The 144,179-nt window shown below is 41.9% G+C and overlaps 2 protein-coding genes, 3 long non-coding RNA genes and 1 pseudogene across 5 annotated transcripts; 4 read left to right on the plus strand and 2 right to left on the minus strand.

Annotated features, from left to right (window-relative positions):
* Nucleotides 1-5,021: 5,021 nt before the first annotated feature.
* LOC140521915 (uncharacterized) lies at nucleotides 5,022-18,694 on the plus strand (annotated as a pseudogene).
* Nucleotides 18,695-27,047: 8,353 nt separating this feature from the next.
* Nucleotides 27,048-58,219, plus strand: LOC140521698 (uncharacterized). The gene is given in 6 exon segments (XM_072637002.1): nucleotides 27,048-32,268; nucleotides 33,255-33,343; nucleotides 45,428-45,554; nucleotides 46,871-46,966; nucleotides 48,746-50,663; nucleotides 50,665-58,219. Coding segments are annotated over 5 exon segments (2,211 nt in total). The 5' UTR covers nucleotides 27,048-32,268; nucleotides 33,255-33,310; the 3' UTR covers nucleotides 50,702-58,219.
* Nucleotides 58,220-59,790: 1,571 nt separating this feature from the next.
* On the plus strand, nucleotides 59,791-61,495 carry LOC140522142 (uncharacterized). Its single transcript, XR_011973227.1, has 3 exons — nucleotides 59,791-60,179; nucleotides 60,435-60,590; nucleotides 61,169-61,495. It is a non-coding gene; the product is annotated as an uncharacterized lncRNA (long non-coding RNA).
* Nucleotides 61,496-65,247: 3,752 nt separating this feature from the next.
* Nucleotides 65,248-101,519, plus strand: LOC140520138 (uncharacterized). The gene is given in 5 exon segments (XM_072633862.1): nucleotides 65,248-65,265; nucleotides 71,822-71,948; nucleotides 73,287-73,382; nucleotides 75,168-76,777; nucleotides 100,342-101,519. Coding segments are annotated over 5 exon segments (2,808 nt in total). The 3' UTR covers nucleotides 101,299-101,519.
* On the minus strand, nucleotides 79,518-93,785 carry LOC140522176 (uncharacterized). Its single transcript, XR_011973243.1, has 3 exons — nucleotides 92,528-93,785; nucleotides 91,768-91,902; nucleotides 79,518-86,499 (listed from the first exon to the last, which is right to left on the minus strand). It is a non-coding gene; the product is annotated as an uncharacterized lncRNA (long non-coding RNA).
* Nucleotides 101,520-110,918: 9,399 nt separating the features above from the next.
* Nucleotides 110,919-138,545, minus strand: LOC140522107 (uncharacterized). The gene is made up of 4 exons (XR_011973213.1): nucleotides 128,933-138,545; nucleotides 118,485-118,898; nucleotides 114,068-117,162; nucleotides 110,919-113,393 (listed from the first exon to the last, which is right to left on the minus strand). It is a non-coding gene; the product is annotated as an uncharacterized lncRNA (long non-coding RNA).
* Between the last annotated feature and the right edge of the window lie 5,634 nt (nucleotides 138,546-144,179).

Below are 144,179 nucleotides of genomic sequence, written 5' to 3' on the forward strand. Positions count from 1 at the left end.
ATTCAATATTTCATATAGTACATGAAGTCCTAAAAAGGGATTCAATTAATCTCAGAAACTCCAATGTTTCTCATGACTACCTTAAAATATGCCATGGCCCCTTTGGTGAATCCTGCTACTGGCTTCCTCACTTAACTGCATTCTCCCAATGTAGTGAGACATCTTTCCTGCTCACCTTTCAAGCTGTCCTAGCCTGGGAATCTGGTTCATTGCTCCAAAATTGGTTCTGAGCCATTATGGCAAGGTTGATTTCCAGGGAATTTGGAAGAAACTAGACAAGTGACTGTCTGTCCTTGCCATCTTGGCTCTAGAAGTCCTCATGCCCATATTGTCAGGAAATACTCCCTTGATAGCTCAAATTTTCTTGAAAAGATTTCTTGTCTTTCCCATTCAGTTGTTTTCTTCTATTTTTTTGCAAAACTCATTTAAGAAAACCTTATCTCTTCTTGCTATTCTCACAAACTATGAATTCATTTGGGGAAATCTCCCCTTTTTCCTTTCTTTCCTCAGCTATTTGTAAGGCCTCATCTAACAGCCATTTTGCTTTGTTGCTCTTTTTCTTTGGAATATATTTAGTTATTGCCTGCTGTACAACATTAAGAACTTCTGTCAGTGGTTCTTGTGGTGCCCTCTCTACCAGATCTAATCCCCTGAATCTGTGCATCACTTCTAACTCCCATCCACAAGCCATATCTTTTTGATCATATCTGTAAGGTCTGATGGTTTTCCCTGTTTTCTTCCATTTGAGTCTGAATTTTGCAGGAAGAATCTCAGAATCTGAGCCTCAGTCAGCTCCAGATCATGTTTGGATGATTGTATAGAATGTCCCCCCACCTCTGCCTTTTCCCTAGGAAAATGTTTTCCAGTTTTTTGGTTTCATAAAACTGAGCAACTTTGGCCTCTTCAGGATCAGTGCTTGGAAGGTAGAATTGTTACTTGTGTTCGCCCTTCGTTGCAAAGAAGAGCATGCCACCAGAGAAACAATGACATGACTTGCACTTGACTTTGTTTTGAGTGAGGGAGGACTGTGCAGGTCACCAGCCTCACTTCTCCTCCAGAGCCATCTGAATCCAGTGACTAGACATTCATCAGGATGACTGGAGATGACCCAGAATGAGGCAATTGGGGTTAAGTGACTTGCCCAAGGTCACACAGCTAGTCAATGCCAAGTGTCTGAGGTGAAATTTGAACTCAGGTCCTCCTGACTCCTGCACTGGTGCTCTATCCACTGCACCACCTAGCTGTCCAAATACATTTGGTACGGTGGTATTGAACGATTTTCCTTGGATTTGAACAGTACTTAAGTATATATTGGAAAAACCTTGCTGGAGATAAAACTTAGAGATGTAATTAACAAGATTAAGTTTCTTGCTTGCCCTCATTAGGTTTTCCACTATAATAGATTTCCTTAAACATCCAAAATTAGTTACTGTGAATAAATCCGTAAAAGTATGGCTTTTCCCTGTGAGATCCTTATGTTTCTCATTATTCTTCAATAATATTCCTTTGAATTTTTATACTGTAATTTCTTTAGCGGTTCCACAGTTGATGGGTACTCACTTTTTTCTTTGCTGGAACAAAGCATTCTTGTATCAATACTTTGATAAAGGACAACAGTCTGTCTGCACTGTTAAAGTCATAGATGGACAAAGTGATTTTCTGTCTAAGTTGATAGTATGGAAAATGTATTCGACTGAATTGATGTCATTTGACTGGCAACAAGTTCTAAGGTTTTCTCTTCAAAACAGGAAGATTTGTTTTATTTCTGTAATGTTGTTCTTGTTATTATGCTTTGAAGTTTTATTGGGATTTGTGGAAATTATTTGATAATAATTGTTAACTTTAAAAATCATACCTAGACGGGGATGCAATTATACTCTTAGGAAATCAACTTGTCTTTTGATCTGGATATGATGAACTGAACTGTTAGAGAATGATCACAATCTTGAAAAACTGCTAAGTATTCAATTGGATGTATGTAATTTAAAAATAAACATTATTTATAATATTTTAATATTATAAATTTGTATTTAAAATTATAAATATAATATAATATTTTAATATTATAAATATAATATTACAATATATAACAGCTTTTGGGAAAAGTAGAGAAGATATAGATTTTCCTTATCTGGGGAGTTCTTTGGAGACTGACCAAATGCTTTGGGTTACCAAATCTAAGCCCTGGGACAGAAGTTGCTTAAAGTAGCTGATGAGGTAGAAGCCCAAGCCAAGAACTTTATCCCTTGGATCGGAAGGGCTTTTGTCCCATTTGTCTGAATGGCCCCTCAGGTTGGAAATGTGGTGGAGCCGCCAGTACCCTGTCCTCCAGTCTTCTCAAGACTTGGAACAACAGGAAAGCCTGGGTGCTGGCAGTTCTCCCACTTTCTCCACATCTCTCAGCAAGCCCTGGGCAAAAACGAAGGCTGAAGGTAAGGTTACCCACCTTCACATGCCTAAGTTCTCTGCTGTAAGCAGTCACTCTGGCCCTAACCACCCCTTGACCCCTCTGGTCATAGGCATCGAAAGGGAAACTAGGGAATGTCTCCAGACATACCCCCTCCCCAGCCTATTGAGGATCTGTTGCTTAAACACTCCTTCTTATGCCCTCCTCTAGCCTTGGCCCCTTGCTGGAAAGGGATCTGATGGTGAAATTGGGGAGCCAGTTGTCTCTACTTAATCCTCCCATCTCCTTTTTTCCCTCTGTTCAGTAAATCTCCCCACGTTTGCTTGAGAGGGTAGGAGACAGTCGAGCCAATTGCTTGGGATCTGGGAATTCCAGGGTGAGCTACTTCTGCCACCTCACCTGTTGTTAGCCTCCCAGACCCTAAAGTGCTCCCCCATCTCAGCCAGTATCTGATTAAGCCTGAGGCCTGGGAAGAACTACAGCCTTTCATTGAAAAATTCCTTAAGTATAAAATCCTTGTCCCTTGTTCATCTCCATGCAACCCTGAAATCCTTCCAGGAACAAAGGTTCAAGATCTCAGGGCTATTAATGAAGCTGTTATTCCAATAGTCCTTATGAGAAGTAAGAAAGTTCTGTTGTCCACATTCCTACATCGGGGTTGTGACCTAGCATGGACAGGTTAGAGGTCAGGAACTAATAAGCAGGCCCAAGGAGCTGTGTGAGGAAGGGCCTATCAGAGAGGAGAACATGAAGTCACTTGGACAGGGGACAGTATCTCAGGAAATCCAAAGTTCACAATTCTACAAGGGTCCTGCCTCATGCTGACCTGGTTGTAGTTCTTCTGCTGGAAGCTACCCATTCTTTCATGGAAGGAACACAGGCCTTCCCTGCTCTGAACTCCATTTAAAATAAATTTTTCTTGATAACTTTTTTGCATGTCAAGTTCATCTCTAACAATCCCCAACACATACACTACACTAACTCAGATCCCTGGGGATTTCTGTGTACCTCTTCACATAGACTTCAGCCCTCCCTCCCTCAAAACAAAGTCAAGTGCAAGTCATGTCATCATTTCTCTGATGGCAAGGAAGGATGAAAACACACACACCGACTCACAATTTATTTTTACCTTTGAATGGACTCTTCCTGGGGAAACAAGTCCATTCCTGCTAACATGGACAGTCTGGCTCCAGGCTTTGGGAAGAGTTTTAAGGGACCTGAAAGCAGTAGATTGTAGCTTAATTCAGTATGTGCATGATATTCTTATTTGTAGCCCCATCCAGGAGTGTTCTTTGGCTGCTGCCACGGAAACCCTTAATTCCTTGGGCATTGAAGGCTATAGGGTCTCTTTGATAGTCCAGATAGCATGCCAGTCCTTAAAGTATCTGGGCCATGAACTCCTGCCCACCTCTCTCTCTTTAACCTCTGAGAGCAAAAGCACTAAGAAACAAGTTCCAGTGTTTTTAGGCATGGCTGGATTTTGTAGATTGGATTCTTAATTCTGGTTTTATTACTAAAACCCTTTATGACCCTACTCAGGGCAGTGACTCAGACCAGACTAAAGCTTTCATGACCTTGAAAACTAAACCTAATCTAGAAAAACTTTTCACTCTGTATGTTGATGGAAGGAGAGGACAGGCTTTGGGAGTCAACCCATTCCTTAGCACCTCACCCCAGGTCAGTTGATGTTTTTATTCAAATATGCTTACCTTGATCTATACGCCTGATGAGGTTCAGACTCTGGAAACCTCCCTGAACTCCCTTTGAATCACCCCACCTGGACTTTCATACTCAAATTTGCAGATAGCTTCCACTGGAATCTTGCCATGTAACCTGGCTTTTCATACTCAAATTTGTAGCCAGGACCTCCTGAATCTTTCATGTTCAAATCTGTTTCCCTAGGCCTAGCCTGGCCTGCCATTGTCTGTTACCACTGCATTGCCCCACCTACATTCCACCCAACCACATCACTAGTTTCCCCAATCTCCTCAAAACCCTCCCTAAACCCCTCCTCCCATCACCTGAGACTACCAGACCAGCTCAGCCCCCCACCCCCCAGCTCCCTCCTACACTCTTTTCTGTATTTAAGGTCCATCATGCCTCCATGTAGGCCCTCAGATTCAATCCAACTCAGACTCTGTGTAGTCAAGATTCTATCTGGTGGAATACAAGCATTACAAATGCTTAAGTTCCTTAAGAGTCAACCTAAGGTTGCGAATCTTTAATAAGCTTTGTTTTCTTTGGCTTTAAGAAGGCTTGTGTGGAATTCATTCGGCAGGACCAGACGTGTTGGTATTTCGGGGTCTCCAGCACCCGTCATCCTCATCACTAACACATGCCCTTAAAGGCCGAATTTTAAGTCTACTACACCTTAAGGGTGGATCTGCCCTTAAATAGTAAAACATCCCATTTATCCTGCTGGGATCTGATTTTAAAGGAGCCACAACCTCTATCCTCAAACTCAGCTTTGTTTGGCTGTAAATCCCCAGCTCGCCTGCAAATCTCCAGCTTGCCTCTGCCTTGCTCTCCCCCTCCCAACTCCTAAAGTCCTCAATCTTTTCTCCAATAAGAAATCAGATGTGAGTATGATTGAGGAGGAGGAGCTTTCAGAGAAGACCAGGCTGGGGGCGAGGGGGTGGCCCACGTGGAACAGGAGCTCTGGGGTGGAGGGTGGCAGCCTGGATGGAGTCTAGGGCATAAGAGGGGTCATCCCGGTGGCCAAGGCTGTCCAGGTGACAGAGGGCAGGGCTTGGGGAGGAGAGGGAGAAAGGGTCCTGGGTGTTATTGGAGGAAAGGGCCCTTCCTGGGGGCCTCAGAGGCTGGGAGGAGCCTTCCAGAGTGGGCGGGCTGAAAACTGGAACTTGTGCTGAAATTGTTCTGCCTTCTTCCCTGGAGCTGAGATCTTTCTGCCTTCTACCCTTGTACTGGAGCTCCCTCTGCCTTCTTTCCTCAGATGTGGGATCACTGTCTTCTCTTGGACCTGAGATCTCTGCCTTCTGGAGGCCATCTCTGGGTGCAGGTGCCAGGTAGGTCTGAGCCAGCCCCTCACAGACCTGCTGACTGTTCATCCCATTGGGTCTCATCCTCTCCCTCTGACCCTGTGGTGAGTCTAGCTTCAAATCCCCCTGGAGCAACCCTCCCTCCCCAACCTGGTTCCTGGACAAGCTTCCTCCTGCTAACTCTTTTCCAGACTCCCGATTGTTGAGGTCCAGGGTGGAGTGCTGTTGACAAGATCAGGAAAGACCTTTGGGAAACTGTTCTTTGAGACTGTACTCATTATCATCCGCAATGGCTCTCCATGCCCCCCAGATGTTGCTGTCTCCTTGAGACCTACGTGAGAATTACAGAAAATGAGGGATATGTAAAATAGATGTCCTCTAGGCCAACAGTCTTTAAAGACAATAAGACTGGCCAAATCACTGGGACAGGAGATGAGCAGAATGTCTCGTAGGCTTGCAGTTTCTGTCTATAAATACCTTGACCCTCAGATCAATAAACGGAATTGGTCTATCTTTTCCAGCCTCCCGTGGCTCTTTTCTTCAACCACATCACCGAGCCGTGTAGGGACGAGGGCCTTCCGCTACACCCGATCACTTCTCAAGAGTCTGGGGTTATACCTCCCCCAGATTTACGATGGAATTTTTGAATTTTAACAGAATTCAAACATTACCCTCAGGGACCCAGGAATCCGGTCTTGAATGAAACACAAGTGAAACTCCTGAGTGACCCTCGAATTGCCCGAGTGAAGGCCTGGATCTGCCTCCAAGGAACTGGGCCCCTCAGGCCTTTTTTTCCTTCAGAGACAAGATTTATTGTGTTGCCAATGGAGGAGGGTGAGATTTTTTGTTTTTTTCAATCTGCCCGTTTGGTTGGGTCAACATTGACTTTTATACAGAAAATGAAAGAATGGTGGGCATATTTGGGTGGAGTTTGAGGGGTGGGAGATTTCCTGTGGTAATCCTGAGGTAAAGGAGAAGGGGCCTGGGGTGATTCCAAGGTAACCCACTAAGAAGGGTTGGGTTTGGTGGGGGCCACAAATACAGGATAATTGAGAGGATCATTCCGTGTCTAGGTGAGGGTGGGGGAAAGGTCAGGACCTGGATTGCTCTCTTCTGCTCAGGTCCTTGACCCAGTCAGAGGGAGCTCTCTGATTCAGGAGCCACTGGGGCTCTGACTGCTCTTATCCCGTATGGTATCCCAAGCACCTACTGCCCCTTGTTATCTGAATGAGAATGGGGGAAAGGAAGGGAAAAGAATAGTAGTAGGAGATGGTGGGACCATCTTTGTCACATCTGACCCTATGTCTGGGATTCATTCTCTGTCCTGCGGGCAGGGCCCCACTCCCGGTAACTTTCTGTAGGCCAGGCTCCTGCCCCGGGATTCTTCTCTCTCCCCAGCTCAGTTTGCAGAAGACTAAAGCCTGACCCAGGCTGGGAGTGTGGAGCCAGAAGGAATGACCCTTGGAAGCTGCAGACCCCCAAGTCAGGTGAGTGCACTCTGTCTACAGACTTGACCCCCATAGACAGAATAAAGAGGCCATTTCCATAGACAGAGAGGATTATCTGTGAGGCTGGCAATCCCCTCCCTATGGACTGTTTCTTTACAAAAATAGGTAGGAAATTGAAAACAGCCCTAACAACACCATCCTGTTCTCTGTCCTTTGAATTAATCCATGGCATATTGACATTACAATCACTAATTACCCCTCATCTCCACTTGCTGCCCTCCTAAGACCTTTTCACTCATTCCTCTCTGTTCTGTTGCATCTTGTCTTTGCTCCTGTATCCATGCAGACACTTGACACTCACTAGCTGTGTGACCTTGGGCAACTCAGTTAACCCCAATTGCCTCATCCTGGGTCATCTTCCCTCATGCTCATGAATGTGTGGTCACTGGATTCAGATGACTCTGGAGGAGGTGAGACTGGTGACCTGGACAGCCCTCCCTCACTCAAAACACAGTCAAGTGCAAGTCTTGTCATCATTTCACTGATGTATGTGATTGTAAAAAATGAAAAGGATGACTTCAGAAATACCCAGAAAGACTTACTTGAACTGATGCGACATGAATTGAACACAACCAGGAGAATCTTGTATACAGTAGCAGCAATGTGGCTCAGTGAAGAACCGTGAGTGACTTAGCTCTTCTCAGCAATGCAGTGATCCAAGAAAATGCCCAAAGGACTAATGCTAAAGTCTACTATCTGTCTCCAGAGAAAGAACTGATGCTTTTCACCATACAGACTGGAGCATGCTGTTTTTCAACTCTTTTCTTACATTCTTTTTCTTTTTTTTTTCCAAGTCTTTTTGTGCAAAACTACTAATACAGAAATGTTTTCCATGATTGAATATGTACAACCTATATCTTATTGCTTATTATCTACATTACGGGGGAAGGAGTAGAGGGAAAGAAGGATAGAATTTGGAGCTCTAAAATTTTAAAAACAACAAATATTAAAAAGTAACATGTAGTAGAGGGAAATAATTTTTCAGAAAATGTAGAAAAAGAAAATTGAAGTTGTCCACCATTCAGCATGGCACCATCCACTGACAGCAGCAAATGGAGAAATTGTGAATCTTCTTTGAAACCCATTTGAATTCTCTTAAGGAGACTCTGAAGGTCATGTGGCAAAGTACTGAACACTGAGGTCCTTTCTCAGGTTAGATTGCCAATCATTCACATTCTGCAGCAGGGAGCACAACTCTGATGGACTGGCCATGTTTTTCAAATGCCAAAAGGATGTTTCTCTAAAAGACTATTTCATGGAGAACACATGCAAAGAAAGCACTCAGTGTGGTCAGAAGACATAGTAGAAGGCCATATTCCCAAGGTCTCTCTGAAGAATTTTGGAATCAGTGGTGAGACATGGGAGACAGTGGCAAAGGACCAGCCAGCATAACTTATGAACATCAAAGAACAAGCTGTGCTAGCAAAGCAGAATTGCAATATTTCAAAAGAATAGTGAGATGTGCAAATTGAGAGGCATCTCCACCCCAAATGTTCATGGACACTATTTGTTGCCACCCTGTGGTAGAGCCTTGTGGCCTCTATTAGTCTGATCATCCATGTCACACATTGGACTTCAACCCTTACATAGTGATGTCCTTTCAGTCTGCTTTGAACACAAAGAAAAACAAAAATGAACAACTCTAGCTAAATACTTTCATAAGGAAATATGTTATTGACAAATGAAAGCAATCATAAAGAAAAGGCATAAGATGTTTTGGCCATGACAGATTATACAAAGGGCAGCCCCAAGACACTGTAATAACAGATAATTCTCCTTCACTTGGCTGGAAAGTCTCATCTCCTTCAGTTCAGTCTAGATTGTAATTAGTCTATCTTATAAATCCTTTTCATCTTTTATCTAGATAACATTTTGTTTCAAGCTCTCAGGAAATTAACTAGATTTTTTCTTCCCTCTCTTTTCTATAGGAAACATTCTCTCCCTCACATCCCAGAATATGCTCTACTTGGCAGCTTCTCACAAACCTGACAGAATATTGTTGATAAAATATTATTTTTTATCAGTTCTGATAAGGAAGAAATTTCACTTTTCTCTCTCTTCCTTGGTTTTCCTATCTCACAGACAAAAGACACATTTGTCCCAGATTCCATAGTAACACATTCCTCCACTTTATTCCAATTGATCATTTCAAATATGTCTCTCAAGTTTTCACTGAGCTCTTAATGACTGGTTTTAAATGCTGATTCTCACTAAACTAGGATAAGACTTTTAAGTTAGTCCAATTTTTGTGCTTTAGTTTCCTCTTCTCACTTGACGAGGGTTAGACTGCCTGAATTCTGGAGGGTATCTCAGGTCTAAATCTTGAGACTCCTGATGGTTTAGGAGCTGGTGACATTCCAGGATGTGTCTGTGGACTTCACTGCTGAGGAATGGGACCTCTTAGACCATCCTCAGAAGCAGTTTTACAAGGCAGTCATGCTGGAGAATGCCCACAACCTGCTTTCCTTGGGTAAGGACATTTCCCCTGGCCACTCTTAGTCTGCTACCAAAGGAAATATCTTCATTTTTCAGTGTGCTGACATTGGAGCACTTATCTATTACTAGAAAGGGAAATGTGCTGGTCTCCATTGTCCAAGAGACAGGGTGTTTTTGCTGTCTGGTTTTCCTCTAGAAGGTCAGTACATTGTGTGAAGATAACACATATGTTCTGTTGTTGCTCCTGAAGCTGTCTCTTGGCAATTCTAGGTAGCTTGAGGTAGATCAGTGTGGAAGCATCTCAGATGTAGAACTAATCCTATGGATTATTTAGCCCAACCTCTCCCTGGATATTAATTTTGTCTGCCATTTATATGAAAAGTGCTCAGCCTGCTTCTCTTTGTAACCTCTTCCTCTTTGGGATGGGCCAAGTATTTAGGATATCCTTCTTTTTGAGAAGCATCAATTTGTAAGTCACAATTTCTAGTTGTGCCTAGTGTCTCACATTTGTCCTTAATCTTTCTTTAAATTGCCTCCACCATACAGCACAGGTGGTGGGAAAGGACAGAGGGCAATAAGCCTTTCTTTTCACTTGCTGTTCATCAGCTGTGGGGTTAAGTCTTTTCTTTACAATATTATGTTATTGGCTGATACTGTTATCCCTATCTGGCATTTGAGAAAACTGAAGCAAACAGAGGCTAAGTGACTTGTCCACACACATAGTTAGTAACTCTCTGAAGCTGGATTTAAACCCTGGCATTCCTCACTCTAGTCTCAGGCTTCTCTTCATTATACTACCAGTTGCCTCTAATTTCTAGATAATGGGAACTCTGCAGTGAGTCCATCTTCCTATCAAGAAGCTGCACTATGTTCAAATTTTCTGATTCCCAGTTGGCTCCATGATCTCCCCCATCTTTCCCCAAAGTTCTCAAAAATAAATGCTGCGGAAACTATGCTTAAGGACTTCTGGCCACCATTTTGTCATCCTTGATTGCATGCCCCTATCAATGGCAGGAATAAGAGACTGGCCAAGAGTTAGAATTTGACTAAGGTTCATCAATTTCCCCAAAAGGAGAATCTCACCAGAAGAGCACTGATTTGCTGAATGAACAGTAGCCAGGTTTTCATAGGTTTCATGGGGTGAGGAGTTGAGGAGGAGACAGAGCCAGAGCTGATCCATCAAGCTCTAATCTGCTGAAACTCAATGCTGATCTGGCACATCCTTTTTCGGTTCCTTGGATTACAACCATTAATGGAAGAATAAGCCAGATGTTTGTGAACATGAAGGAGTGAGTCTCTAAATGGAGTAGCTTTGTATGTACACTGTTTTCCCTAAAGAGAACTAAATTCTAAATATTTCTCCATGTTCCTTCCTTTTCACACATTATCAGGGCTTCCAATTCCCAGAGAATATTTGGTTTCTTATTTGGAGCAAAGGGAGGTGCCATTGATGTTGGAACAAGAAGGCCTGAGGAGCTGCTGTCCAGGTGAGTGAGGTAAAAGCAGGCACATGAGAGCTGTGTCTCTTGGTGTTGTAGCAAAGCAAGTGCTAGATTTGTGGGAAGGAACACCTGAATTGGGATTTCTTTTCAGAGACTTTTAGCATTGAGTCTGTGCACAAGTCACTGAACCCCACTGATTCTCAGTTTCCTCATCTGTAAAATTGGAAAGTTAGATACCATGCAACTAAGCTTTCTCCTACTGATAAATCTATAATCCAAAAAAAAAAAAAAAGCATTATTTAGAATTTGGGGGCATGGAACTTTCCTGAAAGTACAAAAGGGGGTTAGGCTTTTAAATATGGTCTCTATCTTAGGCATTTTTCTCATCAGTGAAGACTTAGAAAGTTTCTGCTATGTGCCATACCCTCTCTTAAGCAATATAAAGAGATACAAGGAAGATCCCTTGCTCTCCTAGTGTTCACAGACTGTGTGGGCACATGACATGCCAGCAATCATGTAGAAACCTGTTAATGGACAAGACAGATTGGATCTCATTGAGAGAGGGAAGGTGCTACAGTGAAGGAGGACTGGAAAGGCTTATTGTGGAAGGTGGGTTCTAGCTGGGGCTCCAGGGAAGCCAGGATGGTATTCCATGGCGGGAGAGGGCTTAGAAAGCCCAAACATTTGGAAGGCAGAGTGTCCTCTTCACAGAACAGAAGTGAGGCTCAAACCAGTGGATTATAGCATGTTTGGTGGGTATGTGAAGGGAAAGAATATTTACAGGAATAGCAGAGGGGTATGTAAAGGGAGAATAGGTGATTAATAGCCTTAGAACAGATTTTATATTTGATCATTTTCCTAGGGAGCCACAGGAGATTGTTGAGAATGTGGTGATATGGTCAGTCAAGAACTTTAGGAAGATGATCTTTGTAAGTGAATGGTGGAGTGTAGGGACAGTTGAAGCAGCTGGACCAAGTATAAGGTTCTTGGAATAACTCTGGTGTGTGGTGTTTGGAACCTGAATCAAGACAGTGGAAGGGTTGGGAGAGAAGGGTGTGTATGGGAGAGATGATATCTGGGTGGAATCACAGGACTTAGAAGAAGATTGAATATGGGGGACAGAAGTGTTTGTGAAAGTCACTGAGGAATGCATGACACCTCATTTATGAGCCTGCTCTAATGGGAGGATGTATTGGAGAGCATTAGGAAAGTAGGAGGATGGGAGGGCTGAAGGAAAGAGAATGACTTTTGTTTGGGGAACATTGAGATTAGTGTTGCTAAATCCCAGAGAGAGTGAGAGAGAAAAAGAAGGGTGATTGACTGTGAAAAGCTGTAGAGAAGGAAAGAAATATGAGGATGAAGAAATGACCTGTGAATTTAACAACTTGGAAGTTTTTGGTAATTTTGAAGAGAAGAATTTCAGGTGAACAATGAAACTGGGAGCTAGACTACAGCAAATTCCAGAGAAAGGAGATGGAGACACCAGTTGTACCTGGGCACCTCCTGCTATTTAGCCAAGAAGCGAAAGAAAGACATTGGAAAAATCTCTCTGGGATTGAATGGGTCAAGGGATCATGTTTTGAGCATTAGAGAGAAACGCTTTGTAGTAGTAGGGAAGGAGTCATTAGTGTGGGAGAGACTGGAAAGTAGTGACAGAAGGGAATGCTGGAGGGGGCAGTATACTGAGGAAGATAAAGTCCTGGAATCAGTTGGTTAAATGTGGAAAGGTGTTTTCTTTAGCTAGCAGATGGAACATCATTTCATCTGACTCATAGAAGATGAGGAGGATAAGATAGTTGTTGTTAACTATCCAATTTTTTCTTTTGTTTTTAAATGTTATTTATTTTTAGTGTTCTACAATCACTACCATAAAACTTAAGATTTTTTTTTCCTACCTACCCCACACCTTCCCACTCCCTCCCCAAGATGGCATACAATTCTATATAGAATCTACACATACGTTCCCATTAAATACATTTTCACTGTAGTCATGCTGTATAGAAAAACCAAAATGAATGGGAGAAAGCATATAACAAAACATAATACACGCAAAAAAATGATCTGCTACATTCTGCAGTTGAATTCCATAGTTCTTTCCCTGGATGTGGAGGATATTTTGCCTTAGGAGACCATTGGGAATGTTTTTTTTAAGTCCTTCATTGCTATGAAGTTTCAAGCCTACCAGAAAAAACTCTCACATACTCTAGTCGTTGCTGTGCACAAAGTTCTCCTGGTTCTGCTCTTTTCACTCAGCATCAGATCATATAAGTTTTTCGAGGCCTCTCTGAAATCTTCTTGTTCATCATTTCTTATAGCACAACAGTATTCCATTACATTCACATACCATAATTTATTCAGCCATTCCCCAATTGATGAGCATCCCCTTGATTTCCAGTTTTTGGCCACTACAAAGAGTGCTGCTGTAAGTAGTTTTGTACATGTGGGACCCTTTCCCATTTTTATGATCTCTTGGGGATATAGTCTTAGAAATGATATTGCTGGGTCAAAGGGTATGCACATTTTTGTAGCCCATTGGGAATAGTTCCAAACCACTCTCCAAAATGGTTGGAGGAGCTCACAGCTCCACCAACAATGCATTAGTGTTCCAGCTCTCCCACATCTATCATCTTCCTGTTTTGTCATGTTAGTCAGTCTGATAGGTGTGATGTGGTACCTCAGAGTTGTTTTCATTTGCATCTCTCTAATCAAAAGTGCTTTAGAGTATTTTTTCATATGATTATAGATATCTTTAATTTCTTCCTCTGAAAATTGCCTGTTCATATCCTTTGACTATTTATCAATTGGGGAATGACTTGTATTGTTGTACATTTGACTTAGTTCTCTATATATTCTAGAAATGAGGCCTTTATTCCTGAGATTAGATGTAAAAATTCTTTCCCAATATACTACATCCCTCTGAATTTTGGTTGCATTGGGTTTGGATGTGCATAAACTTTTCAGTTTAATGTAATCAAAAATATCCCTCTGGTACTTCATAATGCCTTCTATCTCTTCTTTAGTCAAAAATTCTTCCTTTCTCCATAAATCTCATAAATACACTATTCCTTGGCTCCTCCACTTTGTCCATAGTATCAATCTTTATACCTAGATCATGCACCCATTTGGACTTTATTCTTGTGGACACTGTCAGGTATTGGTCTATATGTAGTTTCCACCACACTGTTATCCAGTTTTCCCAGGAATTTTTGTCAGAGATTTAGTTCTTATCTGAGAAGTTGGGATACTTGGGCTTATCAAACAGCAGTTTGCTGTATTCATTGCCTACTGTGTCTTGAGTACCTAGCCTATTCCACTTGTGTACTCTTCTGTTTCTTAGCCAGTACTAAGTGGTTTTGATAATTGCTGCTTTATAATACAATTTGAGATCTGGTAGTGCTAGGCCACCTTTCCTAGCCCTACTTTTCATTAGTCCCTTTGATATTCTGGACCATAATCGAACAATATGTTGTTTACAAGAAACACATTTGAAATGGGGGGATACGTAGGGTGAAGGTAAAAGGTTGGAGCAGAATATATTTTGCTTCAGCTGATGCAGAAAAAGCAGGGGTAGCAATCCTAATCTCAGACAAAGCAAAAGCAGAAATAGATCTAATCAAAAGAGATAAGGAAATAAACTATATCCTGCTAAAATGCATTGTAGCAATATCATTACTAAACATTTATGCTTCAAGTGGTATAGCATCCAGATTCTTAGAGGAGAGGTTGGAGGAGGCAAAGGAAGAAACAGACAGCAAAACTATACTACTGGGGCACCTCAACCTCCCCCTCTCTGAACTGGATAAATCTAACCTCAAAATAAACAAAAAAGAGGTTAAGGAGGTAAATAAAACTCTGGATAATATAGATATGATAGATCTCTGGAGAAAATTGAATGGGAATAGAAAGGAATATACCTTTTTCTCGGTGGTACATGGCACATGTACAAAAATTGACCATATTCTAGAACATAAAAACATCACAATTCAGTGCAGAAAGGCAGAGATAGTTAATGCTTCCTTCTCAGATCATAATGCAATCAAAATTATATGTAATACAAAGCCAAGGAAAGATATACCAAAAATTAATTGGAAACTAAATTATCTAATCCTAAAGAAGGAGTGGGTTAAACAACAAATCATAGAAACAATCAACAACTTCATTCAAGAGAATGTCAATAATGAGATAACCAACCAAATCTTATGGGATACTGCAAAAGCAGCTCTTAGGGGAAACTTTATGTGTTTGAATGCCTACATGAATAAAATAGAGAAAGAGGAGATCTCAGCTACATGGTTTTCAATCCTTTCACTCATTTGTGAGTCATGATCCCATTTGGGGTTTTCTTGGAAAAGGTACTGGAGTTTTTTCCCATTTATTTTTCAGGCTCCTTTTACAGATGAGGAAATCAAGGCCAAGACCCCTAAGTGACTTGCCCAGGGTCCTAACTGTAGTAAGGGTCTGAAGCTAGACTTGACTTGAGTCTTCCTAACCAGTGCTCTCCTCAGTGCACCACCTAACTACCCCAAGGGAGTCAGGGAAATGTCAAAGGATACTCTTGCCCCAGTGAGGTCCACCCTGAAAATACATACCCTAAGCTTCTGGTGTACTCATGAAGCCTAGTTTTATGATTGTCTCTCTTTCATTCAGTAGCATTTAAGTACTAGCAAAGGCTGCTGCCTCACTTAGAATTAATTCAAAGATATGCTTTATCTAAATCAACTACCTGTGTCCCTTGTTTGATCTCTAAGACTCAGTCTTTGACCCCTTCTTGGAGAATTGTTGGGCAGATTCATTGAATTTGACAGCCACTCTCAGTCTGATGAAGTGAATAGTAGAAATTCCCAGGTGTTCCGTAGTATAAGATGCTTCAGGATCCTTAAAAGAAGTCTCTGCAATCTTTAGTATAGACCTGTTCTGGTCCCATGAGGGTTAGGACCAGATAAAGTTCACTCAGATAGGAGATAAGGTGCAAGAGAGTAACAGGGCTGAGGCCAGAACCTGCATTTGCCAAATAAGAAACAGAAGAGAATACAGGAATTGAGGTAGAATCTGGGCCCTGATGTCAGTCATGGACCAGTCAGTCAATAAATGTGGATTAAGCACCTCCAGTTTTCGAGGCACCTCACCACATTTTAGGAAGGGAAAAGGTGCAGTCCCTGCTGTCAAGAAGCTGCCAACTTGTCACAGAAACTTGAAAATGGTTGAGAAAAAGCAAGAGATGAGGGACCTTGGTCTTAGGTGATCCAGGGGAAGGAGAATTTTAGGAAGCAGGAGGATAATCTAGTCCAATGGAATACAATGGAATAAAGGGGAATTCAAGGAGTGAAATAATAGTTTAAGGAGAGAAGAATTAGGGAAAAAAGATTCAAATCAGGACAAGAAAAAATCCAGGTACACCTCAGAGATATTACAGAATCAGTTCCAAATCTGAGCAGCAAAGCAAATATTGCAATGAAGTAAGTCACCTGTACTTTTGTTTTTTCAGTACATATAAAAGTTATGTTTATTATATACTGTTGTCTATTACATGCATAATACTATTTTTGCTTTTTAAAAGTACATATTTTAAGTTGGAAATATTTTATTGGTAATAAAAACTAACTGTATCTGAGCCTTCAGTGGGTCCCAGACTTCTTTCTGGTGGTAGCTCTGATCCAGTGTTGCTGCCTATTGACTCATCAGCATTGTCATTGCTCAGTTGCCATGGCAGTTTCTAAAAATAAGGCAACAGAGGTTACCATATTGGTAGAGATTGACTCTTCTTTCCCCTTGAACTTAAAAACCCCACTGTAGACTTAAATTGGCCTAATTTCACTATTTTTGTGTCTCAGAGAATAGGAAGACCCAAAGGGAAGGGAGAAAAAAGTCGAGCATACTAAAAGATAACATTGTTTCTTAAAAAAAGGTAGAACAAAAGTATGTACCATGGAGAAGGCCCATCTAGTTCCGTGGGCAGAACATGCCCACTTGCAGGATTTTTCGTCTAGTCTCAGCTGCAGGGATAGTTTTCATTATCACTCAGCCATTCTGAGCTGATGGCCTGACTTTATGTTGTAGTAAGGATGTTGACTCTGCCATTTTCACAGGTATTTCTGAGGCTCCAATATGACTGTCTGCGAAGCTCTTTGCAAGTTAAGTTATCCTACAAATCTGAGTAATGGCATTTTCAAACAATTGTGTTTGTGTCTTTGAAGACTTTTATCTGTACCTTGGGACGTATCATGTAGATGAGTTTATTTTCCTGCAATGGAGGGAAAGGTTTATAATTATGTGTGTGTGTACATGTGTCTGTATATATGTTTTACTATTTGTTTTTGTTTTTTTTTTTTTGCAGAGGGAACGATTAGACCTAGAAGGGAAGAGACTACTGAAAAGCTAAGGATTTCTGTGAAGGAAGGACACCAAAAAAACCTCATGAGTGACAGTTCCTGTGCCTTCACTGGGAGAGAACTCTGTGCTATAAATGATGGAATCCACACAAGAGAGAAACCTCATGGTTGTCATCATTGTGGGTAAACCATGGGTCAACAGTCATCCCTGATTTACTTTCAAAAAAGTCATACTGGAGAGAAACCATATGAGTCTCATGAATGTGATGTACATTTTAGTGAACACTCATCCTTCCTTTTTCATCACAGTATTCACAGTGAGAGGAAACCTCAAATGTAATCAGTGTGGAAAGTCTTGGAGTTGCAGCTCTAGTCTTGCTGTACATCAGAGCATGGAGACTAGAGAGCAGCCTTATGAGTATGATAAACTTCTTGAGGCATTCCCACAGAGCTCTAATCTTTCTCAACATCAGATAATCCACAATGGTGAGAAACCTTATGAATGTAATCACTGTGGAAATGCATTCAGATTTAAACATGATCTCACTGTACATCAGAAAATCCATAAGGGGGAGAAACATTATGAATGTTCTCAATGTGGAAAGGCTTTCACATATAGCTCCATTCTTGCTGCACACCAGAGAATCCACACGGGAGAGAAACCTTATGAATGTAATCAGTGTGGAAAGGTTTTTAGACAAAACTCCCAAATTGCTGTACACCACAGAATCACACTGGAAGGTAACCTTATGAATGTAATCAATGTGGAAAGACTTTCAGACAGAGCTCAAATCTTGTGGCACACCAGAGAATCAACACTGGAGAGAAACCTTATGAATCAATCAACGTGGAAAGGCTTTCAGATGAAACTCTCATTTTGCTGTACACCAGAGAACCCACACTGGAGAGAAACCTTTCGAATGTAATGAATGTAGAAAGGTTTTGAGTTCTAGCTCTACTCTTGCTGTGCATCAGAGAATCCACAATGGAGAGCAACCTTATGAATTTAAGCAATGCAGAAAGGCTTTTAGAAAACTAAACTTTCAGACTAAACTCCCTACTTGCTGCATGTAGCAGACACACTAGAGAGATATCAAATGTGACAAAACTTTTTAGATACACTCTAACTTTACTATACAATGCTGATGAAAGCAAAGCTGAAGAGATGTAATTTCCGGGTAATCATTTAATTATGGCCAGTTAATAATTAATAAACAGTGGTCATTTAGCTATCTCTTACAAACCAGAGATGAATCATGGAGCCCTTTCAACACTTACATGCCTCAGATAAGTGGGAGTTTCCTACAGGCATAAATCAATTCTGATTAGTTAAAACTTAATGACAAAATAAGTATTATAATGAGATTTGGACTCATTCTAATGAGGGATTCGTTTGGGGGGGGCGGAGTGGCATGAACCTTGACTCTATTTTGGAGAAAGAGACTTATGTCTATCCAGATCGCCCTTACCTAGGGCAATCTGGACCAGATGGGTCCACTGCCCCTCAGACCTGTTTGAATAAAGCACAATGGGCCAGAATTCACCTAGAATAAAATCTGTTTAAATTTTGATCAGATCTAAATTTTCACAGTTGTGCAAGTCTTGCCTATGATTTCTTCTGATCATCAACCCTGCCCTTCAAAGATTGGTTGAATCACAGTGGCCAATCTCTGAATGAGGAAATGGGGAAAAACTTTAGTCCCAATTCATTAATTGTTTATTTATATGGGAGAAATATTCATCTCTCACATCAGAAAATCCATTCTAGAGGTCATATCTCATTAATGTAATCAGTATGAAAAGTGTTCAAGCTAACATTGTCCTTTATTTCTTATCAGAATTCACCTGAGATAGCAACCATATTCCCAAAATGAATGTACAAAGACATTCAGATGGACTATGGAGCATGTTAGACATCAGAAATTTCACATAACAGTCAAGTACAGTCTGGAGTCAGGAAAGGTCTGCAGCCAGAGATTATCTCTTCCTTCCTATCAAGGATTCCTAGTGGAGGGAAGACTTAGGAATGTGCTCAATGAGGACGTGCCCTTCCTTGGAAGAGGCAGGTCAGTGGACAGCACAATATTCACAGTAGAAGGAAGCCTTGTAAAAGCCACAGTTGTGGTAAGGTCATCACCTGAATGTCATAAATTTTTGTTTGTGTGCTGCAAATGTATGTTGAAGAAATCTTCCTAGAGATAAAACCGATGGATCTAATTAATGAGCTGTCCTCTCTCCCTGTAGCCCAGGCTTCATCAGACATCGTGTATTTCATATAGTGCATGAAACCCTGAAAAGGGATTCAATTTATCTCAGAAACCCCAAGGTTTCTCAAGACTTCCCTTAAATATGCCATGACCCCCTAGGGTGAAGCCTGCCACTGGCTTCTTCACTTTACTGCACTCTCCCACTGTGGTGAGACACCTTTCCTGCTCACCCTTCAAGCTGTCCTAGGCTGGCAATCTGGTTCACTCCTCTACAACTGATTCTGAGCCATTATTGCAAGGTTGTTTTCTAGGGAATCTGGAAGAGCCTAGACAAGTCAGTGCTTCACCTTACTATCTTGGCTCCAGTGGTCCTTATGCCCATGTTTTCAAGTAATACTCCCTTGATAACTCAAATTTTCTTGCAAAGGTCTTTTGTCTTTCCCATTCGATTGTTCTATTTTGTTGCAACGCTCCTTCAAGAAAACCTCATCTCTCCTTGCTAATCTCATAAATTATGAATACATTTAGGAAATCTCCCTTTTTCTTTTCCCTTTCCTTCTCTACTTAGCTATCATCAAACAGCCATTTTGATTTGTTGCCCTATTTCTTTGGAATATATTTAGTTGTTGCCTCCTGTACAATGTTAGGAACTGTTGGGGGACAGCTCTGGACCGGGGTCCCCCGTGAGGACCGTGAGACACCTGAGGGTCCGAACCTGCTTACGTGGCAGGCTAGCTGGTCTAGCAAGCCACGAGGTACTGGGATGGCCCTGGTAACAGGCTGGCTCCACCCACGGGGAGGCACTTGGGAGGAGCTCGCCCGCCCATGGGAGGTACGGGGGAGGAGACAGGGGATAATAAAAGGGGATGACCATGAAAGCTGGAAAAAAGAGAAATGGAATAAAGCTTGCTGGCTGCAACTCCTTTCGGGTGCTCTGCCTGTTTATTCCCCTTCCCCAACAGGGAGAGGGAATTCCCTCCCCCGAACCAGGAGGAGGGCCGGAGACGTCCGAGGACCGGGGATAGGTAAGTAGAAGGCGAAGGCCCGGGAGTCGCCCTGGGCATCTGGCGCCCCGAACAAGGGACCGCCGTAGGGAGAGGAGAATCCGCCTTGCCCCGCAGTAGTAGCCTTGCTCCACTACTGCGGGAAGATTCAGGCAGTCTTAATATTGGGAAGTGGCCAGGATGGGTCAGGGAAATAGTTTTCCCCGTTTAAAGCCCAAAGATAAAGGAGTACTTGCTTGTCAGCTGTATAAGCTTTGTAAGATCCATGGGCTTAAGCCCCACATTCGGGACTATAGCGCATTTGTGGAAAAGATCTGGGATGTTTCCCCTTGGCTAGAGCATTGTGGGTTATGCCCAGCTAAATGGGACATAGTGGGACAACAGATGGTTGCCTATGAGAGGGTGAACGCGGGTGTATTAACAGAGGAGGACTTTACGTTCTTTCAAGTGGTCGCCGCACTTTTGTGCTCGGATCCCCGTCCCCTCTGGCGATCAAACGGCGAGACCCAGTCAGGGCAGTCCCTTCAAGGGACGACAGAAGAAGAAGAGGAATCCGATGAGGATGATCCCAACCCCAAGCCCTTATATCCATGGGGTATGTTAAGAGAATGTGCAGGCAGGGACTCTAGAGCCCCGAGGGGAAGAACAAAAGGGAAAGTTGAAAAGGACTTTGAAGAGAGAGTTCAAGAGGGTGTGAAACCGTTGAGAGGTGGCACGAGACCGATAGTTAACAAGTACTGTAAGGGAAAGTCTGATGAGGAGGGAACGCCCAAGAGGGAGTGGAAAGCCCCCGAGACAAAGGGAAAGTCTGATGAGGAAGGAATGCCCAAGAGGGAGTGGAAAGCCCCCGAGACAAATGGAAAGTCTGATGAGGAGGGAACGCCCAAGAGAGAGGGCTGGGGAACTCGCAGGAAGAAGTTTCAACGGAATTTGGGAACTCCCAGTCCTCCCGAGGTCCGGCTGAATGCCCTTTCCTTCTCCCCAGCCGCCACGTCCTTGTCACAATCATCACAAGGAACGCGGTCATCTACCTACGGGCGGTCTGAGCCCTCGGAGCCTCTGAGCGTACTCACTCAGAGCCTATCCGCAGCTTTGGCTGAGGGACAGGAGATAGATTTAGAGGAGTGGGAGGGGGCCGGCGCTTACCCTGTCATTGTGGAGCGGGATCCGATGGGAAACGAGAACCGTTTCCATCGACCGGTGCCCTTCAAATTATTGAAAGAACTGAAGGAGGCCATCTCCAAATATGGCCCTTCGTCACCTTATGTGAAACATCTCCTTGCAAATACCACAGCCACTTGGCCGTGGGCCCCAGCTGATTGGAGGGAGGTATCAGGGGCTATCCTTACACCAGGACAGTTAGTGGCTTATGGCGCTGCCGTTAGACAAGAGGCGCTCAGATATGTCAAGGAACACAATATTGCAGAGACAGAGGACGCTGTGAATATGATAACAGGGGCAGGGACATACAGCTTATTGACCAGCTCCAATTCGGGTGATGGCTGCAGTTCAGTATTGTCATATTAGGGGTTTTGCCAAGATTGACGCCCCGGGGACTATGAGGGACAAGTTGGTAGGGCTAAAGCAGAGGGCTAGAGAGTCCCCCACTGATTTTGTGAGTCGGGTCCAGCTTGCGGTCTGGCGATCTCTTGGCTCGGGACCAGGAACGGATTCCCTGATAACTCAGCTGGTCCGAGATGGCTTGCATCCAGAATGCTCCCAAGCCCGCTACGCCTCCCTCGAAGAGATAGTAGAGAGGCTGTTAGACATTCCACCTAAAGACACCCACCAAGCCATGGTGACGGCGGTGGCCCAAGGGGTGACTCAGGCCCTTCAAGGTATCAAGGCCCAGAAACAATGTTATCGCTGTGGCCAAATGGGGCACTTTAAGAGCCAGTGCCCTGTCGCTAAAATGGGAGCCCACCTGTTTTCGCTGTGGGAAACCGGGCCATATTGCCAAACATTGCCGTCTAAAGCAGCAGCCTCAACCACCTCAGTCGGGAAACGGGAAAGGGGGCCTCCCTTGGGGGGGCCCCCGACCCCAGAAACAGATCTTCCCAGTGGAGGCTGTAGGCCCTGTCCCTGCCCCCCAGCCCGGGAATTCTGTACCCCTATCGTTCCCGCAGCAGTATCAACAGGCTCTCCAAAAATTGCAACCCTAATATGCACGTCTACCACGAATTCCCCCATGCCGATTTAGTTATAAGACCTTGGTATACTGAAGGGATGGACGTGCCCCCCCGCTCCTTTCCCCCGTCTGGTGGTGGGACCCTCTGGCTATGTGCCATTCATAGTCCATACTCAATTGTTGTCCATCGGGTCCTCCACGATTTATTTGACTAATCCGCATTGTTATCCCATAAACATTGCCCCAGGAACTCCTGTTGGGAGGGGTATCTATCTGCCTTGGGTTGAAGAGTCCGGGCAGGAAACCCATCAAGTTAATTGGTGCTTTCCCATTGTGGGCGATCGCCCCATGATACAAGTTTTGGTTGAAGGACGCCCAATCATGGGTCTGCTCGACACCAGAGCAGATATTTCAGTCATCAATGCATCCCAGTGGGACCCCAGTTGGGCGGTGAACGATGGTGCTGCCCAGGTTGCTGGAGTAGGGGGTGCCAGTTTGGCACTACGGGCTGCTAAACATTTGAATTGGACCTTTGAGAATCATCAGGGGTATTTTAGGCCTTTGAAATTGACCGGCCTTGCCTACGCCCTTTGGGGGCGCGACCTTCTTCAGCAACTTGGGTTACACCTCACCACTCCAGAACACCTTCAGTTAAACATGCTGGGGCCACTGTGACGGTCAGCAGCCCGCCTATAACATGGAAAACCGAGACCCCTGTGTGGGTTGAGCAGTGGCCCCTAACCCCTCAAAAGCTCACCGCCTTACGCTTTATAGTTGCTTCCCTTTTGGAGCAGGGCCGCATTGAGCCCACTACAAGCCCTTACAATTCTCCTGTTTTTGTTATAAAAAAGAAAAATGGATCTTGGCGCATGCTCATAGACCTTAGAGAGATTAATAAATGCATGCTGCCTATGGGGGCGCTACAACCTGGTCTCCCTAGCCCTGCTGCGATCCCCCGAGATTTTAGTATGACAATTATTGACATCAAAGATTGTTTCTATAGCATTCCCTTACATCCACAAGATAGAGTCAAATTTGCCTTTTCCATTCCCTCGGAAAATCGCCAGCAGCCATATGAAAGGTATCATTTTACCGTGCTCCCTCAAGGGATGGCAAACAGTCCTACTATGTGCCAAATGTATGTCCACGCCATCCTCTCCCCACTCAGACAGTGCTTCCCCAAGGCCATTATCATTCATTATATGGATGACATTCTTATTGCCACACCTAGTCAGGATTCCACGATGGCGCTTACTCAACTTATGGTCGATACCTTAGCTGCCCACGGGCTGACTGTGGCTCCAGACAAGGTACAGACTGCACCCCCTTTTCAGTATCTTGGCCATGAATTGAAACAAGGACGGATTGCTTGCCGTCCTCCGAGCATTGATCTTTCTCAGCTCACCACTCTCAACGATTTTCAAAAGCTGATTGGCGCTATACAGTGGATGCGGGCAGTTACCCCTATCCCTGATGGTGAGTTATACCCGTTGTATGATTTGCTGCGAGGGGATCCCGCTCTGCTTTCACCCAGACATTGGACATCCGAGGCCTTAATGGCAGCCAAGAGCATCCTCAACAGATGCTCCACAGTTGTTGTGCGGCAGGAACCCAACCAACCCATTTATGCCACTATATTAAAAGCCAGTACTTTCATTGGGTGCCTCTATCAATCACATGGCATTTTGGAGTGGCTGTACCCCCCTCGCAACAAAAAGGCCCTTCCACATAAATGGCGAATGGTCGCCCAATTTTTTCTTTTAGGTGCCGAGCGCTGCCTATTGGCTTTTGGCAGATTTCCCATTTTGAATTTAGAGGCATCAGAGGAAGCCTTAAGGTGCTTCTCCGATGAGATTCCAGAATGGGCCTCTCTTTTATGTATGTGTAATACCATAAAGCTTCCGCTCCCCCCAGCGCTTAGAGGATGGGAAGTCCTTCCTATCCATATGCCTTTTACTATTGTATCTCTACAGCCAGTTACGGGACCCACTGTTTTTACGGATGCTACTAAAAACCATAGGGCTGCGGTTTATATCCCTTCCAGGCAATTCCTTAAGGTGTACACCACCGAGCATTCCTCAGCCCAGAAAAATGAATTGCTGGCAATACAATATGCTCTCTCCATATTACCTAATGAGAGCTTTAATCTTGTTACTGATAGCTTGTATTGTGCAAATGCTATTGCTGCTTTACCTTTTGCCCTCATTAATCCCCGTGCTTCACCTATAGCTCAAATCCTATATGATATTCAAGAGTCCATGTTACAACGCTCTACTCCTCTTTATGTATTGCATATTCGCTCACATATGTCCACCATAGGACCCATTTATCAGGGTAATGATATTGTAGATAAAGCCCTTATATTCCCTCTGCATTTAGAAGCACAGGCAGCCCATGATAAGTATCATCTACGTGCCCGATCTTTGCGACGCCTTTATGGATTGTCCAGAGAAAACGCTCGCCAAATAGTCAAACAGTGTACCAATTGTGCCCCATTTCACCCTCTTGCCCGAGACACCGCAATTAACCCCCATGGTGATCTCCCTAACGATCTTTGGCAAATGGATGTAACACATTTTGGCAAAGTTCTTATACATGTTTGTATTGATACGGCCTCCAATTTTATTATGGCCCCTATACAGCCTAAGGAAACAGCCTGTGCAGTGATCGACCACCTCTATGGTTGCTTTGCCATGGTTGGGGTGCCTCGAGCCATAAAGACAGACAATGGGCCAGCTTATATTTCCTCTGCCTTTGCTGCCTTTTGTAGAGAATTTTCTATTACTCATATTACTGGCATCCCATATAATCCCACAGGTCAGGCCATTGTTGAGCGTGCTAACCGCACTATAAAAACTCTTCTGTTAAAACAAAAAGGGGGAGTAAGGGCGGCGGGGCGCCTCTCCCGAGGTGATCTGGCACAAGCCGTCTTCACTCACAATTTTTTGCAAATCCGAGACGATGGCACATGCCCCACAGAAAGATTTTATCTCCACGAGATGGGAGGCAGAAGGGAAAGGCCGTTAAAGGCCCCTACTGCCTGCCTCACCGGAGCTTGAATCCGGTGGAGGGACCAAGAAGGCAAATGGCATGGCCCTGAAGTAGTTATAGCGAGAGGTCAGGGGTATCTTTGCATCCAACCAGATGGAGCTGACCCAGGGACGGAGATCTGGATCCCCACACGATGGGCAGTTGAACTGCGAAAAGCCGAAAGCAAGGAGGAGACGAGGGTGGAGAGGAAGGCACCGTCTGAAGCGGGTGTGCAAACAGCGTGAGATAACCATGCTCACACTTCTGATGGCCTTACAACAGTTCCTTCCTGGGTCCGAGGCTGTCCAGTCCAAATGGTACAACACCACCCCTGCAGAGCAGCGAGCCGCGGATCAAAGGGGCGACACCTACTGGACATTAGCACAGGGACTCCCCGCCTTATGCAGACTCAACATTCCTCAACCTTCCCCAATCAATGGCCGGCGGTCCACAAAGCCCTCCAGGGGGCTATGCTGGCTTATAACGCCACAGATGACATCCATCAGTTGGACTTGCTCATTGATCAGCTGAATAACCTTTCCAGAACGTTTGAGGAAAAGCGTGAACAAGAAGACCGTTCCATCTTCGATTGGTTACAACGAATCCTGGACTTGCATTGGCTGCCAGGCGTGCTCTCCTCCGTTGCAGTTCTTGTCCTTAAGTGTCTCGTCCTGCCATGCCTCCTGAAGTTCCTCCTGCAATTATTGACACGGGCACTAGAGAGTCTTAAAGGCGATGTTTTGTCTCTGAGACATCGCAAAGACAGGTCTCCGTGGGGGGAACCACCCAATCTACCCGTGTAAAACAAAAAGGGGGAGATGTTGGGGGACAGCTCTGGACCGGGGTCCCCCGTGAGGACCGTGAGACGCCTGAGGGTCCGAACCTGCTTACGTGGCAGGCTAGCTGGTCTAGCAAGCCACGAGGTACTGGGATGGCCCTGGTAACAGGCTGGCTCCACCCACGGGGAGGCACTTGGGAGGAGCTCGCCCGCCCATGGGAGGTACGGGGGAGGAGACAGGGGATAATAAAAGGGGATGACCATGAGAGCTGGAAAAAAGAGAAATGGAATAAAGCTTGCTGGCTGCAACTCCTTTCGGGTGCTCTGCCTGTTTATTCCCCTTCCCCAACAGGGAGAGGGAATTCCCTCCCCCGAACCAGGAGGAGGGCCGGAGACGTCCGAGGACCAGGGATAGGTAAGTAGAAGGCGAAGGCCCGGGAGTCGCCCCGGGCAAGGAACCTCTGTTAATGGCTCTTCAGCCTCTCTCCTGTATCCCTGTCCTAGCCTGTCTCCCAGACCTAATCCCCTCACTCTATGCATCACTGTCATTTCCTATCCATAAGTCATCCTATTTTATCATATCTTTAGGGTCTAATGGTTTTCCCTGTTTTCTTCCATTTGAGTCTGAATTTTGCAGGTAGAAGCTCAGGACTTGGGCCTCAGTCATCTGCAGATTCACATTTTGACTGATTGTGTGGAATGTCTCCCCCCTCTGCCTTTTCCCTAGAGTATTTTTCTGCAGTTTTATGGTTTCATACAACATTGGCCTCTTTGGAGTCAGTGGTTGGAAGATAGAATTGTTGCTGTGGTATTGAATGGTTTTCCTTGGATTTGAACAGTACTTAAGTGTATGTGGGAAAAATCTTGCTGGAGATAAAAGGAATCTAATTAAGAGGATTACGGCTCTTGCTCAAGACCTCAATAGATTTCCCTACATAAGAAACCTCATTAAACATCTAAATTTACTTACTCTGATTAAATCTCTAAAAATACAGCTTTTCTCCTTGAAATCCTGATGTTTCTCATTATTCTTCAATAATATTCCTTTGAACGAATGCATTGTAATTTCTTTACCTATTCAACAGTTGATGGGAACTCATTTTGATCTTTGGTAGAATAAAACTTTTTGGTACAAAATTTTTATAAAGCACAACAATCGATGTAGAGTGTTCGCATCATAGCTGGACAAAAGGTTTTTCTGCGTAAGTCGACAATTTGGAGAATATATTCAACTGAATTGATGTCATTTAAATGGCAACAAGTCTTGTTTTCAGTTTTCTGGTCAGAACAGTAAAATTGGTTTTCAATCTGTAATGTTACTTTTGTTAAGCTTCAAAATTTCATTGTGGTTTCAGGAAATTATTTGGTAAGTAATGTGAACTTTAAAAATCATAGCTACAGGGTGATGCAATTATGTTCTTCGGAAATTCAATTCTCTTTTGATCTGGATGCTGTGAAATGGTGAGTTAAAATGTAGGAGAATTTGATTACAATGTTGAAAAACTGCTAAGTATTGAATTGGATGTATTTAATCTAAAGAAGAAAAATAGTAATAGCTTTTAGGAAAAGTAGAACAGACGTAGATTCTCATTCTTTGGAGACTGACCAAATGCTTTGGGTTACCACATCTAAGCCCTGGGACAGAAGTTGCTTAAAGTAGTTGATGAGGTAGAAGCCCAAGCCCAGACCTTTTTCCCTTGGATCAGAAGGGCTTTTGTCCCATTTGTCTGAAGGGCCCCTCAGGTTGATAAAGTGGTGGAGCTGCCCTCAGTACCCTGTCCTCCAGTCTTCTGAGGATTTGGAACAATGGGAAAGCCTGGGTGGTGGCAGTGCTCACACTTTCTCCACCTCTCTCACCAAGCCCTGGGCAAAAACAAAGACTGAAGGTAAGGTTACCCACCTTAAGATGGTTAAGTTCTCTGCTTTAGCCAGTTACTCTGGCCCTAACCACCCCTTGACCCCCTGGGTCATAGACATTGAAGGGGAAACTCAAGAATGTCTCCAGACATACCCCCTCCCCAGCCTACTTGAGGATCTGTTGTTTAAACATTCCTTCCTTATGTCCTCCTGTTGCTCTGTCCCCTTGCTGGAAAGGAGGCTAATGGTGAAGTTGGGGGAGCCAATTTTCTCTAGTTAATCCTCCCATCTCCTTTTTCCCTCTGTTCACTAAATCTCCCCATGTTCTCTTGAGAGGGTGGGAGACAGTGGGCGACAGTGCTCCCAATTGCTTGGGATCTGGGAACTCCAGAGGGAGCTACTTCTTCCACCCCACCTGTTGTTAGCCTCTCAGACCCTAAAGTGCTCCTCCATCTCAGCCAGTATCTGATTAAACCTGAGGCCTGGGAAGAACTACAACCTTTCGTTGAAAAATTCCTTAAGTATAAAATCCTTGTCTCTTGTTCATCTCCATGCAACACTGCAATCCTTCCTGCAAAAAAGCCTCATGGACAATACTCACAATTTATTTTTGCCTTTCCATGTAACCCTCCTTTATTTGGCCAGGTTTCAGTAAGGGACGTAAAGGACCTGAAACTAACAGGTAGTAGCTTAATTCAGTGTGTGGGGGATATTCTTATCTGTAGCCCCACCCAGGCGGGTTCTTTGGCTGCTGCCACTGAAGCCCTTAATTTCTTGGGCATTGAAGGTTATAGGGTGTCTTTGAACAAAGTCCAGATAGCATGCCAGTCCATAAAGTATCTAGGCCCTGAACTCAGGCCCACCTCTCACTCCCCAACCTCTGAGCTAAAAAGGACCATCCTGTCTATCCCTGTTCCAGCCACTAAGAAACAAGTGTCAGTGTTTTTAGGCATGGCTGGATTTTGGAGACTCTGGATTGCTACTTTCAGTTTTTTGCTCAACCCCTTTATGACCCTCCTCAAGGCACTGAGTGGGATAGGTTTCGTGAAGACTTCTCAGATTGTAATTCTTCTCCCAGGGGTGAGGTAAGACTGAGAGGCTCAAGGTTACTATATTTTTAGAACAGAATAGTTCGATATAAGGATATAAAACTGTGTAGCACATTAGGGTCTCAATGATTGGATAAAGTTTACCTAATTCTTCAGTGTCTTCATTTCAAAAGGGATTGGTTAGATTTCGATCGTATTCTCAGCTAATGAGAATAATGGTCAGTGGGGGGGGAGGGCCTTGCATTAGGGTCTATATAAATCACTGCCTTTTCTTTGTCTTCTGCTTTCCTACTCCAGGTGAACTGGTGTAGGATTGTCCTGATTCTTGAGAATCTAGTAAATAAACTTTCTGTCATCACTTTGAGAGGCCTCTGAGTAATTGATTTAAGTAGGGATCTGAGCCAATCCACCGACTCAGACCAGGTTAAAGCTTTTGAGACTCTGAAAACTAATTTGACCACCACTTCAGCACTGGTTCTACCCAAGCTAGAAAAGCCTTTCACTCTGTATGTTGATGAAAGGAGAGGACAGGCTTTGGCAGTCTTAACCCATTCCTTAGGACCTGACCCCAGGCCAGCTGTTGTTTTTATTTACTCAAAATATGCTTTCCTTGTTCTCTATACCCATGGAGCAATCTGGAAAGAGAGGGGATATCTGCCAGCAAAAACCTCCCCTATCAAATATGCCCTTCTATGTTTTAGCCTTGCCATAGTCATCTTTAATTTTCTCCACAGACGTTATCTTTTGTGCCAGGGAGATTGTCTTTTCTTTATACTCCTTGTGTGCCTGTTTGGTCTAACCTCCTTGCGAGATTCGTCTTTTCCAGAGTGCAAGCCATCAACTTGCAGATGACAACCCAGGCTATATACCAACCTCTGACTGAATCCTAGGTCTCCAGCCCACTGGACCTGGCACTGCCCAGGTTCTGAAATCTGACCCCTTGAACAGGACCCATTGAGGCAGGGACAGTTCTACATCCCTTGCCAGCAGGAAGCAGTTTTAGAAGCTGAGACTTTCGCCCCTTACCACAAAAGAATTTGGGTCTAATCTGTTGGAGGGGGGAATGATGAGGTAGAAGCCGAAGGTAAGACTTTTTTCCCTTGGATCGGGAGGGCTTTTGTCCCTTTAGTCAGAAAGGCCCCCAGAAAATCTGGGCTTTGGGGGCTGGCTCCTTGGATTCCCCTTCCATTTGTGCCAGTGATGGTGTTCAGACTCTAGAAACCTCCCTGAACTCCCTTTGAAGCTCCCCACCTGGCCTTTGCAGATAGGTTCCCTGCTAATCTTGCCACTTAACCCGGCCTTTCATAGTCAAATTTGTAGCCAGTTCCTCCTGAACCTTTCATATTCAAATTGATTTCCCTTGGCCTAGCCAAGACTTCCTTTGTCTGTTACCTCTGGATTGCCCCACCTACATCCCACCCAACCACATCACTAGTCACCCCAATCTCCTCAAGACCCTCCCTAAAGCCCTCCTCCCATCACCCGAGACTACCAGACCACCCCCCCCAGATCCCTCCTACACTCTTTTCTGTATTTAAGGTCCATCTTGCCTCCATGAAGGCCCTCAGATTCAATCTATCTGGCCCCCTTGTGGAATACAAGCGTTCCAACTGCTTAGGTTCCTTAAGAGTCAACCTAAGGTGGCGAATCCTTAATAAACTTTGTTTTCTTTGGCTTTAATAAAGCTTGTGTGGAATTCATTTGAGGAAGACCCAGCATGTCGGTATTCTAGGGTCCCCAGCACCCCTCAACCTCATCACTAAACACGTGCCCTGAAGGAATATTTCATATCCCTTGAATAAAGTGGGTTCACTCTGTCCTTTTGGTGACCTCTCAAGGAACGTAACCTGCGTGAGGTGGCCATGTACCAATGTTCCGGGAACTAGCCACTCCCGGAACACATAGATAATACTTGGAAGATTTGGCTAATCCCCCCAGTAGATGATTCATTAACTTCTATCTTGTGGCCCCCGTATGGTATGTCCTTGATGGGTAAACATCTGCATTCCCATGGCCATGTGCCGGACCAGCTTGGAACAGCATACAGAGCCGTTGGCCAAAAGCCTTCTTTGTCTGGATCCCTAGAAATTCCCCTCTCTCAGGGTAAGTCCTCGGAATCTCACCCATGGAGAGGATGCTCTGCCTGGGACCTCCTGTTCCCAATGCAGACCCTGCAAGCTGTATCCCGGGATTCCCAGCTAAGAAAATTCAGGAGTTGGTGCTGCCCTGGATTCAGGTTCTCTCTTCCTTGTAACGCTTATTTGATTATCGTTCTGGTTATAGTAGTGTGATTAGTGTTTATTGCACGTTGCTGGATATGTTATTGTAAGAAGCCTTTATCCTGCTGTCTTGGAATATTAAAATCTATTTTTTCCCTGTTATTGTGACTGCACGCGTAGTTTGTGGGAGAGAATCGGAACCGAAAGTAAAATTCACCACACATGCCCTTAAATGCCGAATTAAGAACATCTGATTTTCAATGAGCCACATTCTCATTCAAACTAGGAGAATGCTAATCAAACTGCTTGCGTTTGGTGAATAACCTCCGTTCTCAAACTAAGCTCCCTTTGGCTGTGAAGCCCAGGCTTGCCTGGAAATCTCCAGCTGGCCTCTGCCTTGTTCTCCACCTCCCAACTCCTAAAGTCCTGAATCTTTCCTCCAATAAGAAATCAGGTGGAGGGTGATGGGGGAGGAGGAGCCCTCAGAGCTGACCAGCCTGGTGGGGGTGGTCCAGGTGGAACAGGAGCTCTGGGGTGGAGTTTGGAGGTCTGGGTGGAGTCTAGGGCAGAAGAGGGGTCATCCCAGTAGTCAAGGCTGTATCCAGTTGATGGAGGGCAGGTCTTGGGAAGGAGAGGGAAATAGGGTCCTGAGTGCCTGAATCTGGGTGTAATTGGAGGAAAGGGGGCCTCAGAGGCTGGGAGCAGCCTCTCAGAGTGTACTGGCTGAAAACTGGAACTTGTGCTGAGATCTCTCTGCATTCAACCCTTGGACTGGAGTTCCCTCTGCCTTCTTTCCTCAGATCTCGGATCACGCTGTCTTCTCTTGGACCTGAGATCTCTGCCTTCTGGAGGCCATCTCTGGGTTCAGGTGCCAGGTAGGTGTGAGCCAGCCCCTCACAGACCCGCTGGCTGTTCATCCCATTGGGTCTCGTCCTTCCCTTCTGACCATGTGGTGAGTCTAGCTCCAGGTCCCCCTGGAGCAATCCTTCCCCCACAACCTGGTTCCTGGAGAGGCTTCCTACTGCTATCTCTTTTCCAGACTCCCATTCACTTCTCAAGAATCTGGGGCTACCCCCATTTAAGATTTTGTCAGCTTTTCACAAAATTCCCCTCAGGGATCCAGGAATCCTCTCTTGAGTAAAACACAAGTGAAAGGCTTGAGTGACCCTGGAATTGCCAGTGTGAAGGCCTGGATCTGCCTCCAAGGAATTGGGCCCCTCAAGCCTTTTTTCATTCAGAGACTAGGCTAATTGTGTTGCCAGTAAATAAAGGAGGGTGAGATGGTTTTGTTTTTTTAATCTGCCCTTTTGGTCTGGTCAAGACTGACTTTTATAGGGAAAACGTAAAGATAGTATGAAGTTTAGGGATGGATTTGAGGGGTGGCAATTTGCCTATGGTGATCCTGAGGTAAAGGAGAAGGGGTCTGGATGAAGATTAATATCCTGGGGTGTTTCCAAGGTAACCCACAATGGAGGGCTGGGCTGAACGAGGGCCACCTCGAGATGCAATTGAACGGATTATTCAGTACGTAGGTGGCTGTGTGGGAGAAAGTTCTGGAGCTGGGTTGCCCTTTCGGGTTCCTGGTCCCCTACCCAATCAGAGGGAAATCTCTGATTCAGGAGCCACTGAGCCTCTGACTGCTGTTGTCACATGTGGGATTCCAAGCCCCTTCTGCTTCTTGGTGATCTGAGTGAAAACTGGGGAGGGGAAGAGGAAAGAAGAGGAATGGGAGAGAGTGGGACCATCTCTTTCCATCTTGACCTTGCCTCTGGGCTTCATTCTCTCTGCTGAGGGCAGGGCCTCACTCCCTGTAAATCCCCATAGCCCAGCCTCCTGCCCAGCAATCCTTCTGTCTCCCCAGCTCAGCCTGCAGAAGACCAAAGCCTGGCCCAGTCTGGGAGTGTGGAGCCAGAAGGAATGGCCCTGGACAGCTGCCGACCCCCACCCCAGGTGAGTGCACTCCATCTACAGATTTGACCCCCCCAAAGAGGCCATTTCCATAGACAAAGAGGATTGTCTGCAAGTCTGGCAATCCTCTATCGATTGTTTCTTTATGAAAGTAGGCAGGACGTTGAAAATGGTAGTAACAACACCGCTCTGTTCTCTGTCCTTTGAATTAATCCATGGCATATTGGTGTCACAATCACGAACTACTCCTCATCCCCAGTGGCTGCCCTCCTAAGACCTCTCCACTCCTTCCTCTGCTCTGTAGTGGTCTTGTCTTTGGTCCTGTATCCATTCCTGGCACCCCTCCCCCACATATCCATAGGACTGCTTTCCCCCTTCCCCTTTGCCTCTTTGTCCAAGCTCTCCCTGGCAGACCTGGAAGACAGGATGCTCTGTTATGCTCCATGGTGTAATCTACACAAATAGTTAATCTGTCAGTTGCACCCTGTCTTGTAGTTGGGCATCATCAAGGGCACACTGAGGGGGCAGTGAGGGGTGACAGGAGTAAATGCTATGAGCAGATGCTGAGGTGCTCCTGGCCTCTTGCATACTGTGCTCCTGTGTTTTTGGAAAATATAGCAACTCTAGAGAACAGGTTAAGTTGGCTTCTGGTTCACATTCCCATGTTCAAAGTCCCTTCGCAGAGCTGTTTGGACCAGGCCAAAGAAAAGAATGCCTTCTTTAGCTGTTACTTAGTTAGCATTTGTTAAGGGCTTAGTACTTCCCTTGTTAAAGAGGATACTGGAAAGGACTGAGTTGGGGAACTATTCAAAATTCTGGGAGTTTTCTTTTCCAGTGGGGGAAAGAAAGGGCTGTCCTAAAGGAGACACTCAGTTCTTATCAAACAGGTATAGGGGTCAAAGGCAGAGACCCAGGAGAGGGAATTACTTTCTCCCTCCAATCTACTTTTAACCATCTTCACAACAGCCCTATAGAGTAGTTGCTCTTCTTATCTTTATTTCACAGTTCAGGAAACTGAGGCCAACAGATTCAGTGAGTTACCAACCAGGGTCACATAACTAGTCAGTGTCTGAGGCCGCATTTGAACTTATATCTCCATGATCTTCTCCCATTCCATAGCTGCATCCACAGTGTGTTTGTGTGCCCAGCTTCCCACAGCTCCTCCAGCATTGGCTGGTGCTATTGTCATTGCTGTCCGTTTTGCAGAGTGTGAGATGAATTCTCAGTGCTGTGGTTTTCTTTTCTCTTCTTAGTGTTTTGGGGCATTTTTTCATATGGCTGGGGATTCTTGGCAGTTGCTTCTGAAAATGTTTTTGTTCAGATCTTTTAACCATTTATCTATTGGGGAATGGGTATTTGTTGTTTTCCAGTTGTTTTAGTCTTGTCTGACTCTTTGTGACACATTGGGGTTTTCTTGGCAGAGTTATTGGAGGGTTTCCCCATTTCTTTCTCCAGCACATTTTACATAGGCGAAACTGAGAAAACTGGGGGAAGTGACTTGCCCTAGGTCACATTGCTAGAAAAACGTCTGAGGCTAAATTTGAACTCAGATCCTCCTGACTCCAGGCCTGGCACAATCTACTATGTCTCCTAGCTGCCATTGGCTTTTAATCTTTTTTGAAACAATGTTTCATTTTTCCCCAATTACATATAAAAATATTTTTATTCCTAAATTTTGAGGTCACAGTGTTGTACCTGTCTCCTTCCTCTTACCCCTCCTACATACAGTAAGCAATCCAAAACAGGTTCTACATATGCAATTACGTAAAGTATTTTCATATTTGTCATTTTCTTGAGGGAAAAGTGAACGAAAAAGAAAGCAAGCGAAAACTCGTGTGCTTTGGGTCTAGTATTCTGAAACAGTTCCTTCTATGGAGGGAGAGAGCATTTTTCATCATGAATCCTTCAGATAGTCTTAATTTATTATATAGCTGAGAATAGCTAAGTTGTCACTGTTGTTCATCATGCAATATCGCTGTTACTTTGTAAAATGTCATCCTGCATCAGTTTATGCTGCATCAGTTCATTTCAACGTTTCTAGGTTTTTCTGAAATCATCCTCCTTGTCATTTTCTGTAACACAATAGTATTCCATCGCCATCATATGCTACAACTTGTAAAGGCATTCCCCAATTCATGGGCATCTCCTCAATTTCAAATACTTTGCTACCACAGAAAGAGTTATTATAAATACTGTCGTATGAGTAGGTCTTTTCTACCTGTTTAAAAAAAGTATTTTGTGGATAGCGAGTTCATAATGTTATTGCTGGGTCAAAGGGCATCCACCTTATATAGCATTTTGAGTACAGTTCCACATTATTTTCCATGATGAGTGAATCAATTCACAAATCCAGCAACAATGCATTAGTGCCTCAATTTTCCTATTTCCCTGAAATATTTATCATTTCCCTTTTCTGTTGTATTAGTCAGTTAAATAGGTATGAGTTTGGTTTTAATTTGAGAGTTGTTTTAAGCTGCTTTTTTCTAATCAGTACTCCTTCAGAAAATTTTAATATGATTATAAATAGCTTTGATTTCTTTGTTTGTAAACTGCCTATTCATATCCTTTGACCATTTATCAATTGGTTTGTGACTTGCATTCTTGTAAATTTTGACTCAGTACTTTATCTAAATATTTGATATGTTTATCAATTTTTTCCCAGTTGTCAACTTTCCCTGTAATCTTCGTTGAATTGATTTTATTTCTGAACAAAACAACCAACTCAAATTTAGTACAACCAAAATGACCTGTTTCACATATATTAATGCATTTTGTGATTGAGTCAACTGCATTCATATTGGCAGTTATGATACCTGTATATATCCCTCCATCCTATGTCCCCTTCTCACTCTCTCTTTCTTTGACCTTTTACCCTCCGCGTCAGTGTTTTGCCTCTGACCAGTACGTCCTCCAGTTTACCCTTCTATCAGTCTCTCCCCTCCCCCCTTATCCAAGTCCCTTTCTACTTCCCTGTTGGATGAGGTAGATATCTGTACCCATCTCAGCATGTATATTATTCCCTCTTTTTGATAAGAGAAAGACTCAAGCCCTCCATTCCCAGCTCCCCTGTGTTCCCCTTCACTGTAATAGCTCTTCTTTGCTTCTTTTCTGTGAGATAATTCACCCCCATGTACCTTTCCCTTCCTTCTTCTTGCAGTGTCATTCTCTTTCTCACTCCTTAGTTTTGTTTTCTTCAATATCACCCTATCACAATTAACGTATACTGTCAATGTATACTCTGTCTATTTGCCCTAATAGTCATAAAGTTCTTCAGAGTTCCAAGTATCCTCTTCCAATGTAAGAATATAAACAATTTAACCTCATGGGACCTTTTGTTTTCTCTTTCCTATTTACCTTTGGATGTTTCTCTTGGGTCTTGTATTTACAGACCCATTTGTTGTTCAGCTCTGGTCATTTCCTTAGGAATGCTTAAATATCCTCTATTTATTGAATGTTCATTTTTTCTTTCCCCTGAAGGATTTTATTCACTTTTTCTGGGTATGTGGTTCTTGGTCACCATCTTAGTTCCTCTGTCCTGCTGAATATCATATTCCATTCTCTCTGATTTTTTTTTTTTATGTAAAAGTTCCTAATTTTTTGTGTTAGCCTGACTGTGGCTCCATGACATGTGAATTGCTTCTTTCTGGCTGATTATGCTCTTTTTTTTTCCTTGACCTGGGAGCTCTGGAATTTGTCTATAATATTCCTGGGAGTTCTCATTTCACGTCTTTTTTAGGAGGTGATTGGTGGGTTCTTTCAATTTGTGTTTTGCCCTTTGGTTCTTAAGATATCAGGTCTGTGACAAGAAAATACCACATGGGGTCATGGAGGGTCAGACATGACTGAAGCAACTGACAGCAACAGTGACATCCATATAGAAGGTGTTGTAGAGTATTGTATGAGATGTTGGTCTAATGCTAATTTCCTTCCAGACTCCACAGTGTTTACTTTAACCAATAAGGAGTATTGCCTCAATCAGTCTATTTTCCATTTTACCAAACATGGTGTTTCTGAGTTCTAATGATTCTGAGTCTCCCTTGTTTGATCTGTTCCATTCATTTCTCTCTCTCTTTCTCTCTTCTCTCTCCCCTGCTCCCCATCCCACATAGTGCTGACCAATGCTGTCTACTTTAGTCTGATGTCTCTTCCTCCTACATTCTTACTTCTTTTCATCATTCCCCTTGATAATATTGTAGTGATTTTATTTTTCCCAATAATTGTTGTTATTTTCTTCAGCTGTGAAATATGTCAGTCATCATTTTGTTATTATTACTGATGTTTTTCAGCCATGTCCAAGTCTTTGCGACCCCATTTGGGGTTTTCTTGGCAATGAGGTTGGAGTGGTTGTTATTTCTCCAGTTCATTTTTCAGATGAGGAAACTGAAGCAGACAGAGTTAAATGCCCTGCCCAGGATCACATAGCTAGTAAGAGTCTGAAGCTGAATTTGAACTCAGATTTTCCTAACTCCAGGCCCAACATTCTATCCACTCTGCCCCCATTATTTCATGACTATAGAATTAAATGTCTATATATTGTCGTTAAGTCTTCATTTGAGTTTGAATCTTTTATCTTTGAACCAATATCCATTTTTATTTTATTGCAGAATAAAAGGCTTTATTCATAATTTCTGCCTTTTTATGTATGTTTGAGTATCTTTCTGCCCCAGACCACAATTACTTTTTTCAAAAATTCCATGGGGTACAAAGCAACAAACACTGTCTTCAATTCTGATTTGATTTCTAAAGACATTTGACTTTTTTAATCCTTGAACATCCCTTTTTATCCCTCATTGCTATATATATATTTTCAGGATAAATCTCCCTGTGCTGCATACTGAGCTTCACTGCTCTCTGGAACACATTGTTTCATTCTCTCCTCATATCTAGTAGGTTTGGAATAGTCTTAAATATTTCAGTTTCCTTTTCATTGCATTTGAAAGTTTTTCTCTTACTGGCTTTTAGAAACCTCTTAGCCTCAAGGACCTGACAGTCTAAAAGAAGAGGAAAACACACAAATGATAAACAGTTTGGAGTAAGCCCCTGTTCAGGGGCTCAGAGCTAAGCCCCAGAGGTGTTGAGCCATCTGAGAAATGAAATGTCTGAAATGGGCTTTCTACTTAAATGAAGGTTGGAGTTCATAACCCCATCCTGTAGGGAGGAGAGATGAACATGGAAGGCCTGCATAGGACAGAGGTCTTAAAGATCTTTTGTTGGGTGTTAGGCATTCATGGATCAGTTATTGATAAATAAGAGGGCTGTCTTCCTGAAGTCAAAGCCCCTGTGATGAATACTCCGCAATAAAGAAGAGTAACTCTAGAGACCCTAGTGAAAAACAAGGATTATAAACTCTTGGGAATCTCAATGTCCAATAAACACCTTAATTGTTTCAAAGAAAAATAACAAAGGAAGTGAAAATTTATATCTAGGTTAAAAAATAGACCATGTGTGAGGTATTTTTAAAGAAGAAATTACTATGATCAAATATAAAGTATAATGTGGATGGAGAATTATTCCCAAATGTCAGAATCTCTGATAACTTGAATCATATCCTTATATGGAAATTGAAGACCAACAAATTCGAGGCATATTGACCAAATATTCATTGTGCATGTAACAGATTGGAAATATCAACAACTGTTCCCAAGTGTCCAGGCATTATCAGATTTGGCTTGTCTTGCTTGTATATGACCTCTTCTTTTGACGTTTGTCCTCCCAAATTTCCAGAGTTCTAGAGGTATGTTTAGAGCCTTTACTTCTCTTGAGGAAACTGTCAATATCTTTCTGATGCATTAGTTGAAATACAACCTATAATAATTAAATGTTGCTCTTTTTTTAACATAAGAAAGAACCTTCCACCATTACTCTTATTTCTATGTAACCAAGGAACTGCATATGGCTCCATTCTCTGATGCGTGTGGTCATTTTGACCTGGTAGTAACAACAGGAAAATACAGGTTTACTAAATGGATGAGGTAATCAAAGGAATGAACAAAAAATATCATGGCAGATTTCAAACTGTGTTATAAAGCCATAATTATCAAAACATTGTGGTCCTGACTAAGAATTGAAGTGATGGATCAATGGAGTAGATTGATATAAAGTACCTTATATTAAATGACTGCAGTGATCTGGTATATGATTAACCCAAACCCAAGGGCCTTTCAGGAACTCTTAGTGTGTTGGCTAGAAATGGGAAATTGAATAGTTGCTCATCAGTGGGAGAATGGCTAAACAATCTCTGGTCTATAATTGTAATGGGATATTATTGTGTTATAAGAAATGACTAGGAGGACGATTTCAGAAAAAACCTAGAAAGACTTACTTGAATTGATGCAAAAGAAGTGAACAGAAGCAGCTGAACATTATATACAGTAACAGCAGTATGGATCAATGAAGAACTGTGAATAACTTCACTATTCTTTCTAATATAGTGACCCAAGAAAATGCTCAAAGGACCAATGCCAAAGTCTATTATCTGCCTCCAGAAAAAGGACTGATACTGTTTGCATACAGCCTGGAGCATGTTATTTTCCACCTTGTATCTTATATTCTTTTTCTCTTTTTTCCCCAAGTTTTTCTGTGCAAAGTTACTACTACAGAAATGTTTTACATTATTGCACATGTGTAACCCATGTCTTACTGTTTAGTTGGTTGTTGTCCGTTGTAGTCAAAGAGGACCAAAATGACATCACCATGATCAAGTGAAATTTCAGTGTGTCCAGCTGTGGCTGATCAAACCAATACCAGTTCAGAATGTTCTATCACAGGTTGGGGACAGGTTGTCTGTGTGAAGATTTGGGGTGGATATCCCAGATTTGTGCATCCTGCTTTACTTTGTGCTGTCTCAATTCTGCTTTGCTCAAAGAGCACAGCATCCTCTCTGATGTGGGCACACATGCTGAGCGGTCCTGCACCACTGTCTCCCATGTGGCATAGTCAAATCCAAAGTTCTTCAGAGACACCTTGAGAGTATCCTTCTATTGCTTCTTACCACCATGCGATCCCATACCCCATGCAACTTCTCAATAAAATAGTCTTTTTGACAAGCGTACATTTTGCTTTTGTTCAATGTGGCCAACCCATTGCAGTTGCACTCTCTAAAGCACAGTTTGAATACTTGAGTGTTCAGCTCCAACAAGGACTTCAGTTTCTGGTACCTAATCCTGCCAGGTGGTCATCAGAATCTTCCTAAGAGTTCAAATGGAAGCAATTCAGTTACTTTGCACAGAACTGGTAGGTTCTCCATGTTTCACAAGCATGTAACAATAAGGCTAGTACAAAGGCTCTGTAGACCTTCATTATGATACTCTAATACCTCTTCTCTCCCAAACTATTCTTTGGGGTCTCCCAAACATTGAGCTGGCTCTGGCAACGCATGCATCAACCTCATTGTCAGTGTGTACATCCCTGGAAAGTACATTGGTAAGGTAAGTGAACTTATCAATGGAATTCAAAATTTCTCCATTTGTTGTGACTGATGCTTCCACACATGGATGGTGTGATGGTGGCTGATGGAGCACCTGTCTTTTCTTGGTGTTAATTATGAGTCCAAAATTAGCACAGGAAGCAGAGAATTGATCCTTATGTTGTTGCATCTCAGCTTCAGAGGCTGCATTGAGTGCACAGTCTTGTGTAAAGAGAAAATCATGCACCAACACTCCCTCCACTTTGGTCTTCACTTGTAACCTTTTCAGATTGAAGAACTTGCCATCGGTACAGTCATTGACCTTGATGCTATGTTCATCCTCGTTGAAAGCATTTGTCAACATAGCTGTAAACCTCATGCTAAAAAACATAGGGGCAAGCTTCACAGCCCTGTTTCACTCCACTGCTGACTGGGAAGGCACGAGAGTATTGTCCATTATCCCGAACCTGGGCAAACATGCCATCATGAAATTGATGGACAATGTTGATGAACTTCTCTGGGCAACCAAATTTTGATGTAATTGTCCATTCACTATTAATAGTGTCAAAAGCCTTGATCAGATCTGCAAACATTGTGTACAGACCACTTTTCTGCTCCTGGCATTTCTCCTGGAATTGTGGGGCAGCAATCACCATATCAACTGTTCTTAACCCTAAATGCCCTTTCTGAAACCTCACTGGCTCTCAGATGTATGCCTGTCTTCCAGGTGAAGGATCAGTCCATTAAGGAGTACTCTTTCAAGAATTTTACCTGCAATGACTAAGAGAGAGTTCCCCCAGTGTTTGTCACAGGACAATCTATTCCCTTTACCCTTATAGAGATGGACAGTGGAGGCATCCTTGAACTCTAGAGGATAACCTCCTCTTGCCATATAACTTGAAAAATTTCAGTCAGCTTTTGTATGAGCAATGGTCACCCTACCTTTCAAATCTCAGCTGGAATAGACTCAGCACCAGGTGCTTTGCCACGTGAAATAAGCCTAATGGCCCTCTAAACTTGTTCTTCAGCTGGAAGTTCAGCTAAGGAGGGATTGACTTCAACCTGAGGTAAATGGTCAATGGCCTCAGCATTGATTGATGATGGTCTGTTGTTCCTAATCAATGTGGCTCCATCAGCACTGAGTAGTTGTGATGCACCATAGGTTTTCGGTCCATAAATATCTTTCAGGGAATCACAAAAGCACTTTAGATTGTTACTATCAGCACAAAACTGAATTTCATCTGCCTTCTCACTGAGCCAGGAATCCTGCATCTCTCTAAGCTTTGCTTATACTTTCCTTGTGATGGAATTAAATGCTGCTTTCTTAGAGGTGAATGAGCTATCCTGCTGGTACATCTTGTGGAATACTTCTTTTTCATTTAGCAGCTTCCAAGTTTCCTCATCATTTTCATCAAACCAGTCTTGGTGTTTGTGAGTGTTCTGACCCAGATGAGCAAATGCAGGGCTGTGCATCAAATCTCTGAAAGCTGCCCACCCTTTTTCTGCTCCACTGTTGCCAACTGTGTGTTGGCTCAACTTTCCCTCCAAGTCAGTAATAAACTGTTTATGTTCAGAGATGAGCTCTAGTTTGTTGAGATTAATTCTTCTGGTATTCATTTTGCCTTGGGGATGGTGCTTTTGATGAATGCACATATTTAGCTTGGAAAGGATAATTCTCCAATAAGTGCAACACTGCACCACACATTGCCTCTGTCACTCTCACATCTTGTCTGTCTCTTCTCCTTGCATTCACCTAGTCTATTAGATGCCAATGTTTGCTGCAAGGGTGCATCCATGAAGTTTCATTGCACTGAGGTAAACAGAAGACAGCGTTGGTGATGAGAAGGTCATACAATACACAAGTCTTCAGCAGGAAATGACCACCACTGTTGCTCTTTCCACCTCCATTCCTCCCTAGGACTCCCTGTCAAGTCTGCTTTGTGAGCCTACTCTAGCATTAAAGTCACCCAGAATTATAAGCTTGTCCTCTTTTGGCACAGTGATGATAAGGGTCTCTAGGTCTTCATAAAATTTCTCTTTGACTTCATCAGGGTTTGTCATGGTGGGAACATAGGCCCTGATGGTGGTTGCTTGGCATTTTCCTGCAAATGGCAATCACATTGTCATGAGCCTGCCATTCACTGTTTTTGGCAGGCATAGCAGCTTGTTGATTAGATTAGTTTTGATTGCAAAACGCCCGCCAGTTTCACGGCACTCCCCTTCACTGATCCCACTCCAGAAGAAGGTGTATCTAATTTCAGTAAGGCTGCCTTCTTTTGCCAACCTTGTTTCACTCAGGGCTGCTCTGTGGATGAGATACCTGTTCAGTTCTCTTGCAACAAGAGCAGTTCTTCCAGGTCTACTGGATTTTGTGTTATCTATTAGTGTGCACACATTCCATGTGCCCATGGTGAGTAAATGTTTTGTTGTTTGCAGATTTTCCATACATTTTATAATTTTTGTGTGTTTTGACTGCATAGTGGGATTCCTCAACTGCTACGGTAATCAGGATAGGGTGTTGGGTAAACAGACAGTGTTTAGGGCACTTTTTCTAGCCCCTGTCCTCACACCAGGAGTTGAGCAATGCAATCCTTAAAGGCTGCTCAGACACCCAGGGGGCTGAATTGTCCCACTGCTGCTTCCACTGAGAAACAATGCTGGGCCACCTGTGTGCAGGGTCATGACTATAGCTCCCAGTGTATCCACACCTGCTGCTTCATCACTTGCCTACTGCCAGAAGACTTTGAGGTATAATAGTCAAATGGTGTGGGTGATGTCTTTTGATTCATGTGTGAATTGGATTTAAGTGAGGCAGAGTTGTATGAAGTCATCAGCCTCACTCCCTCCAGAATCATCATAGTTCAGTGGCAGGACCAAGTGAAGATGGCGGGCACTGTCTCAGGAAGCAGTGATGTCTTGTCTAACTAAGCTCTAAGTACTCCATATCACCTGCTCCATCTGCCTTCATGGCCACTGCAAAAAATTATTCTCATCCACCCATTCCACCAGAGGAAGTTTTTGCATACTTGAGGTAGACACCCCCCTAACTCACCAATGGATTTGGAAACACTTAGCTACCCTCAACCTGGTTTACTAGAGTGTGACCAATGCACATGCTGCACCTTGTTGGAGCCACAGGTGAGAATTAGGTGGAACAGGTAGATACCAAAGTTGGAAAGAACCTCAAATAGGGCTCTGCAGTCATCACACCAAAGGTACTGGTCTTCCCTGAGCACACTCTACACCTACACTATGGAAATTAGTGGCAGAGGGAAGAGAGGGAAAGAGTGATCGAATCTGGAACTGAAAGGTATAGAAAAAAAAACATTAAAAAAAACCCTGTAGTAAGGGGAAATAATATTTCAGAAAATGTATACAAGGAAAATAGAGGTTCTCCACCATTCAGCATGGCACCATTCACCGACTGCAGCAAATGGAGAAATTGTGAATCTTCTTTGAATCCCATTACAATTATCTTAGGAAGATTTTGAAGGTCACCTGGAAAAGTACTGCACTCTGGCTTTCTCATGTTAGATTGCCAATCATTCATGTGCTATAGCAAAGAGCACAATTCTGATGGTCTGGCCACGTTGAAAAGCCAAAAGTATGTTTTCCTAAAAGACTTTTATGGAGAACACATGCAAAGTAGGCACTGACAATGTGGTCAGAAGACATAATACAAGGGCATTCCAAAGGTCTCTGAAGCATTTTGTAATCAGTGGTGAGTCATCAGAGACAGTGAGAAAGGACTACCCAGAATAGCTTATCAGCATCAAAGAACATGGTGCAGAATTGTAGCATGTCAAAAGAATAGTGAGATGGGCAAATGGAGAGGCCTCTCCACCCCAAATATTCATGTGGACTGTTTGTTCCCAGCCTGTGGTAAAGCCTTCTGGCCTCTTTTAGTCTGATCATCCATGGTCACAAACATTGTACGTTCAACCTTACGTAGTGATGTCTTTTTAGGCTGCTTTGAACACAAAAATCCAACAACAATGAACAACTACCTTACTAAATATTTTATTAATGAAATAGTAAGTTATCGACAAATGCAAGCAATCATAAAGAGAAGGTAGAGATGCTTTGGCCATGACAGTTTATATTTAGGGCATTCTCAAGACCCAATGTAATGACATAATTCTCCTTCACTTGGCTGAAAAGTCTCATCTCCCTTAGTTCAGTTCAGGTTATAATTAAATATCTCTTATGAATCGTTTTCATGTTTTATCTGGATAGAACTTTGATTCAGGCTCTGAGGTAATTAGCTAGATATTTTTCTTCCCTCTCCTTTAATCAAACATTCATTCTGCCCCTCACACCCCAGAATACACTCTACTTGCCAGCTTCTCACAAACCTGATATAATATTATTTAGAACATTGCTTTTATCAGTTCAAATAAGGAAGAAATTTCACATTTCTCTCGTTCCTCTTCCTGAGATCTTTCAGAATCACAGATAACAACACAAAATTTGTCCCACATTCCATAGTAAGACATTCTTCAGGTTTATTCCAACTGCTCATATCAAATACTTTTCTCAATTTTCAGTGACTTCTCAGTGACTATGGTTTTAAGTATTGACTCTCTTACTCAACAAGGATATGACTCTTAGGTCAGTCCCCTTTTTGCACTTCAGTTTCCTCTTCTCACTTGATATGGGTTAGACTGCCTGAATTCTGGAGTCTTTTTTAGGTCTCAGTCTTGTGACTCTTGATGTTTTAGGAGCTGGTGACATTCCAGGATGTGTCTGTGGACTTCACCCCAGAGGAATGGGACCTCTTAGACCATCCTCAGAAGAAATTTTACAAGGAGGTCATGCAGGAGATTGCCCAAAACCTACTCTCCTTGGGTAAGGACATTTCCCCTGGCCCCTCTGCTATCAAAGGCAGTATCTTCATCCCTTATTGTGCTGGCTTTGGATCATTTATCAATTACCAGGAAGGGAAATGGGGTGTTCTTCTGTCCTTCTGCTGCCTTCTACATCAGACTAGATGGTGTGAAGATAACATGTATGTTCCCTTGTTGCTCCTGTAAGCTGTCTCTTGGCAATTCTAGGTAGCTTGAAGTCAAAGATCAGATCAGTGGTGAAGCATCTCAGTTATAGCACTAATCCTCTGGATTATTTACCCCAAGCTCTCCCTGGACATTCATTGTTTTTGCCAGATCTCTGTAAAGTGCTCAGAAAGTATAGTTCTCTTTGTACCCTCTTCCTCTTTGGGATGGGCCAATTATTTAGGATATCTTTCTTTTTGACAAGCATCAGTTTGAAACTCTCATCTTCTGGGTGTGCCAAGTGTCACATGTTTCTCCTTAGTCTTTCTTTAAATTGCCTCCACTATCCAGTACAGGTGGTGGAAAAGGATGGAGGGAAATGAATCTTTGTCTTCACCTGTTGTTCATCAGCTGTTGTGTAGAGTACTTCTTTACAATATTATGTTATTAGCTCATATTATTATCCCCATCTGGCATTTGGGAAAACTGAAGCAAACAGAAGTTAAGTGACTTTTCCAGAGACACACAGTTAGTAACTGTCTGAGGCTGGATTTAAACCTTGGCATTCCTCATTCTCATCCCAGGACTCTCTCCTCTGCACTACCAGCTGCCTCTTAATTTCTAGATTATGGAAAGTCTGCAATGCATCCCTCCTATGGTGAAGGTGCACCATGATTTAATTTTCTCATTCCCAGTTGGCTCCATGACCTTCTCCCCCACCTTTCCCCAAAGTTCTCAAAAATGAATGCTATGAAACCATGCTTAAGGGCTTCTGGGAACCATCCTTTGCTCCTTGCTCTCATGCCCCCTATACATGGTAGGAATCACAGACTGGCTAACAATTTGAATTTGAGTAAGCTTCATGGAGTTCCCCAAAAGGAGAATCTCGCCATGAAAGGCACTCCTTGAAGAAACAGTGAAAAGGTTTTATAGGTTTCTTGGGTGGATAGGAGACAAAGCCAAAACTGATTCATCAAGCTCTAGTTTTCTGGAGGTCAGTGCTGATATGGCACATCTTTTTTTGGTTACAGGCATTAATGGAAGAAGTCAGATGTGTGTGAGCATGTTGGAGTGATTCTCAAAATGGAGCAGCTTTGTATGTATACTATTTTCCCTAAAGAAAACTCAATTTTAAGTTTTTCTCCATGTTCATTCCTTATTCCACATCCTTAGGGCTTCTAGTTCCCAGAGAATGTTTGGCTTTTTATTTGGAGGAAAGGGAAGTACCACAAAAGCTGGAACAAGAAGGCCTGAGGAGCTGCTGTACAGGTTAGTGACATGAAAGCAGGTATATGAGAGCTGTGACTCTGGGTCTTGGGGCAGTGCAAGTGCTAGATTTGGGGGCAGGAACACCTGACTTGGAATTCTTTCTCAGAGATTTTTAGTTATCTGCCACTCACATAGAATTAATCCTAGGATATACTTTACGTAAATCATCAACCCATGTGCCCTCCTTGATCTCCAAGGCTCGATCTTTGGACCCTTCTTGGAGAACTGTTTGGCAGATTTATTGAATCTGACAGCCACTCTCAGTCTGATGAAGTGGGTAGTAGAAATTCCCAGGTGTTCCATAGTAAGAGATTCTTCAAGAACCTACAAAGAAGTCTCTGTAATCTTTACCATGCATCTGGTCAGGTCCCATCAGGTTTAGAACTAGAGAAAGTTCACTGAAATAGGAGATAAGGTGTAAAAAGGAGAGAAACAAGGCTGAGGCCAGAAGCTGCATTTGACAAATAAGACAGAGACCAGAATATAGGGATTGAGGTAGAAGCTGGGGCCTGGCATCAGTCATGGGTCCTGGCAGTCCATCAATAAGCATGGATTAAGCACCTCCAGTTTTCTAGGCACCTCATCAAGTTTTAGGAAGGGAAAAGGCAGTTCCTGCTGTCAAGGAGCTGCCCATCTGTCATAGAAACATGGAAATGGTTGAGAAGAAACAACAGATCAGGAACCTTGGTCTTAATTGATCTAGGGAAAGGAGAATGTTTGGGAGCAGAAAGCTATCTAGTTCAGTGGGATACATTGGAATAAAGGGGAACTGTAGGTGTGAAATTAATAATTGTTTAAGGAGAATAGAATTGGGGAGGATTCAGAATCGAGACAAGAATGAGAAAAAATCCAGGTACACATCAGCCATATTGCAGAATCAGTTCCAGACTTTGGTGGTAAAGCAAATATTGCAAGTGAGTCACCTGACCTTTTTTTTCCGTGCATACAAAAGTTATGTTTCCAATATACTGTTGTCCATTACATGGACAATACTATTTAGCTTTTGAAAAGGGTGTATTTTAATTTGGAAATATGTGATTGGTAATAAAAGCTATCCCAGCCTTCAGTGAGTCCTAATCTTCTTTCTGGTGTGGTCTCTGGTCCAGTGTTGCTGGCTGTTGACTCATCACAGTTGTGATTGTTCAAGGCTGCCAGTTGCCATGGCAGTTTCTTACAACAAGGCAACAGCTAAGCTTGCCACCTACAATGATTGACTCTTCTTTTCCCTTCAACTTATAAACCATTCTTGGCTTATGAATTGGCCTGATTTCAATATTTTTGTGCCTCGGAGAATAAGAAGACCCAAAGGTAGGGAGAGAAAAGTCAAGCATACAAAAATAAAACGTTTTTTCTTAAAAAATGTAGAACAAAAGTAAGTGCCATGGAGAAGGGCCATCTAGTTCCATGAACAGATGATGCCCACTTTCAGGGTTGCTCGTCCAGTGTCACCTGCAGGGATACTTTTCAGGTCACTCAGTAATTCTGAGCTCATGGCCTGACTAGACATTGTAATAAGAATGCTAGGTCTGCCAGTTTCACAGACATTTCTGCAGACCCAATATGTTTGTCTCTGAAGCTCTTCATAAGTCAAGTTATCCTGCAAATTTGAGCTAATGGCATTTTAAGACAATCATGTTTCTGTCTTTTATGACTCTTTTCTTCACCTGGGGAAGGACCATGTAGATCAGTTTATTTTCTTGCAATGGAGGGAAAGGTTTCCAATTATATATCTGTGTACATGTGTCTCTGTGTATATGTTTTACTGTCTGTTTTTTGCAGAAGGAATGATTAGACCTGGAATGAAAGAGACTACTGAAAAGCTAAGGATTTCTGCAAAGGAAACACATGAAGAAAACCTCATGAGTGATAGTCCCTGTGACATCACTGGGAGAGAAATTTGTGCTACAAATGACAGAATCCACACAGGAGAAAAACCTTATGGTTATCATCATTATGGGAAAAACATGAGTCAACAGTCATCCCTGAAATACTGTCAAAAAATTCATACTGGAGAGAAACCACATGAGTCTCATGAATGTGGTGTACCTTTTAGTGAACACTCATCCTTCCTTTCTCCTCACAGTATTCACAGTGAGAGGAAACCCCACAAATGTAATCAGTGTGGAAAGACTGGGAGTTGCAGCTCTAGTCTTGCTGTACATCAGAGCATGGAGACTAGAGAGCAACCTTATGGGTATACCAAACTTGGAAAGGCATTCCCACAGAGCTCCAGTCTTACTCATCATCAGAGAATCCACGATGGTAAGAAGTCTTGTGAATGTAATCATTGTGGAAATGGATTCAGATTTAAAGGTCACCTTACTGTACATTGGAAGATTCACACGAGGGAGAAACCATATGAATGTAATCAATGTGGAAAGGCTTTGAGAGACAGCTCCAGTCTTCCCGCACATCAGAGAATCCACACTGCACAGAAACTTTATGAATGTAATCAATGTGGAAAGGCTTTCACAAGGAGCTCCAATCTTGCTGCACATCAGATTATCCACACTGGAGACAAACCTTATGAATGTAATCAATGTGGAAAGGCATTTGCAAGGAGATCAAGTCTTGTTAAACATCAGAGAATCCACACTGGAGAGAAACCTTATGAATGTAATCAGTGTGGAAAGGCTTTCAGAGACAGCTCCAGTCTTGCTAAACATCAGAGAATCCACACTGGAGAGAAACCCTATGAATGTAATCAATGTGGAAAGGCTTTTGGAAGAAACTGCTATCTTGCTGTACACCGGAGTATCCACACTGGAGAGAAACCTCATGAATGTAATCAATGTGGAAAGGCTTTCAGAATAAAGCGCCGTCTTATTGAACACCAAAGAATCCACACTGGAGAGAAACCTTATGATTGTAATCAGTGTGGAAAGGCTTTCAGAGGCAGCTACAGTCTAGCTGCACATCAGAGGATCCACACTGGAGAGAAACCCTATGAATGTAAGCAGTGTGGAAAGTCTTTCAGAGAAAGCTCCACTCTTGCTTCACATCAGATAATCCACAGTGGAGAGAAACCTTATGAATGTAATCAATGTGGAAAGGCTTTCATCAGAAAGTGCCATCTTGCTGTACACCAGAGAATCCACACTGGAGAGAAACCTTATGAGTGTAATCAATGTGGAAAAACTTTCAGAGTAAACTTCCTACTTGCTGTACATCAGAGAATCCACACGGGAGAGAAACCTTACGAATGTAATCAATGTGGAAAGGTTTTTAGGCAAAACTCCCAACTTGCTGTACACCACAGAATCCACACTGGAGAGAAACCTTATGAATGCAATCAGTGTGGAAAGTCTTTCAGAGACAGCTCCAAGCTTGGTGCACATCAGAGAATCCACACTGGAGAGAAACCTTATGAATGTAATGAATGTGGAAAGGCTTTCAGAGAGATCTACAGTTTTGCTGCACATCAAAGAATCCACACTGGAGAAAAACCTTACGAATGTGATCAATGTGGAAAAGCTTTCAGAGAGAGATCCAGTCTTACTGCACACCAGAAAATCCACACTGGAGAGAAACCTTATGAATGTAATCATTGTGGAAAAGCTTTCAGACGAAACAACCAACTTGCTGTACATCAGAGAATCCACACGGGAGAGAAACCTTATAAATGTAATCAGTGTGGAAAGGCTTTCACACGGAACTCCACTCTTGCTGCACATCAGAGAATCCACACTGGAGATAAAACCATGTAATCAGTGTGGAAAAGCTTTCAGAGAGTGATCCAGTCTTGCTACTCATCATTTTACTATACAATTCTGATGAAAGCAAAGTTGAAGACACATAATTTCTGGGTAATCATTCATTTATGGACAGCTTCTAGTTAATACAACAGTGGTCATTTAGCTATCTCTTACAAACTAGAGGTGAATCATGGAGTCCTTTCAACATTTCTATGCCCTTAGATAAGTAGGAGTTACCTATAGGCATAAATCAATTTTAATTAGTTAAAACTTGAAAAGAATGAGAATTATAAGGAGATTTGGATTTATTCTAAAGAAGAACTGGGTTTAGGGGAGGGAGGCATGAATCTTGACCCAATTTTGAACAAAGAGACTTATTCTTATCCAGATCACCCTTACGTAGGGCAATCTAGACCAGAGGGGTCCACTGTCCCTCAGACCAGTTTGACTAAAACACAATGGGCCAGAATAAACCTAGAATAAAATCTCTTTAAATTTTGGTCAGTTCTAAATTTTCACAGTTGTACAAGTCTTCCCAAGATTTCATCTGATCATCAACTCTGCCCTTCAAAGATTGGTTGAATCACAGTAGCCAAATCTCTGAATGAGGAAATGGGGAAAAAGCTTAGTCCTAATTCAATAATTGTTTATATGGGAGAAATATTCATTCCTCTCACATCAGAGAATCTTTTAGAGAAAATATCTCATTAATGCAATCAGTATGAAAAGTTGAAGGTAATGTCCTATATTTCCTATAAGAATTCACATGAGATAGCAACCATATTCCCATAATGAATGTGCAAAGACATTCAGATGGACTATGGAGCATGTTAGACAACAGAAATTTCACCTTATGGTCGAACCCTGTCTGGCTTCAGGGAGGGTCTCTCTTCCTTTACATCAAGGATTCCTGGTGGAGAGAAGACTTATGAATGTAGTAAATGAGGACCTGCCCTTTCCTGGAAGAGGCAGGTCAGTAGACAGCACAATATTCACACTAGAAGGAAGCCTGGTAAAAGCCACAATTGTGGGAAGGTTACCACCTGAATCTGATAAATTTTTATTTGTGTGCTCCAATATGTACACTGGAGCAATCTTCCCGGAGATAAAACTTATGGATCTAATTAATAAGCTGTGGTTTCTCCTTGGAGCACAGACCTCATCAGACATTGTATATTTCATATAGTGCATGAAACCCTAAAAGGGATTACATTTATCTCAGAAACCCCAAGGTTTCTCAAGACTTCCCTAAAATATGCCATGGCCCCCTAGGGGGAAGCCTGCCACTGGCTTCTTCACTTTACTGCACTCTTCCACTGTAGTGAGACAGCTTTCCTGCTCACCCTTCAATCTGTCCTAGGCTGGTAATCTGGTTCACTCCTCTAAAACTGATTCTGAGCCATTATTGCAAGGTTGTTTTCCAGGGAATCTGGAAGAGCCAAGACAAGTCAGTGCCTCACCTTACCATCTTAGCTCCAGTAGTCCTTATGCCCATGTTTTCAAGCAATACTCCCAGGATAATTCAGATTTTCTTGAAAAGGTCTTTTGTCTTTCTCATTCAATTGTTCTATTTTGTTGCAATGCTCATTCAAGAAAACCTCATCTCTCCTTGCTAATCTCATAAATTATGAATTCATTTGGGGGAAATCTCCCCTTTTCTTTTCCCTTTCCTTCTTTCCTTAGCTATTTGTAAGGCCTCATCAAACAGACATTTTTCTTTGTTGGTCTTTTGCTTAGGAATATGTTTAATTGTTGCCTCCTGTACAATGTTAGGAACCTCTGGTAATGGCTCCTCAGCCATTCTGTCTCCCAGATTTAGTCCCCTCAATCTGTGCATCACTGTCCTTTCCTATCCATAAGCCATGCTGTTGTATCATATCTTTAGGGTCTAATGGTTTTTCCCTGTTTTCTTCCATTTGATTGTGAATTTTGCAGTTAGAACCTCAGGACTTGGGCCTCAGTCAGCTGCTGATTCACATTTTGACTCATTGCATGGAATGTTTCCCCACTCTGCCTTTTCCCTAGAACATTTTTTTTGCAGTTTTATGGTTTCATGTAACATTGGCCTCTTTGGAGTCAGTGGTTGGAAGATGGAATTGTTGCTGTGGTATTGAATGGTTTTCCTTGGATTTGAACAGTACTAAAGTGTATATTGGGAAAATCTTGCTGGAGATAAAAGTTAGGGATCTAATTAAGAAGCTTAAGTCTCTTACTCAAGACCTCATTAGATTTCCCAGTGTAAGAGACCTCATTAAATATCCAAATTTACTCACTCTGATTAAATCCCTAAAAGTACAGCTTTTCCCTTGAAATCCTGATGTTCCTCATTATTCTTCAATAATATTCCTTTGAATTAATACACTGTAATTTCTTTAGCTATTCAACAGTTGATGGATACTCATTTTGTTCTTTGGTGGAACAAAATTTTCTGGTACAAATATTGTTATAATGGACAACAGTCCATCTAGAGTGTTCAAATCATAGCTGGACAATATGTTTTTCTATGTAACTCAACAATTTGGAGAATATATTCAACTGAATTGATTTCATTTAAAGGGCAACAAGTTTTTGTTTTCAGTTTTTCTCATTAGAACAGTAAAATTTGTTTTCAATCTGAAATGTTATTTTCATTATACTTCAAAATTTTATTGTGGTTTTTGGGAAATTATTTGGTAAGTAATGCTAACTTTAAAAATCATACCTAGAGGGTGATGCAATTATGTTCTTCAGAAATTCAACTCTCTTTTGATGTGGATGCTGTGAAATGGTGAATTGAACTGTTAGAGAATGTGATTGCAATATTGAAAAACTGCTAAGTATTTAATTGGATGTATTTAATTTAAAAAAGAAAAATAATAATTTAGGTTTTGGTAAAGGTAGAAAAGATATAGATTCTCCTTCTCCAGGGAGTTCTTTGGGGATTGAACAAATGCTTTGGGTTACCAAATCTAAGCCCTGGGACAGAAGTTGCTCAAAGTACTTGAAGATGTAGAAGTCCAAGTGAAGACCTTTTTCTTTTGGATTGGTACAGCTTTTGTCCCATTTGTCTGAAGGGCCCCTCAGGGTGGAAGAGTGGTGGAGCTGCCCCCCAGTACCCTGTCCTCCAGTCTTCTCAAGACTTGGAACCACTGGAAAGTCTAGGTGCTGGAAGTGCTGTCACTTTCTCCACCTCTCTCGCCAAGTCCTGGCCAAAAACGAAGGCTGAGGGTAATGTTACCCATCATAACAAGGCTAAATTTTCTGCTGTAACCAGTTACTCTAGCCCTACCTGCCCTTTGACTCCTGGGGTCATAGGCATTGAAGGGGAAACTAAGGAATGGCTCCAGTCGTATCCCCTCCCCAGCATACTTGAGGATCTCTTGTTTAAACACTCCTTCCTTATGCCCTCCTCTAGCCCTGCCCCCTTGCTGGAAAGGGACCTGATGGTGAAATTGGGGAGCCAATTTTTGCTAGTTAATCCTCCCATCTCCTTTTTCCCCTCTGTTCCCAAGTATCAAGGCATTATCAGATTTGGCTCTGGCATTGCATACATCAACCCCATTTTCAATGTGTACTTCCCTGGAAAGTATACCTCCAAGGTAAGTGAACTTATCCATAGCTTTCAAAACTTCTCCATTTGTTGCAACCGATGGTTCCACATATGGATGGTGTGATGTTGGCTGATGGAGCACCTGTGTTTTCTTGGTGTTAATTATTAGGCCAAAATTAACACAGGAGAAGAGAATTGATCCATATTTTGTTCCATCTCAGCTTCAGAGGCTGCATTGAGTGCAGTCTTCTGCAAACAGAAAATCATGCACCAACACTCCCTCCACTTTAGTCTTGGCTTGTAACTGTTTCAAATTGAAGAACTTGCCATTAGTACAGTAGTTGACCTTGATACTGTCTTCATCCTCATTGAAACCATTTGTCAGCATGGCTGAAAACATCATGCTCAAAAGCATGGGGGAAGTACACAGACTTGTTTCACTCCACTGATGACTGGGAAGGCACAAGAGAATTGTCCAGTACCCCGAACCCGGGAAATATTGTGTACAGACCTCTCTTCTGCTCCTGGCATTTCTCCTGGAGTTGTCCAGCAGCAAGTAGCACATTGACTGTTCCTCGACCCTTTCTGTAGCCACAATGGCTGACAGGTATATCCCCATCTTCCAGGTGAAGGATCAACCCATTAAGGAGTACTCTAGCAAGAACTTTGCCTGCAATGACTAAGAGAGAGATCCCCCTGTGATTCTCGAGGGCAATCTGTTCCCTTTAACCTTTTTAGAGATGGACAATGGAGGCATTCTTGAACTCCTAACCTCCTCTTGCATGTAACCTGGAAAAAATCAGTTAGCTTTTGTATGAGCAGGGGTCCCCCTACTTTGTAAATCTCAGCTGGAATAGAATTAGTACCAGGTGCTTTGCCACATGAAAGGAGCCTAATTGAGCCCTCTAAACCTCTTCAGTTGGAAGTTCAGCTAAGGAGGGATTGACTTCAACCTGAGGTAAAGGGTCAATGACCTCAGCATTGATTGATGATGGTCTGTTGAGAACACTATGGAAGTGTTCAGCTCATCTCTCTAGGATCATGTCCTTATCACTGATGAGTGTGGCCCCATCAGCACTGAGTAGTTGTGATGCACCATAGGTTTTTGGTCCATTCAAAGCTTTCAGGGAATCATAAAAGCACTTTGGATTGTTACTATGAGCATAAAACTGAATTTCATCTTCTTACTGAGCCCGGAATCCTGCATCTCTCTAAACTTTGCTTGTACTTTCCTTTTGATGGAAATAAATGTTGCCTGTTTAGAAGTGGATGAACTATCCTGCTGGCACATCTTGTGAAATACTTGTTTTTCATTTAGCAGCTTCCGAATTTCCCCATCATTTTCATCAAACCAGTCTTGGTGTTTGCAAGTGTTCTGACCCAGATGAGCAAATGCAGTGCTGTACAGCAAATCTCTGAAAGCTGCCCATATCTTTTGTCCTCCACTGTTGCCAACTGTGTGTTGGCTCAACTTTTCCTCCAAGTCAGCAACAAACTGTGCACACTCTAAGAAGAACTCTAATTTGTTGAGATTAATTCTTCTGGTAGTCATTTTGCCTTGAGGGTGGCACTTTTGACGAATGTGAATATTTAGCTTGAAAAGGATAAGTCTATGGTCAATCAGTCTGCACCACACTGCACCACACATTTCCTTTGTCACTCTCACATCTTGTCTGTTCCTTCTCCTTATAATCACATAGGCTATTAGATGCCAATGTTTGCTGCAAGGGTGCATCCATGAAGTTTTATTGTGTTTAGGTAAATGGAAGACAGTGTTGGTGATGAGAAGGTGATATGATGCACAAGTCTTCAGCAGTAAATGGTCACTGCTATTGCTGTTTCCAACTCCATTCCTCCCTCATACTCCCTGTCAAGTCTGCCTTCTGAGCCTACTCTAGCATTAAAGTTGTTCAGAATTATAATCTTGCCCTCTTTTGGCACATTGATGATAAGGGTCTATAGATTTTCTGAAAATTTGTCTTTGATTTCATCAGAGTTTGTCATGGTGGGAGGATTGGCACTGATGATGGTGGCAGGACGTTTTCCTGTGAGTGGCAATCGCATTGTCATGAGCCTGTCCTTCAGTCCTTTTATCAGGCATACCAGCTTGCTGATTAGATTAGTTTTGATTGCAAAACCCATGGCAGCTTCACAGCACTCCCCTTCACTGTGCCCACTCCAGAAATCGCTGTATCCAGCCCCAAATTCAGTAAGCTGGCCTTCATTTGCCAACCTTGTTTCACTCAGAGCTGCTCTTTGGATGCTATACTTGTTGAGTTCTCTTGCCACAACAGCAGTTCTTCTTTCAGGTCTACTGGATTTTGTGTTGTCTATTACTGTGTACACATTCCATGTGCCAATGGTGAGTGGAATCATCTTTGCAGATGTTTTTGTACGTTTTTGTTTATCCTTTTTGTGTTTCAACTACATAGTGGGATTCCCTGCTTGCCATGGTAATAAGGCCAGGGCTGGGTAAGGAGACAATGTTTAGGCACCTTTTCTAGCCCCCTTCCTCACACCAGAGGTGAGCAGTGCTATCCTTAAAAGGCTGCTTAGACACCCAGGGGTCTGCCAGGTCCCTCTGCTGCTTCCAATGAGAAAGGACCCAGTGGCCTGGGACACCTGTTTGCAGGGTTGTGACTACAGCTCCCTGTGTATTCCCACCTCCTGATTTATCACTTGCCTGCCACCACAGAACTTTGAGGTATAATAGTCAAATAGTATGGGTGATGTCTTTTGATTCATGTATAAATTGGATTTAAGTAAGGCAGAATTGCATAAAGTCATCAGCCTCACTCTCTCTTCCAGAGTCCTCATAGTCCAGTGGCAGGACAGAGTCAAGACAGCTGGTATTGGGTCAGGTTGCAGTGGATAACCTTGGCATCTTCAGTGTCTAACCAAGCTCTAAGTGCTCCACATCACCTGCTTCATCTGCCTTCATGGCCTTTGGAACAAATTGTTCTCATCCACCCATTCCACCAGAGGAAGTCTTCACGTGCTTGGAGTAGACACCCCCCCAACTCACCAACTGGTTTGAGATCCCTTGTTTACCCTCAACCTGTTTTGGCCAGTCTGCTGAAATGGTTTACAGGAGTGTGGCTGATGCACATGCTGCAGCTTCTTGGAACCACAGGTGAGAGTTAGGTGGAACAGGTTGACACCAAAGGTGGAAAGAGTCCCAAAAAGGGCTGGGCAGCCATCACGCCAAAGGCACTGGTCCTTCCTGAACACACCCTACACCTACACTATCTAAATTACAGAGTAGGGAATTGAGGGAAAGAGTGATAGAATTTGGAACTGAAAACTTTAAAAAAACAACAAATTAAAAACAAAAAATGTAGTTGGGGGAAATATTTTTTTTTGAAAATGGAAAAAAGGAAAATAGAGGTTCTGCACCACTCAGCAGGGCACCATCCATTAACTGCAGCAAATGGAGAAATTGTGAATCTTCTTTGAATCCCATTTGAATTATCTTAGGAAGATTCTGAAGGTCACCTGGCATAGTACAGGACTCTGACTTTCTCAAGTTAGATTGCCAATCATTCACATTCTACTGCAGAGCACAACTCTGATGGACTGGTCATGTTGTTGAAATGCCAAAAGTATGTTTTTCTAAAAGACTATTTCATGGAGAACACATGCAAAGAAGGCACTCACGATGTGGTCAGAAGACATAATACAAGGGCATTCCCAGGGTCTCTAAAGAATTTTGTGATCAGTGGTGGGACATGGGAGACGGTGGCAAAGGACTACCCAGCACAGCTTATTGCCATCAAAGAACATGCTGTGCTGTGCAAGCAAAGCATAATTGCAGCATCTCAGAAGAATAGTGAGATGTGCAAATTGACAGGCATCTCCACCCCAAATATTCATGTGGACTCTGTTCCCAGCCTGTGGTAAAGCCTTCTGGCCTCTTTTAGTCTCATCGTTCATGGTCAGAAACATTATAATTTCACTCTTACATGGTGATTTCATTTTAGGCTGCTTTGAACACAAACAACTATACAAATGAATATTTTAATAATGAAATAATAAGTTATTGAGAAATGAAAGCACTCATACAGAGAAGGTGAAAGATGCCTTGGACATGACAGGTTATATCCAGGGCATCCTCCAGACCCAATGTAATGACACATAATTCCCCTTCTCTTGGCTGAAAAGTCTCATCTTCCTCAGTTCAGTCCAGGTTCTAATTAAGTATCTCTTATGAATCTTTTTCATGTTTTATCTAGATACTCCCTATCTGACCACCATTTAGCATTCTCTTCCTTTGATCCAGGCATCCTTTTCATATTCCCCATTACTTAGCATTCTCTTAAAGTCCAAGTTGCCCAGCCTGGTTTGTGGATTGCCTGCACTACCAGCCACTCCCATTAGGATCCTCCATGAGGTTGATCTCTGACCCTGGGACTACCTTGAGACACTTGGATGCTTCCCTGAGTATTTTTCTGTATTTAAGGTCCATTTTGCCTCCATGAAGGTGCTCACATTCAATCAAACTCACACTGTCTACCTGAGATTCTCTCTGGCCCGCTTGTGAATACAAGTGTTACAAATGCTTAGGCTCCTTTAAGAGTCAACCCAGTAAGGGGAATCTTTAATAAACTTTGTTTTTCTTTGGTTTAAGAAGGCTTGTGTTGAGTTCATTCAAGCAGGACCCGGTGTGTCAGTATTTTGGGGTCCCCTAATCCTCATTAGTTCCATCTTGAATTCCTTGGTGATCTAAGGTGATCAACTCCTCAATGTGTTTCTACATTGACGCAGCATAACAAACTCCTTTTAATTCTCCTTGTCCTGAGTTTTGCCTTGAATGGAGAATTTACCAGGTCCTAGGAACTTTTCTCCAAGAGTAAATAATCATACATTGTAAAGTAAAATGTGCCCAATTAAATTGAGAACAGTTTGGAAACATTATAACCACTCTCTTAGAGTTTGTCATAAATTCATAGCATTCAGATAAAAAGATGTGCATGTCCCTTTAAAAAATTTTTTTTCAAATTAAAAATATATACAATGGTTCTCCCAGATCCCCATGTGAGAAAATTTTGAGCCTAATAACAACATAAAAGATGTTACAGTGTTAATACATGGAACAAAATTGCCAGTCCAATAACATCAATTCAGCTGATTATCTTAGTGAGAATTACCTTAGAAAAAGCACCTTGTCCATTTATGCCTCTGACCCTCTAGGCTGACTGCATTCAGGGAGGAGCAAAGGGTAATTCTGACCCAGTGACACCGAATTCTTATTCTTTCAGCTCCTAAACAACAAGCCCTTAAGTGCCACATTTTAAGTCTGTTTCACCTTAAGGGTGGATCTACCCTTAGCTGGTCAAACATCCCAATCATCCTGCTGGGATCAGACTGGAAATGAGCCACATTCTAATTCAAACTAGGAGAATGTGCTAACCCCGCTGTCTGCATTTGGTGAGCAACCCCCATCCTCAAAGTCAGCCCGGTTTGGCTGGGAATCCCCAGTTTGCCGGGAAACGTGCAGCTTGCCTCTGCCTTATTCTCTCCCACCCAACTCCTAAAGTCCTGAATCTTTCCTCCAATAAGAAATCAGGTGGAGGGTGATGGGGGAGGAGGAGCCCTCAGAGCTGACCAGCCTGGTGGGGGTGGTCCTGGTGGAACAGGAGCTCTGGGGTGGAGTTTGGAGGTCTGGGTGGAGTCTAGGGCAGAAGAGGGGTCATCCCAGTAGTTAAGGCTATATCCAGTTGATAGAGGGCAGGTCTTGGGAAGGAGAGGGAAATAGGGTCCTGAGTGCCTGGATCTGGGTGTAATTGGAGGAAAGGGGGCCTCAGAGGCTGGGAGCAGCCTCTCAGAGTGTGCTGGCTGAAAACTGGAACTTGTGCTGAGATCTCTCTGCATTAAACCCTTGGACTGGAGTTCCCTCTGCCTTCTTTCCTCAGATCTCGGATCACGCTGTCTTCTCTTGGACCCGAGATCTCTGCCTTGTGGAGGCCATCTCTGTGGGTGCAGGTGCCAGGTGGGTCGGAGCCAGCCCCTCACAGACCTGCTGGCTGTTCATCCCATTGGGTCTCATCCTCCCCCTCTGAGCCTGTGATGACTCTAGCTCCATTGCTCCTGGGAGCAATCCTCCCTCCCCAGCCAGGTCCCTGGACAAGCTTCCTGCTGCTCTTTTCCAGGCTCCCGACCACTTCTTTAGAGTCTGGGGCTGCCCCCTCAACCCCCCAATTTAAGATTGTGTCACCTTTTCACAAAATTCACACCTTACCCGCAGGGACCCAGGAATCCTGCCTTGAGTGAAATAAAAGTGGAAGGCTTGAGTGAACCTGGAAACGCCCGAGTGAAGGCCTGGATCTGCCTCCCAGGAATTGGGCCCCTCAGGCCTTTTTCCATTCAGAGACAAGGCTGATTGTTTTGCCTGTAGAGGAGGGTAAGATTTTTTTTTTTTTAATCTGCCCATTTGATCTCCTCAAGAGAGAGTTTTATAGGGAAAAAGGAAAGATGGTTTGAAGATTTGGGATGCGTTTGAGGGGTGGTAAATTGGCTGCAGTGATCCTGAGGTGGAGGAGAAGGGGCCTGGATGAAGATTAATAGCCTGGGGTGATTCCAAGGTGACCCACAATGAAGGGCTGGACTGGGTGGGGGTCACCTTGACAGGAAATTGAAGGGATTATTTAGTATGTAGGTGGAGGTGTGGGGGAAAGGTCAGAAGCTGGGTTGCCCTTTCAGGTTCCTGGTCCCCTACTCAGTCAAAGGGAAATCTCTGATTCAGGAGCCATTGAGGCTCTGACTGCTCTTGTCGGATGTGGAATCCCAAGCCCCTTCTGCCTCTTGATGATCTGAATGAGAACTGGGAAGGGGAAGGGGAAAGAAGAGGAATGGGAGAGGGTGGGACCCTGAAACCTGATCCTACCTTTTGGCTTCATTCTCTCTCCCGAGGGCAGGGCGTCACCTCCTGTATATCCCCACAGTCAACCCTCCTGCCCAGGAATCCTTCTCTCTCCCCAGCTCAGTCTGCAGAAGACCAAAGCCTGGCCCAGGCTGGGAGTGTGGAGCCAGAAGGAATGGCCCTGGACAGCTGCAGACCCCCACCCCAGGTGAGTGCACTCTCTCTACAGACTTGACCCCCATGAATGCCATTTCCAGAGACAAAGAGGATTGTCTGAGGCTGGTGATCCCCTCCCCATGTTTGCTTCTTTACAGAAATAGGCAGGAAATTGAAAACAGCCCTAACAACACCATCCTGTTCTCTGTCCTTTGAATTAATCCATGGCATATTGGCATCACAATCACTAACTACCCCTCATCCCCAGTGGCTGCCCTCCTCAGCCTTCTTCTAGCATTCCTCTCTTCTGTAGGGATCTTGTCTTTGTTCCTTTATCTATTCCTGGCACCCCTCCCCCACAATTCCATAGAACTGCCCCACCCCCCCACCCCCTTTGCCTCTTTGGCCAAACTCTCCCTTCCAGACCTGGAAGACAGGATGCTGTGCTTATCCACCATGGTCTGATCTGCACAAATCGTTAATCTGTCAGTTGCACACTGTCTTGTAGCTGGGCATCATCAAGGGCACACTGAGGGGGCAGTGAGGGGTGACAGGAGTAAATGCTATGAGCAGATGCTGAGGTGCTCCTGGCCTCCTGCATACTCTGGTCCTGTGTTTCTGGAAAATATGACAGCTCAAGAAGACAGGTTAAGCTGTCTTGGGTCCCATTCCCCTCTTCGAAGACCTTTACCTTTTGTTTGGACTAGGCCAAAGAAATGAATGCCTTCTTTAGCTGTTACTTAATTAGCATTTGTTAAGGGCCTAGTACTTCCCTTGTTGGAGAGAATTTAGGAAAGGACTGAGTCTGGAGAACTATGCAAAATTCTGGGAGTTTTCTTTTCCAGTGGGGGAAAGGGAGGTCCTAAAGGAGACACTCAGTTCTTATGAAAGAGGCATAGGGCTCAAAGGCAAAGACCCAGCAGAGGGAATTACTTTCTCCCCCTAATCCAGTTTTGACCATCTTCACAACAAGCCTATAGGGCAGGTGCTCTTCTTACCTTTATTTCACAGTTCAGGAAACTGAGGCCAACAGATTTCAATGAGTCAGTGTGTGAGGCCGCATTTGAATTCAGATCCCAAGATCTTCTCCCATTCCGTAGCTCCATCCACAATGTGTTTGTGTGCCCACCTTCCCACAGCTCCGCCTATATTAACTGGTGCTGTCAGTTTTGTCAGTTTTGAGATGAATTCTCAGGGTGTGGTTTACTTTTCTTAGCGATCTGGAGCCTTTTTCATTGGCTGGGAATACTTGTCATTTGCTTCTGAAAATTTTTTGTTCAGATCCTTTAACCATTTACCTATTTGTTGTTTTCCAGTTGTTTTCGTCTTGTCTGACTCTTGGCTATACATTGGGGTTTTCTTGGCAGAGATGCTGGAGGGTTTCCCCATTTCTTTCTCCAGCACATTTTACATAGAAGGAACTGAGACAAACAGGGGGAAGTAAGTGACTTGCCCAGGGTCACCTTGCTAGACAGTGTCTGAGGCTAAATTTGAACTCAGATCCTCCTGACTCCAGGCCTGGCACTCTATCTACTGTATCACCTAGCTGCCATTGGCTTTTAGCCTTTTTTAAAACAATACTTCATTTTTCCCCAATTACAAGTAAAAACATTTTTATTCCTAAATTTTGAGGTCAGTTTTGGACCTGCCTCCTTCCTCTTACCCCTCCTGCATACGATAAGCAATCCAAAACAGGTTCTACATTTGTAATCCTATAAATCTGCTGGCATCTAAAGCATTTCCATATTAGTCATTTCATGGGGGGAAAAAATTGAACAAAAATGAAACTAAGTGAAACCTAGTATGCTTTAGGTCTAAATTCTGAATCAGTTCTTTCTTAGAAGGGGGGATGACATTTTTCATTATGAATCTTTCCAGATTGTCTTAGTTTATTATATAAGTGATAATAGCTAAGTTACCATATCTCTGTTACTTTGTAAAATGTCATCCTGCATCAAGTTATTCTACATCAGTTCATTTCAGTCTTTCTAGGTTTTTCTGAAATCATCCTGCTTGTCATGTTCTGTAACACAATAGTATTCCATTGAAATCATATACTACAACTTATAAAGGTATTTGCTAATTCCTGCGCATCTCCTCAATTTCTAATACTATGCCACCACAGAAAGAGTTAGTATAAATACCCTCATATGAGTAGGTCCTTTTCTATCTTTTTAAAAAAGTATTTTGTGGATACTGACTTCGTAACGTTATTATTGAATCAAAGGGCATCCACCTTCTATAGCATTTTGAGTGTAGTTCCACATTGCTTTCCATAATGTGTGGATCAGTTCACAAATCCTGCAACAATGCCTTAGTGTCTCACTTTTCCTATATCCCTGCAATATTTATCATTTCCCTCCTCTGTTTTATCAGTCCATTTAATAGGTGTGAGGTTGGTTTTAATTTGACAGTTGTTTTCAGTTGCCTTTTTCTAATCAGTAGTCCTCTAGAGAATTTTTATATGACTATAAATAGCTTTGATTTCTTTGTTTGAAAACTGCCTATTCATATCCTTTGACCATTTATCAGTTGGGTTGTGACTTGCATTCTTATAAATTTGAGCTCAGTACTTTATCTATATATTTGAGAAATGAGGCCTTTATCAGAGATACTTGCTGTAATTTTTTTCCCAGTTGTCAACTTCCCCTGTAATCTTGGTTGTATTGATTTTATTTCTGAAAGAAAAACACTTTCAAACTTAGTACAATCAAATTTGCCTGTTTTACATCTATTAATGCATTTTATGGTTGAGTTAATTGCATTCATATTTGCATCTATGATACCTGTGTATATCCCTCCATCCTGTTTCCCCTTCTCACTCTCTGCCTTCCCCAGTCTACCCTTCTTTTATGAGTCTCTCCCCTCCCCTCTTAACCAAGTCCCTTTCTACATCCATGTAGGATGAGTTAGATATCTGTACCCATCTAAGCATGTATGTTATTCCCTCTGAGCCAATTTTTCTAAGAGTAAGACTGAAGCCCTGCATTCCCACCTCCCCTGTGTTCCCCCTTCACTGTAATAGCTCTTCTTTGCCTCTTTTATGTGAGATAATTCACCCCCATGTACCTTTCCCTTCCTTCTTCTTGGAGTGCAGTTCTCTTTCTCACTCCTTAGTCTTGTTTTCTTGAATGCCACCCCATCACAATTAATGTATACTGTCAACGTATACTCCTTCTAATTGCCCTAATAGTCATAAAGTTCTTCAGAGTTACAGGTATCCTCTTCCAGTGTAAGAATATAAACAATTTAACCTTATGGAACCTTTTGTTTTCCCTTTCCTGTTTACCTTTGGCTGTTTCTCTTGGGTCTTGTATTTGAAGACCCAATTTTTGTTCAGCTCTGGTCATTTCTTTAGGAATGCTTGAATATTCTCTATTTATTGAATGTTCATTTTTTCTTTCCCCTGAAGGATTATATTCACTTTTCCTGAGTATGTGATTCTTGATCACCATCCTGGTTCCTTTGTTTTGCTAAATATATTGCATAGCCTCTAATTTTTTTATTTTTTAATGTAAAATTTCCTCACTTTTGTGTTAGCCTGACTGTGACTCCATGACATGTGAATTGCTTCTTTCTGGCTGATTATGCTCTTTTTTTCTTGGACTGGGAGCTCTGGAATTTGTCTATAATATTCCTAGCAGTTTTCATTTTGGATCTTTTTTAGGAGGTGATTGGTGGATTCTTTCAATTTCTGTTTTACCCTTTGGCTCTTAAGAGCCCAGGTGTATGCCAAGAAAATACCACATGGGGTCATGGAGGGTCAGACGTGACTGAAGCAACTGACAGCAACAGTGACATCAATATAGAATGTACTGTAGAGTATTGTATGAGATGTTGGTCTAGTCCTAATTTCCTTCCTGACTCCACAGTGTTTACCTTAACCAAATAAGGATTTTTACCTCAATCAGTCTATTTTCCACTTTGCCAAACATGGAGTTACTGAGTTCTAATGATTCCAAGTCTCCCTTGTTTGTTCTGTTCCATTGATTTCTCTCTCTCCCTCTCTCCCTCTCTCTCTCTCTCCCCCCCAATAGCAATGATGTTGCTGACCAATGCTGTACAGTACAGTTTGATGTCTCTTCCTCCTCCATTCTTACATTCTTGTTTTTCAGCCATGTCCAAATCTTTGTGACCCCATTTGGGGTTTTCTTGGCAATGATGCTGGAGTGGTTTTTATTTCTCCACCTCATTCTTCAGATGAAAATAGTGAAGCAAACAGAGTTAAATGCCCTTCCCAGGAGCACTGAATTTGAACTCAGATTTTCCTAACTCCAGGCCCAACATTCTATCCACTCTGCACCCAGCATTTCATGACTATAGAATTAAATATGTACATACTGTTTTTAATCCTCCATTTGAGTTTGAATCTTTTGTTGTCTTTGAACCAATTTCCATTCTTATTTTATTATAGAATAAAAGGCTTTATTGATAATTTCTGCCTTTTTACATATAATTGAGTATCTTTCAGCCCTAGTCCACAGTTACTTTTTACAAAAATTCCGTGGGTGCAAAGAAACAAATAATGTCTTCAGTGCTGATTTGATTTCTAAAGACATCTGACTGTTTTTTTCTTTTAAATCAGTGAACATCCCTTTTGTCCCTCATTGCTAAGTACGCATTTTCAGGATAAATCTCCCTGGGCTGCATACTGAGCTTCACTGCTGTCTCTCATTGTTTCATTCCCTCCTCATATCTAGTAGGTTTGGAATAGTCTTAAATATTTCAGTTTCCTTTTCATTGCATTTGAAAGTTTTTCTCCTGATGGCTTTTAGAAGTCTCTTAGCCTCAAGGACCTGACAGTCTAACAGAAGAAGACAACACACACACACAAATGATAAACAGTTTGGAGTAAGCCCCTGTTCAGGGGCTCAGAGCTGAGCCCCAGAGATGTTGAGCCAGCTGAGAAATGAAATGTCTGAAATGGGCTTTCTACTTAAATGAAGGTTGGAGTTCATAACCCCATCCTGTGCTGAGGAGAGATGAATGGGGAAGGCTTGCAAAGGACAGAGGTTTTGAAGATCTCTTATTGGGTGTTATGTAATCAAGGAGCAGTTATTGATAAATAAGAGGGCTGTCTTCCTGAAGTGAAAGCCCATGTGATGACTACTCTGCCATGAAGAAAAGTAACTCTAGAGACCCTAGTGAAAAACAAGGATTATAAACTCAATGACCAATAAGCACTTTAACTGTTCCAAAGAAAAATATTAAAGGAAGTGAAAGTTTAATTGTAGGTTAAAAAATAGACCATGAGTCAGAATGTTTTGATGAAGAAATCACTATGATTAAGTATAAAGGATAATTTTGATGGAAAGTTATTCCCAAATATCAGAATCTCTGACAACTTGAATCATATCCTTATATGGGAATGTAAGACCAACAAATCGCAAGCACATACACCAAACATTCATTGTGCATGGAGCAGACTGGAAATATAAAGGACTGTTTCCAAGTATGAAGGCATTATCAAATTTGGCTCATCTCTCCTGCATATGGTTTGGGTTTTTTGGCTTTTTTCTTCCCAAGTTTCCAGAATTCTAGAGGTATGTTTAGATCTTTTATTTCTCTTGAGGAAACTGTCAATATCTTTCTGATAAATTAGCTGAAATACAACCTCTAATTAAATTTTACTCGTTTTTTAAATCTTTTTTTAAATCTATGAACCTTCTACCATTACTCTTATTTCTGTTTAACTAAGGAACAGCATATGGCTCCATTCTCTGATGCTTGTGGTAATTTTGACCTGATAGTTACAACAAGAAAATACAAGTTTACTCAGAGGATGAGGGAATCAAGGGAATCAACAAAAAATGAAGAAGGTGGTCTGATCCTAGCAGATTTCAAACTGGTTTTAAAGCCATAATTATCAAAACAGTGTGGTACTGGCTAAGAATTAAAGTGATGGATCAATGTAATAGATTGGTATAAAGTATCTTATATTAAAGGACCCCAGTAATGTGGTATATGATTAACCCAAACCCAAGGGCCTATTTCTACAAAACTATTTTCTGCAACTCTTATTGTGTTGGTTGGGAATGGGAAATTGAATAGCTGCCCATCAGTGGGAGGATGGCTAAACAATCTCTGGTCTGTAATTGTAATGGGGTATTGTGCAATAAGAAATGACTAGGAGGATGATTTAAAAAAAAATCTTGACTTACTTGAACTGATGCAAAAAGAAGTGAATAGAAGCAGCAGAACATTATATACAGTAACAGCAGTATGGTTTAGTGAAGAACTGTGAATAACTTAACTATTCTCAGCAATGCAGTGACCCAAGAAAATGCTCAAAGGACCAATGCCAAAGCCTACTATCTACCTCCAGAGAAAGGACTGATTGTTTGCATACAGCCTGGAGCATGCTATTTGTCACCTTTTATCTTACATTCTTTTTCTTTTTTTACCCCAAGTCTTTCTGTACAAAGTAACTAATACAGAAATGTTTTACATGATTGCACATGTGTAACCTATGTCTTATTGCTTACTTGGTTGTTGTCCTTTGTAGTCAAAGAGGACCAACATGACATCACCATGATAAAGTAAAATTTCAGTGTGTCCAGCTGTGGCTGATCAGACCAATACCAGCTCAGAATGTTCTACCACAGGTTGGGCACAGATAATCCCTGTGAAGATTTGGGGTGGATATTCCAAATTGGCACATCTTGCATTTACTTTGTGCTGTCTCAATTCTGCTTTGCTCAAAGACCACAGCACCCTTTCTGATATGGGCACACTATGCTGACCCGTCCTGTACTAGTGCCTCACATGTTGCACAGTCAAATCCAGAGTTCGTGAAAGTATCCTTGCATCATCTCTTCTGGCCACCATGTGATCGCCTGCCCCATTCAAGTTCTCCACAAAATAGTCTTTTTGGCAAGCATACATTTTGCATTCAAACAATGTGGCCAGCCCATGGGAGTTGCACTCTCTGAAGCCCAATTTGAATACGTGACTGTTCAGCTAGAGGAAGGACTTCAGTGTCTGCTACCTAATCCTGCCAGGTGATCCTCAGAATCTTCCTAAAACTGTTCAAATGGAAGCAATTCAGTTTCTTTGCATGGTGCTGGTAGATTGTACATGTTCCACAAGCATATAACAATGAGGCCAGCACAATGGCTCTGTAGATCTTCAGTCTAATACCTCTTCTCTCTCAAACTTTTCTTTGGAGCCTCCCAGACACTGAACTAGCTGGCATTTTATGCATCAACTTCATTGTTAGTGTGTACATCCCTGAAAAGTACATTGCTAAGATAAGTGGACTTATCCACAGCATTCAAAACTTCTCCATTTGTTGTAACCGATGGTTCCACATATGGATGGTGTGATGGTGGCTGATGGAGCACCTGTCTTTTCTTGGTGTTAATTATGAGGCCAAAATTAGCACAGGAAGCAGAGAATTGATCCTTATGTTGTTGCATCTCAGCTTCAGAGGCTGCATTGAGTGCACAGTCTTGTGCAAAGAGAAAATCATGCACCAACACTCCCTCCACTTTGGTCTTCACTTGTAACCTTTTCAGATTGAAGAACTTGCCATCAGTACAGTAGTTGACCTTGGTGCTGTATTCATCCTCATTGAAAACATTTGTCAACATGGCTGAAAACATCATGCTAAAAACCATGGGATCAAGCACACAGCCCTGTTTCACTCCATTGTTGACTGGGAAGGCACAAGAATATTGTCCATTATCCAGAACCTGGAGAAACATGCCATCATGAGACTGATGTACAATGGTGATAAACTTCTCTGGGCAACCAAATTTTGATGTAATTTTCCATTCACGACTAACAGTATCAAAGGCCTTGATCAGATCTACAAACATTGTGTACAGACCTCTTTTCTGCTTCTGGCATTTCTCCTGGAGTTGTGGGGCAGCAAACACTATATCTACTCTTCTTTGGCCCTTTCTGAAACCTCATTGGCTCTCAGATGTATGACTATCTTCTACTTGAAGGCTCAGCCTATTAAGGAGGACCCTTTCAAGAATTTTGCCAGCAATGCCTAAGAGAGAGATCCCCCTGTGATTGTCACAGGACAATCTGTTCCCTTTACCCTTATAGAGATGGAGAATGGAGGCATCCTTGAACTCCTGGGGGATTACCTCCTCTTGCCATATAACCTGGAAAAATTCAGTCACCCTTTAGGAGCGATGATCCCCCTACCTTTCAAATCTCAGCTAGAATAGAATCAGCACCAGGTGCTTTACCACATGAAGTAAGCCTAATGGCCCTCTAAACCTCTTCTTCAGTTGGAAGTTCAGTTAAGGAGGGATTGAATTCAATCTGAGGTAAATGGTCAGCCACCTCAGCATTGATTGATGATGGTGTGTTGAAAACACTATGGAAGTGTGAAGTGCATCTCTCTAGGATCACGTCCTTATCACTAATCAATGTGGCTCCATCAGCCCTGATTAGTTGTGATACACCATAGGTTTTTGGTCCATAAATATCTTTCAGGGAATCATAAAAGCATTTTGGATTGTTACTATCAGCACAAAACTGAATTTCATCTGCCTTCTTACTGAGCCAGGAATCCTGCATCTCTCTAAGCTTTGCTTATACTTTGCTTATGATGGAATTAAATGCTACTTTCTTAGAGGTGAATGAGCTGTCCTGCTGGTACATCTTGTGGAATACTTGTTTTCAAACCAGTCTTGGTGTTGGTGAGTGTTCTGACCCAGATAAGCAAATGCAGTGCTGTACAGCAAATCTCTGAAAGCTGCCCACTCCTTTTCTGCTCCACTGTTGCCAACTGTGTATTGGCTCAACTTTCCCTCCAAGGCAGCAACAAACTGTTGACGCTCAGAGAAGAGCTCTAATTGGTTGAGATTAATTCTTCTGATATTCATTTTGCCTTGGGGGTAGTGCTTTTGAGGAATGCAAATTTTTAGCTTGGAAAGGATAAGTCTATGATTAGTCCAGCACTCTGTACCACACATTGCCTCTGTCACTCTCACATCTTGCCTATCCCTTCTCCTTACAGTCACCTAGTGTATTAGATGCCAATGTTTGCTGCAAGGCTTCCTCCATGAAGTTTTATTGCGTTTAGGTAAATGGCAGACAGTGTTGGTGATGAGAAGGTAATGTGATGCACAAGTCTTCAGCAGGAAGTGACCACTGCTGTTGTTGTTTTGATTGCGAAACCCACTCCAGTTTCAAGGTGCTCACCTTCACTGCTCCCACTCCAGAAAAAGGTGTATCCAACTCCAACTTCAGTAAGGTGGCATTATCATTTAAAAAACACATGTAGTAAGGTGAAATCATTTTTCAGAAAATGTAAACAAAGAAAATAGAGATTCTCCACTATTCAGCATGGCACAATCCATTGACTGCAGCAAATGGAGAAATTGCGAATCTTCTTTGAATTCCAACTGAATTACCTTAATAAGATTCTGAAGGTCACCTGGCATAGTACTGGACTCTGGCTGTCTCATGTTAGATTGCCTGTCATTCATATTCTACTGCAGAGAGCACAACTCTGATGGACTGGCCATGTTGTTGAAATGCCAAAAGTATGTTTTTCTAAAAGACTATTTTATGGAGATCACATGCAAAGAAGACACTCACAATGTGGTCAGAAGACATAATACAAGGGCATTCCAAAGGTCTCTGAAGAATTTTGTAATCAATGGTGAGATATGGGAGACAGTGGCAAGAACTAGCCAGCATAGCTTATCCCCATCAAAGAACATGCTGTGCTGTGCAAGAAAGGTAGAATTACAGTATTTCAAAAGAAGAGTGAGATGTGCAAATTGACAGGCATCTCCACCGCAAATATTCCTGTGGAGTATTTGTTCCCAGCCTGTGGTAAAGCCTTCTGGCCTCTTTCAGTCTAATCATCCATGGTCAGAAACATTGTACTTTCACCCTTACATATTGACATCATTTTAGTGTACTTTGAACATAAAAATCAGCAAAAATGGACAAGTATATAACTGAACATTTTAATAATGATATAATAAGGTATTGACAAATGAAAGCAGTCATAAAGAGAAGGCATAAGATATTTAGACTATGACAGGTTATACCTAGGGCAGCATCAAGACCCAATGCAATGACAGATTATTCTCCTTCACTTGGCTGAAAAGTCATCTCCCTCAGTTCAATCCAGGTTGTATTTAAGTATCTCTTATGAATCGTTTTCATGTTTTACCTAGACAAAACTTTGATTCAGGCTCCGAGGTAATTAGATATTTTTCTTATCTCTCCTCTAATCAAACATTCATTCTCCCCCTCATACCCCAGAATACACTCTACTTGCCAGCTTCTCACAAACCTGACATAATATTATTTAGAACATTGTTTTTATCAGTTCAAATATGGAAGAAATTTCACATTTCTCTTTCTTCTCCTGAGTTCTTTGAAAATCACACATAACACTGACAATTTGTCCCAGATTCCATAGTAAGATATTCCTCAGGTTTATTCCAACTGATCATATCAAATAATTTTCTCAATTTTCAATGACCTCTTAGTGACTGTGGTTTTAAGTATTGACTCTCTTACTCAACAAGGATATGACTTTTAGGTCAGTTTCCTCTTCTCCCTTGATGAGGGTTAGACTGCCTGAATTCTGGAGTCTTTTTCAGGTCTAAATCTTGTGACTCTTGATGGTTTAGGAGCTGGTGACATTCCAGGATGTGTCTGTGGACTTCACCGCAGAGGAATGGGACCTCTTAGACCACCCTCAGAAGGAGTTTTACAAGGAGGTCATGCTGGAGAATGCCCACAACCTACTCTCCTTGGGTAAGGACATTTCCCATGGCCCCTCCGCTATCAAAGGCAATATATTTATCCCTCATGCTGGCTTTGGGTCATTTATCAGTTACTAGGAAGGGAAATGGGGTGTTCTTCTGTCCTCCTTCTGCCTGGTTTTCCTCTAGAACGTGAGTAGATTGTGTGAAGATAACATACCTGTTCAGTTGTTGCTCCTGTAGCTGTCCCTTGGCAATTCTAGGTAATTTAAGGTCAAAGATTGGGTCAGTGTTGAAGCATCTCAATTGTATACCTAATCTTCTGGATTATTTAGCCCAACCTCTCCCTGGACATTAAGTTTTTGTGCCAAATCTCTGAAAAGTGCTCAGTCTGCTTTCTTTTGTACATTCTTCCTCTTTGGGATGGGCCAATTATTTAGGATATCCTCCTTTTTGAGAAGCATCAATTTATAATTCTCAGTTTCTGGTTGTGCCAAGTGTCACACATTTGTCCTTAATCTTTCTTTAAATTACCTCCACTATGCAGTACAGGTGGTGGAAAGGACAGAGGGCAATAAGCCTTTCTCTTCACCTGCTGTTCATCAGCTGTTGTGTTAAGTGTTAGCTTTACAATATTATGTTATTAGCTGGTATTATTATCCCCATCTGAAATTTGAGAAAACTGAAGCAAATAGAGGTTAAGTGACTTTTCCAGAGACACACAGTTAGCAACTTGTCTGAGGCTGGATTTAAATCCTAGCCTTCCTCATTCTCGTCCCAGGACTCTCTCCTCTGCACTACCAGCTGCCTCTAATTTCTAGATAATGGAAATTCTACAATGAGGCCATCTTCCTATAAAGAAGGTGCACTATAATCAAATTTTCTTATTCTCAGTTGGCTCCATGACCTTCTTGCCCACCTTTCCCCAAAGTTCTCAGAAATAAATGCTATTAAACCATGCTTACAGAGGTCTGAGAACCATCCTGTGCTCCTTGCTCTTATGCCCCTATCCATGGTAGGAATAAGAGACTGGTTAAGCATTTGAATTTGACTTAAGATTCATTGAGTTCCCCAAAAGGAGAATCTGACCATGAAAGGCAATGATTCCTTGAAGGAACAGTAACCAGGTTTTTATAGGTTTCATGGTTGGATGGGAGACAAAGGCAAAACTGATTCATCAAGCTCTAATTTTCTGGAGCTTAATGCTGATCTGGCACATTCTTTTTTTAGTTACTTACATTACAAGTATTAATGGAAGAATAAATCAGATAGGTGTGAGCATGATGGAGTGATTCTCAAAATGGAGCAGCTTTGTATGTACACTATTTTCCTTAAAGAGAAATCAATTATAAGTTTTTCTCCATGTTCATTCCTTATTCCACATTCTTAGGGCTTCCAGTTCCCAGAGAATATTTGGCTTTTTATTTGGAGAAAAGGGAAACACCACAGATGCTGGAACAAGAAGGCCTGAGGAGCTGCTATGCAGGTGAGTGAGGTGAAAGCAGGTATATGAGAGCTGTGACTCTGGTTCTTGGGGCAATGCAAGTGCTAGATTTGGGGGCAGGAACACCTGACCTGGGATTCTTTCTCAGAGATTTTTAGCTATGTGTCACTCACTTAGAATTAATCCTAGGATATGCTTTACCTAAATCATCAATCCATGTCCCTTCCTTGATCTCTAAGGCTCAATCTTTGGACCCTTCTTGCAGAATTGTTTGGCAAATTCATTGAATTTGACAGCCACCCTCAGTCTGATGAAGTGGGTAGTAGAAATTCCCAGGTATTCCACAGTAAGAGATTCTTTAGGAGCCTTAAAAGAAGTCTCTGCAGTCTTCACTATGGACCTGGTCAGGTCCCATCAGGGTTTGAACTAGAGAAAGTTCACTGAAATAGGAGATAAGGTGCAAAAAGGAGAGAAACAGGGCTGGGGCCAGAAGCTGCATTTGACAAATAAGATAGAGACCAGAATATAGGGACTGAGATGGAAGCTGAGGCCTGCTGTCAATCATGGTCCCTGGTAGTCAGTCAATAAGCATGGATTAAGTACCTCCAGTTTTCTAGGCATCTCACCAAGTTTTAGGAAAGGAAAAGGCGGTTCCTACTGTCAAGGAACTGCCAATCTGTCACCAAAACATGGAAATGATTGAGAAGAAAGAACAGATCAGGAACATTGCTCTTCGCTGATCTAGGGAAAGGAGAGTGTTTGGGAGTGGAAAGCTATCTAGTTTAGCGGGATACACTGGAATAAAGGGGAACTCAAGGAGTGAAATTAGTAATAGTTTAAGGAGAATAGGATTAGGGAAGATTCAAAATCAAGACAAGTATGAGAAAAAATCCAGGTACACCTCAGCCATATTGTAAAATCAGTTCCAGACCTTGTGGTAAAGCAAATATTGCAAGCAGGTGAGTCATCTGAAATTTTCTTTTTTCAGTGCATATAAAAGTTATGCTTCTAATATACTGTTGTATATTACATAGAGAATACTATTTTGCTTCTTAACAGTACATATATTAATTTGGAAATGTTTCATTGGTAGTAAAAGCTACCTATTTCTCAGCCTTCAGTGAGTCCTAATCTTTCTGGTGGTGGTTCTGGTCCAGTGTTGCTGGCTGTTGACTCATCAGAGTTGTAATTGCTCCAGGTTGGTAGGTGCCATGGCTTTTTCTTAAAATAAGGCAATAGAGAAGGTTACCACATTGATTGACTCTTCATTTCCCTTCAACTTAAAAACCCATTCTAGACTTATGAATTGGTATAATTTCAATATTTTTTGTCTCAGAGAATAGGAAGACTTAAAGGGAGGGAGCAAAAAGTCAAATATACAAAAAGAAAACAATTTTTCTTAAAAAAAGGTAGAATAAAAGTAAGTGCCATGGAGAAGGGCCTTCTAGTTCCATCGACAGAACATGTTCACTTGCAGGGTTGGTGGTCTAGTCTCAGCTGCAGGGATACTTTTCAGGTCACTCAGCCATTCTGAGTTCATGGCCTGACTTGAGGTTGTAATAAGAATGCTGGGTCTGCCAGTTTCACAGGTATTTCTGCGGATCCGATATGATTGTCTGTGAAGCTCTTTGTAAGTCAAGTTATCCTGCAAATTTGAGCTAATGGCATTTTAAGACAATCATGTTTCTGTCTTTTAAGGCTTTTTTCTTCACCTGGGAAAGGATCATGTAGATCAGTTTATTTTCTTGCAATGGAGGGCAAGGTTTCTAATTATATATCTGTATACATGTGTCTCCGTGTATATGTTTTACTGTCTGTTTTTTGCAGAAGGAATGATTAGATATGGAATCAAAGAGACTACTAAAAAGCCAAGGATTTCTGTGAAGGAAACACACCAAGAAAACCTCATGAGTGCTGGTCTCTGTGACTTCACTGAAAAACAAATCTGTGCTACAAATGATGGAATCCGCACAGGAGAAAAACTTTATGGTTGTCCTCATTGTGGGAAAAACATGAGTCAACAGTCATCTCTGATTTGCTGTCAAAAAATTCCTCCTGGAGAGAAACCACATGAGTGTCGTGAGTATGGTGTACTTTTTAGTGAACACTCATCCTTCCTTATTCGTCACAGTATTCACAGGAAGACAAAACCTCATGAATGGAATTGGTGTGGAAAGGCCGGGAGTTGCAGCTGTAGTTTTGCTGTACATCAGAGCATGGAGACTAAAGAGCAACCTTATGTATATGATAAACTTGAAAAGGCATTCTCACAGAACTCCAGTCTTACTCCACATCAGAGAATCCACAATGGTGAGAAGTCTTGTGAATGTAATCATTGTAGAAATGGATTCAGATTTAAAGGCCATGTTATTGTACATCGGAAAATCCTTTCTGGGGAGAAACCTTATGAATGCAATCAATGTGGAAAGACTTTCACAAGGAGCTCCAATCTTGCTGCACATCAGAGTATCCACACTGGAGAGAAACCTTATGAATGTAATGGATGTGGAAAGGTTTTCAGTTCTAGCTCCACTCTTGCTGTGCATCAGAGAATCCACACTGGAGGGAAAGCTTATGAATGTAATGAATGTGGAAAGGTTTTCAGTTCTAGCTCCACTCTTGCTGTGCATCAGAGAATCCATATTGGAGAGAAACCTTATGAATGCAATCAGTGTGGAAAATCTTTGAGTTCCAGCTCCAGTCTTGCTGTACATCAGAGAATCCACACTGGAGAGAAACCTTATGAATGTAATCGTTGTGGAAAGACTTTCAGAAAGAGTTCCAATCTTGCTGTACATCAGTGTATCCACTCTGGAGTGAAGCCTTATGAATGCAGTCAGTGTGGAAAGGCTTTCAGAAAGAGCTCCACTCTAGCTACACATCATAGAATCCACACTGGAGAGAAACCTTATGAATGTAATCAGTGTGGAAAGGCTTTCAGAAGAAACTGGTTTCTTACTGTACATCAGAGAATCCACACTGGAGAGAAACCTTATGAATGTAATCAGTGTGGAAAGTCTTTCAGAGACAGCTCCAAGCTTGCTGTACACCAGAGAATCCACACTGGAGAGAAACCTTATGAGTGTAATCATTGTGGAAAAACTTTCAGAGTAAACTTCCTACTTGCTGTACATCAGAGAATCCACATGGGAGAGAAACCTTATGAATGTAATAAATGTGGAAAGGTTTTTAGGCAAAACTCCCAACTTGCTGTACACCACAGAATCCACACTGGAGAGAAACCTTATGAGTGTAATCATTGTGGAAAAACTTTCAGAGTAAACTTCCTACTTGCTGCACACCAGAGAATCCACACTGGAGAGAAACCTTATGAATGCAATCAGTGTGGGAAAGTTTTCAGAGAGAACTTCAAACTCATTCTACATCAGAGAATCCATACTGGAGAGAAATCTTAAAAATGCAGTGAATGTGGAAAGGTTTTCAGTTACAGCTCCACTCTTGCTGTACATCACAGAATTCATACTGGAGAGAAACCTTGTGAATTTAGTCTGTGGAAAGGCTTTCAGAACTCAACTCGCTACCTGATGCACACAACAGAATCCATAGTGGAGAGAAACATGATGCCATAAAACTTTTTGTATACACTATCACATTACTGTACAATTTTCTTGAAAGCAAATTTGCAGAGACGTAATTTCTGAGTAATTATTTAATTATGGCCAATTAATAATTAATAAAACAATGGTCATTTAACTCTTACAAACTAAAGATGAATCATGGAGACCTTTCAACATTTATATTTCCTTAGATAAGCGGGAGGTATCTTCAGGCCTAAATCAATTCTGATTAGTTGAAACTTAATCAGAAGGAGTATTATAATGAGATTTTGACTTATTCTAATGAGGGGAGGCATGAATCTTCACTCAGTTTTGGACAAAGAAACTTATTTCCGTCCAGATCACCATGGCCTGGGGCAGTCTGGACCAGAGAGATCCACTTCCCCATAGACCTGTTTGACAAAAATACAATGGGCCAGAGTTCACCTAGAATAAAAACTCTTTAAATTTAGGTCAGATCTAAATTTTCCCAGTTGAATAAGTCTTACCCAAGATTTCATCTGATCATCAGCCCTGCCCTTCAAAGGCTGGCTGAATCACAGTGGTCAGTTTCTGAATGAGGAAATGGGGGAAGAGCTTAGTTCTAATTCAATAATTGTTTCTTTAAATGGGAGAAATATTCTTTTGTCTCACATCAGAGAATCCATTCTAGAGGACATATGTCATTAAAATAATATGAAAAGTGTAAGGGCTAAGGTCATCCCTTAATTTCCATCAGAATTCACCTGAAATAGAAACCATATTCCTTTAATGAATGGGGAAAAACATTCAGATGGACTATTGAGCTTGTTAGACATCAAAAATTTCACCTCATGAACAAGCCCTATCTGGTCTCAGGGAAGGTCTGCAACCAGAGATCATCTCATCCTTTACATCAAGGATTCCTAGTGGAGAGAAGATTTATGAATGTGCTCAATGAAGACCAGCCTTTTCCTGGAAGAGGCAGGTCACTAGATACCACATTATTCACACTACAAGGAAGTCTTATAAAAGCAGTAATGGTAGGAAGGTCATCACCTGAGGCTCTTAAATTTTTTTGTTTGTGTACTCCAATGTGTGCTTTGGAGAAATCTTCCTGGAGATAAGACTTAAGGATTTAATTAATGGGATATGGTCTTTCCCTGGAGTACAGACCTTAGCAGAGATCGTATATTTCATATAGTGCATGAAGCCCCAGAAAGAAACTGAATTTATCTCAGAAACCCCAGAGTTTCTCATGACTTCCCTAAAATATGCCATGACCCCCTAGGATGAATCTTTCCATTGGTTCCTGACTTTAGTACACTCTGCCACTCTAGGGAGATATCTTTCCTGTTCACCCTTTAAGCTGTCCTAGGCTAGCAATGTGGTTCAGCGCTCTAAAATTGGTTCTGAATCATTACTGCAAGGTTGTTTTCAAGGGAATTTGAAAGAGCATAGACAAGTGATTGCCTCACCTTGACACCTTGGTTCCAGAAGTCCTCATGGCAATATTTTCAGGAAATACTCCCTTGATAACTCAATGTTTCTTGAAAAGGACTCTTGTCTTTCCCATTCAATTGTTTTCTTCTATTTCTTTGCCATGGTCATTTAAGAAAACCTTATTTCTCCTTGATACTCTCACAAATTATGAATTCGTTTGAGGAATTCTACCTTTTCTTTCCCTTTCCTTCATTACTCAGCTATTTGTAAGGCCTCATCAAACAGCCATTTGGCTTTGTTCTTTTTCTTAAGGATATATTTAATTCTTGCTTCCTGTACAATGTTAAGAATCTCAGTCAATGGCTCTTCAGGATATTTTATCTACCAGATCTGATCCCTTAAATCCATGCATCCCTTTGAATTCCTACCTGTAGCCATGCTATTTTGATCATATCTTTAGGGTCTAATGGTTTTCTTCTATTTGAGTCTGTATTTTGCAATAATCACCTCAGGATCTGAGCCTCAGTCAGCTCCAGATCATGTTTTTCCAAATTGTGTAGAATGTCACCCCCCTCTGCCTTTTCCTTAGAAAATGTACAGTTTTATGGTTTCATAAAACTCAACAGTTTGGGCCTCTTTGGAGTCAGGGATTGGACGACTTAATTGTCACTGTCAAAGAATGGTATTCTTTGAATTTGAACTGTATATGTGCATACATTGGAAAAATCTTGCTGGAGACAAAATTTAGGACTCTAATGAACAGGATTGTGTCTTGCTCAAGACCTCATTAGATTTTGCAGCATAAGAGACCTCTGTAAACATCCAAAGTTATTTACTGTGATGAAATCTCTAAAAATAGAACTTTGCTTGCAAAATCCTGGTGTTTCTTATTATTCTTCAATAATACTCCTTTTAATTAATGTACTGTGATTTCTTCAGCTGTTCAACAGCTGATAGGTATTCACTTTGTTCTTTGCTGGAACAAAATGTTCTGGTATAAATATTTTGATAAAGCACAACAATCTGTCTAGAATGTTAAAATCATAGCTGGACAAAGTGATTGTGTAAGTCAATAATTTGGAAACTGTTTTCAACTGAATTATCATTTGAATGGCAACACATTTTTGTTTTAAGTTTTTATCATCAAAACAATAAGATTTGTTTTAAATTTGTAATGTTACTTTTGTTATTATGATGCTTCAAAACTTTATTGTTGATGAGTGCTGGAAGGGGTGGGGTGGGATCATCACAAAGACCAGTGTACCAAGGGCAGGCAGCCTGGAAGGAATTCACAGACTCAAGCATTGTTGACATCAAGGTAAACATTTATTATGCTTTTCAGAGGGCAGGAGTTCTTAGGGAACCTGCAACCTTATTAAAAGTTTATATAGGATATTCTATAGTGAAACATGTGCCAAATATGCTAAGTAGGTGCTTTGGGGTAGAATTAGGGAGTGGTTAAGGAGTGGTTAGTTCTTAAAGGAACATGCACTTTTGAGATATACTGCACAGGCATTTTACTTAGAGTTCCTCAGGAAATACCCCAAGGGGGGTGCCGTCTAAGGGTGTTCTTTTAGGCCTGAAAAATCAGTAAGTCAACTAAAGGTCTTGTCTGGCTCAGAAATGTCAGGTTACTCTCATCAAAGTCTTGTTAGACAAGGTAAACGTAAGGAAGTGTACCTATGTCTAAGTCTAGGATACGTATGATCGGTCAGTGAGTAGTCAATGTTGTCATGACCCAGTGCACAGCCCGTTCAGTCAGTGCGCGGTGGGATCAGACTGATAAGTTCTGCAGTTGCACCTGGCTGCCTTAGCAGGAAGGGAGACAGTGGTTGCTGCTGGATAGGCCTTTTCCTTGGGCTGGGGAGGAACTGCCTGGGATAGTATTTGGAGGCTATAAAGAGAAATGTGATTTCAGAATTGGGGCCCAAGTACATGTTCCCAAGCATCCCATCATTGTGATTCTGGAAATTATTGGATTAGAAATGTCACTTTTAAAAATCATACCTACTGGGTGAAGCAATTGTACCCTTAGGAAATCAACTTGTCTTTTGATCTGGATGCTACGAAATGATGAATTAAACTGTTAAAGAATGTGACTACAATGTTGAAAAACTGCTAAGTATTTAATTGGATATATTTAGTTTACAAAATGAAGATAACTTAACTTTTGGGAAAAGTGGAGAAGACATAGATACTCCTTACCTGGGGAGTTCCTTGGGGACTAATCAAATGCTTTGGGTTACAAAAGCTTATCAGCCCTGGGACAGAAGCTGCTGAAAGTTCAGGTCTTCCAATTCCCAAGTAATGAAATGTTTTACTGAGTAATTAAGTCAAACAGCCAAAGTAAGGTTTGGGGAGGGGGAGCTTGCACGTTTGTTTATTATATCCAAGTTTTGTGAGAATTTGTCTGGCAACTGATTATGAAAATTATGAAACTTCATCTCGAGTAATATGTCTGAGAATTACTACATCTTTGAAGCAACTCAGTTTCAAATTGAGTAAACCAACAAATTGAGTAAAATTGACAGGTCTTGGAATGCAGAAAATAAGAAAATGACTGCAATCCTCATTGTCCAGGCACTCTATCAGGTCAATTCCACAAGCCCTGATTGCGTGCCAGTCTCGGTATTAGATATAGGGGGTACCAAGGAAGGCCAAACAACCCTTGCCCATAAGGAGCTCACATTTAAAGGATTTGGTCAAATATTTAAGTCAACAAGCTTTTAAGCATCTGGTCTTTTCCAAGCAACTGGTAGGTTCTTGGGATTCCCATAATGTGAAAAGAAAATAGACAATTTGCAAGCAATTAAACACCACCACCACCTCCTCCCCTACACCCACACATACACCCAAACAATGCATAAATCACAAGGAGATACAGGGGGATAGGCTAATTGGCCTGGAGTCAGTCAGATCTAGCCTCAGTTTTCTCCTCCATAAAAAAAGGAATTGATAGTGTTGCAGTCTAGGTGTGCTAGGTATCCTCAAATCCAAAGGTGCAGGGTAAGGGTCCTTCTCAAAAGAATTCATCCACTCACTCAATTTCCCCACTGACACCTGGCAGACTTGAAGCCTGACTGAATGCAAGTGGACAATCTAATCGTGCCTGAAATTGACATGAAGTTGGGGAGATATTGTATCCCTGCAATATCCCTACTCTTGGTGGCAATTTCCTATAGTCAAAAGGTTTATAAGCTTAATACCAGATCTATTCAATTATAGATTACGGATAGGGGAACATCCAAGGTTGTCTAAAATTAAGCTATTAGGCATAGGACTTCAGACCAACAACAAGTTAGGGTCCTTTAATTCTTAGTAATATGTGGAGAGACAATTAGGTCAAGAGTTTGTGAAGTTAGCAACATACATATATTTGTGTCTCAGTTGGCTAATGTTTAAAAAAAATTCTTTTGTGGTCCATATTGTGAATGCTTTAAAAAGAAGTATCACCTGACCAAAAGTTTGAATTGTTTTATCTGTTATAAACTGTTAAAAATGAAAAAAAAAAAAAAGAATTCATCCACTCAGACCTTTTAGTCTAAGTATCAAGTATCATCAATAGAAGCCAGCCACCTAGTGAGTCTGTGCTGTTTGTGAAACCAATACAAGTAGGCTAGATCTGAAGAATCTGCATTTGATAAGGCTGGGACTGATACTTTTATACAGAAAGACTAGGGGAGCATCTGAATGAAATCTGACAGTGACAAGTAGCCTACGGTGGTCTGGAAGTAATGGAGAAAGGAGCCTAGATGGGATGAAGGAGTGTTAAGTAATTGAGGTAGATGAGTGGGCCAGATGCTGGGTTCCTGAAATACGTGGGGAAGTTCAAGGGCCTCTCCTTTGAGGGGTTCAGATTTCCCCATCATTGTGACCTACAGAGCAGGGTTGTTAGGGTCTGAGGAGATAATATTTGCACCTCGAACTAAGCAGGTTCTTAAAAACCCATTTGTTTCCTACGTAAAATCTATATACAAGGTAAATTGGAAGAAATAAACAGATAATGAAACAAGGAAAGCTTGAAATCAGTGAAATCAGGAGACTAAGATAAGGAAGGAGAGCATTTAAGGAATGGGTGAGGAGGGGCAGTGGTGGGAACTAGTGAACATGCAGAGTCAGGAGATGGAGATTCACGTGTGACAAACAATATGGAGGCCAATGTCACTGATCCTTAGTACATGGAGAGGAGCAAGGTGTATGACACCTAGAAAACTAGTGTCAGGAGAGAATGCAGAGCTTATGCAGATTAAAACTTGGGCTTTATTAATGCTCAAGTATAGGTTCAGGCCTCAGAAAAAACCAACATGCATGTAACTAAGGTGCTGCATCTACTCTTGTCTCTTCGCATGATAAGGGTTGCCCTAAGAGCTCTAAGTACAGCAGTGAAAATATCTAACATTCTAACTCTAACAATTCTTGTTGCTGCATCTTTAAAAAAGAATGAGGAAGATGAAGGCCTCTTCTTCCTCCTGCCTCTGACCACGTGAGGGCGCTATTGCTCTTCTCCTAGGGACAGATTGCTTCTCCTTCATTCTCAGAGAGGACCAATGACAACTTGAGGATGATGCCTTGACTTGAAAATGAATTGGATGTCATTGAGGCAGGGCCGTGCAAAGTTACCAGCCTCACTCTCCTCCAGAGCCATATGTGTCCAGTGGCAAGGCACAGATCAGGATGACTGGAGGTTGCTCCAGAGGCAGTGGGATACCTTGTCCTCTTTAAATAAAGGTCTTGCCCAGGTCTCAGTTTGTCTCAGGAGCCACCTAGCAATTTAAGGTCTGGTAAGAAATGAAGCAAAATATGGTCTCATTTGTTATTCAGAAAAAAGAAAAATAAGCAATCTGGGAGGGACAGATTCTCTCTCAGGGTTTCTTGCTGGAGCAGAAATGATTGTGAATTACATCCATCAAGACCCAAACAAGGTCCACCAGAGGCTTGGGCTGGGATGGATTCTTGGCCAGTCAGTGAGAGTCAGTGATTTGGGTTTAAGGCATAGGCATGTAGCTCCATTTGAACTCCAATGGTCTTTATCAAAGTGTGATTTCACAGAGCTCTATTTCAGGAAATTTATGGTCCACATGTAAGTGTATGATTCCCCATGGGGAAGAAGAAAGGGAAAAAGGAAGGTAGGGTGGAAGGATGAAAGGAAGGAGAAAGAAACGGCGAAGGAAGGAAAGAAGGAAGGAAGATAGGAGGAAGATAAGGGAGAATGGGTGGAAAAAAGAATGGAAGGAAGGAAAGGGAAACAGAGGAGGGAAGGAAAGAAGGAGTAATGTTGCCCAAATAGAAACAGAGGGGCCCAGCGGGGCAGCTGCTAGTACTCACAGATTAATTTTTGTTCTTCTACTCAAAGAGGACCAAAGACATAAGGCAGTTGATGGCTTTGTTTATGAGTGAATTGGATTTAAGTGAGGCAGGGCTGCACGAAGTCACCAACCCCACTCTGTCCTCTAGAGCCATCTGGATTCAGTGGCAAGATATAGATTGAGAAGACTGAAGATGGCCCTGGTTGCAGTGGCAGAATCCATTGTTTATTGATTAACTGAGTAACCCAGTAATCAAGAATCCCAGAACAGCATCCTGTTTCTGATTCCCACTGGTCATGTGATACTAATAACCTCTCTAGAATGGAGGGCCCTCCTACAAGTATACCTTGTAGAGAAATTACCTAGCTTTCTGGGAGAAGGTTTGGATTGGGAGCTTTTCACCCCAACTCTGCCTGCATAAGAGAGAAGGTTCGAAAGAGGAGAGACAGATGGATGAATGGATAAATAGACTGATCTATGTCTTTATCTATGAACTCTGACCACTGGGGAGAACAGGGGATAGAGTTTTGTGCTTAGAACGTCTGACTTCAGATCCTGCCTCATTCATTTATAGCTGTTCCCCTGTGAGCATGTCACTTAACTGCTGAGTGTCTCAGCTTTCTCATCTGTAAAATGGGAACGGTACCTCACATCTGTGTTTTCAGTTCAGAGAACCTACCCCCTAGAACCATTATGAGGACGAGATGAGACAAGGCACTCACTAAATGTTAGTTGTTATTATTAATAACAATACTGTTATTAATATGTTTTAGCTGCCATGAAACAGGCCCTGTTTGTTATTTCCATCTGCAGGACTTAGCATTCTGTTTTTGCCCATAACTTATTGACTGCTTTGTCATTTATTCCTTCACTGCTGTTGATTGATTGGAGAGAGGAGAGACCAGAGGCAGAGACTTCAACAAGAAGACTAGGATCTTCCCCTAAGAGGGAAGTGATTGGCCAGATGTGAATGGCTCATTCTCCTGCTTCCTTGTCTCTGTCTCTAAGCCAATCACTCTCTCTTTCACATAGATTGTCCCAGATCCAAGTTCTGAGAAGTGGCCAGACTTGGGAGACATCATCTCTACAGGCCTATAGCTTCTGCCTTTTTTATGTCTGGGATGGGAATGTGGGGACGGGAGCAGGCACAATGTTTGCCTCCTCAATGCGCGGCATAACTCCAGTGACCTCACGTAGGGACTGACTGATCCATTCAACTGGGTATTTCTCAGGGACCTTATCTAAAGGATTGTCCAGCCTTGGATAGACCCTGCTCACTCCCCCCTTGACTTCCTAGCTTCCCCAGTAGTGGGAGGTGTTGGGGCAGGTGAGGCACCCTGAGCTCCTGCAATCTCTGCCACATCCATAAGACTTGGAGTTCTCTCCTGGCTACAGGGAATCTAATTCTGGGGCACAGACAGAAGCCTTTCCTCATTTATCCACAACTAGTGGCAACCGTTCTTATGTCAGACACTAAACGTGAACTTTTCTATGGCCTGGGGGTTTCTGATTTGGGTACACAAAATAGGAAGCCATGTCCCCCAGGACCAACCTCAAGTGGTGTGACCTAGTCTGGCTGCAAGGATCCTGAGGTGAGGTTCATACCAGATCTGGGGCTCTTTTGCACATGGAGACCCAAGGCAGCTCTCACAAGCTCTGCTCAGGATACATGGGGCCCTCTCCCTGTCTGTCTTAGTGCTTGGTGCTCTATTTACAGATCTCCAGGGGCCAGGATGATTTCCCACTGTGAGCTTCCTCTGGCTCTTGGTGCTCTGGGCTCAGGGTAAGACATGGAAGATCAGAGAAGGAGCCTCCAGAGTAGGGGTTTTCCCTAGAAAACAAAACAAAACTAAACTAAACCTATGTTTCCCTTGATGCAGTGGGTTAAGAAGTTTAAGTGCAGCAAAGGCACATGGGCTGACAGGCATGACCAGGCCACACAATAAAAAATACAAATAAAAAATAGCTGTGAGGTCTGTGGGAAAACACGGCTCATGTCAGGCCTCGATAACAAATATGGTTGATAGTCAGAAATTTGGGAATTCATGGTTTTCCATAAAATTGTTTTGTTCTTACATTTTAACATGGTCATTCATTCATTTGTCTTGATGTAATTCTTGTTTCTTCTTAGACTCCAGTGGGAATTGTACCAATACAGTATCTAGACTCTCTGTATAGATTTCCAGGAGAAGGGGTCACCATTCTCTGCAAAGCCAGTGAGAGCCTTACTCAGAAGGACATGGTTTGTTTGGCTTTGTTTTTTACGCGAATGATTAAACTGGTACCAGCAGAAACCTGACCAAACCCCCAGGCTCCTCATCTACAGGGTAACCAGGGTGGTACAAGGAGTGCCTGCCTCCTTCAGTGCCAGTAGGTGTGGGGCCGATTTCAAACTCAACATCAGCAGGCTGGAGCCTGAAGATGGTGCAGGTCATTACTGTCAGCGGTCCAAGATCTCCCCATTCCCATAGTGCTTCAGCCCTGAACAAAACCCTCCCCAGGCTGTTCAGAGGATTCAGTTCAGAGCAGCAGCTGCTTCCTTGTGGGTCCTCAGGGCAGAGCGGACCTTGCTTTCTGGGCAGACTCCCATCTGCTAGGGCTTCCCCTTTGCTGCCCCTGGCCCATCAGCTCTCGTTGTCCTACCAGAGGCATCACATAGACACTCTTGTAGCCAACGTGAGTTGGAGATAGCACAGACTGCTGGGAAACACCATGGCATAGATTTGCTGAGAGATGAAGATCATTTGAAACCTTTTATGTCACATCAATAGACTTTCTCTTCTTGTGGGCTCCAGTTCAAGTTGCAGAGCCCTATAGTGCTTCACTGTGAGTCGGAACGCATCACTCATTCTCTGTTTCCCTCATTTTCCTCACCTGTAAAATGGGGATAATAGCAGCATCAGGTTGTTGTGAGAATACAATAAATTTAGATTGGTAAAGCAATTGGCACAGTGCATGGCCCAGAGTAAATGTTACATAAAGAGGTATTGCCTTTGCTTTCTCATTTTCATTCAGTACTGGTGCAGTTTACAAAGCACTATAAATATCTTCTAGGTTGGATTTCCTGGTAGTTGTGTGAAGCTAAATGTTTAAGGGGAATCAGGCCCTTCCTCAATGATTTGGAATCCTTGGTTCTGGTCAAGAGCCTATGAATGTCAGGGCACTGACACTTCTTGTAGTTGAGTAACTTAAATCTTACTGTCCAGTCACTTTCTCATTCACACATTCATTCATTCATTCATTCATTCATTCATTCATTGTTTCAATTGTGACTAACTGACTGGAGAAAGGAGAGACAGGAGACAATGAGCACAAATATGGAGCCATTGTCATCCCCCAGGAGAGGAAAGATTAGCCATAAGGGAAAGTACTCAGCCTCCAGCCTCTCAGTCTCTGCCTCTAAACCAGTCTCCCTCAACTCTGTGGTCTCCCTTTGGCACACAGATTGACCCATATTCACCTTCCCAGTAAAGGCACAGACAGACATGGGATGGAATATATCTCTAGGACTATATTTTCTCCCTTATGGGGTATTTGTTGAATGGGGCAATGGAGACCAGGATGGACATAGTCTTTCACTCCACAAAGTTCAGGACAACCCTAGTAACCTCATCCAGTCAATGACAGGATCCATTTATCTCAGAGTGACATTTTCCTAGGTTTTTCTCATGGGCCCTGCCTAAGACCCGTTCAGTCTCAGCTAGACCCTCCTCATTGCCTCCTTGAATTCACACATTCTCCAGAGACTAGTGGGGCAGGAAGAGGAAGAGAGGAAGGTGGGGAACCCCCAAAGCCTTCAAACTGTGAGTTTCTGCCCTCTCTGCCTCCTCCTCAGAGCTTGGAGCTTTCTCTTGGTTTCAGAGAATTGAATTGTGGGGGACAGAGAGAAGAATCTCTTTGTTATCTCTAATCAAATGCAGTGATTCCTCTAGCAGTCATTAAATATGAACTTGTCCATGTTTCTAAAGTCCCAATTCAAAATTCAAGAAATAGGAAAAATAAGTCTCCAGTGTTTGTGTTAGCCAGAATGTCTTCTTTTAAGGTTAATTTATTTTTAGTTTTCAACATTCTCTTCCATAAGTTTTAAATATTCTGCCCTTTCTTCCCCTCCTCCCTCCCCAAGATGGCATCCAAGGTGATATAGACTCTACACGTACATTCCTATTAAACATACATATTTTCATATGAATCATGTTGCATAGAAGAATTAGAATGAATGAGAGAAACCATGAGAAAGAAAAAGATAAAACAAAACAAAAAAGAAAATAGTCTACTTCACTCTGCATTCTGACTCCATAGTTCTTTCTCTGGGTGTGGATGGCGTTTACCATCGTGAACCTTTGGAGTTGTTTCAAGGCCTTGCCTTGCTGAGAAGGACTAAGTCTATCAAAATCAATCATCACACACTGTGGCTGGTTCTGTTAACAATATTCTCCTGCTTCTGTTCACTTGACTCAGCTTCAGTTCATATAAATCTTTCCCGGTTTTTCTGAAGTACACCTCTTCTTCATTTCTTATAGTACAATAGCATTCCGTTAAATTCATATACCATATCTTGTTCAGTCATTCCCCAGTTAATGGGCCTGCCCTCAATTTCCAGGTCTTGGCCATCACAAAAAGAACTGCTATAAATAATTTTGTACATGAGGGTCCTTTTCCCATTTGTATGATCTCATTGGGATACAGCCCGAGAAGTGGTATTGCTGGGTCAAAGGGTACACACATTTTTGGAGCCCTTTGGGCATGGTTCCAAATTGCTGTCCAGAATGGTTGGTCAGCTCACAGCTCCACCAAAAATAATTTAGTTTGTAAACTCTCCCTGCTCAAGATATAAAAAGTTCCTCCTTTCTGCCCTCCCAGGGCTCTGAGTGCTCTCTCTGCAGGTGTCTAAAGGCCAGGATGGTCTCTCCATGGCAGCTCCTCTGACTCCAAGTACTCTGGGCTCAAAGGAAGACACAGTAGAGCAGTGAAGGGTTTAGAAGACCATAGGATACAAGGGATTAAAGACTTGATGACCCCTCAATCCAGTGGGTGAGCAAGCTTAGGCTCCACAGAAGCAGATGGGGGCAGACCAGCATGACCAGCACCAGGTTACAAACATTGGGAGGTCTGTAAGAAAGAAGGCTTCTGTCTCATGTTGACAGCCAAAAACACTACTTGCACATTGCTTGCAATTCTCCAGAAAAATCTTCTTGTTCCTACATTTTGACTTGGATATTGACTTATTTCTGTCTTCTACTTTTGTTGGTTTCCTAGATTCCCAAGGAGCGATTATGATGACTGAGTCTCCAGGATACTTGTCAACATCTCAAGGAGAGACAGTCATCAGCAGCTGCAAGGCCAGTGAGAGTTTAAATAAATTTGGTATTGTCTACTTTAATAGGTACCAGCAGAAGCCTGGCCAAGTCCCCAGGCTCTTCATCTACTTGGCTACCAGCCTGGCAACTAGAGTGCCTTCCTGGTTCAGTGGCAGTGGGTCTGACACAGATTTCACTCTCACCATCAGCAACCTGGAGCCTATGAGGATGCTGCAAATTATTACTGTCTGCAGTCTAGGCTCTCCCCATTCCCATAGTGCTTCAGCCCTGAAGAGAAACCTCCCCAGGCTGTTCAGGGCATTCAGTTCAGAGCAGCTTCCTCTCTGGTCCCCAAGGCAGAGCAGACCCTGCTCTCTGGGCAGCCTCTCATCTCCCAGGGCTTACAGGGCTCCTCCTTCTAACAAAGCCTTGTCAATCACAAACGCTGTCTCCACAGCCAAGGCAGAGTGAAGGTAGCACAGGCCCCTGGTAAACAAAGGGGAAAATCCAAGCAGGGGAAATGCTGACACTTCAAATCCATTGATCTCTTTTCCTCCACAAGATATTTTTTTTTCTTATTTGGAGATGAAGTTTATGGGAAGGAGGCTTTGTTCTTGTTCTCTGTGGCAAATAATAGAAAGTTGTTGGTTGCTGGTGTTCAGCTGTGTCTGACTCTTTGTGATCCCACTTGGGATTTTCTTGGGAATTGTCCTGGAGTGGTTTGCCATTTCCTTCTCCAGCTCATTTCACCGATGAGGAAACTGAGGCAAATAGGGTTAAGTGATTTACCCAGGGTCACCAAGCTAGGAAGTATCTAAGGTCACATTTGAACTCAGGAGTACGAGTCTTTTGGATTCCAGGCCCAATGCTCCATCCACTGAGCCACTTGTGTGCCATGATACAGACTAGATTCTTTTCTCTTGAGTCCTGGTCACACTGGGCTCACAGGGCAGGCTTCATTATGACCTGAGCCTGACCAGAAGCCCAGGTGAATGCCTTGACTCACCTAGCCAGTGTCCAGTGAGAAACTCATCATTTCCTGCATCTGGAGATCAATGGCCTTATGGGCTAACTCAGGGTAATGTGTATACCAGGAGGGTTAGAGCATACCTCCCAGCAGGCATGTTGGGAGTTCCTTATAGAGCTGGTGGCAGGGTCACACCCATTCACTGGCTATCTCTGTGAGGTGTCCCTGATTGTATTTTCTGACCCAAGGAATCTTTAGTGGTATGAAGGCCCAAGGCCCTGTCCATTCCCTTTAGGGCCAAGAACACACATATGTATTCACTACCAGTCCTCTACCTTCTAGTCAGCCTTTATAAGTGAAAGGAAGAGGAGATTGGCTCAACTCCTACATTCTTCTCAGTGGGGTCTTGGGTCCCCACACTTGCAATGTTCCCAGACTCTTTCCTTCACTCTCGTGGCCCCGACTCCAGCAGGGGGCTTACATGAAGTACAAGGATTTGCTTACATTGAATTTCTTTACATAAAGTCTCTTACATGTGAGAGTTTTCTTACATGAAATGAAGCTATGGGAAAGCCTAGAGAAAGGCTGATGTGGAAAAACATTCATATGGAAAGTGAGCCATGGGCAGCCAGGGAAAGCAGATTTCCTCTAAGAGTGGGGCCTTGAGCTCAGCTTTAAAGAACAGTATGTATTCTCAGAGTCAGAGGAGTGTAGAGAGTGTTTTTCAGGAATAGGGCACAGCCTGGGCAAAGTTGTGGAGATAGGAGGTGAAATATCATTTGTGATGAAGAGCAAGACAATTCTTTATTTTGGATTGTAGAAGAAATAAAGGAGTGTATCATGTAATTAATCTGGAAAGGGATGCTGAATTTGATGGCAAAGACTTCAAATGACAGAATGCTTTGGATTTTGTCCTAGAGACCCAAAGAAACCATTCCAATTTAATCAATCAGTCTGTCGATAAACGTTTATTAAGCACTTCCATGTTCCAGGCACATGAGGAGTTCTATGGTTAGTTGTTGAAGGACCAGAGACACTCAGGGCTTGATCTTGTATTTCATTTGACATATAGATACTTTCAGAGGACTTGGGGGAAACCACTTTTTTGTCTTCTGGTCCACTAAAATAAAAATCTTTTCTAAATTACCAAATAAGGATGAAGGAATGAGAAAGACTGAAGGAAGCAGCAAGAATTAGGAAGGAGTCTTAACTCTGAAGGTACCATCACAGCAGGAAGCTGAAATGGGGGTAGAGGGCTGAGGCTCCAGCAGCCAAATGGCTTTCCATCAGTTGGCCATCCATTATCTGGTCCAGCATCCCATCATCTAGACCTAGACACCTCAAAGGCTCGTACTACTTTATAGAACAAAGCTTCCTTCCCTAGAAATATGTTTCAGATATCTTGTGTGTGTACAACTGTCTCTTATATTCACTGAGACTGACATCTCAGACCCCGCCACAATAGCCCCAGGAAGGGGACTTGCACTCTCTATACCTCTCTGTGATTCTCCATTGAAACTCCTTGCACTGAATGTGTAAATTAAAAAGAAGGGCAATATTTTGAGTCTCACATTCAAACCTCAGATCCTTGAACTTCCAGACATGCCATTCAGTAAAACTGGTTCCACTGAGAAATCCCCCCATTTCCATCCTCCAACTGTGGGGTAGAACCAATGATAGGACCTCATGGAGAGGGATAAGAGGAAGAATTTTAGGAAAAGAGGCAGGGCTGATTCCCCTGGATGTCGCTCCCTACTTTAATGTAGACATTGGCTCATTATCTCCTCTTCTAACCATGACCAGTGCCATGATATAGAGCCTTATCCTTTAGTGTTCATCCAGCAGTTCACTTACCTGGAGAGTTCCCTAGAGACTTACCAGAAAGATTACTTTCCTTTTTCTGTCATCCCTTAGGAAACTTCATTTTATCCCCTCAGAACACAGGACCATCACAATTGAGAGTGACCATCACTGACTCTCATGAGACTTCCAGTGTGCGAGTTTAGAAGAACACTGTGGAATGAGGCAAATTTTGTTGGAATACATGCGAATAGGCGATAAACAGGGTGAAATATTTGGGAAAGATGAATTTGGAAGTTCAGTGGAGTAGGACCCATTGGCTGTTGATGTCTGCTAATCTTCAATGCCCTAGTTTTCTCTCCATTGCTTTAGCTAAAGTGTAATTTGCCTTTTTTGGAGACTGCTGTTTTCCATGATCCATGACCACCTGGGATCTCTGGGAGATTATAGATATTTAGAAAGATGGGTTTTAGTGGCAAGAATGAACTCTGCATGAAAGTACCCACATTCAATCCAGGCAATTCTCATCTCAGTCCTGGGAGCCACTTAATAAGATCCTTCATTTTCAGTTGATTCATGTGGAAAAATGAGAGGAAGAGATGCTCTAAGTGGATGTTCAATTCCTTTGATGTACTCTGTAGTCCACACGTTGCACAACAATAGGTCCCTTCCCAAACTCCACTTGATGGCTTCAGAGTGATTATCATTAGTAACTGTTGCTCTTTCCCTTCCCCCTGGATTGACTTCTATTTTTCCTATTGCTCATTAAAGGGGCCATTCCCTGTTTACTTCTTAAAGAGGCCTCTTCACTGAATGGGCATTACCTCACTGTGAGTACCTGAATAGACCAAGGTTTCCTAGTGCATCCTGGGCCTTCTCCAGTCATCCTGATGAATATCTGGTCACTGGATCCAGATGGCCCTGGAGAGGACCTTACACAGCCCTACCTCACTGAAAACAAAGTCAAGTGGAGTTATGTCATCATTTGTCTGATGCAGTGGTTTTCTTTGAAAATGAAGGACAAAGACAGACAGACAGTACCTTTGATGCAGAGTGAGGGATGGAGAGAGAGAGGTGATAGAGCAATGGTGTAGGGAAGCTCTGTGAGATGATTAGGCTTGTGGATGATATCCCTGGGGGACTTCTGTACCTGGGGTGAACATTGGAAGCCTGGGAAGAGGACAGGGAGGAGAAGAGAGGTCATTCTAGAAGGTGGAGGGCAGGGCAGGGTGGGACTCTTTGGATCAGGAGGACGTACCCTGAGCAGGTTGGCTGGAAGCAGAAGCACTAGAAGCTGAGTGCTCTCTGCCTTCTAGGAGCCATCTCTGCATAGGCAGGTGTCAGGTAGGTCTGAATGAGGGCCCCTTCCCATACCACACTTGTGCTGGCTGCCATCTGCATTGGACTTCTTCTTCCCCCTCTGACCTCTTGGTGAGTATCCTTCAGCTATGCCAGGAGCAGGCTTTCCTGCTGGTCCTGGCTCCCTGTCAATTATCCAGGCTCCCTGCTCCATCCCAAAGTTCCTAGGGTGCCATCTCTAGTTTTATCTTTGGGTCACAATTGCCTGACCCACATATCTCCCCCACAGTATCTGATGGAGGCAGGGCTCTGGGCTGGAATCAGTGAGGTTCTGATTGGTCTCATCCCTTCTAGGGTCTCAAGCCCCTTCTTCCTCTTGGGTCTCTGTGGGAGTATGGAGGAGGGGTATAAAGTCAAAGGGAAAGAATTAGAGTGGGTGGCAAGTCTTCTTCCTGTCCAGGTCAAGCTGTCTTCCAAACCTGACCCTCCCTGTTGTCCTCAGATATTGGTAGGGGTCTTACCCTTGAGGGCAACATCAAGTGACTCCTGTGAGACTTCATTTTCTATAATTTGGAGCAGGTCAGCATCCAGCCTAGGAAGAAAAGGCAAGAACAAAGTTCCTCCCTCTGCCATCCTTGTCTTATCCCTCCCCAGCTCATTCTGCAGAAGACCAAAGTTTGAAGCCAGAGAGAATGGATGCTAGGACCCAGAAACGCTCATAACAGGGCCGGCAGCCCATCCACAGAGCAGACCAGCATCATCAAAGATGGAATCCAAGAGAGCCAAGGGAGCTTCATCCCCTTAGACCCAGGTTGGCCTTTGCAGTGCTGTCAGCAGAGCATTAATGGCCCTCCTGCTTCTTCTCATTTCCTCCTGCCTCAGGCCACACATATCTTCCCAGGGCTCTCTGAATCCCTCTCATTTACCGTATCTTAGTGTAAGTCAAGAAGCATTTAGGAAGTGGCTGCTCTGTGCCCAGCACTGTGCTAACCTCCTGGGGATGCAGAGAAAGGTTAAAAGTATAACAGGCCCTGCCACTTATGTGTTGATGGTATAATTGGGAGGAAACATCTCATCAGCTGTGTCCAAACCAGCTCTCTGCAGTATGGATGGGAGGCACCTGAGAGGGAAGGCTCTGGCACTTTCTTAGACCATTAAAAGCTTGTTTTCAGAAGGTGAGATTTTAGCTGAGATATGAAGGAAGCCAGGAGGCCCAGGTAAAGAGAGAGGACATTCCAAGCATGAGAGACAGCCATTGGAAAGGCACAGACCAAGGAAGGTCAAGGATCAGCCAGGAGGCCAGTGTCCCTGGTCAGAGAGGAGAAGGAACCAAAGTGTAAAAGAAGGGAAGTTAAGGGGCTTGTTTTATGGTGTACACTGTGTGCTAGGAGCCATATAAATATTATCAGATTTGATCCTGTTGGGAGAATTTCCTCAGGATCCTTGTTAGGGACAGCCAGAGTAAGGGAGCATAGATTACATACAGACAGTAAACGCTGGTTTATTTATCCACTCAACAGTGTGACACATTTCAGATTGAACTGTATGTCTCAGAGTTGCACAGAGGATATAGAGACAGTCTCTCCTCCTGAGTGACATGACCCACACTTTGGGTACGATATGTGAGGTCTTTTAGGCAGGCTTCCAAAGAAGTTTTGGGTATGATCAGGTTGGGGAACAAAGCTAGGGAAAGGGGTATTTGTGTGTGTATATACATATGTATATGTATACATATGTATGTAGGTATATATGTACATCTTTGTGTGTGTATACACATATACACATACATACATTCATAAAGATAGATGTAGATTCTGTATATGTGTGTGTATAAAATTATTGTAATAATAATATTGTTATAGTATTCATTTCAACATTAATGATATTAATAACTGAGTAGTATTTTTCCCAATTATACATCCAGACAATTTTCAGCATACTGTTTCACAAGATTTTGAGTTTCACATTTCTCTCTCTCCTTTATGCCCTCACCTCTTCCTAAAATAGGAAGCCATTTGATATAGGTTATACATGTGCTATCATGTAAAACAAATTTCCCTATTAATCATAGTTGGGAAAGAAGCAACATATCGTAGGGGAAAAAATGCAAAAAATAATAAAGGGAAAGAAGTGTGCTTGGATCTGCATCCCAAGTCCATCAGTTCTTTACCTGGCTGTGGATAGGATTTTCCCTCTGGAGTCCTTTGTAATTGTCTTGGATCACTGTGTTGCTGAGAAGAGCTGACATTCATAGTTAGAAATCACACAATTTTGCTGACAGTGTGTGCAATGTTTTCCTTGTTTTGCTCATTTCACTTTGCATCAGTTTGTACAAATTTTTCCAGGTTTTTCTGAAATCTGACTTTTCATCATTTCTTATTGCAGAATAGTACTCCATTGCATTCATATGGCACAGCTTCTTCAGCCATTCTCCAATTGATGGACATCTCAATTTTCAATATTTTCCCAACCACAAAAAAGGTTCCTGTTAAGATTTTGGTGCATGTATGTCCTTTTCCCTTTTTGATGATCTCCTTGGAATATAGACCTAATAGTGGTATTGCTGAATGCAAAGGTATGTACAGGTTGGTTGCCTTCAGGAATAGTGTCAAATTGTTCTCCAGAAAGTTTAGATCAGTTCATAACTCCACCAACAGTGTATTAGTATTCCAATTGTCTCACATCCTCCCCTACATTTATTGTTTTCCTTTTTTATAATATTACCTAATCTGATACGTGTGAGATAGTACCCAGAAATGGTTTTTATTTGAATTTCTTTAATCAAAAGTGATTTAGAGCATTTCTTCATGTGCTCATAGATGATTTTGATTTTTTCATCTGAGAACTGCCTGTTCATATCCTTTGACCATTTACCAACATGGGAATGACTTGTAAATTTGACTCACTTTTCTATGTACATGAGAAAGAGGTCTTTATCAGAGACACTTGCTTTAAAGATCGTTTTACATTGTTCTGTTTTCATTGAAAGGTATATTTTTTAGCAAAAGGAAAAATATGTTAATATACAGTTATAGTGAGAAAGGTCAGTTAAAAAGGCCTTTAGTATAACTACTTATACTAGTCCAAAGAAAACATTAGCTGCTTGATTAGTCAGGTAGTTAAGCAAGATTTGCTGATCCCTTTGTGCCATCTTACATACAGTAACAGGACAGGAAATGAGTCTATGAGTTTTCTCTAAGATTGGGGGAAGGGAGGTACTGAAAGGGACATTCTTTACATTGATATAGGTAAATCATCTAATAGAATCAGTTATATTTTCTCAAAAATTCCATTTTGAAAACCCTCATGAACTTGGTATATGAAAGCCTCACTGGTGAGAATTGGTGGATATGAGTAGAAAAGCTGTGATCATCCTTCCCAGAGTTAAAGGAGGAAAGAGATTGGCAGGGGCTGGGATAACACTAACTAGAAAGCAACAGTCAGGAGATAAGGGTTGGGCTGGTTGAGAGACGTCCCCAGTCAGGAAGTCAGGCCTCTGGGTCAGCACCAGGGGGCTGAGGGAAGCAGGAATCATGGCATGAAGGTGACATCAAAGACCACTTGTCATGCTTAGAAGACTAGTCAGTTAGAGTAGAGGTAGGTTTTCTGACCTCTCTGACATCCTGGATCATACTTGACTGGGACCTGCAAGCCCAGCCTTGTATTTCTAGATGATAGTTATCTCAACTCAAAAGGTTACTTCTTTCAACCAGGGGGTCTGACAGGAAGAGGAGTCCAAGGCAAAAGTTGTCTAGAAAGGTACAGTAGGTGGAAAGCAGAAGAAATCCCAAGAGTGTCAGTGGGCCAACCTCTTGCTCTGCAGGTTCAAGAACCCCTCTCTACCTCAGTCCTTAGGCCCCAGGATCATCCTGTTCCTGCATTCCACTCTCATGGCCAGAAACTCAGGCTGCTGGCTTCCTCTCTGTCCCTATTTCGTCTCCATCAGCTGTAATGCCATGATCATGGGAAGGACCCTTCTTCTGCCTTGCCCTTGTCCTGGTGTATCAACTTAAACCCCAGGGCTCAAATTCTACCTGGGCTAAAATGGAAAAGATTGGTTTCCAATGAGAGCTCCTCTTCCCTCATCTGTCCATCCCCTCCCAGTCTCCCTTTTTCATCCTTCTGTGATGAAAAGAACCCTTCTCCTCCTGAATGGAAAGTCTGCCACAATAAAACTTTGGCAGTCCATTAACCCAAAGGAGTGGGCCCTGCATTTGGAGGTCCCAGTAGCAAATGGCTTTAGGGAAAATTGAGATACTGCATGATATACCATTTGTAACTGCAAATCTGTCATTCATAAAACTTTGTCCTAAATGAAATTCGTACGCAGTCTCCTTAAAAGTCACATGTGTTCTCCTCTTAGGATACTTGTGATGTTTGACCCTTCTTAGGGAAATTATTCCTTCATGCAAATACACTTATCTTTGGGCAATGAGGCAATATTTTTAGAGATTATAAAGATAAGGGTTAAAAGGATCATTGAATCCTTTGGTTCCTGAATGCAATCAGTCTAGAGTGTCCAAATGATGAAGGGATAAAGTGGTTTTGTATGTCAGATAATTCAGAAATGTGTTCAGCTGAATTGATGTTATTTGGTTGACAAGTTGATACTTTTGTATTATTATTATTATCCTAACATTTCTTTTATTATAATTTTTTTCTAATTTAAAAAATAAATCCTAGAGGTTTATCCCATTGTATCCCTAGGGAATGAACTCCTCTTTTCAACTTGATGCTCCCAAATCATGAATTAAGCTGACAGAGTATGTGATTGTAATGTTTCAAAAGTTATGTATACAATTTGACTTCTGAAATATCATATTCCACGCCCTTTGATCCCTTAATGTAGAAGCTGCTAGATCTTGCGTTATCCTGATTGTATTTCCACAATACTTGAATTGTTTCTTTCTAGCTGCTTGCAATATTTTCTCCTTGACCTGGGAACTCTGGAATTTGGCCACAATGTTCCTAGGAGTTTCTCTTTTTGGATCTCTTTCATGCGGTGATCTGTGGATTCCTTGAATAATCATTTTGCCCTCTGGTTCTAAAATCTCAGGGCAGTTTTCTTTGATAATTTCATGAAAGATGATGTCTAGGCTCTTTTTTGATCATGGCTTTCAGGTAGGCCCATAGTTTTTAAATTGTCTCTCTTGAATCTATTTTCCAGGTCAGTTGTTTTTCCAATGAGATGTTTCACATTATCTTCCATTTTTTCATTCTTTTGGTTTTATTTTGTGATTTCTTGGTTTCTCATAAAGTCATTGGCCTCCATCTGTTCCATTCTAATTTTGAAAGAACTATTTTCTTCAGTGAACTTTTGAACCTCCTTTTCCATTTGGCTAATTCTGCTCTTGAAAACATTCTTCTCCTCATTGGCTTTTTGAACCTCTTTTGCCTGTTGCGTTAGCCTATATTTCAAGGTGTTATTTTCTTCAGCATATTTTTGGGTCTCCTTTAGCAAGGTGTGGACCTACTTTTCATGCTTTTCTTGCATCTCATTTCTCTTCCCAGTTTTTCCTCCACCTCTCTCACTTGATTTTCAAAATCCTTTTTGAGCTCTTCCATGGCCTGAGCCCATTGGGTGGGCTGGGACACAGAAGCCTTGACTTCTGTGTCTTTCCCTGATGGTAAGCATTGTTCTTCCTCATCAGAAAGGAAGGGAGGAAATACCTGTTCACCAAGAAAGTAACCTTCTATAGTCTTATTTTTTTTCTCTTTTCTGGGCATTTTCCCAGCCAGTGACTTGACTTCTGAGTATTCTCTTCACACCCACTTTGCCTCCAGATCCACCCAGCCAGAGCTTGGGGTCTGAGATTCAAATGCTGTTTCCCAGCCTTAGGTCTTTCGGCGGGGGCGGGGCTGCTGTTCAGTGTGAGATTAAGTTCAGGTGCTCGGGTGGGGGCAGGGCCATCACTCAGGGCTCAGTTCCCTCAGGGGGTTTATGCAGAGACCTTCAACAATGGATCCAGGCTCCAGACTGCTTGGGGAGCCCCAGTCTGCTCCCGTCTCTGCTGCTGCCTCCCGAGGGGGCCTGAGTTATGGGGGGACCCCACTCCCCTCTTGGCAAGCCGAGAAGACACTCTCACCAACCTTTTGGGCCCGTGGGTGGAGGGACCCATGTGACCTCTGGAGATTCTGTTCATGAAGCCTGCTCGGATCTGCTCCTCTTGGTGCCACATGGCCAAGGCAAGGCTGGGCTCGGCTCTGGGTCTGCAGTGGATGGACCTTTTGCGAGAGGTTTTCAGGGCTCTCTGGAACAGAAATCTTGTCTGCTCCGTTGTTCTGTGGCTTCTGCTGCTCCAGAATTTGTTGGGAGTTCTTTTTTACGGATATTTTATGGGCTGTGGGTTCGGAGCTAGCATATGTGTGTCTTTCTACTCTGCCATCTTGGCTCCGCTCCCCTAATTTCAATATTTTTGTGTCTCAGGTAATAGGAAGACCCAAAGAGAGGGAGAAAAAAGTGCAAAAATAAAACCTTATTTCTTTAAAAAAGTTGAAAAAAGTAAGTGCCATGGAAAAGGGCCATCAAGTTCTGTGGACAGAGCATGCCCAGTTGCAGGGTGGGTGATCTAATTTCACCTGCAGGGATACTTTTCAGGTAACTCAGCCATTCGGAGTTCATGGCCTGACTTGAGGTTGTAGCAGGAATGCTGGATCTGCCAGTTTCTGAGGTGTTTCTGAGGATCCAATGTGATTGTCTCTGAAGGTCTTTCCAAGTCAAGTTATTCTGCAGAGCTCTTCAAGCAGTGGCATTTTCAAACATTGTAATTGTGTCTGTTTAACTTGGAAGACTTTTATCTTTACCTGAAGAAGTATCATGTAGATCAGTTTACTTTCTTCCAGTGGAGGGGAGTGTTTATAATTGTGATGTGTGTACCTGTGTCTCTGTAAATATGTTTCACTATTTGTGTTTTTGCAGAAGGAATGATTAGACCTTGAATGAAAGAGACTACTGAAAAGCTAAGTATTTCTGTGAAAGAAACACACCAAGAAAACCTCATGAGTGATGGTCCCTGTGACTTCACTAGGAGACAGATCTGTGCTGTATTTCAGAAAGATCACCCTGGAGATAAACTTTATGGTTGTCATCACTGTGGGAAAAACATGAGTCAACAGTCCTCCCTGATTTACTGTCCAAAAATTTGTACTGGAGAGAACCCACATGAGCTTCATGAATGTGGTGTACATTTTCGTGAACACTCATCCTTCCTGATTCATCACATTATTGTCAGTGAGAGGCAACCTCCTGAATGCAATAGGTGTGGAAAGGCTGGGAGTTGCAGCTGTAGTCTTGCTGTACATCAGAGCATTGAGACTGGAGAGGAACTTTATGAATATGATAAACGTGGAAAGGCATTCCTACAGAGCTCCAGTCTTACTCAACATCAGAAAATCCACAATGGTGAGAAAGCTTATGAATGTAATCCCTGTGGAAATGCATTCAGATTTCAAGGCCATCTTATTCTACATCAGAAAATCCATATGGAGAAACTTTATGAATGTAATCAATGTGGAAAGGCATTCACAAGGGGCTCCACTTTTGCTGCACATCAGAGAATCCACACTGGAGAGAGACTATGTGAATGTAATCGATGTGGAAAGACTTTCAGGTCTAGCTCAGATCTTGCAGCAGATCAGAGAATCCACACTGGACAGAAACCTTATAAATGTAATCAATGTGGAAAGGCTTTTACGGTCAACTACCAACTTACTGTACATCAGAGAATCCACACTGGAGAGAAACCTTATGAATGCAATGAATGTGGAAAGGCTTTCAGAGAAAGCTCCAAACTGATCCTGCATCAGAGAATCCACTCTGGAGAGAAACCTTATGAATGTAATCAATGTGGAAGGACTTTCAGACAAAACTCCCAGCTTACTTTACACCAGAGAATTCACAGTGGAGAGAAACCTTATGAATGTAATCAATGTGGAAAGGCTTTTAGGGAGAATTACCAACTTATTGTACATCAGAGAATCCACACTGGAGAGAAACCTTATGAATGTAATCAATGTGGAAAGGTTTTCAGAGACAGCTCAAATCTTGCTGTACATCAGAGAATCCACAGTGGAGAGAGATCTTATGAATGTAATCAATGTGGAAAGGCTTTTAGGGAGAACTACCAACTTTTTGTACATCAGAGAATTCACACTGGAGAGAGATCTTATGAATGTCATGAATGTTGAAAGACTTTCAGAGAGAGATCCAAACTTAGTCTACATCAGAGAATCCACACTGGAGAGAAAGCTTATGAATGTAGTCAATGTGGTAAGGCTTTCAGAACTAGACTTCCTAGTTGCTGCACATAATAGAAATCACACTGGAGAGTTGTATAATATAATTGAACCTTTTATATACACTCTCACCTTATTATACAAATCTGATGAAAGCAAATTTGAGGAGACATCATTTCTGGGTAATTATTTAATTATGGCTTGTTTATAATTTATAAAACAATGGTCATTTAGCTATCTCTTACTAACCAAATAGGAATCATGGAGACCTCTCAAAACTTGTATTCCCTTAGCTAAGTGGGAGTTACCTATAGGCGTAAATCAATTCTGATTACTTAAATCTTAATGAGAATGAGTATTATGAGATTTGAACTTATTCTAATGAGGGACTAGGTGGGAGGGGCCTGAATCTTGACTCAGTTTTGGACAAGGGGTCCTCTTTCTAGCCAGATCACCATTACTTAGTGCAGTCTAGACCAGAGAGGTCCAATTCCCCTCAGAACTGTTTCACTAAAATGCAATAGGCCAGAATTCACCTATAATAAAATCTCTTTACATTTTGTTCTGATCTAAATTTTCCCAGGTGAATAAGTCTTGCCCAAGATTTCATCTGATCATCAGCCCTGCCCTTGAAAGACTGACTGAATCACCTACACTGGCCAGTTTCTGAATGAGGAGATGGGGAAACAGCTTAGTCCTAATTGAATAATTATTTATATGGGAAAAACATTCTTTTCTCCCACATCAGAGAATCTGTTCTCGAAGACATATGTAATTAGTCAGTTAAAATGAGAAGTACTATGTAACCATTACTTTAAGGGTAATGAATTAATAATAAGTGTATGCATTTGGCCTGTTGCTTCTCCTTCAACCTTCAAACTTTCAGGTCAATAGTACTGGCGACCAATATGGATTGGAACTGAGGAATGGGATGGACATTTCCTCATCTCACCAAGACCAGGACTCAGGTGCCAGAGGATCTGTTTGTCCTAGAGTCCTGGGCCTTGACGGGGTTGGTGTAAGTCCTCTCCCTTCCAGCTTCCAAAGGACTCCCCTTAGCTTGATTGACGTCTAAAAATTCCCTTTCAAGCTAACTCTGGGGGCGGAGACCAATTCAGATTAATTTGCTCTGTACTAATTGGGTCTCCTCTGAGCACTGATCTAGGAAAATCAGCTAGTTATGGGTCAGTTTTAAAAAAAGCCACTAAAGTTAGAAATCTGGCTGATAAGACCTCTGCTTCTCATATGTCAGGCCTTTATCCACCTGATGATCACAGGTATTGCAGCACTAGTGTCAATTAACTAAAGATAGCTGTAAATTATGTTGGCCACCACAGGGCTCTTTTGGACGGGTCGAAGTTACTTTATTTTACAACCAAATTATGTTTCAAGGCCAACAAAACCTCTAGCCAGCAGCAGGAATGTTTCATCTTGGGCTTGCTGACATGGCTCAGGGAGAATAAAAGAGAGAAGCCTCTTCACTTTAGGGCTCGCAGAGCTGCTTCAGCACTAGCCGAGTACTGGCCAAATTCCTTTCTTCTTCAAAGTTCTGCAGTCTGTCCTTCACTCCCTTGGTCCGATTCCCCCTCTGTCCTTCTTCCCTCCCCCTTCCCTTGAAGGGCTCTGATCTGGGGAAGATGATGGCACTTAGACGCTCTCTTTTCCCCCTTGCCTTCCCCTACCTGCCTTAGCCCTGAGGAAGGAAACCTCTGTTCAAGCCTCCATTGTCTCCTCCTTCCCGCTCCCTACTTTTCCTTTTAAGGACTCTGGTCTTGAAGAGGACAGTTACAATCCACTTACGAACTATCAGACTTCTAATTGCTCTCTCTCTCGCTCTCTCTCGTTTTTTTGTGTTTTGAGCTCTGGTTGTGTTTGTGCTGTCATCAATTATCTGTCAGCGTATGTTTCTGTATCCTGTGTGCTGTGAATGAGTCTGTTATCTTGTAAGATTTAAATGCAAGCAGCTGGACATCCAGGGCTGCAGCTGGGGAAAGAAACAAACAAAACTTTAACATTTTTCCTTGTTGTTCTGGTCTGGCCAACCTGGAATTACAATGGAAAGTTAGACCATCTGAGGTAAAATCATTTTAGCAGATTTGTATGTTGTGAGATTAATCATAAAAAAATTTTGGCAACTGATCATTTGAAATTACTGGAAAAAAATACCTCCTAAGATTGTGGTTAGCCCTAGAAATTCACCTTGCTAATTCTGATCACCTAAAATTCCTCACTCTCTCTCAGAGTTAAGGGAGTATTTCAGAACAGGAATTCTTTAGCAACTACAGAAGTTCATGTTAACCCCTCTCATCCCAGATCTAATTATAGAGAGGAGAATGTAGGAGAAGTGTAGGGGCAGCAATTGCAATGATTCTAACAGTCCTGTGCCCTTAGGTAACCTTTTAGCCCACGTTTCTAGGTGAAGCTTGGAAATGTCACCAGGTCCTATACACTCTGCCCACCCTGTCCTAGCAGCTGCAAAGTACCTGAGGCTCAGTAAATTCTGCAGCCTTGGGGGGAAGAGAAAGGTGGACAGATCAGGCCTGTGACAAGCATTCACCAAACTCTTGCCTGCAAAACTCATCGTAGCTGGGACACCATTTTCTCTGCTCTTGGCAAGCTTCACTTCTCTGTTTCAGTTGCAAAATGTATTTTACGTCTGTTTGATGCGTTTTCTGATTTGTAAAAGTAAAAATAATTATGGTTGTTATGGGATCAAAATGATAAAATGATGCCAAAATGGTTCACATAATGATTGATATATTATACACTGTATTATTATCTCTCTCTAATGTAATTATTAACTTTAAAGTGGTTTTAATTACTCAAAGTAATAAGATCAATCATTTCTGGAAATGCAAATAATTCTGTCTGAAGTTATTGTTGTGTTCAAACTGTATTTCTAAGATTGTATTTCTGAATTTCTCTTGGATTGTGAAAATTGAGTGACCACTGTAATCCAGATATGGTGTTAGACAAAGCAATTTTTAATCTGAATTTTGTTGAAACTAAAAAGATGTTGAGAAAATTGTGTAAAACTAGGTATGTTACTTTATCCGTCCTGCTAACCTTGTCTTATAATGTTTTGTAATAGCCATTTAGTAAATCAGGTATTTCCACCTTTGCATGTTAAAAAGTTACAGTTAAAACAATTTGACTATCTTCTATGAAGCTATAGAATTGTTAACTAAATTATTTGGGAGTACCGTTTTACTGCTGAAACCAAAAATTGTTAAGTGATTACTGTGTATGGAAAGGAGGGAATGGAATGAAAACTTTATTTAGATTCTTTCTGCCCATTCAGAACAGTCCTCCCATTCGTGTGGGCAAGACAGCCCTAGGAAAGTAATTGCTAAAAATTCCTAGGAATGTAATTCCTAAACAATGAATATGACTTGCTCAGAAATTGTAATAGATAGAAAGGATTTTTAACAATTGACTTTTACATCAGGACGAATTTTAAGTTTGAGAAGGAAAGATACTAAATAGAATCCCTTACGTGTGTGTGTCCTGGTATATCTTTATTGCTCATTGTAACTCCATGAGAGTGGAAATAACTGTATCTGGCTCTAAGCTGTGATGAGTGAGACTTGCAGTTTAAGGTAAAAGGCATTTTGGGACCATAACTATTTTTTATCTTGAGTTTGAATTTGGGTATAGTTGTCTGCATTAATTTCACTCTGATCTGAATTTAAACAGAGTAAAGGATGTTTTATCCTGTCATATTTCGTATGTCACATGTCCCTGCTTTTTCCTTCTATAGCAAACTTCTATGATCAAAAGCAAGTGACCAGCAAAACACATGAGCCCTTTTGTGTAATCTTACTGGGAAATTGAATATTGTTTTCATCTGAAATTAGAACATGTGCAGAGTTTTATGTAAACTATTTGAGAGCCACCTTAAGATGTTCCCATTGTTTGAAAGGATTTTTAAAAGCAGTAGTGCTTTTCTGTGAGTTAGTCTCTTACTGTTACCAATGTGAGATTCCATTCCAACCCCGTTTTTACTAAAGCATTTTGTGATATCTAGGAATTCTGCAATAAGTGAGAGTTCAGTTTGTTATAATACTTTGGAAATTCATATAACGTAAGGATATTTTGGCAAAAACTCAGCTTTAATGAATTACAATTTTAAAAGTTTATTTTAGCTTAAGGAAAAAAGAAAGGTATATCAATCATTTTAAAAGTTTCCAACTAATTTTCTTTATAAAAGTTTGTCCCTTAGCATCAGAATAAATTTTAAACTGTTTTTAAAGAAGGGGAAATACTTTTAGAAGAAATGTTTTTAAAAAATAATATCTTGTGTGATTTTTTAGAAGGCCTACTAAAATTTCAAAATAATTTACTGTTCAATTAAGCTGTAAAACCGAAGTGATCTTGCTGTTTTGATGTGAATTTGTAGTCATTCTATGGCCTAAGCAAGAGTTAAAATTTGCGTTTGAACTTGTTATATATAAAAGATTTAATTCCTGAAGTATCTCATTCTTCCAGAGTGAGTATAATTAGGGACGAATAACAAACTTGTGAAACAGACATAGTTCCATCAAAGTATTAAGATTAGCCACTAACCTCTTTGCTTTGTTTAAACTGGAAGAGGATTCCAGAACAGTTATGTAAGGGGCGCTGACTGCTATGCCATCTGGGATGCCACACTGACGGATATCAGGTAAACTGAGTCCAGAGCAGGGAAGGGTGAACAAGATGGCACTGGAAGGGATGGCCTCACCCCTGGTTTGTGTTTGTTACTATAGTTCTGGCTTGTGTTCATTACTATAGTTTCGGGTGTTTGCGTGTGTTACGATGGTTTGTTGGGCTGACTGGCAGAGACTATATAACCAGAGTGTTTGCTTGAATAAATCGGAGCTGCTTCATGACCTGCTTTCCCACCTCATTCCTTTACTCAGGAGCTCCACAGGAGGACGAGCAGCATGCTGGCCAGGCCTAAGACTTGCTCCTCTTGGTGTGCTATGCCGTTACCATAGCACACTTATGCTAGCAAAAAGTAATGACTCATGAACTACCTTGTCTTATAGTGAAAATGTAAAAGCAAGTGGAATAATCTGAAGAATAGAATTGAGAGATTTGGAAGGATAAATTAAGTTCTGACTGAAACTATGAAGGGTAAATAAGGTTTGGGAACCAATGTGGGTTATCTGAACCCCTCTTTTTCCTGGATAGTTGTTCCGGATACTGTTGTGTCAGTTTCAGATGGTTTAAAGTGTGAGGAAGTATTTTAAGAAGACAGAAAACAATTAATAGCTCAATCAATTTTGAGATGGCCCTATCTGAAGGATACCAGCCAATATTTATTAGCTACAAGATTGGGACTGCAATTTAGTCTTGTTCGAAGCTCTGATTACAGGAATAGTTGTCTAAGTTGTCATAAAGCCAGTTGACATGTGCTGCAGGCTAACGGTGGATGCTTGGAAAGGTTTTGAAGACAACTGGACACAGCCTAGGTAGGATCTTCCTGACTTTATTTCTCAAATGTGCTGTTTCCTCTCTGAAAAAAGGAAATTCCCCACCTGATTACTTCTAAGCCCTGCTTTCAGTACCTGATGACCACATCTTACAGCTGTGAGATAATGACTCATTCCTGGAATCAATCAGAACTAAGGAAATCTTTTCCTTCCGTTAACATTGTCCCTCTTTTTTCTTTTATAGCAAATCTTTATAATTAAGAAGAATATAATATAGAGATAACATCGAGGAAATGATTAGATCAGGTAATAAGACAGAGATGTAATGTGATAGATGTTTAATTAAATAGAGTAGCAAATTTTGAGGAAAAACAGCAGGATTAGCCTGATTCCTCTAAGAATTATATACAGATGTATGTGAGTGGCTTCTAAAATTGATCATGTTTTTGATAATAAGATCTCAAATTTGGATTTTTGCATAAAATTTGTAGAAGATAGTGGCAAAAGTAAGTGAAATTATTTCTTCTTTGTTAAAGTACCTGTCCAATAATTTAAAGATGAGTTCATTTTATGGTTGAACCCTCACATTTTAAAAGATTCTTATTCCAGAAACAGCAAATAATAAACGGAAATTTTCTGAAATTTCAAAAATTGGAGGACAAATTTTAAGTGATTGTACTAATTTGTACTGTCAGAATTATCTGGGACCTTCTAGATCTGAACAAGAAAAGCAGAACTCCCTCTTTGAACTATCCCAAGAATAAAACTATTGTCAAAGGAAGGATATGTAGACATCAGATAACTACATGAGAAATTTGGGATTCAAAAAAGCGATGTTTAAATGGAAATTAAGAATGGATTGCTGAGATACAAGGAACTTAATATTAATTAACATTGGAAAGAATGATTGCATTTATTTGTGTGGTTTGTGTTTAGTTTTCTTGTTTATATTGGTGACATGTAAATCTGCCTTTCAAAAATAGTCTATTGTGAGCCATCTAAGTTTTAATTTCTATCTGACTTAATGTAAAAATACAATTCTGTGTTGTTTGAACCTAGCCCTGCATGGCTCTTAAACTGAACTATTGCTATGTGCCTTTATCCATATTAACTATAGTGTACTGTATCATCTCACTTATCAAATTATCTGCTTTCTGGGAGACCCTGTCCAGTTTTCTGTATAGACTTTTGGATCCATCTGTCACTTCCATTGCCCCTGCTCCTCAGTGTACCATGTCCTCCAGTTTCAAAGAGTCCTGAAGAAGATAACATCAGACATAAGCAGCTTTCCCAAGAGCCTGGACCAGACTTGCATGAAGAATAACTCTCACACTACTGGCTATTGAGAGGTTTTTTTTTTCATATCTTTGTTGGTCTACAGGCCTTTGACCAAAAGGAGGGAATGACAATATTTAATATAAATTTTCGAATAATCTCTTTGTTCTCTCTGAACTAAACTCAGAGAATGCCTCTTCCAATGTCAACAAAAGGCAGATAAGGCTCACTTAACATTCCTTAAGAGACCTTTAACCTAAGATACTTTTTCTGAATAATGGGATATTTTCTATATCTTAATATTTTGTGGACATATACCATGGCATATGACATGTTAATGGTAAAGAAAACAGACATCTTGGGTCGTAATTTCAATTGAAACTTTGTCAAACTGTTATTGTATTTACAATCTGTGCAATTAAGAAATTCCTTTCTAATGGTCTAGTTAATCACTCATGGAGACCATAAATCTGAAGGACACAGACTACCTTCTTTGTCCTAAAACAGATTTAAGCCTGGCCATTTTTTGTATCAGCAGTCAGATAATATCTGGCTCCTTAGTACTATGTAACCGTTACTTTAAGGGGAATGAATTAATAAATGTATGCATTTGGCCTGTTGCCTTTCCTTCAGCCAAACTTTCAGTCAACATGGGAGAAAAATGGCTCTTTGAGTTCATGTGGTGGGTTCCTGCTGTCAATTTCTCACAATGCAGAGCTTATGCAGGAAAAACATGGGCTTTAGTATTATGCTCAAATATAGGTTCAGGCCTCAGAAAAAACGTACACGTATGTAACTGAGGTGCTGAGTCTACTCTCTCTCTTTTCCCATGATAAGCGTTGCCCTAAGGGCTCTAAGGACAGCAGTGAAAACATCTACTCATTGTAGCTCTAACAATGCTTTTTGCAGGATCTTGGATAAAGGATGAGGAACATGAAGAAGGCCTCCTGTCCCTTCTCCCTCTGACCAGGTGAGGGCACTGTTGCTCTTCTAGTGACAGATTGTCCTTCATTCTCCAGGAGTACCAATGACACCATAAGGGTGATGTCTTGACTTGCAAATGAATTGGATTTCAGTGAGCAGGGCCCTGCAAAGTCACTAGCCTCACTCTGTCCTCCAGAGCCATCTGGTCCAGTGGCAAGATACAGATCAGGATGACTGAAATTGCTCCAGAGGTATTGGGATACCTTGTCCTCTTTAAACAAAGGGTTTGCCCAGGTCGCAGTTTGTCTGAAGTAAGAACGATCTAGTGATTTAAGTTCTGGTAAGAATTGAAGCAAAATATGCTGTCGTTTGCTATTCAAAAAAAAGAAAAAAAATCAGTCTGGGAGGGAAGGACTCTCAGGGTTTCTTACCAGAGCAGAAATGATTGCTATTTACACTCATTCTGAGCCAGAAAAACCCAAACACGGCCCCCAGAGGCTTGGACTGAGACTGATTCTTGGGCAGTCAGTGAGAGCCAGAGTGATTTGGGTTTAAGACATAGTCATGTAGGGACTATCTGGGTCCCTTAATCCATGTTTTTCTCAGGCACCCTGGCTCAAGGTCTGTCCAGCATTGGCTAGACCCACCTTACTGTTTCTTTGACTTCCTTCCTTCTCTAGCAGGGAGAGGTATAGGGACAGGTGCAGGAGAGTGAGAGGAGGGATCCTGAGCTCCTGCCATCTCTGCCACCTGTCCAGGGCTTGGAGTTCTGTTCTGGTTGGTTACAGGGAATCTACTCCTGGTGCACAGATGGAGCCTTCTCTCACTTATCCACAATTATCAGCAACTATTCTTGTGTCAGAGACAAAACATGAACTTCCCTTGTTCTTGAGTTCACAAATTCAAGGACATAAAAGAGGAAGCCATGTCCCCCAAGACCAACCTCAGGGGATGTGGCCTAGTCTGGCTGACAGGGCCCTGAGATGAGGCTTATACCAGACCTGAGGCTCTTTTACATACTCATGGGAGCTCTCACAACCTCTGCTCAGGATATAAAGTCCCCTCATCCTGCCTGTGCACTGTCTAAGATCTCCAAGGGACAGGATGACTTCCCCCTGTCAGCTCCTCTGGCTCTTGTTGCTCTGGGCTCAGGGTAAGACACAGCAGATTAGAGAATGAGACTGTGGTGTAGAGGTTATCACTGGAAAACCAAATAAAATGAAAGTTAAGATTCCCAGGATCCAGTGGGTGAGGAACCTTGAGTGCTGCAAGGCAGATGGGCTGACAAGCAGGACCAGGCCATCCAATAAAAACTAAACATAAAAATGCTTGAGAGGTCTGTGGGAAAATATGGCTCATGTCAAAAATTGATTTAAAAAAACACAAAAAAGAATTACAATCTGAGAAGTCTTCGCTAAATCTATTCCACTCAATCCCTCCTCTTATTTATTAATCTGAAGAGTTCTCACGGATATTTCAACTAAAGTTCTGTAGCATGATCTCACATTGTCTATCAATTTCTTCATCCCCATCAGGATTGCTCCTGTCTTTTTGTCTCAACAGGTGCCCATCCTTCCTTCTTTAGTATCATCAACCAAATGGCTCCTTCGGTTCTCTCTTCTACTCTAGCAAGCCTTAGTAGAGAATTTCTAACTATCCTAGTGATAAGTGAAATCAAACAAGGCAGACAAATAGGAAGTAATATAATACGACTAATTACTATGAGGACAAACCACAGTAATCTTTTCTACCAGCTCCCTTCAAACCAAGACCACCAGGACATATTGAAAAGGGAGTTCCAAGTTTGTACAGGAACGTGGGCAACTTTCCTGATATTCTTGGTGATCTCTTTCACTATTCTTCCATTATCATGAATTTTCTTTCTTTCTTTTTTTTTTTGAGGTTGTACATTTATTTATTTATTCATTTTGAATTTATTTATTTATTTATTTAACATTTAGCATTCATTTTCACAAAATTTTCGGTTCCAAATTTTCTCCCCTTTTGTCCCCTCCCCCCACCCCAAAACACCGAGCGTTCTAATTGCCCCTGTCTGCAAATCTGCCCTCCCTCCCTCCCTACCCCTTCCCTTTGGAAGGCAAGCAATTAAATATAGGCCAAATCTGTGTAGTTTTGCAAATGACTTCCATAATAGTAGTGTTGTGTAAGAACTAATTATATTTCCCTCCATCCTATCCTGCCCCCAATTACTTCTGTTCTCTCTTTTGATCCTGTCCCTCCCCATGAGTGTTGACCTCAAATTTCTCCCTCCTCCCCATGCTCTCCCTTCCATCATCCTCCCCACCCTGCTTATCCCCTTATCCCCCACTTTCTTGTATTGTAAGGTAGGTTTTCATACCAAAATGAGTGTGCATTTTATTCCTTCCTTTAGTGGAAGGTGATGAGAGTAAACTTCATGTTTTTCTCTCACCTCCCCTCTTTATCCCTCCACTAATAAATCTTTTGCTTGCCTCTTTTATGAGAGATAATTTGCCCCATTCCATTTCTCCCTTTCTCCTCCCAATATATTTCTCTCTCACTGCTTGATTTCATTTTTTTAAGATATGATCCCATCCTCTTCAATTCACTCTGTGCACTCTGTCTCTATGTGTGTGTGCATGTGCATGTGCGTGTGTGTGTGTGTGTGTGTGTGTGTGTGTGTGTAATCCCACCCTGTACCCAGATGCTGAATAGTTTCAAGAGTTACAGATATTGTCTTTCCATGTAGGAATGTAAACAGTTCAACTTTTGTAAAGTCCCTTATGACTTCTCTTTGCTATTTACTTTTTCATGCTTCTCTTCATTCTTGTGTTTGAAAGTCAAATTTTCTTTTCAGCTCTGGTCTTTTCATCAAGAATGCTTGAAAGTCCTCTATTTCATTGAAAGACCAATTTTTCCCCTGAAGTATTATACTCAGTTTTACTGGATAGGTGATTCTTGGTTTTAGTCCTAGTTCCTTTGACTTCTGGAATATCCTATTCCATGCCCTTCGATACCTTAATGTAGAAGCTGCTAGATCTTGTGTTATCCTGATTGTATTTCCACAATACTTGAATTGTTTCTTTCTAGCTGCTTGCAATATTTTCTCCTTGACCAGGGAACTCTGGAATTTGGCCACAATGTTCCTAGGAGTTTCTCTTTTTGGATCTCTTTCAGGTGGTGTTCTGTGGATTCCTTGAATACTTATTTTGCCCTCTGGTTCTAGAATCTCAGGGCAGTTTTCCTTGATAATTTCATGAAAGATGATGTCTAGGCTCTTTTTTTGATCCTGGCTTTCAGGTAGTCCCATAATTTTTAAATTGTCTCTCCTGGATCTATTCTCCAGGTCAGTTGTTTTTCCAATGAGATATTTCACATGATCTTCCATTTTTTCATTCTTTTGGTTTTGTTTTGTGATTTCTTGGTTTCTCATAAAGTCATTAGCCTCCATGTGTTCCATTCTAATTTTGAAAGAACTATTTTCTTCAGTGAGCTTTTGAAGCTCCTTTTCCATTTGGCTAATTCTGCTTTTGAAATCATTCTTCTCCTCATTGGCTTTTTGACCCTCTTTTGCCAATTGAGTTAGCCTATTTTTCAAGGTGTTATTTTCTTCAGCATTTTTTTGGGTCTCCTTTAGCAGGGTGTTTACTTGTTTTTCATGCTTTGCTTGCATGTCACTCAATTCTCTTCCCAGTTTTTCCTTCACCTCCCTAACTTTATTTTCAAAATCCTTTTTGAGCTCTTCCATGGCCTGAGCCCATTGGGTGGGCTGGGATACAGAAGCCTTGACTTCTGTGTCTTTCCCTGATGGTAAGCATTGTTCTTCCTCATCAGAAAGGAAGGGAGGAAATACCTGTTCACCAAGCAAGTAACCTTTATAGTCTTATTTTTTTCCCTTTCCTGGGCATTTTCCCAGCTAGTGACTTGACTTCTGAGTGTCCTCTCCACCCCCACCAGGCCTCCAGATCCGCCCAGCCACTTGGGGTCTGAGATTCAAATGCTGCTTCCCAGCCTCAGGGCTTTTGGCGGTGCCAGGGCTGCTGTTCAGTGTGAGATTAAGTTCAGGTGCTCAGGTTGGGGCAGGGCCACCTCACGGGCTCAGTTCCCTCAGGGGGTTTATGCAGAGACCTTCAACAATGGATCCAGGCTCCTGCCTGCTTGGGGAGCCCTGGTCTGCTCCTGCCTCCGCTGCTGCCTCCCAAGGGGGCCTGAGTTATGGGGGCACCCCACTCCCCTCTCGACCCGCCAAAGAGACCCTCTCACCGACCCTTGTCACCTGTGGGTGGAGGGACCCGCGCGGCTGCTGGAGATTCCATGCCTTAAGCCTGCTCGGATCTGCTCCTTTCGGCACTGTGCCGCCAAGGCAGGGTTGGGCTCTGTTCTGGGTCTGGGGTGCGAGGGACCTTTTGAGAGAGGTTTTCAGGCTCTCTGGAGCAGAAATCTCATCCGCTCCATTCTGTGGCTTCTGCTGCTCCAGAATTCGCTGGTGGTTCTTTTTTTTTTACAGGTATTTTATGGGCAGTTGGTTCAGAGGTAGCGTATGTGCGTCTTTCTACTCCGCCATCTTGGCTCTGCCTATCATGAATTTTCAAACAACATGTGGACAGATTGAGTTTTGCACAAACTCCCCCTTCTTCTGCAAGTAAATAATCTGAGATCAATCTATGTTGTAGTACTGCTATGTTGAGAAGAAACAATAATAACCCTAGTATAGTTCCCCAAACAACAAAACATATGAGTTTATATACAGGCCTCATTGGCTATCCCTTTCCAAATTTTCTGTGTTCTCATACATGCTTTAAATGGAGCTTTTAATACCGACAAAGTGTGTCTTCCAAGCATGAGGCTTGGGAGTTTAATAACTAATAGTAATAATTATAAATGACAGTAAACAACTTTAAAATTTTTAAATGCAATAACCTTTCATAAGTTTGTCTACTGGTTTCCCAATATGCTAAACATTTTCTGAATTGGGATGGGGGGATAGTTCAAGGTTCAAGCACATCCCACCCATATTCCTCCCCTCCTCTTATTTATTCCTGTTTCCACACCTAAATCCAATCAATAAATACCTCTTCACCTTCTTTCCCCTATGAATCCTTCCCTTCATTTATCTCCCTTTTTATATGAAAATGGGAAGGGAGCAAAGTTGACTGACACATTGGCAAATTACAAGGGGCAGTCCTCTTGTTATAAGTACAGATACAGAGATTCAAAGGGAAAGGGAAATTAATGAACCGTCCACTTACAGGTTCCATCTCATACAGCTGTCTGGGGAGAAGTATCATCTTATGCAGTTTTCTGGTCTGGACGCTCCTTCAAACAGTCTTCAGCACAGCATCTCAGCATCTTCTTCTCTTTATCTTCTTGTAGAAATCCAGATGTCCACTCTCCTACAAAACTGAACTTAATACCATCTTAGATTACCATTCCTATCACTCTTACAAAAATCAAAATTGAAACTTTGACAAATTGTCATGTTTTTTTTTTAAAAGAAAAAGAAAATTCACATTAAAATGCAGCTTCTACATTTCACCATAATTCATTATTGATTCCCTCATTAGGAAGATGATTTCACTAAGGAGTCAATACCAGGCTCCAGTACTTATATATAAATACAATAGATAACCATTTTTAACACAGTGCATATCATATCATAAAACAATTCCAACTTCTGATCATGTGATGCTCCTTTTAAAGCATTTACAATATAGTCCACAAACCATTTTTCATTTAACATTAACCAACTGAGACAAAATAATAACTATGCATGCTAGTCTCACAAGCCCTTGACCTAATCATCTCCACACTATTACTAAGAATTAAAGGACCCTAACTTATTGTTGTTGGTCTAAAGTCCTAAGCCTACTAGCTTAATTTTAGACTTTACCTCAGATGTTCCCCTACCAACAATCTATTATTCGATAGATCTGGTATTATTACTTACAAAACTTTTGATTTTAGGAATTTGCCATTAAGAGTAGGGACATTGCAGAGAAACAACATCTCCCTAACTTCATGTCAATTCCAGGCAGGAGTAGATTGTCAACTGGCATTCAGCCAGGCTTAAAGTCTACCAGGTGTCAGTGGGGAAATTGAGTCAGGAGAATCCTACCTCAGCCCAGGCTGAACAGCTGCTCTCCCAACCTTCCCATGAGATCATCTTTTTGCAATTCATACTAGCATCTCACAGGCTTACTGGCGTCATGGATCAGTGGCTCAGACCGCCTCTCTTGCTATCCACAGCTGGAGTTAGACTCAGAAGAACAGTCAGTTAATAGTCCCATAAACATCTTAAAATAGCAAGCTCCAATAATCAGTTTCAGATATGACTAATTTCACATTGGCTAAGGAACATCTTTTGAAGCAAGTCTTAAGTAGCTTACATGCCTTTCTATACATGTTCTAGTTCCTGATTGAATAACAATCATAAGTCATTGCTCTAATACATTTATATCTGTTTCTCCAAACTACTTTATCCCTTTCTAACCCTGCTCAATCTAAAACAATGAGCTACACATGTGATAAGTTCAAACACTAACTTGAATTTTTATGTTCATGTAATGAATTCAAATCAAAACAAGCATTTAACTTTCAATGCCAAATATTACCAGAGGCTACCTACCTCTAAGAAAATTAGACTGAAATTCTTTCCCCCAAACTGGAGATGTCTCTGATTTAGTCTCAATAATTAATTCAGTCAATTGTTTTAATACTAATTGCTTTTACATCATTTTGTAACCTGTAAAGATCTCATTCCAAGTTGGGACCTTTGTCCATTACCCCAAAAGAGTTTTAGTCCCATTTGTCTAAAGGCCCTGGAAAACCTCACCTTGAAAACTCCTTGGTTTTTTTTTTTTCCACATGAACTGGCTCTCCTAAGGTCCACTCTATCACTATGCCCAAGTCTGTTCTACTTCCCACTCTTAATTCTATCAGTCCAAATCTCCAGTTTACTGGCCACTCCCATCAAGACCATTCCTGGAGCTCCCAGACCACCTGGGGCCACCCTTTTTTGTAAGGGACTCCTTTCCCTGAATCCCTCTGTAAGTAAAATACAATTACAGTTAACTTTAAATCCCAGTCTTGTTCTATGGAACAATGATACAACATCTATTTATTCCCATTAGATTTAGAAAGAATGTTCCCAGGGATTTTATTTACCTCTTAGATCTTAAATTTGCCCTAAAAAGCCAATCACTGAAGATCATTTCTTGTACATTTTCAAATTCTCACCAAAGCAAGTTCTATACACAATCTCCTCAGCTGCTGGGGCTGTACTTGTTACTAGCCTGGGGACTGCTTCTTTCCCCCACATATTCACACAGTGTACCAGCTTTAGGTTTTAACATTAGAATTATAAATGGCAAACATAATTTTCATAAGTGATAACAAATTGTTTTAGCTATGAACCCGAACAATAAATTTCAGATGACATCAATTGCATTTTCATATCCTATTAGAGAAACAATTCTTCCCACTTTTGTAACTTACAAATACCAACTGGATAGGTAGGTCTTCCAAAAACCATACAAAAGATTTTACAAAGTATTTCTTAATACAACAAATATTTCCTCTCTTACAAACAGTTTACAATTTATCACAACCCCCTTGAAACTAATTGACAGAAATCACAAGAAAAGACCTAAACCCAAAGCCTTTTCACATTTGCCCATAAACTTTCTTTTACAAACATAACTTGTAAATGCTTGATTCATGGCAAAAACAATTTTACCTAAAATTTCCTTCTCAACAGCAGAAATAAACTTTTAACACAATACATCCTCAGATGGAACAGGCTTGAAAATCACACACACACACACACACACACACACACACACACACACACACACACACACACACACACATATATATATATATAAACATATATATGTACGTTTTTAAAGTGTTCTCATTTTCTTAATAAGAATGCTACAACAAGGAAACTCTTACAAAAAAATTCCTAACAGCTCTTTTTTAACCAATTCATTAATTAACTTAGCAATGCAATTTCTAATACAATATTTAGATGGATTACCTAAAAATTTAAACTTATTTAAGTTTACTTAAAACAAGCCATTAACCTATTCGGCTCCTTTTTATAACCAAATATAAATTTCAAATTATCAAATTTCTATCACATCCTTTTAAAAAATCCCAATCTATATGTAATAAATTACAAATTTAAAATCATGTAACAATTACATTAGATTAATGTTGCATCTAACAAATACTTAACCTTTGGTTAGTGGATCTAACATTTTTGGCAGAAATGCCACTGGGTGTCTCTGTCCTCCTCTTATTTATGCCAGTCCCTATGCCACCCCCTTCTGGCTCTCCCACTCTGCAAAGAAAAAGAAAAACCTAAACTTATTTTTTTTTTTACTTTAAATTCATTGTCTGGCATCAAATATATTGATCTAATTAAACCTAAATTCAAAACTCTCAGCTCTAAGTTGCTTACTTGAGATTTTTTTACTTTCTAATCTTCTGCTTACTTCCACCAAACTTTAATAAATTCTAACCTATCTTAAACATTAAATTAAGAATGACACATTTCACCTATTCACAATTCCAAATACGACGAGAATGAATTCAATTAACTTTCTGTTATTTCCCATAACACTAAAATTTCTTCTTTTGGGTGAGGCAGGAAATGGTTAAATGCTTGCTAGCATGCCTCTTTGGTCTGAGGGAAAAAGATAAATTCCCTCCCTCCCTTTTGTACTTCTTTCAAGCCTTCTGATTACAAAGTACCACTGCTCCTCTCATCATCTCTACCTGCTTAAATTCTCTTGCCTTTCCCTCAAGCCCCTTTGAAACTGCACATAACTTATTTCTTTCTGCTCCTAACCTGACACTTCTTCTACGTTCTTTTACTTGCTGTTACCAACCATATAAACTGAACAGTACAATAATTTTTCTCTCCCTTTCTCTCCCTCCTTGTCCCTCCACCCCTCTGAAACTGATCTGGAGGGGTTGAAGAAGAGGAGTAACAGGAATTTCAAGGACAGTTCAGCTCAGCCTTTCTGCTCCTGCTGGCTGGCTGGCTAAATTTACAACCTTATCAGATAAAACAGAGACAGAGACTTTCATTCACACAGAAATACCAACACAACATATACAGACAAAACATTTAACACAATAGAATAGTACATATAGGTTTAAATTTTTGGCAAACACAGTCTTTGGAGGAACCATATTTGGGCCAAATTGTGCCTCCTCCTCTGATGTCTTTTCACCCCATATGAAACAACAATATTTAATCATCTTCTTCTTGTCCTTTCCTCTATAATTTGGTAATTTGTGCCAATTATGCAATTGATTTCCCAAGGGACTATTAACCGGTATTTCTTCCTCACTCCACTCTGAAGCTTGGGGGGGGTTTGGAATGCTCCTTCCCCATTTTGATTGGATGAGGGTTGTCACCAACACCTCCGAGTCTAAGACTCAACGAATTATGCTGGCTCCCTTGCTAGCTCCCTTGCCAGCTCTCAGTGGGGGTCACCCACCCACTAGCAGTCACCTGGCAAACGTTTTTTGGGGGGCCCTTGACCCTGGGGTCTGCAGTCCACTAACTTGGTTGGGAGTCGTCACCTTCTCCCAGAGTCTATCTAAGACTCAACAAATTGACCCCCCAGGCCCTCCCCGCCTCCCCGTGCTTACCGCCGAGTGGTATGTGTACAAGTTGCCTGACTGCAACCTTCAACACCAACTGGTTGGCATTTTCACACACTTCACAGCTTCAGAGTCTTTGGAGTCCTTATCTCTATTCTTTCTGTTCTCACTGAGTTCCTCTGCTTCAGGATGTTACTTTGCAGAGAGGGAGGCCTGGCAACCCGTTTCAAGGACCATGGGGGGGTGGGGGGAATCTCCCCATGGGCAGCCAGTCCTTTAACTGAGTTGCCAGCCGTCTTTCTGAAAAGCCACAGATCTCAGACAAGCCCCCAAACTGTGTGGGATGGCTCGGATTCCTACTTAATTAATTACTCAGAGGCCTCTCAAAGTGATGACAGAAAGTTTATTTACTCGATTCCAGAAGCAGGACAATCCTATAGCAGTTCACCTGGAGTAGGAAAGCTGAAGACAAAGGAGAAGAAGTGATATTCATAGACCTTAACTCAAGACCCACCTCCCTCCACTGACCATTATCCTCATTGGCTGAGAATATGATCTTACATTCTAGATGCAAAATCTAACCAATCCCTTTTGCAATGAAGACATCGAAGAGTTATGTAAGTTTCATCCAATCACTGAGACCCTAATGTACTACACAGTTTTATATCCTTATATGGAATTATTCCACTCTAAAAATATTGTAACCTTGAGCCTCTCGGTCTTACCTTACCCCTGGGAGAAGAATTACAGTCTGAGAAGAATTCACTAAACCTATACCACTCAACGTGGAGCAATCCTCCCTCCCCAGCCTGGTTCCTGGACAAATTTCCTGCTGCTAATTCTTTTCCAGACTCCCAATCACTTCTCAAAAATCTGGGGCTACCCCCTCAATACCCCAATTTAAGATGATGTCACTTTTTCACAAAATTCACACCTTACCTGCAGGGACCCATGAATCCTGTCTTGAGCGAAACAAAAGTAAAAGGCTTGAGTGAACCTGGAAATGCCAGTGTGAAGGCCTGGATCTTCCTTCTAGGTATCGGGACCCTCAAGTCTTTTTTTCATTCAGAGACAAGGCTTATTGTGTTGCTAGTAGAGGAGGGTGAGATTGTTTTTTTTTTTTTTTTAATCTGCCCACTTGGTCTGGTCAAGGCTGACTTTTATAGGGAAAAAGTAAAGATGCCATGAAAATTAGGAATGGGATTGAGGGGTGGCAAATGGCCTGTGGTGATCCTGCTGTAAAGGAGAAGGGGCCTGGATGAAGATTAAGCAACCATGGGTGATTCCAAGGTAATACACAATGAGGGGTTGGGCTAGGTGGTGACCACCTTGCTAGGACTATTGAAAGGATTATTAAGTATTTAGGTGGGGGTGTGGGGCAAAGTTCTGGAGCTTGACTGCTCTCTTGCTGTTCAGGTCCCATAGCCAGTCAGAGGGAAATCTCTGATTCAGGAGCTGTTGAGACTCTGACTGCTCTTATCCCATCTGGGATTCCAAGCCCCTCTGCCTCTTGGTGATATGAATCAGACTGGGGAAAAGGAATAGAAAAGAAGAGGAATGGGAGAGGGTGGGACCATTTTTTTCAAGCAGGACCCCTACCTCTAGGCATCATTCTGTATCCTGAGGGCAGGACCTTACCCCCTGTAAATCCCTGTAGGCTAGCCTCCTGCCCAGGACTCCATCTCTCTCCCCAGATGAGTCTGTAGAAGACCAAAGCCTGCCCCAGTCAGGGAGTGCAAAGCCAGAAGGAATGGCCCTTGGGAGCTGCAGACACCCCACCCCAGGTGAGTGCACTCTGTCTACAGACTTGACGTCCAAAGAGGTCATTTCCATAGACAAAGAGGATTGTCTGTGAGGCTGGCAATCCCCAATTTATGGCCTCTTTATTTACAAAAATAGGCAAGAAATTGAAAAGAGTAATAACAACATCACAGTCCTCTGTTCTTTGAATTAATCCATGGCATATTGGCATCACAATCACTAACTACCCCATTCCCTAGTTGCAGCCCTCCTGTGTGTGTTTTTTAACCTTTCCCTCATGATCCCTGTCACAAGGAAGATCTCTTTACTCATTCCTCTCTGTTCTGTGGAGGTCTTGTCTTTGCTCTATGCCTAGCACCCCTCCCCCACATATCCATAGAACTGCTCCCCTCTTCCCTTTACCTCTTTGGCCAAGCTCTCTCTGGCAGACCTGGAAGACAGGATGCTCTGCTTATCCTCCAGGGTCTGATCTGCACAAATAGTTAATCTCTCTGGGGCACACTGTCTTGTAGTTGGGCATCAACAAGGGCAAACTGAGGGGGCAGTGAAGGATGAAAGGAGTAAATACTATAAGCAGCTGATGAGGTTCTGGGGTGCTGGGGGACCCCAAAATACCGACAGTCCAGGTCATGCTCTAATGAATTTGACTCAAGCCTTCTTAAAGCCAAAGAAAATAAAGTTTATTAAAGATTCGCCAAATTAGGTTGCCCCTTAAGGAGCCTAAGTATTTGTGACGCTTGTATTCACAAGCGGGCCAAAGAGAATCTCAGCTAGATAGTCTAAGCTGGATTGAATCTGAGCACCTTCATGGAGGCAAGATGGAACTTAAATACAGAAAAGAGTATAGGAGGGATCTGGGGGGTGGTGGTGGTGGTGGTCTGGTAGTCCAGGGTGATGGGAGGAGGGGTTTAGGAAGGGTGTTGAGAAGTCCAAGGAGGGAATCCAAGGAAGGTCAAAGGCTGGAAACAGCTGGAGGCCATCAGGAGATAGCACACCTGGAAGGTTTTGGGTGGGAAGCAGGTGGGTCAATCGAGAGATAACAGACAATGGCCACAGATTTGAGTATGAAAAGCCAGATTCTGTGGAGAGATACAAGGAGAGCTCCATTTGAGTATGAACAGCCAGATTAAGTAAGGAGATTCCAGGGGAGCTCAAGGAAGTTCCCAGAGTCTGAACCTCATCAAAAACAGGTTAAGCTGGCTTCTGTTCAAAGACCCTTACTAATGAGAGCTGGAAGGGGGCTGTGAGACCCCCACAAGGACTAGGATACCAGGCGCAGGTCACCTGGAGAAGAATTCACGGACTCGAGCATTGTTGAGGTCAAGGTAAAGATTTATTATTCTTTTTAGCTGGCGAGAGTTCTTAGGGAACCTGCAATTTAAAGGAGTTATACATAAAGTTTATAAAAATTACTCTATAGTGAGATGTGTGCCAAATATACCATGCGTTTTGGGGTTGGATTAGGGAGTGGTTCAGGAGTGGTCAGTTCTTAGAGAACATGCATTTTGGATATCTACTGTGCACGTATTTGCCCAAAATTCATCAGGAAATAGCCCGGGAGGGGGGTGGTACGTGGAGGTGTGGCTTTAGGCCTGAAATGTCACGAAGTCAACCAATGGTCAGGGCTGACCAGGGAAAATCAGGCTTCTCTCATCAATGTCTTGTTAGACAAGATTAATGCAAAGGGAATACACATAGATCTAAGTATAGGATACATACAATTGGTCAGTGAGTGGTCAATGTCATTATGACCCCATGCACAGCCAGTTCACTCAGTATGCAGCTGGCTTTGAGTGATAAATTCTATAGGTGCAGCTGGCTACTGTGGCAGGAAGGGAGATAACAGTTCCTGCTGGGGCAGGCTGTCCTTGATCTGGAGGGAGACTGCCTGAGATAGTGTTTTGAGGCTAGAGAGAAATGGGATTTTTAGAGAATTGGGATTTTAGAATTGGGGTCCAAGCACCCCATCAGTACCTTGGATGGTAAGAATTAATGAAAAACATAGGTTTTCTCTAGAGAGAAGAATGAATAGACAGTAGATTCAGGGTCAGAGTGGATTGACAAGAAAAGAGTTGTTTGCTGCTCTGTTGAGAGCAAGGGTAGATTTTGGAAGAATAGATGGCATTCCAACTAATGAACTATATAAAATGAAGTGAGGAAAGAGGCTTGATTTTAGACTGAGCAGGGAGGTAGAAGCTGCCCCTGCAGATCCTTCTGAAACATTGCATTCAGGTTCATCACACCTGCAGGGAGAATGGGGGGATGTCCAGGCCCCAGCTCAGCTTAAAGAGGGTATACCGCTTTCTAGAATGATAACCCCAGGACGGCAAATTGGAAAACAGTAAACTAAAGTGAATGAGGCTATGATCATGGGTTCATGGACTCCAGAAGCACGACTGACCCTGTATCTACCCTGCTTCTGGTGATTGTCTCCTTGTTTCTTTTTGGCTTTTTGTCTATTCACCTTGTTTGTCAGACTTGTTTTCTGCAAATTTGTTTTCTGCGGATGCCTGATGACTTAAGCCAGATGTCACCCCCTATCCATGACAGTCCTATGTCATCTCTGGACCTGAAGTCAACCAAACTCCAGATGCCAGCTAGAGAACTGATCTCTCAAACAGGAGCTGTTGGGGCGGGGACAGCTCTACGACCAATCTCAGCAGGAAGTAGCTACAGAAGAAGAGATTTTCGCTCTTTACCCCAAGATTTTGGGCCCCGTTTGTTCAGGGAGGGTATGATGGGGTACTTGTGCTCAAACACCACCCTAAGATACTGTTTTATGTGCTCATTTTGTGTGATCCCTGTTATACTGTTGGATAGTTCTGTTGACACCAGTTGCCCCTACGACTTATGTAATGAATATGAAAGATCTTGGAACCCAGTGTAATGGTAATTTGAATTGGAAAATCTTTCATATTCGTTAATAGGCCCATTACATCACCTGGAAGCCTAAGTCACATGTGGTGGGAGGAGATTTGCTGAACCAGTAGAACAGGAAAGGTAGAGCAGAACCAGCAGGGAATGAGTTCAGTAGGGTCAGAGGGGAGAGGAGTCAGGCAGGTAAAAGGCAGCAAGGCTCAGCCATGTCAATGCTTGCTTGTGAGAAGTCCCTGACTGAGGAGAGGGGGGAGCCTTGGAAATGGCTTTGCCCCCGTGGTTATCACGTTTATTAACTTCTTGGTCACTATAACAGTTTTGGCTTTCTGGTGTCTAAATAAAGGTTTTTCTTCTACCTTCTATATGGAGAGTTTTTTATATTTTGCATATTCTTACTCCCTATTTTCCCATTCTACACATTCACCAAAGATGAGGACCCATCCTATGGTCCATCCTGTATCCTCCCAGTTACTCTTTCTAGAGGTGTGGATCTGGGCAAATGAGTGTGCCAAATGTGAAGCTGGGAAGGTAAGGATGACTGGCTTAGAGACAAGGAGACTAGAGAGAGTCATTGGCTTCTGGCCAGTTGCTTTTGTCCTGGAGGATTGCTAGACCATTTGGTCCACCTGCCCCCAGTCTTTCCTCTCTCCAGTCAATCAAAAGTGAATGAATATGTGGGAAAAAGGCTCTTTAAGCTGGGTACAAGGCAGAGTGCTAAGTTCTGGGGATACAAATGAAAAAGCAGACACAGTCCAGCTTGTGTAGGCGCTCTTATTCTAATGGAGACTTGCCAGGCCTAGAGGCCTGTGGGCTACCCAAGTCTTATCTTACCTCACCTCCCGAGGTCTTCGGCTGGCCACGCCGGATGCTCGTATGAGAGAAAGGACGTTCCAGAGTCGAACAAGGGTTGAGCTTTATTACAGGGTCTCGGTTACAAGTGCAGGGGAATTCTTCCTTAGGAGGGAAGAGAAGAATCTCCCAAGGAGGCAAAGATCTTACAATAAGAGATTGGAAGTAGAAGTATAAGTGGGGAGAGAGGGGGAGGGGAGAGAGGAGAGAGGAAACGTGGAGACTTGTGTCCTGTCTGCACCCCTCCCGTGCTAAGAGAGCTTTCAGGCTTTCCTGATCCTACTTAAACTCTCCAGTCGCATAGTTTGCATCTGAAAACCGTGCTGTTAGATAACAATAGTGTGCCCAGATCCGGGACAATCTCGAGGGCAGGGAGAGCTGTCTCCCATCACGTTTCTCACGGGAAGAGGCGGAAATACACGAGATAGCTCGGTTCACCTCGATTCCCAGTCGTTTCCTGGGGGGTCTCGTGAGAACTCTAAGATTTAGAAGTTCCCACCTTTACCTGCCCAAGACTGTCCACATGGAATTTAGCTTCCATCCCCAGCAGAGACTGCAATGGAATCATAAAAAATGATGATGATACAGCAGTCTTTTGTTGATTGCTTTCATCTTTGTAAAGTACATTCAACTGGTATATCATTTGATGATTACAATTCAGCTAGGAAGGCGGTGTGCACCGATAGGGGTACTATACCCATTTTACAGAGGAGGAAATTGAGTCAATCACAGGGAGAGTGACATGTTCAGGGTTTCACAGCCAGTAAGGGTCTAAGGCAGGATTGGAAATCAGGTCTGTCTGAAACCAGATCTAGGCCTCTTTCTAATGCAGTACCTGGGAATATATAGAAACAGGTATTAACACAGAAATCAATTTATCCAGATAGGATTTGCTGTGATAAGCCCTGAAAGGAAAAAAAAAGTCTACCTATGAAATTTGGCATCTTCTTTAGAACTACAAATCTTTCAGGGGTGAAACAAGGATGTCCATCATCCCCACTGTTACTCCATGTGGTACTAGAAACATTAGCTTTAGAAATAAGAGAAGAAAAAGAAATTTCAGTAATTAGAATAGGCAAAGAAGGAAGCAAGCTATCACTCTTTGCAGATGATAAGATGATATACTTGGATAATCCCAGAGAATCAAGTAAATAACTACTTGAAAAAATAAACAACTTTAGCACAATTGTAGAATATTAAATCATAAATAAACACAAAATACATAAATCATCAGATTTTCTATGTATTTCTAAAAAAGTCCAACAGCAAATGATAGAAAGAGAAAGTCCATTTAAAATTGCTGTAGATGTTATAAAATATTTGTGAATCTACCTGCCAAGACAAACGCAGGAACTATATGAACACAATCACAAAACACTTTTTACACAAATAAAGTCGAATCTGAAGAATTGGAAAATTATTAGGTGCTCATGGGTAGCTAATATAATAAAAATGATAATTATAACTAAAATCAATCTACTTATGTAGTGTCATACCGATCAGCCTACTAGAAATTTTGTTACAGAGCTAGACAAAATAAGAAGAAAATTCATTTGGAAGAACAAAAATTTCAGAATATCAAGGGAATTCATGAAAAGAAATGCAAAGGAAGATTTCCCAGCCATATCAGTTCTTAAATTGTTTTACAATGCAGCAATCACCAAAACTACTTGGTACTGGCTAAGTAGAGTGGTGGATCACTAGAATAAGTTACTACACAAGATACAGTAGTCAGTGACTATAGTAATCTACTGGGGTTTATAGTAATAAACCCAAAGACCCCAGTTTCTGGGATAAGAACACACTATTTGACAAAATCTGGTGGGAATGCTGGAAAATAGTATGGCAGAAGCCGGGGATAGACCAGTGCCTGACACTGGATACCAAAATGAAGTTCAAATGGTACAAAATTTAGATATAAAGGGTGACACTATAAAGCAAATTAGGAGAACAAGGAGTAATTGACCTGTTAGATTTATGGAGAATGGATGAATTTATGACCAAACAAGAGATAGAGAATATTATCAAATGCAAAGTAGATAATATTAATTACATTAAATTTAAAAGTTTTTGCACAAAGAAAGTCACTACAACCAAGATAAAGAAGGAAGCAGAAAACTGAAATTTTTACTAGTGTCTCTGATAAAGGCCTCATTTCTAAAATATATAGAGAATTGAGTCAAATTTTTAAGACAACAAGTCATTCCCCAATTAAATAATGGTCAGAGGATATGAGCAGGCACTTTTCAGATGAAGAAATTAAAGCTGCCTATAGTCATGGGAGAAAAATGTTCTAAATCACTATTCACTAGAGAAATGAAAATCAAAACAACTCTTAGGTATCACATAACACCTATCAGATTGGCTAACATGACAAAACAGGAAAAATTATAAATGCTAGAGAAAGTGTGGGATTATTGGAACACTAATTCAGTATTTGTGGAGTTGTGAACTGATCCAATCATTTTGGAGAGTAACTGGGAATTATGCCCAAAGTGCCATAAAAATGTGCATACCCCTTGACCCAGCAATACCACTTCTAGGGCTGTATAGCAAAGAGATCATCAAAACAGGAAAAGGATCCACAAGTACAAAAATATGTATAGCAGCTCCTTTTGCAGTGTCCAAGAACTGGAAATTGAGGGCATGTCCATCAATTGAGGAATGGCTAAGCAAGTTGTGGTATCTGACTGTAATGGAATGGTATTCTGCTATAAGAAATGATGAGCAGGCCAACTTCAGAAAAACCTGGAAAGAGTTAAATGAACTGATGCTGAGTGAAGTGAGCAGAGCCAGGAGAACATTGTAAACAATAACAACCACATTGTACGATGATTGGGTTTGGTACAGTTAGCTCTTGTCATCAATGAAAGGACTTAAAACAATTCCAAAAGATTCATAATGGAAAATATTTTCCTCATCCCAAGAAAGAAAGAAATAGGGAGTCTAAAGGCATATTGAAGCATACTATTTGCTCCATTTTTTGTTTTCTTTTGTTTATTCTTTCTCATGGAGTATTGATGTGGTATAGGAAACAATGAGCTAGTTGATTTTGAAAAACATGGAAAGACTTGAACTTTTGAAGGAAGATGCTATGCAGCTTCAGAGAAACAGATGATAGGAGGAAATGAGTAAAATATGACCTTACATATATGGGCATGAGAGTATATGTGAATATATATATATGCTTATAGATATCTAAGTATATATATATATGTATATATAAGATATTTGTACATAAAGATATAGTTACCTATCTACATTCAATTGCAGCATTGCAGCCTTCTTTGCAGTGTTTGGGGAGGAAAGGGGAACGCAAAGAAAAAGTGCACAGCAGATAAACAGAAGAATAGCAAGGAAACAAAGCTGGGTATTTAAAAAAAATTATGTAGTATTTATCAAATAGGTTTTCTTGAAATGGAAATTTATTGTTTTACATTGAATCTTCTCTTATGATCTACTATGTACATGGCAATTTTCTTTCTTTTCTCACTTTGTACCTAAGTTTAAAATTACAAAAAAAATAATAACCCACCCCAAAAATGAATAGAGAAGTCACCTAAAAGAGGTAAAGATCTTGACATTCATGGTCATGGTGGATGTCAGCTAGTTAGATAGGGTGAGCAAAGTAGTTGAGCAAGATCTCACAACTATACAGAAAAAGTATAATTTGTGGAGGATTTCTCCTGGGAGCCAAGATGGTGGAGTGATTGGTAACTGCTATTTCCCTCCCCTTGTTGACCTTAAAGAGCCTAGAGAATACCTCCCTGGAAAAATCCTGGAAGAGTGGGAGCAGCAGAAGGGGTAAAGAGTCCCTTAGCCCTTAAGGCTTGGAATATTGCTAAGGAGGGTCCCTCTTGCTGTGGCTGAAGGGGATTAGTGCAGTACTGGAGCTTTCCCAGACAGCCCAGCAAACCGTGAGAAGATCCTGAGCCCCAGGTTGGTGAAGCCTGCAAGTGCCAACACCAGGACCCCAGGAGTGCCTCAGCCCCCCAGGGGGATCAGGAAGACACTATTGCAGATGGGATCACCAACTACTGAGCTTGCCTACGCTCTAGCTTAACAGATGAGACTGTCTGTGACCAGACTACCCCTCCTCCACACTTAACAAGCTACCTCCAGGGTAACTCTGGGGAAACCCAAAAATACTTCACCTGGCCTCTTCTTTCCAACACCAGACAGCTCAGCACCAGGTAAGCTGCAGCATTTTAGTTTCTAGCTGAAAGAACCAGAGGCCCACAACATAGAAAGTCTCAAATTTTAGGCACAAGAACTGTGGGACAGAGCCCCCTGTGCCTCAGATGTAGATATCTACTTTAAAAGCCAGGGAAAGGGTGATCATCATGAGTAAGAAGCAAAGCAGAAAAGACCATAGAAACTTTCCATGGGGACAAGGACCAAAACAAATACCAAAGAAGTCAGCATTGAGACTGTATTCCCATCTGAAACTTCAGAAGGGAATATGAACTGGTCTGAAGCACAACGAGCATTCTTGGAAGAGCTCAGGAAGGATTTAAAAGCCAAAGTAGAGAAATAGAAGAAAAACTCACCAATGATTTTAAAAATATGAAAAATGAAATCACAGAAGAATTTAAAAGGAAAATTGGACAAATGAAAAAAGAAGTACAAAACCTAACTGGAGAAAATAACTCCTTAAAAAGAACAATTCAACAGATGAAAAAAGAAATGCAAAAGTGAACTGAACAAAACAATTTGATAAAAATTAGAATTGGGCAAATAGAAACTAATGACTCTATAAGACATCAAGAAACAGTCAAACAGAATCTAAAGAATGAAAAAATTGAAGAAAATGTAAAATATCTAATTGGAAAAACAACTCACCTGGAAAATAGATCTAGAAGAGAAAAAGCTAAGGATTATTGGTCTATCAGAAAGCCATGATGATAAAAAGAGCCTGGATGATATCTTCCAAGATCTCATCAAGGAAAATTCCCCAGAAGTTCTAGATTCAGAGGGCAAAATAGTCATCAAAAGAATCTACCACTCACCTTCTGACAGGGATCCCAAATGAAAAACACCAAAGAATATCATTGCCAAATTCCAGAACTATCAAGTGAAGGAGAAAATACTGTAGGTAGCCAAACAGAAACAATTCAAATATCGAGGAGCTACAGTCAGGATCACACAGTACCTTGCAACTTCTACATTAAAAGACTGGAGGAATTGGAATACAATATTCCATAAGGCAAAGGAGCTGAGACTACAGCCATGGATCAATTACCCAGCAAAGTAGAGCATAATATTTCAGGCAAGGATATGGACATTCAAAGAAATAAGGGATTTCTAGACCTTCCTGATGAAAAGGCCAGAGCTCAATAGAAAATTTGATCTTCAAACTCAAGTCTCAAGAGAGGCATAAAAATGTAAACAAGGGAAAAAAAAACAACTTCAGGTAGTCCCAAAATTTTTACATTGTCTCTCCTGAATCTATTTTCCAGGTCAGTTGTTTTTCCAATAAGATATTTCACATTATCTTCCATGTTTCCAATCTTCTCGCTATGTTCTGTGATATCTGTCTTTCTCACAAAGTCCTTAGCCTCCATCTGTGCCATTCTAGTTTTGAAAGAACTATTTTCTTCAGGGAGCTTTTGAATCTCCTTTTCCATTTGGCTAATTCTGCTTTTGAAAGCATTCTTCTCCTCATTGGCTTTTTGAACCTCTTTTGCCAATTGAGTTAGGCTAGTTTTCAAGGTGTTAATTTCTTCAACATTTTTTTGGTTCTCCTTTAGCAGGGAGCTGATCTGCTTTTCATGCTTTTCTTTCATCCCTCTCATTTCCCTTCGCAGTTTTTCCTCCACCTCTCTAACTTGATTTTCAAAATTCTTTTTGAGCTCTTCCATGGCCTGAGCCCATTGGGTGGGCTGGGACACAGAATCCTTGATTTCTGTGTCTTTGCCTGATGGTAAGCATTGTTCTTCCTCATCAGAAAGGAAGGGAGGAAATGTCTGTTCTCCAAGAAAGTAGCCTTCAATAGTTTTATTTCTTTTCCCTTTTCTGGGCATTCTCCCCAGCCAGTGACTTGACCTCTGAATATTCTCCTCACACCCACCTCACCCCCTGATCCTCCCAGCCAGCGTTTGGGGACTGAGATTTAAATGCTGCTTCCCGCCTTAGGGCTTTTGGCGGAGGCAGGGCTGCTATTCAGTGTGAGAATTAAGTTCAGGTGCTCAGGTCAGGGCAGGGCCACCTCTCAGGCTCTGTTCCCTCAGGGGGTTTATGTACAGACCTTCCACAATGGATCCAGGCTCCCGCCTGCTTGGGGAGCCCCTGTCTGCAGCCGCCTCTCAGCTTCTATCTCCCGGGGGGGCCTGAGCCATGGGGGCACCCCACTCCCCTCTCGACCCACCAAAGAGACTCTCTCACCGACCCCCGTCACCTGTGGGTGGAAGGGCTTGTGCCGCCACTGGTGATCCTGTCCCTGAAGCCTGCTCGGATCTGTACCTCTCGGAGCCACGGCCGCCGCAGGTCTGGGCTGGGCTCTGCGTCTGCAGCGCGACAGACCTTTTGCGAGAGGTTTGCAGGTCCCTCTGTGGGTGGAGGGACCCGCGTGGCCGCTGGAGATCCCGTCCCCGTTGCCCGCTCGGATCTTTTCCTCACGGTGTCGCGGCCGCTGCAGGGCTGCCCTCTGCTCCCAGTCCTGGAGCCCAGTCCGCAGCACGAAGGACCCCCCGTGAGAGGTTTGCAGGTCTCTCTGGAACAGAAATCTCCCTCGCTCCAATATTCCGTGGCCTCTGGGTGCAGAATTCACCGTGAGTTGGTCCCCTCTAGCCGTTCTGTGGGTTGTGGGTTCGGAGCTATGTGTATGTGCATCTTTCTACTCCGCCATCTTGGCTCCGCCCCCGCCACTAGACTTTGTTCCAGAGTCTCCCTCACTTCCACTTGCAGTTTCACAACTTTTTCTTTCAAAAACATTTTTAAGGAGTGGCCACAGATGTGAAATTTTCTTGAGTAAAAGTTAGAACCATCAAGTTTTTTATTTTACCCTATAATCCAGAAATGGTGTTAGAGAAAGCAATTTGTAATCTGAATTTTGTTGAAACTAAAAGATGTTGGAAAAGTTATGTTATTTAGAAAAGCAGGTGTTTTCACCTTTGCCTGTTAAAAAAAAAAGTTACAGCTAAAAAGCTGCTGTTTTAAAGCTAAACCTAAAATTGTTAATGGATTACTATGTGTGGAAAGAAATGAATGGAGTAATAATTTATTTAGACTGGTTCTGCCCATTCAGAACAGTCCTCCTATATGTTTGGGGTTGGCAGGCATGGGATCCATGCCAATTCCTTTTATTTTGTAAAACTGCCAATGCTCCTTTCATGTGGACACGGTCATCAGTCCTTAGAAAATTGTTTGGCTTGTATAATTCATAAATAATGATGTGACTTGCTAAAAAGTTGTAACAATTGACTTTTATATCAGGACAAGTTTTAAATTTGAGAAAGAAGGATCTGAAATGAAATCTCTTACGTATGTGAGTCCTGTTAATGTACATTGCTTATTTCAACTCCATGGGAATACAAATAACTGTATTTGGCTTTAAGTTGGGATTAGTGAAATTTGCTGTTTAAGGTAAAAGCATTTGGGACCATAAATAATTTTGTTTAAGTTTGAATTTGGGTATAGTTGTCTGCATTAAATCAGTATCTGAAAGGATATGCCACAAGTTACTTAGAGGGACTGTGATCCTTCATCCTGTACTGTTCCATAAGGTCTCTCTCCTTAGATACCTGAGTTTCAGGTATCCAGGGCTTGTGGATGGTTGATTGGTTACCAGCTACCAGCTTTCTTTGTGAAAGTGCTGTGGGCTGTAGCTGAAACTTGGAAGGTACCCAAAAGTTACTCAAATCTCCCCTCCTTTCTAAAGCCACATGAGCAATTAAGTTGGATTCTCTGTGTTAGGGTATAAAAATTGTGCTTCAGTTTCTGTAAGTTGCCTCCCTCCACCAGGTGGAGAGACGTCTCTTTCTCGAGAATTGTAATATCACCTATCACCCTCTGAATCGTCAAGTTCCTCATACTGGTTAAAGACCTAACCCCTCCAATGTTGGGACCCTGTGAGGCAGGGTCAGCTCTACGTCCAGTCTCAGCAGGAAGCAGTTTCAGAAGCCGAGACCTTCATCCCTTATCCCAAAATATGTTGGGTCCCATCTGCTTAAAGAGAGACAGGGTGGGGTGCTTGAGTACATGTACGTGGACCCCAGAATTCAGGCCAGGTAGAAAGGATGAATAGAACCCTGAAGGAATGTATTGCTAAGCTTAAGGCTGAAACTGGCAAGACCAAAAATGAGATGCTTTAAGTGTGGAAAAATAGGACATTACCAGAGGGAGTGTAGAAACAATGCAGAGGGAAGAAAGGGACTCCAAAACCAAGGGAACAGAACACCATTTAAGAGTAGGCCAACCACACCCTGTCCAAAAATGTAAGAAAACAGGACATTGGGCTTCAGAGTGTAGGTCATTCCCTCCTCTCAAGGGTAGTGCTCAATATTTAAACATGCAGACGGGTGTCCCTCCAGCCCAGGAGACAAGGAGGGGCTACTGGGAGGATGCAGAGAGGGTCCCACAGGCCACTTTAGCATTCAGGAGGAGGTACCAGACACTCAAGTCGGTGCCATACAGTCAAAATTAATTAGAAGCTTAGGGAATTTCCTGATACCTCCATGCACAACAGTATGGTTACCAATAGAGGAAGTACGCATCAAAACAAAGCAAGAGATTATCATTTCTGCACCAGCAAATGCTTACACAGGCTTACAGGCCATAGTACAGCAACCACCAATTGGTACCTTGCACAAGATCCTGATGTGCAACTCTAACAATGTGGAGGTTGAGGTTGATAGAGGGCAACCAGTGGCACAATTGATACAAATGAATCATAACATAGAACAAACAATATATTGGACTCAACAAATTGGCAATCAGAGACCAATGCTTACCATATATATAGAAGGAATACCTAAAACAGGCCTTGTTGACACTGGTGCAGACAGAAGCATATTCCCTTTTTCGCAATGGGAATCTCAATGGCCTATAGGAGAGGAAAACAGTGTATATGGCATAGGAGGCTCACAATGGGCCAGGGAGGTGGCCAGACCACTACGGTGGACTTTTGAGGACAGATCAGGAAAATTTTGGTCACAAGTATTGGAAGAGCTTCCCATAATACTATGGGGAAGAGACCTGCTTACACAATTAGGGGTAAGATTAACAACAAATTTTTGAACGGGTCCATTGATGACAGCGTCGTGAGAATCCCACCACTGAAATTATGATGGATTTCAGATGAGCCCATCTGGGTGGATCAGTGGACCCTAAAATATGAAAGTCTCACGGCCCTGAAAGACCTAGTACAAGAACAGTTAGAGTTAGGACACATTGAGGAATCCTTTAGTCCTTGAAACTCTCATGTATTTGTCATAAAAAAGAAATTTGGAAAATACAGAATGTTGACTGATTTGAGAAAGATCAATAACATCATGCAGCCAATGGGTGCTTTGCAGCCAGGTTTGCCATCACCCAATGCAATTCCCAGCAGTTATAAACTTTGGGTGATTGACATCAAGGATTGTTTTTACAGTGTTCCTGTTCATACTGAGGATAAGGAAAGGTTTGCATTCTCTGTACCCAGTGTCAATCTACAGGAGCCATACCATCATTACCAATGGAAGGTACTACCCCTAGGAATGAAAAACAGTCCCACAATTTGTCAGTGGTATGTAGACAAGACATTACACCCAGTCAGGAAAAGATTTCCCCAGGTGTTGATACTCCATTATATGGATGATATCTTAGGAGCTCATGATAACATTGGACTCTTAGAAATGACATTACAAATGATAGAGAGAGAATTCCTCAAACAGGGCTTAAGAATAGCATCTGATAAGATACAGAAAGTATGTATATCTCTATCCTTTTCACTGTGGAACTTCCCACAGGATGCCTTCACCAAGAGGGAGGGGTATTAGAGTGGATACACTTGAAGAGAATACACAACAGGTCTTGTGTCCCTTACTGTGAACTAGTTGCACAAGTGGTTTACAAGGCAATTCAGAGAGTGAGGAAACTGATAGGAAGAGATCCTGATGCCATCTACTGTAGATACACTAAAGAACAAATAGAGAAATGCTGTACAGAATACCTAGAATGGCAAGTCATTATTAATCAAAACTTCAAAACAGGGAACATAAATAAGGCTCTAAGCATATACCAGGAAACACCAGGGACATAGGCGGAGAAACACCATGACACTCCAGTCATAGGAAAGAATGTATTTATTGATGCCACAAAATTAAATAGAGCAGCCACATATGTATAGCAAGATAAATGGTTGGAGGTATATAATACTCCGTTCTTATCCATGCAAAAGAACGAACTATTTGCGGTCTGGAAGGCTTTAGAAATTGATGAGCCTATCAATGTCATTATTGACAGTAGATATGTAGCCACACTTATAGCAGACCTAGAGATTTCCTGCATGTCAATTCAATTAGAAATTGGACAGTTGCTAGCAGAAGTCCAAAACGCCATAAGAGGACGTATGTTCCCATTCCACATTTTACATATAAGATCACGCTCCAATCTACCAGGGCCTCTAGCAGAAGGAAATGAGGTTGTGGATCAAGTAGTGTCAGGAGGTGTATACCTAGAAACCACTGAGGAAGCTCAGCAGGCTCACAATAAGTTTCATATATCAGCAAAATCATTAAGACATTTATATAAACTTATTAAGAAAGAGGCCCGAAAGATTGTAAAATCATGCACAGCATGCATTCCTTTCCAGCCACCGATGCAATGCAGAGTGTACAATCCTAAGGGATCACATCCTAATGATATCTGGCAAATGGATGTGACTCACATATCTTCATTCGGGAGACTTGATTATGTCCATGTGTCTATAGACACTTTCTCTGGTTTCATCATGGCTGCTCTACGCACCGCAGAGGCAGTTAAGGACATGTGTAGTCATATGCTTCAATGTTTTGCCACCCATGGCGGCCCACGACTATTAAAGACTGATAATGGCCCAGCATACACTGCTTTGGCCTTCCAAAAATTTCTCTCAGAATTCGGAATCTCTCACGTGACTGGGATCCCCTATAACCCCACAGGACAAGCTATAGTAGAATGTGCAAACCGCACCATAAAACAATATGTCCAAAAACAAAAAGGGGGAGCTTCGGGACCCAGGTCCACGGCACATGATCAATTAAAATTGGCACTATACACAATCAATTTTTAAAATTCAATGAGTACGGTCTTACGTCTGCCATGAAATACATGGTCAGCTCAGACTGACTGCTAGAACACATACCATACTAACTTGGGGCAAGGGTTATGCTTGTATCTTTACAGGAGACAAGGAGATCTGGGTACCAGTGAAAAGACTATGGATCGTACAGCACCAGGAAGAAATCACAGGGATTCTGCCAGAGAAAGAAGAAGAAACTATAACGCCTGAGCCATGAAATTAGTCAGCTGCATCTTAATACTTCTAACAGTGAGCCAGGCCAAGGACCAGTATTGGACCTTTGGACATTAGTAGACATTTCAACTTTACAGGACTGGTGAAGGGCTATCCTTGGTGTTTGTACAAATAATGTATCAGTAGGATTCAGGGAACAACTAAAGATGGATCATGAATTCTACCAGGCCATTCTAATGTTATAAAATGATGTAATAGCTATTGGAGATGAACTACAGGCCATAGAAACACAATTGGCTTTAAGATGTGATTACAGATATCATCATTTTTGCATGATGAACAAATTGTACAATGATACTGAATTTTATTGAGAAGAAATAAGAGCTCAGTTGCATGGTTTAACACTTGCCAAAGTTTCAAGTGAAATGAAACTGTTGGAAAAATTGGCATTGGATATAAATACTCAAGGGACAAAAAAGTTAATACCTGAAAATTTTGTTTCAGATATGATGCAACTTTTTGGTCATTCCACCTCATTGTTTAATTGGCTAGGTCCATTGTTGTCAGGAGGTATTGTTATCTTGATTGTTATATGTCTTATACCAGCATGTCTCAAATGTGCCCTACGAACTGTAAAAGATACAATGTGGATGCTCACTGAAAATCAATTCAAGATGAGAGATGTACAAACCCGTGAAGGTCATCAGGTCTAAAACAAAAAGGGGGAGTTTAAGGGGTGTTGACCGCCACACCATCTGGAATGCCACACTGATGGACATCAGGTAAACTAAGTCTGGTGCAGGGAAGGGTGAACAAGATGGCGCTGGAAGGGATGGCCCCATCCCTGGTTTGTTTTTGTCACTATAGTTCCAGCTTGTGTTCATCACTATAACTTCGGGTTTGTTTGTGTGTGTTACCATGGTTCACTGGGCTAGCTGGCAGAGACTATATAATCAGAGTGCTTGCTTGAATAAATTGGAGTTGCTTCATGACCCGCTCTCCCACCTCATTCTTTTACTTGCGAGCTCCACAGGAGGACGAGCAGCTTGCTGGCCAGGCATAAGACTTGCTCCTCTTGGTAAGCTATGCTGTCACAATAGCACCTGGCAACAAAACAATCTAATCCTAAAGAATACGTGAGTTAAACAACAAATTATAGAAACAATCAACAATTTCATTTAAGAGAGTGAGAATAATGAGACAACCTACCAAATCTTATGGGATACTGCAAAAGCAGTTCTTAGGGGAACTTTTATATCTTTGAATGCATGCATGAAAAAAATAGAAAAAAGGAGATCAATGAATTGGGCATGCAACTGAAAAGCTAGAAAAAGAACAAACTGGAAATCCCCAAATAAATACCAAATTGGAAATACTGAAAACTAAAGGAGAGATTAATAAAATTGAAATTACGAAAACTATTGAACTACTAAATAAAACTCAGAATTAGTTTTATGAAAAAACCAACAAAATTGATAAAATTTTAGTCAATTTGTTTTAACAAAAAAGGAAGAAAATCAGTTACCAATATTAAAAAACGAAAAGGGTGAACTCACCTCCAGTGAGGAGGAAATTAAGCCATTAATTAGAAATTACTTTGCCCAACTGTATGCCCATAAATTCAACAATCTAAATGAGATGGATGAGTATTTTAAAAATTATAAATTGCCCAGATTACAAGAAGAGAAAATTGAATATTTAAATAACCCCATCTCAGAAGAAGAAATTGAAAAGGCCATAAGTGAAGTCCCTAGGAAAAAATCTCCAGGGGGGCGGAGCCAAGATGGCGGAGTAGAAAGACACACAATTGGAGGCTGCCCACACACAGCCCATAAAACACCTGTAGAGAGGGACTCTCAACAAATTTTGGAGCAGCAGAAGTGGAGAACAACAGAGTGGAGGAGATTTCCAGCCCAGGGCGACCTGAAAGACCCATAGGAAGAGTCAGTTGCACCTGGACGTGGAGCAGAGCGAGGAGCCCAGCCCAGCCTTGGCCGCACATGCAGGGCTCGTGAACAGCCCTCCAGGGTGGAATCTCCAATCTCGGAATCCCCAGTCTTAGCACCAGAGGGTCTGCAGATCTCTCAACCCACAGGCTCCAAAGGTCAGTGATGGGGTTTATTCAGTTGGCTAGGAAGGGAGAAAGGCCTTCACATTGGGCAGGTGTCAGGAGTTCTCAGGGCAGCCCCTACAGCAGCCTGAGACCATAGTTGGATCGTAAAAACCCCTGGGGGCACTGAAGAGCTGAGTCTTACCTCAGCCCTGTGTAGACGCCCTGAGACAGCTGGTCTTTGTCTTGCACTGAATGGAGGCCCTGCCCCTGCAGCTTGACTGAATCCCATGCCCCAGTGTTAGCTTGATGGAACTGCAGGTCAGGTGCCTGTGGAGAGGAAATGCTGCTAAGATTCTGGGCACAAAAATCCTTCCCTGCACCCAGACCTGCACACAATTGATTGTGACACCTTGGAGGAACTGATATCTTACAGGTCCCCAGAGTATACCCTAGTCTTGACAAAGGACCCAAAAGTCAAGTAACTGGTTGGGAAAATGCCCCAAAAGGGAAAAAAAATAAGACTATAGAAGGTTACTTTCTTGGTGAACAGATATCTCCTCCCATCCTTTTAGAGGAGGAAGAACAATGCTTACCATCAGGGAAAGACATAAAAGTCAAGGCTTCTGTATCCCAAACATCCAAAATAAATATACCATGGGCTCAGGCCATGGAAGAGCTCAAAAAGGATTTTGAAAATAAAGTTAGAGAGGTGGAGGAAAAACTGGGAAGAGAAGTGAGAGAGATGCAAGAAAAGCATGAAAAGCAGGTCCACACCTTGCTAAAGGAGACCCAAAAAAATGGTGAAGAAAATAACACCTTGAAAAATAGGCTAACTCAATTGGCAAAAGAGAGTCAAAAAGCCAATGAGGAGAAGAATGATTTCAAAAGCAGAATTAGCCAAATGGAAAAGGAGCTTCAAAAGCTCACTGAAGAAAATAGTTCTTTCAAAATTAGAATGGAACAGATGGAGGCTAATGACTTTATGAGAAACCAAGAAATCACAAAACAAAACCAAAAGAATGAAAAAATGGAAGATCATGTGAAATATCTCATTGGAAAAACAACTGACCTGGAGAATAGATCCAGGAGAGACAATTTAAAAATTATGGGACTACCTGAAAGCCATGATCAAAAAAAGAGCCTAGACATCATCTTTCATGAAATTACCAAGGAAAACTTACCTGATATTCTAGAACCAGAGGGCAAAATAAATATTGAAAGAATCCACTGATCACCTCCTGAAAGAGATCCAAAAAGAGAAACTCCTAGGAACATTGTGGCCAAATTCCAGAGTTCCCTGGTCAAGGAGAAAATATTGCAAGCAGCTAGAAAGAAACAATTCAAGTACTGTGGAAATACAATCAGGATAACACAAGATCTAGCAGCTTCTACATTAAGGGATCGAAGGGCATGGAATAGGATATTCCAGAAGTCAGAGGAACTAGGACTGAAATCAAGAATCGCCTACCCAGCAAAACTGAGTGTAATACTTTAGGAAAAAAATTGGTCTTTCAATGAAATAGAGGACTTTCAAGCATTCTTGATGAAAAGACCAGAGCTGGAAAGAAAATTTGACTTTCAAACATAAGAATGAGGAGAAGCATGAAAAGGTAAAAGCAAAGAGAAGTCATAAGGGACTTTACAAAAGTTGAACTGTTTACATTCCTACATGGAAAGACAATATTTGTAACTTTTGAAGCTTTTTTCAGCATCTGGGTACACACACACACACACACACACACACACACACACACGACTGTACCTTTCCTCTCTGGGACTGGGCATGGACTGTCCCCCAGCCCTTGTACTGTTCCTAGTCCTAACACACACCTGGATCTTGGACTTTCTTTAAGACTCAGCTCGAGCAGGGCTTCATCTGGAGAAAGAGGAGATCAATAAATTGGGCATGCAACTGAAAAAGCTTGAAAAAAACCAAATCCCCCAGAAAATACCAAATTAGAAATACTGAAAACCAAAGGAAAGATTAATAAAATTGAAATTAACAAAACTACTGAACTAATAAATAAAACTAAGAGGCGGCTTTATGAAAAAACGAATAAAATCGATAAACATTTGGTCAATTTGATTAAAAAAAAAGAAAGAAGAAAATCAAACTGCCAATATCAAAAATGAAAGGGGTGAACTCATTTCCAGTGAGGAGGAAATTAAAACAATAATTAGAAATTACTTTGCCCAACTTTATGCCCATAAATTCAACAATCTGAATGAGATAGACTTGGGGAAAATTGAGGAAGGAGTCCTCCCAAATACTTTTTATGACACAAATATCGTTTTGATACCTAAACCAGGAAGAGACAAAAACAGAGAAAGAAAATTATAGGCCAATTTCTCTAATGAATATAGATGCAAAAATTTTAAATAAGATTTTAGCTAAAAGAATACAGCATCTTATCACGAGAACAATACTTTATGATCAGGTAGGATTCATACCAGGAATGCAGGGCTGGTTCAGTATTAGGAAAACTATTAGTATTATTGATCATATCAACAACAAACCTAACAGAAACCACATGGTTATCTCAAGAGATGCAGAAAAAGCTTTTGACAAAATACAAAACCCATTCCTATTAAAAACACTGAAGAGCATAGGAATAAATGAAACTTTCCATAAATTAATAAGCAGCATCTACCTAAAACTGTCAGCAAGCATTATATGCAATAGAGATAAATGAGATACATTTCCAATAAGATTAGGGATGAAACAAGAATGTCCATTATCACCACTATTATTCAATTTGGTACTAGAAATATTAGCTGTAGCAATAAGAAAAGAAAGAGAAATTGAAGGAATTAGAATAGACAAAGAAGAAACTAAGTTTTCACTCTTTGCATATAATATGATGATATACTTAGAGAATCCCAGAGATTCAAGTAAAAAACTACTTGAAATAATAAACAACTTTGGCAAAGTTGCAGGTTGCAAAATAAACCCACACAAAAGTTCTGCATTTTTATACATTAGTAAAAGAGCCCCCCAGCACAAGAGATAGAAAGAGAAATCCCATTTAAAGCTAGGGCAGACACTATAAAATATCTGGGAGTCTACCTGCCAAAACAAATCCAGGGACTACAAGATACTTTTCACACAAATAAAGTCAGATCTATGTGTTCATTCTTCACTGCCAAAGAAGACCATGCCATCAGAGAAATAATGACATGACTTGCAATTGACTTTGTTTTGAGTGAGTGAGGGCTGTGCAGGTCACCAACCTCACTTCTCCTCCAGAGCCATCTGAATCCAGTAACCAGATATTCATCAGGATGACTAGAGATGACCCAGGAGGAGGCAATTGGGGTTAAGTGACTTGCCCAAGGTCACATAGCTAGTGAGTGTCAAGTGTCTGAGGTGAGATTTGAACTCAGATCCTCCTGACTCCTCCACTGGTGCTCTATCTACTGCACTACTTAGCTGCCCCAAAATCAGATGTAAGTAAGTGGAAAAACATCAGTTGCTCATGGGTAGGCTGAGCCAATATAATAAAAATGACAATTATAGCTAAATTAATTTGTTGGGATTGGAAGCTCAATTCCGTGTGGACAGTCTCGGGCAGGTAAAAGTGGGACTTCTAAATCTTAGAGTCTTACGAGGCCCTCCATGATCAGTGGGGGTTCGAGAAGGTCAGACTGAGCTAGCTCGGCTAGCTCGGGTATTTCCGCCTCTCCCCCCAGAGATACCTGATGGGTGGAGTCTCCCTGCCCTCGAGATTGTCCCGGATTGGAGCACACCTAGTTACCTAACAGCACGGTATTGAGATGCAAACTGTGTGGCTGAAGATTAAGTAGGATTGAGGAAGCCAGAAAGCTCTCTCTTAGCACGTGTGGAGCCAAGAGGATAGTAGGGCTCCGCTTCTTTTCTTTCCTCTCTCCCCTCCCCCTCTCTCCCCGCTTGTACTTCTACTTCCAATCCCTTAAGCTTAGCCTCCTTAGGAGATCTTCCCCTCTTCCTCCTAAGGAAGACCCCCGTGCATTTGTAACCCAGACCCTGAAATAAAGCTCAACCCCTGTTCGACTCTGGAACGTCCTTTCTCTCATACGTTTATCCGGTTTGGCCAACCGAAGACCTCGGAGGTGAGGTAAGAAAGACTCGGGTAGCCCAATACAGGCCTCTAGGCTTGGCATTAATTTACTTATTTAGTGCCATACCAATCAAACTATCAGATAATTAATTTCTAGAACTGAAAAAAAAATATCAAAATTCATCTGGAAGAACAAAAGGTCCAAAATATGAAGGGAACTAATGAAAAGTAATGCTAGGGAAGGTGGGCTAGCTCTACCAGATCTCAAATTTTATTATAAAGCAGCAAGTATCAAAACAACATGCTACTGGCTAAGAAACAGAAGGGTAGACCAGTGGAATAGGGTTAGGTACTGAAGACACAGTGGTCAATGAATATAGCAATCAATTGTTTGATAAACCCAAGGACCCCATCTTCTGGGATAAGAACTCACTGTTTGACAAAAATTGCGGGGAAAACAGGATAATAATGTGGCAGAAACTAGGCAAAGACCAATGCTTGACACCATACACAAGAATCAAGTCCAAATGAGATATGAATTTAGGTAAAAAGATTGATAGTATAAACAAATTACTGAAGCAAGGAATAGTGTATTTATCCAATTTATGGAGAAGGGAAGAATTTTTGACTAAACAAGAGATAGAAAGCATTACAAAGTGCAAAACGGATAATCTTGATTACATTAAACTGCAAAATTTTTGCACAACCAAACTCAAGCAACTCAAGATTAGGAGGGAAGCAGATAACTGAGAATTTTTGTAACTAGTATCTGTGATAAAGGCCTCATTTCTAAAATATATAGAGAACTGAGTCAAATTTACAAGAATACAAGTCATTCCCCAATTGATCAATGGTCAAAAGACATAAACAAGCAGTTTTCAGAGGAAGAAGGTCCAAGCCTGTGAAGGGGGAGTGGTTGGCTCAGAGGCAGAGACAAGGAAGCTGGAGAATGAGTCATTCACTTCTGGCTAATCACTACTGTCTTAGGGGATAGCCAGAGTCTCCTCATTGGAATCTCTGCCTCGTCTCTCCCTCCAATCAACAATGAAGGAATAAATGACAAAGCAATCATTAACTTATGGGCAAAGCAGAATGTTAACTCCTTCCGATGTAAATGAAAAACGAGAACAGGTCCTGCATATAAGGTGCTAATATTTTCACGGCAGACAAAATGTAATATTAATAACTACTATTGATATTAATGTTGGAAATATTAGATAGCATTTATCGAGTGCCTTATCTCATTTCATCCTCATAATGGCATTAGGAAGTAGGTGAGCTAATAGCATCGATATGAGGTACAGATGAGGAGACTGAGACAATGAGTAATCAAGGGACATGTTCATAGAAGCATAGCTAGTAAATAAATGAGGCAGGATCTGAACTCAGGCCTCCCTGACTCCTGGCCCTGAATTCTATCCCCTGTACTCACTATTTGTCAGGGCTGTAGAGATAAAGACATAGATCTATCTGTTTGTGTATATGTCCACCTATCCCTCTCTATCTAACTACCTATCTCTCTCTCAGTGTCATGCAGAATGAGTTGTGTGTAAAAAGCTCCCAATCAAAACCTTCTCCCAGGCAACTTGGCAACTTCTTTAGAAGGACTCCTTGTAGGAAGTCCCTCCATCCTTGAGAGGTTAAGTTACTCAGTAACACATGACCAGTGTAAATCAGAAATACAGGAATTCTTGAGTCTGAGGCCAATTAATAAATCAATAAACAATGAAAAAATGCCTACTATGTGCTTTGCACTCTGCTAACTGCTGAAGAGAGAAAAATATGCAAAACATTGTCCTTGTCCTCAAGAAGCTTATCATCTAATGGGGAGACAGCATGCAAATAAATCTGCAAAAAGCAGGCACTTTTCTATCCATATTCCATGTTGCATCATCTAAATCACATTTATTTATATCATTGATAAGTATATCTGCATCATCTATCTACTTCAGCTATGTCTTCCATGGCCATATGTACCTATAGTGGGAAAGAAAGTGAGGACAGAGAGAGAAGAGGGAGGCATGAAGATCTCTTAATCTGTTTTGGGGAAAGACCAGGCTGAGCACACCAAGGATACTCAGGGAAAGAAGGTCAACCTTGGGTGTGGCCTGGTTAGGTGTCAGTTCTACTACTGAGTAGCTGTGTGACTTTGATCAGATTACTAAGCCTCTCTGAGTTGCCAAAATGATGAAAAAAAATTTAGCAAAGAATAAAGGAAACTCTGGCTTGGAAGGAAGTGATGAATATATTGAATCTAACCTCTTCCTAATGTATGACTGATCACAGAGCATTTACATGTGCTCTGATCAGAAGAACTACAGTCCAGAAAACATTTTAGTTTCCTAAGGTACCAGATCATCAGAAGTCATTGTGATTTTCCCTCTTCCACAGGGTGACAAAATTGATATTCATTAAATCTGATCATGTCACTCTCTCAAAAATCCCTTCAGGATTCCTATTTAACTCTTGGTTCAAACACAATATCCTCACCCTGGCATTTAACACTCCCCAATATGGTTCCCTCCTATCTTCCCAGCTTAGTGTTGTCGCTGTTCTAATTAAACCAGCATGTCAGCTCTTCCTGCACATAGGCTTCCATCATTCCTTGCCAGGCCTTTGCACACCTGGCACCCTCAGGCAGAAGCTCCAGCTTTTTTTGAAGCTCAGTTCAGCTTCCATCCCACTGGGGAGGCCTTGGCTACTCCTCCCATGCCTTCTTTCCACTTGGA

Source organism: Notamacropus eugenii, chromosome 1 (genome assembly GCF_028372415.1).
Source record: "Notamacropus eugenii isolate mMacEug1 chromosome 1, mMacEug1.pri_v2, whole genome shotgun sequence".
Taxonomy (NCBI): domain Eukaryota; kingdom Metazoa; phylum Chordata; class Mammalia; order Diprotodontia; family Macropodidae; genus Notamacropus; species Notamacropus eugenii.